General features: G+C 47.6%; 3 protein-coding genes and 1 long non-coding RNA gene across 5 annotated transcripts; 2 read left to right on the plus strand and 2 right to left on the minus strand.

The window, feature by feature from the left end:
- The first annotated feature begins 8,391 nt into the window (after window positions 1-8,391).
- Window positions 8,392-46,570, plus strand: LOC309539417 (CTTNBP2 N-terminal-like protein). 2 transcript variants are annotated; one of them, XM_082235659.1, is made up of 5 exons: window positions 8,392-8,509; window positions 22,686-22,793; window positions 38,079-38,309; window positions 39,368-39,475; window positions 41,981-46,570. In XM_082235659.1, the coding sequence occupies exons 2-5, from the start codon at window positions 22,695-22,697 to the stop codon at window positions 43,421-43,423; spliced, it is 1,881 nt and encodes a 626-aa protein (XP_082091785.1). In that variant the 5' UTR covers window positions 8,392-8,509; window positions 22,686-22,694; the 3' UTR covers window positions 43,424-46,570. The 2 variants fall into 2 exon arrangements, with proteins under 2 accessions (XP_082091785.1, XP_082091784.1); XM_082235658.1 differs by lacking the exon at window positions 8,392-8,509 and adding an exon at window positions 19,818-19,850.
- Window positions 46,571-49,676: 3,106 nt separating this feature from the next.
- On the minus strand, window positions 49,677-54,304 carry LOC309539568 (alpha-(1,3)-fucosyltransferase 11-like). The gene is made up of 2 exons (XM_082235943.1): window positions 53,550-54,304; window positions 49,677-52,481 (listed from the first exon to the last, which is right to left on the minus strand). The coding sequence occupies exons 1-2, from the start codon at window positions 54,080-54,082 to the stop codon at window positions 52,334-52,336; spliced, it is 681 nt and encodes a 226-aa protein (XP_082092069.1). The 5' UTR covers window positions 54,083-54,304; the 3' UTR covers window positions 49,677-52,333.
- On the minus strand, window positions 49,677-117,694 carry FUT11 (fucosyltransferase 11). Its single transcript, XM_082235723.1, has 5 exons — window positions 116,874-117,694; window positions 110,832-111,457; window positions 107,784-109,730; window positions 107,196-107,336; window positions 49,677-50,359 (listed from the first exon to the last, which is right to left on the minus strand). The coding sequence occupies exons 1-3, from the start codon at window positions 117,642-117,644 to the stop codon at window positions 109,583-109,585; spliced, it is 1,545 nt and encodes a 514-aa protein (XP_082091849.1). The 5' UTR covers window positions 117,645-117,694; the 3' UTR covers window positions 49,677-50,359; window positions 107,196-107,336; window positions 107,784-109,582.
- Window positions 113,596-114,689, plus strand: LOC309539633. Its single transcript, XR_014222885.1, has 2 exons — window positions 113,596-114,388; window positions 114,577-114,689. It is a non-coding gene; the product is annotated as an uncharacterized lncRNA (long non-coding RNA).
- Window positions 117,695-120,811: the final 3,117 nt, after the last annotated feature.

A 120,811-nucleotide genomic window follows, 5' to 3' on the forward strand; every position in this document is an offset into this window, starting at 1 on the left:
AGGATGACACCCTTTGTTCTGCAGCCCTACTAGAGAAGGAATATTTGCATGCTCACTAGAGAGGGGGAACAGCCACAAACACTGCTAGGAGGGTAGATTAGTGATTTGTGTTGTCACTGTTAATAACATTCACTGCTCTTCTTCAGACAGAAAGTTTCATTTGTTCAAAGCACAAAAGGCACATTAGCGATCACGCTTGATTGCATAATTTCCCAATGCTAAATAAGGGTTTTAATTAATCGTGTATGAAAAGACTTTGAGGATTACTCAGGAAGCACAGAAACACTGCTTTGAGTTTTAGTTTAAATAAATCACAGCTCTCCAAAAAAAACCCTACTAAAATTGCAATTAAGAGGTACAGCTATCCTTGTGGCAAATGTAATGGTCAGCAACAGCAGCTGCAGCATGATCACGTCTCCCCACTACTTCGATCTGTGGAACTGTCATTGTCACAGGTGCCACATGTAATAAACGAAAATCTGCCCTTATTCCCTTATGGGGAACACAAGAGCCCTTAGAGTCCTTTGTAGGTTCTCCATTGGTCGGAGAAAATAACAGAGGCCAATCAGAGAATATTGAGAAGCAAAGCAGCTCGTAAGCCTGATCTTTATTGAACTGTTGCAACAGGGTGCTCCCCTCACACGCAGGAAAGGAGGAGGACCCCGAACAAAGGTGTGTCCGCCCTTATATAGACATTTTAAACTGCCCGCCCTGGAGTCCAAGACCACCCCCAGAAACATCATACATACATCACAGAAGGGGTGTAGCTTAAGGCCACCCCCCGGACACATCATACCTATATCACAGAAAAGGCGGTCTACAGCAGAAATCTGAGTGCATTGTTTATCTCCTGTCATTGTTTATCTCCTGTCTGTCAGGTTACCTGTTGATGGTCACTTGATTGGATACCCTGGGGAGCCTGGCCAGTCTTTTGTAATGATAAATACTTAGTTCCTGAGCCAGGTCACAGGCTCACCCTATTCATACACAGACCCTTAAAGACAGGATTTGTCTGCATCTGTTAGGAATCAGTGTGGCAGCCCCGGTACTTCGGAACTCCCTGCATATTGACATCAGGTAGGAGCTGGGGGGGGGAGTCACCCCACCACAGCATCTTTCAACCACAGTGCTATCTTTGTACCCTTTTCAGTGCCAGCTAAAAACATTTTTGTTTAGGCAAGCCTACCCAGATGGGCAGAAGAAGGTTGACTTGTGTTTTAACCTGTTTTTATATTTGATTATAACTGTTCTTTGAATGTTTTAAATACTTTATTTTATTATTTATTGCATTTATATATTGCCCTTCATTCAAGGACCACAGGGCGGTTTACAGTAGCTGTTTTAAACGGTCTTTATTGATAACGTTCTGTTTTCCTTTTTCATAAGCTTTCTTGATTGGGACGGCTTGGAAGTACATTTTTCAAAATATCAACTATCCCAGAATTAAGGAAATGCACTGTTATGTACTGAGTTGAATAGGATCCAAATGCAGCAGTCTGATTGGTCCTAGAACAATAGGATCCAAAATGCAGCAGTCTGATTGGTCCTAGAACAATGCAGCAGTATGATTGGTACGCAGGAGCCACCCAATCCAGCTCCAGGTGGAAGTGAATCCGCAACCTGATTGGCCTACAGGAGAATCCCAGAATTAGCCAATCACGTGCGGTCCATTGTGTAAATAATGTATATAAAGCAGATATTTTGGGGGAACTTCCATTCCTCACTACTATGAGCTGAATAAAGAGCATGAAATCCACGCTCAACTCCGAGTATATTTCATGCACTTTTACTATCAGGACAGGAATTCTTTGAGGGGAACATAATGTGGACAACACGACTTAAACGGGGATGCAGACAGCTTCAAATGCACATTAAACTCAGGTGTGGACAAGCTCGGACACAAAAAGCACTGTTCGTGCAAGTAGTCAGCTTGCATGAACTCATGGGGGTGCAAAAATGAATTTGCTGCTTTCCTCCATAGAATGGAATATGTCAGCTTGCAATTTTTCAGTTTGCAGAAGCAATCTTGAATGCATTTTCTGTCCCCGTCTTATGCTATATACACCAGTAGGCAATCTGTGTGAGCAGTGGTTTTGTGCTTCTGTGCCTTCCATGTCTGATTGGAGCTGACTCAAAATGTGTGGCGTATTTATGAGCACAGCACATTTTGCTTGAAAATATTTTGCCTGCGGACGACTGCTGTGACAGATTTACAGACATATGCTTCGCTTGGCTCAAAGCATCAGCCGGCACAGAGCCTTCAACGGCCCAGGTTTGTCCCTCGTACTTTTGTTTGCACAAAAGTGAATCCTATTGAGCCCAAAAAGCTCTCTCTCTCTCTAGTACATGACTTTAGGACTGCAATCTGAAGAAGATTATTTATGACAGAAGGTCATCAGGCTGGTAGCAACTCCCTACCAACCGGATTTTTTGCTTCATAAGATGTACTTTTTTCCTTCTAAAAAGTAAGGGAAAATGTCTTATGGAGCGAATGTGTGGTCGGTCGCTGGCTCCCTTTCCGGCCCTGGCTCCTATAAAAACAGATTTTTTATCCTTTGCAAAATGAGCTCAACAACTGTGAACTGATCCCCTTTGCAAAAGAAGCTGCACAACTGTGAGCTGATGCTCAAAAAACAGGGCTTTCCTCCTCTAAAAACTAGGTGCATCTTTTGGTCAGATGCGTCTTATGGAGCAAAAAATACGGTATTTGTTGGTCTGTAGGGGAATTCCAAATAGCCATTGCTCACATCCCGTTCCCCACGTCTTTGTGGGAGAATCTAAGTTCTACACAAGTTCATCACAAGTGGGAGTGGGTAGGCATTCTTATGCCTTAACTACTGTGGGTTTGGTTTATTTTAATGCCCAAGTCAATTTCCCTGCCAAAACTGAAACAAGATTGGAAAGGATCCAAATAATAAGTCTCATCCTAGAATTCATTATACTGGAGTGGAAGAAAATGCCACTTGTTTCTTGTCTGTTTTTTTTGTGTGTGTGTGTGTGTGTGAGTTTGACAGTGAATTTCTAATGTGAAAAGTTTGAGCTCTTTGCCTGCCTGGATATCAGACGGACTAACGCAACACCCTTCTCCAAACCTGGAAAATACTAGATGTAAAAAGCTGATTATGATTACTCTAGTGGAATGTACCGTATTTTTCGCTCTATAAGACGCACCAGACCACAAGACGCACCTAGTTTTTGGAGGAGGAAAACAAGAAAAAAAAAATATTCTGAATCTCAGAAGCCAGAACAGCAAGAGGGATCGCTGTGCAGTGAAAGCAGCAATCCCTCTTGCTGTTCTGGCTTCTGGGATAGCTGCGCAGCCTGCATTCGCTCCATAAGACGCACACACATTTCCCCTTACTTTTTAGGAGGGAAAAAGTGAGTCTTATAGAGCAAAAAATACGGTACTTTCAAGTGAGCAGAGATTATTACTCCACATCTTCAGGACTGAGCCATGCATTGCAAATACGTTCTGTTGTGTCCCAGTGTATATTACAGTGGTGCCTCGCAAGACGAAATTAATTCGTTTTTCGTCTTGCGATGCACGGTTTCCCATAGGAATGCATTGAAAATCAATGCGTTCCTAGGGAAACCGCCTTCAGACCAGGTCCGGGGACAGTCTGTCCCCCGACCTCTTCTGAAGGCTGTGGGGGGGGGGACAAGGGCTTTTCTTCCCACCCCCAGCATTTAAAAAAAACCCGGGACAGCGGAGGACTTCTCCGCTGTCCGGGCGATCTTAAAATGCTGGCGGGCGGCATTTTAAAATCGCCCTGGGACAGCGGAGGACTTCTTCGGAGGAGCCTTCCGAAGCCCGGCGGCGGCGGGAGGAGGTGTCCCCGCCCCGCCGCCAGGCTTCGGAGGAGGTCCGGGGACAGTGGGGAAGACGCGCTGCGCTTCCCCGCTGTCCCTGAGATTTCCCTATGGGCTGTCGTCTTGCGAAGCAAGCCCATAGGGAAATTCGTTTTGCGAAGAGCCTCCAAAACGGAAAACCCTTTCGTCTAGCGGGTTTTCCGTCTTGCGAGGCGTTCGTCTTGCGGGGTACCACTGTAGTTGGAATACTTTGTTCTTTTAATTTAGAAAATGTTTTGGAAAATGAAAAGTTAGATATATTTTTGGGAGGAGGAGGAAATATACATGCAAGTGGAAGCCAGTGTTCCTCAGTTTTCTAAAGTTGTGGTGTGCTTAGGATTTCTTAGCAATATGGATGTGTAGGTGTCATCTATAGATTCTTTCAAAACCTTGTGCCATATGGTATGCCTTGATTTCTAAATGAGGTATGGAGACAATTTTGTCTGGATATCATATTTGGGCCCTCTTACATGGAAGCTAATAGATGGGCAAGGAATAATGGATTTTTTAAAGTGAGGAGACACCACCACTCTGCACATGACATACTATCCCGAATAAGCTCTGTGCAGGTGCTGTTGTGATGAAAACAGAATGTTACAAATTGCCGCTCTGCCAAGTCAAAACGTTTCCAGCTGCCACTTTCTACATTGCTTCTCTTTCTCCTGGATCCACTTTTAATACACGAAACCCTACTTCTGTGTGCAAAACGGGTGCTTACGCATTCATAGAATTCATTGAAAATCATCCTTCACATTCATCTTAATTAATCAAAAGGAACACAGTGAATGGGCTGACACATGCCTAATGAACATCTGGTACTTTCAGGAAATCTGTCTCCCATTGTTCCCTATGCTTTTGAATTGTACTGACATGGAACGATAAATAAAAACCAAGCGCTGTGGGAAGACCATGAGGTTTGCTTTAGAAGATAACATGGGAAGGGGAAACATCTATTTTTTTATATCCCATATTCAGGTTTTGCTCCTTAACTACATGCCTCACAAATGCTGTGTATATACTATACACATCTTTAAAGCACATTTGAAGTGCATTACTTCCCTCAAAGAATTCTGGGCACTGTAGTTTGTTGAGAAGGCTGTTGAGAAGGGTAATGAAGGAGGTGAGGACAGGTGACCCCACCTAGGCCCGAAGTCACCCCCCCCCCAAAAGCAGGCTCAAAGCTTCTCAAATCTTTTCAAAATAATTTTTCTCAGCAGCTAAAAGGCATTAGCTAAGCATCAGAAGCATTTCACTCTGCTGTAACAAAGGTAGCTGGATAGAACAATGCTTTTTTCATTTCTCAGGCTAGTTGGCCTTGTTAACCAGATTGCAACTTTTCTTTTCCTGGGAACTGTGCCAATTGAGCAAGAGAAAGAAACATATCTTGAACACTCTGAAACCCCTTGGCTTCTCACCCCCCCCCTTTCCTGGGAAGAGTCCCAAGACAGGAGCTTTCTGTACATGCTCAGGAACCTCAACATGGGGCAGGACTCCTGAGGGAGGAGAAAGGGGAGGGAACTGGAAGGGGAATATATGCTCTGTGCAAATGACTGTGAACCTGTGCTTGTTTGTGAGTTATCACACTTGCTCCTTCTACCAGTTAATGGGTGGAAGAAATAAAGCTTTTTCTCCGAAACTATTCCTTGAGTGTCTGTTGACTCCTACTCCCTTTCCCGGGCGCAATATTTTCCCCACCCAAGGGCAAAGCCTCATAAGGCTACAGTAACTTGGTGAGAGAAACAGCTCTGCTGTGTTTTTGAACAGAAGGCAGCTAAGGATGGTTCACTGATTCGTACAGCTGAACTTAGATCGCATTGTGGTTCACCATCTGCAATACGTTGCCTGAGTATTGCAGCCCATTCATGTCCTGTAAAGTCAGCTGTTATTCCTGCACTGCATAGCTCATAGAACTGTAGAGTTGGAAGGGACCCTTAGAGTCATCTAGTCCAGCCTCCTGCAATGCAGGGATCTCAACTAACAAAACAACACGTAAAGCATACTCAATAAACACGCGAGACGTAACCGGCTGTGTTCTTAGATAAATAAGGTATACTATTCATGTAAAGGTAAAGGTAAAGGTACCCCTGCCCGAACGGGCCAGTCTTGACAGACTGTGGGGTTTGTGCGCCCATCTCACATTTATTGGCCGGGGGCCAGCGCTGTCCGGGGACACTTCCGGGTCACGTGGCCAGCGTGACATCGCTGCTCTGGCGAGCCAGAGCCGCACACGGAACGCCGTTTACCTTCCCGCTGGTAAGCGGTACCTATTTATCTACTTGCCCCCGGGGGTGCTTTCGAACTGCTAGGTGGGCAGGCGCTGGGACCGAACAGCGGGAGCGCACCCCGCCGCGGGGATTCGAACCGCCGACCTTTCGATCGGCAAGCCCTAGACGCTGAGGCTTTAACCCACAGCGCCACCCGCGTCCCCTATTCATGTATCAAATCATAAATGTCAACGGAAGTAACTCATAAAGTTCAACAAACGAACAAAGCTGAAGACCCGGTGGATCAGATCATTCTCTAATCAGTTTATGCAGAAGGTCCATCTGTATAATAGTGTCTATTCCACCTGTCTGTTCATAAGGTCCAAACAATCCACATGAAAGGTTGTTACAGTCCCACAGAATCCTTTCACAGTCTAATTTCCGGAATATTGGCCTTGTTTCGCCATCCTGGGCTTCATCTGTTACATGGATGGACCTTATACATTAACTGATTAGAGAATGATCTGATCCACTGGGTCTTCTGCTTTGTTAGCTTGTTGAAGTTTATGAGTTGCTTCTGTTGAAATTTATGATTTGATACATGAATAGAATACCTTATTTATCTAAGAACACAGCCGGTTATGTCTCATGTGTTTATTGAATATGGAATCTCAACTAAAGCATCCATGACAGACGGCCATCCAACCTCTGCTTAAAAACCGGTGGGAGTCCGTTCCACGGTTAAACAGCTCTGTCCGTCAGAAAGTTCTTCCTGGTGTTTAATAAGAATTTTCTTGTCACTTGTCTCCTCTTTTCCAGGCTAAACAGGCCCAACTCCCTCAAACGTTCCTCATAAGGCTCAGCTTCCAGACCCTTGAACATCCTTAGTTGCCCTTCTCTGCACACCTTCTGGCTTGTCACCTTTGCAAATTGTGGTGCCCAGAACTGGACACGGAGCTCCAGCTGTGGTCTGAATTCCCTTGATCTGCACACAATGCTTCTGTTGATGCAGCCTAGAATAGCATTCGGGGTTTTTTGCTGCTGCATCACACCATTAGCTCATGTTAAACTTGTGGATAATTTGATCCTTTTGTGTCCCCTTCTAATTCCACAATTCTAGCACCAACAAAAGAAGAGTGGCAGATAAAAACGATGGACTTTGCAGAATTGGCGAAGCTGGCAGGAAAAATCCGAAACCAGCGTGATCAAGTATTCCAAAAGGACTGGAGTAAATTTCTACGATATTTGAAAGATCATTGTAAGCAATTGACATCACTAGCAGGGTTGTCTGGTGCTGAAGGAGACTCTTCAGAGTCCCGTGGACTGCAAGAAGATCAAACCTCTCCATTCTGAAGGAAATCAGCCCTGAGTGCTCCCTGGAAGGACAGATCCTGAAGCTGAGGCTCCAAGACTTTGGCCACCTCAGGAGAAGAGAAGACTCCCTGGAAAAGACCCTGATGTTGGGAAAGATGGAGGGCACAAGGAGAAGGGGATGACAGAGGACGAGATGGTGGAACAGTGTTCTCGAAGCTACCAGCATGAGTTTGACCAAACTGCGGGAGGCAGTGGAAGACAGGAGGGCCTAGCGTGCTCTGGTCCAGGGGGTCACAAAGAGGAGGACACGACTAAACAACAACATATAAGTCCAGCTGTCCTTTGCCAACAACAAATTGCCGCTGTTTTTTGTGCTGAACATATGCTCTGTGGCAATTTATGGACTTAACAACAACAACAAGGTTCTCTGAAGACTTGTAATGAGAATTTTTTTCCCCTTTCTATATTTATTTAAATGTTGAGGTATTTTGTAATAGGTTCAATTAGAATTGGAAAACGTACAAAATGCAACAATATAAAGGTTCATTTTGAAAGCCATTGAGGCGGCAGGGAAGGAAGAGCCAAAGAGATAAAGTGGATAAAAAGGATGTGGTTGTATATGAATAAATGGAAAACTAAGACAAAATATTTAATTAAAATAATAATAAAATAATTTCAGAATTCTATGAAATATATTCTTGCAGCCTGGAAAAACGTCTTATATTTTGGGGGAGAGGCAGGAGCTTAATCCCACCCTTTAAGTACCATCCCTTTTCACCGGAAGTGACGTCTCCACCGCGGCCTCCCTCCCGCCTCCGCCTCCACCGGGCCGCGAACAAAAGGGATTTTCAAGCTCGCCCTGGCCCCGCCCTCCCTCCTCTCTTGCCCCGCCTCCTGCGGCCTCTGATTGGCCGGACGGCCCCTCTTCCCCGCTCCGCTCCCGCCCTCCGCCCCGCCCTCCCGCCAGCCGATTGGCCGAGCTCCCTCGCCGGCCGGGGCTGCGGTTGGCGGCGGGGCGCGCCAATCCCGGGTCCGCCTGAGGAGGCTGGAGGGATGGCGAGTGGGGCCGAGTGGGGACGCACCGGCGGCGGCTGAGGCGGCGAGGAGGCGGCGGGCGGCGAGCTGAGGGGGCCGCCGGAGAGGTGGGTGGCGAGGAGCGGGGCGTCGCCGGGGCCCCCGCCGCGTGAGGGGAAGGCGCGTCCGTGAGGGGGAGGCCCGCCACCGGCGAGGGGGGGGGCAAGGGGTCCCGCCATTGTCCCGGCCGAGAGGGGTCCGGCTCCTGCTTTGGGAGGAGGAGGAGGAAGGGGCCCGAGGCGGCCGCTCCGCCTCTGAGGGGATTTCAGGGGAGCCGGGGGGGGGGGTTCGGTCCTGGGGTTGGTTGGCCGGCAGGAGCCAGAGGGAAGAAGCAGGGCCCTCCATCTCAGGGTGGCGGGTTCAAACCCCCCCCCCCCTGTATTGCGGGGGGTTGGGCTAGCCCAGTGATGGCCAGACTCGGCCCTCCAGCTGTTTTGGGGACCACAACTCCCCTCATCCCTGACCACTGGTCCTGTTGGCATCAGAAGGCAGCCCTGTTTAGGGAAGCTTTTAATGTTTAACAGACCACTGTATTATAATAGAGTGGTACCTCGGGTTACAGACGCTTCAGGTTACAGACTCCGCTAACCCAGAAATAGTGCTTCAGGTTAAGACCTTTGCTTCAGGATGAGGACAGAAATCGGGTTCCGGCAGCGCAGCAGCAGCGGGAGGCCCCATTAGCTAAAGTGGTGCTTCAGGTTAAGAACAGTTTCAGGTTAAGAATGGACCTCCGGAATGAATTAAGTACTTAACCCGAGGTACCACTGTACTTTGTTGGAAGCTGCGCAGAGTGGCTGGGGAAACCCAGCCAGATGGGCAGGGTATAAATAATAATAATAGTACTAGTAATATTAATAATGGGACACGGGTGGTGCTGTGGGTTCAACCACAGAGCCTAGGGCTTGCCGATCAGAAGGTCGGCTGTTCGAATCCCCGCGATGGGGTGAGCTCCTGTTGCTCGGTCCCTGCTCCTGCCAACCTAGCAGTTCAAAAGCACGTCAAAGTGCAAGTAGATAAATAGGTACCGCTCCGGCGGGAAGGTAAACGGCGTTTCCGTGCGCTGCTCCGGTTCGGCAGAAGCGGCTTAGTCAGGCTGGCCACATGACCCGGAAGATGTATGCCGGCTCCCTCGGCCAGTAAAGCGAGATGAGCGCCACAACCCCAGAGTCGGCCACAACTGGACCTAATGGTCAGGGGTCCCTTTACCTAATAGTAATAATAATTATTGGAGTTGTAGTCCCAAAACAGCTGGAGGGCCAGGTTTGACCATCACTGGGCTAGAATGAATCTCGGCGCCATATCCAGCTTTGCAGTTCTAGGATGGACTGTGCAGTGAGGATCACTTCTTCTTCTTTGGTGATCGATCACTCATAGCCAAGTAAGATTGTCTTCCATGAACACAGTTTTAACAGTGAGTCCATAAGGGACTGTGGAGGCCAGTTCTGGATCCACACCTCCTTCCACAGTGGGGACATGGGTTTCTGGACCGGAGTTGATCACGGTGATGGTTTGCCAAGCGTGCCTTCCTCAACGTCCAAAAAAACAAAGTGCTGCATCGACAGGTACTAAATAACCCCTCTGCAGCGCCACAAATCCAACTCAATGGTGTAACGTTGGAAAATGTCCATCACCTCTCCTACCGGGGCAGTTATCTTTCCACAAGGGCAGACATTGATGCCGAAATCCAGCATCGCCTGAGCTCTGCCAGCATGGCTTTCTCCTGTTTGAAGTGCAAGAGTGTTTGAGGACTGGGACATTCGCAGGGAAACCAAAATGCTTGTTTGCAAAGCTATTGTACTACTAACCTTACTGTGTGCTTGTGAAACATGGACCACTTGTAAACGCCATCTCCAACTCCTCCTGTGGAGCAGGAGTGGCGGCTAAATTTAGCCCCTGGCAGATGTCGGATGGGGGGAGGGGTGGGTGGTTTTTTTCTTGTTTCTGTGTTTGCATCTTGTGTTTTTATGCCCCACGATATTCAGATGAAGGGTGGTATACCAATTTAATAAGTAATAATGGCTGTCCAACACCTGCTTAAAGCGTCCCAGGAAGGAGAGGGTTGGAAGGAAGGAGGGCAGTGTTTAGACTTTAGAGGCTCCAGGAGTTGGAGCTTGGTGTGTGGAGCTTTAGGATGGTTTTTATTTTTATGTTATTTATTTAAAAACAGAAGCAACCCCCACAAACACATTTCCAAGGCCATGGCTAGCAGGACCAGTGGCCAAGGATTTTGGGAGTTGTACTCCAGTAACATCTGGGGACCCAAGGTTGGGAAAGGCTACTTTAGGGTATTGGGGAGCCAGTGGTGGAGTAGTGGTTAGAGTGTCGGGCTACTAGGACCTGGGAGAGACCTGGGTTCAAATCCCAGAACTCTCACTGGATGACTTTGGCCCATTCCCTGCATCTCGGCTTAACGCACTTCATAGGGGCATTGGTGGGAATTAATCAAGGAGTGGGCTCCTTGGCAGTGGGGTGGGGAGGTAAGCTATCAATGCAATGTGTCATCTTTTGGGTGCTAGTCTAAGACCTCTTTCTGCTTCAGGGATTGGATGTTATCTATTGCATTTTAGAAGTGTAGTGGTTAGAGCAGTGGTTCAGATTATTCTACACCTGAGCAAGTTTTCAAAGCATGTCTGGAATGGGAGAAAGTATATTTAGGTTGTCATAGGTGATAAATTGAGACGTTGGTATCATAGCAATGAAGGGAGCAGTGAATGGTGAAAAGTGCTGGTGCTGTGATTGTTGGTTAATTCTGGCCCCAAAGGTGGGGGTTTTGGGTGGGAGCAGTGGGTCAAATCAACTTGGTATTATTTAAAGCAGGGTTTCCCAAACTTGGGTCTCCAACTGTTTTTGGACTACCATTCCCATCATTGCTCACCACTGGTCTTGCTAGCTAGGGATGATGGGAGTTGTAGTCCAACAACAGCAGGAGACCCAAGTCTGGGAAATACTGATTTAGAGGGTTGATGATATATGAAGTGTGTTGTACGTTCTTTGTGAAGTGGCTAGGTATGGAATGTTTTAGATCTGCCTGAGAGCAATTTGGTAAGGAAAAAACAAGGGAGTACTTATTTTTTAATGGGTACCGTGACAGTGTTAGACAGGACTTCTTTCCATCAAAGCAAATTGAACCTTGGAAAAACAAGTGGCTAAATGTAATTTGGGCATTATTTAAACTGACTGTTTTAGGCTACTGAACCTTATGCACTACACGTCAAACGTCCTTCATGACCCGGTGAGGGATGCTGTCAGTTGCTTTGTTTTGATGCTCTCTCAGTTAATATTATACTGTTCTTAACTTGTCACCTGCATTGTGTGACATGCAAACAGTAACACACTGTTGCAAAATGCCAAAACCATGATTATTGCTCTGTGTTTACATAATAAATATGTGTGACTGATATGCTGATAGCTAGTGAAAGAGAGTTTCTTAAAAATATTAGATATCAAACATGAAAATAATATTTTAGTGGGTAGCATAAAGGATTTCTTCCTGTTCATTTTTTAAAGATTACCTAAGTAATGACAGTACTATTTCTAGTAATTAAAAATTGTTTCCCAGTCATTTCAAATTAAGTCTTACCTGTATGTTATGATCATAGAATCATAGAGTTGGAAGAGACCACAAGGGCCATCGAGTCCAACCCCCTGCCAAGCAGGAAACACCATCAGAGCACTCCTGACATATGGTTGTCAAGCCTCTGCTTAAAGACCTCCAAAGTAGGAGACTCCACCACACTCCTTGGCAGCAAATTCCACTGTCGAACAGCTCTTACTGTCAGGAAGTTCTTCCTAATGTTTAGGTGGAATCTTCTTTCTTGTAGTTTGGATCCATTGCTCCGTGTCCGCTTCTCCGGAGCAGCAGAAAACAACCTTTCTCCCTCCTCTATGTGACATCCTTTTATATATTTGAACATGGCTATCATATCACCCCTTAACCTCCTCTTCTCCAGGCTAAACATGCCCAGCTCCCTTAGCCGTTCCTCATAAGGCATCGTTTCCAGGCCTTTGACCATTTTGGTTGCCCTCCTCTGAACACGTTCCAGTTTGTCAGTGTCCTTCTTGAATTGTGGTGCCCAGAACTGGACACAGTACTCCAGGTGTGGTCTGACCAGAGCAGAATACAGTGGCACTATTACTTCCCTTGATCTAGATGCTATACTCCTATTGATGCAGCCCAGAATTGCATTGGCTTTTTTAGCTGCCGCGTCACACTGTTGGCTCATGTCAAGTTTGTGGTCAACCAAGACTCCTAGATCCTTTTCACATGTACTGCTCTCAAGCCAGGTGTCACCCATCTTGTATTTGTGCCTCTCATTTTTTTTTGCCCAAGTGCAATACTTTACATTTCTCCCTGTTAAAATTCATCTTGTTTATTTTTGCCCAGTTCTCTAATCTGTCAAGGTCGTTTTGAAGTGTGATCCTGTCCTCTGGGGTGTTAGCCACCCTTCCCAGTTTGGTGTCATCTGCAAATTTGATCAGGATGCCCTTGAGTCCATCATCCAAGTCGTTGATAAAGATGTTGAATAAGACCGGGCCCAAGACAGAACCCTGTGGCACCCCACTAGTCACTCTTCTCCAGGATGAAGAGGAACCATTGATGAGCACCCTTTGGGTTCGGTCAGTCAGCCAGTTACAAATCCACTGAGTGGTAGCATAGTCAAGACCGCATTTTACCAGCTTCTTTACAAGAATATCATGGGGCACCTTGTCAAATGCCTTGCTGAAATCAAGGTAGGCTACATCCACTGCGTTCCCTTCATCTACCAGGCTTGTAATTCTGTCAAAAAACGAGATCAGGTTAGTCTGACATGACTTATTTTTCAGAAATCCATGCTGACTATTGGTGATCATAGCATTCCTTTCTAGGTGCTCACAGACTGTTTGCTTAATGATCTGCTCCAGAATCTTCCCTGCTATTGATGTCAGACTGACTGGGCGGTAATTATTTGGGTCCTCTCTTTTCCCCTTTTTGAAAATAGGGACAACATTTGCCCTCCTCCAGTCTGCCGGGACTTCGCCTGTTCTCCAGGAATTCTCAAAGATGACTGCCAGTGGTTCTGAGATCACATCTGCCAGTTCTTTTAATACTCTTGGATGCAGTTCATCTGGCCCTGGAGACTTGAATACATCTAAACTAGCCAAATATTCTTGTACTATCTCCTTAGTTATTCTGGGCTGTGTTTCCTTTGCTGAATCATTTGCTCCAAATTCTTCAGGTCGGGCATTGTTTTCTTTATCGGAGAAGACTGAGGCAAAGAAGGCATTGAGTAGTTCAGCCCTTTCTGTGTCCCCTGTTTGCATTTCACCATCTTCTCCTCTGAGTGACCCCATTGTTTCTTTGTTCTTCCTTTTGCTACGAACATACCCATAAAAGCCTTTTTTGTTGCTTTTAACCTCTCTAGCAAGCCTGAGTTCATTCTGTGCTTTAGCTTTTCTGACTTTGTGTCTACACGTGCTGGCTATTTGTTTGAATTCCTCTTTGGTGGTTTCCCCCCTTTTCCATTTTTTGTACACATCCTTTTTTAATCTTAATTCAGTTAAAAGTTCTTTAGATAGCCACCCTGGCTTCTTTAGGCACCTTCCATGTTTCCGTCTCATTGGTATTGCCTGACGTTGTGCTTTTAGTATCTCCCTCTTAACAAACTCCCAGCCATCATGAACTCCCTTTCCTTTTAGTATTGTTGTCCATGGGATCTCACCCAGCACTTCCCTAAGTTTTATGAAGTCGGCTTTCTTAAAGTCAAGAAATTGAGTCCTAGTATGCTTGGCTGCTCCTTTCCGTTGTATAGTAAACTTCAGAAGAGCATGATCACTCGCGCCTAATGATCCTTCCACTTCTACCCCACTAACCAGGTCATCAACATTGGTTAGGACCAGATCTAAAATGGCTGTTCCTCTTGTTGCTTCTCCCACTTTCTGGACAATGAAGTTGTCTGCAAGGCCAGTGAGGAATCTGTTTGACCTTATGGTCTTGGCTGAGTTTGACGTCCAACAAATATCCGGGTAATTGAAGTCCCCCATTACTACTATCTCCCTTCCTTTTGCATGCTTGGCCATCTGTTCCAGGAAGGCATCATCTATGTCCTCCGTTTGGCTTGGGGATCTATAGTAAACTCCCACAATGAGGTCTCTGTTATTCTTCTCTCCCTTAATTTTGACCCAAATGCTCTCATTTTGGCTTTGAGGATCTAAATCTTGGATCTCTTCACAGGTATACACATCCCTGACATATAACGCCACTCCTCCTCCTTTCTTGTCTGGTCTGTTTCTCTGAAATAGATTGTATCCCCCCATTATTACATTCCAATCGTGGGACTTATCCCACCAGGTTTCAGTGATGCCTATTATGTCATATTTAGTTTGCTGTACCAAGAGCTCAAGCTCATCTTGTTTATTTCCCATGCTTTGTGCATTAGTGTACAGACATTGAAGTCCATTAAAGATTTCCTCTTGCTGTAACTAACTTTGCTTTGCAAGTATCGCTGCTTCTTTGGAACTTAGGAAGTTTTTGTTGTTGCAGCTATACTGAATTTCTGTGTTTGCTGAAGGCGTGCTTAGCGGTTATAGTAGCACGGACAACGTAGGTCAGCAGTTGCTATAATGTTTACTCTGTGGTTACTGGAGGCATCTGGTCTTGGAAGACTTATAGACAAGGAATGAAGCAAACACACCAAATGTAAAGAAAATTAGTTGTGGGTTCTAGCTTTTCCATGAATTAAGATGTTAATGTAACATCCTGAAATATTTCTAATGCTTACTACTTGAAGTAAATTAATTTGGATTGCCAGGAAACCAGGATCAGGATTCTGATTTTAAAACCTGTAATTCAGGAATAAGCCAATGTGGTACCCTTTAGATGTTTCGAGCTACAACTATCACTAATCCTTGGAGCATGGCCTATACAGTACATCAGTAGGGCAAATTGCTGGCCACCCTTGATGTAATTAATATACAGTACAGTGGTACCTCAGGTTAAGTACCACTGCTGCCGCTGCACCACCGCTTCACAATTTCTGTTCTCATCCTGAAGCAAAGTTCTTAACCTGAGGTACTATTTCTGGGTTAGCAGAGTATGTAACCTGAAGCGTATGTAACCCGAGGTACCACTGTACTACTAACAGTCTTGTATGTATTTCCCTTTGACTATAAAAATACTGATATGGTCTTTGATAGCCGTCATCAAATATTATTTATATACTTTTTTTGCATAGGACAGTTGTGTCACACACACTCAAATGGCTATTGTGCTTTTAATCTTTATCACAGAAAAGTAGTTCTAGAAATGTTACATTAACTTTACAGTGGTACCTCAGGTTAAGTACTTAATTCGTTCCGGAGGTCCGTACTTAACCTGAAACAGTTCTTAACCTGAAGCACCACTTTAGCTAATGGGGCCTCCTGCTGCCGCTGCGCCGTCAGAGCACGATTTCTGTTCTCATCCTGAAGCAAAGTTCTTAACCTGAAGCACTATTTCTGGGTTAGTGGAGTCTGTAACCTGAAGCGTATGTAACCTGAGGTACCACTGTATTTTGGTCACATGCTGCACTGCACAAATGCCAGTGACTTCAAAGGAAGGAATGGAGAGGAACCAGATGTCTAATATGGCCATCCTAAACTTTTAAGGCAGCAAAAAGTGATCTGTATTATACTAGGAATTTACATTCCTGAGATCCCATAATGCAGGAGATAGTGCCCCTCTAGATAAGTATGCACATTTCTATATGTGTTTTCCAGCTTTCTTGTTCTGTTGCTGCTGTCTCCAGCTGGCTTACCTCACACTGACTGAGATGGGAATTTCTAAAAGGAACATTGTATGCCTCTTCTAGAAACATGGTTGTGTCAGACTGAATTTTTTTGTTAACAGTCCTGACTGAGAACATCAAGATGTAAAGGAGGATTGAGGTGTGGAGGAGAATGAGAAGGAAACAGTTGATCATTCTCTGTAGTAAATGGAAGCTACTGATGAGTTGCATTACGTGAGGGGAAGTTCTTCTTGCAAAGGAAGTTGCTTCCTTTTCTAGACTGAACCTATTCCATGGTGTTTTAGGAAGTTGGAAGATGACGGAAATGAGGGTTTCTACCCAATCTGCAAATTTCAGTTTTGGACAGTGAATAAGTAGGTTTTTCTTCCTCCACCATCATTGGGGATGAGAGGCAAACTTTACACACTTAAGTGGAGCTCATGGCTGTCTTCGGAAGGATGACAAGTAGCCATGTACATCTCTCTGCTCCTGAAGTTCAGACGGCCTGTTCCTGATCCAGTTGTGGGTTTCATGGTATTGGGATGTGAACCATTCCACATTTCTATTTTTTATTGTAGATGGATAATGGGATGGGGACAGCTGAACAAGTGCTTCTCCACTGCTGGTAAAAGCTCCATGTGACTCATCATAACAGCTCATTTGCAAGTCCATAGAGTGTCATCAGTGATGGGGGCTGAAAGTTGTTGAGAGCCTAGTTTGTATCTCAGAATAAAGTTTTTAACAGTTCCTGGATTAGGTAGATAGATACCCAGTTGGAATAAACTGGATATAACATGAACTAAGAAATAAATCAAAAATTATTCATTCTTCTTTCGTCATTGGCATCCATCTGTCTTGACAGACAATGGCAATAATAAGTAAATGACCACAATACCTCAAGGACCAGCTCTCCCCATATGAATTGCCTCAGACTCCGCAGCCGCCATCTGAGGCCCTTTTTCATGTGCCTCCTCCACATGAGGTCTGGAGGGTGGCAGCACGAGAACAGGTCTTTTCTGCGGTGGCTCCCTGTTTGTGGACTGGTCTCTCCAGGGAGGCTCATCTGGCACCTTCATTATTTATTTTTAGGCACAACTTCCAAGTTGCACAGCTTGGCATAGTATCTGAAGAAGTGTCCATGCACATGAAGGCTTATACCAAGAACAAACTTAGTTGGTCTCAAAGGTGCTACTGGACATTTATTATTTATATATATATATATTTCGACTACCTACCTGAATCTAGAGCTTGGCCTGTATCAGTGATATCCAAGAACAGTATTAGAATGTTGCAGCCCTTGCCTTAAGTTTAATGGATAAATTGCTGGCTTAGATTTGTCGCTTGGCACCATTGGTAGGTCATTCTCAGAAAGCTGCTAGAAATTCACACTAGAGTAAAGAGTGCCAGGGTACTGGTGACAAAATAAAGAAAAGATCAGGCATACTTGATTGTGCAAAGAATATTGATCAAGTACTTTATTGAAGTTCAGCCTTTTAATGAAAGTTATGGAAATTACTCTGGAATGACAGCAAAGAGTTCTTTGTGCAAACCTAGAAATACAAAAACTGCATCCTCCATTAACAGCCTGGAAATATAGAGGATCTTGAGATTTAATCACAGGCATGAGGAAGCTTTGGCTCTCCAGATATTGTTAACTAAATCTCCTATCCTCCCTGGCCATTGGCCAGGTTTGCTGGGGATGCAGGTTGTATTTCTGGAGGGCCAAATGCTCCCCACTCCTGTTTTACTGTTTTACTACTAGGAAGTGTAGTTTGCTAATGGCTGTTTAAATGACAGTTTCCAGGATTCTTTGGGGCAAAAATGTATGATGTGTATGCAGCCTACACATGCACTTTAAATCTGGTTTAAATGAAATGTGTGTATACAGCCTTAGTCTGAGCAAGCTTTTCTTGCATGTGCAAATATTTTTATGGTTGCTGCTAAATAGTATTCCTCTTTCTAAAAAAGCATAAGGATTGTGTTTTCAGTGGCTTTTGGCCAGAAATAAGAATATCCCTTTACACAGAAAAATAATATTCAAAGAGATACTAATTTATTGGTTTTTGTTTGGCATTGGAATACATACTTGGCTTTTAGATCTGCCCTGGCTGATTTGTCTGCATATCGATAAGTAGGAGGCAGAGATAATGGGCTAGTAATTGTGGGGAAAGTGATGTTTTTATCTTAGCTGAGTAAGAGGTTATATGCAAAGTTTTGAGGTGCAAAACTTTTGAAGGCAATGGAATTGTGGCTTGAGATAAACAATGCATACCTATCTACTCAGAATAAGTCCCACTGAGTTCAATGGATTGGGATTTACTCCCAGATAAGTGGGTATAACATTGCCGCTTAAGCTAACAAATTTGGAATCGAGTTAGGTACCTAACATGCCTACATCCTATTCATGGCACCAGTCAGAGAAAGCATATCCTAGAAAATCTTTCAGGTGCCACAATACTTCGTTGTTTCTACTTCTGAGTTAGACAAGCATAGAATTGGACTCTTAAGCTGCTATCCCAAGTATATTTACTTATTAAACTCAGTGTAATTTTCTTCTAATTCTCCTAACATATGGTAAATATAGTCTGGGTTCCGTTTTTTAGGCTGCAATTCACAGTACAGTGGTACCTCTGGTTACGTACTTAATTCGTTCCGGAAGTCCTTCTTAACCTGAAACTGTTCTTAACCTGAAGCACCACTTTAGCTAATGGGGCCTCCTGCTGCCGCCACGCGATTTCTGTTCTCATCCTGAAACAAAGTTCTTAACCCAATGTACTATTTCTGGGTTAGCGGAGTCTGTAACCTGAAGCGTATGTAACCTGAAGCTTATGTAACCCGAGGTACCACTGTATATTTAAAAATGGCTAAGTTTAAAGATGGTGCATATTTGCCCTAAAGTATGTGGATTGTGGAGGTTTAAGCTTGAATATAGCTTGATGAGAACAACTTTCTTAAATTCAAAAGTAAATACATAAATTTACAAAGCACTACAAACATAAGCTTCTGTAGATGCTGGTATGTTTGCATGCATACCACAAGAAAGTAATGCATTCCACGTTACGTGAACATAGCAGCATAATCTCATCTGGCACTTCAGAGAGTTTTGTGTAGTGCTGAAAATTCCACTGTTACTTGGATACGATGAATTTAAAAGAGGTTGTGCACAGAGAAGCCTTGTTTCAATAACAGGTATGTGTTATCAAAGAGTTTAGAAAGACAGGAAATATCTCCAATAATTGCAGGAAAGTGCTGCCTCTGTTTGCTGTAGCTTGTTCCAAGGAAATAGTACCAGGCATCTGAGGCAAAGCCTTTAAACTTAGAACAGATTCTGGAAAATCTGTACTACAAACTGCTGCATTGAGCTGGTTTTTCAGAAGCGTTGTGAAGTTTCCCCCACTGATTAGTCTATTTGTGAACATAATGATGATTCAGAAATACCATACTTCTTGGATTATTATGTTGTAGTCATGGCTTAGTCCGTTTTGTTTAGGCTTGACACAAAGAAGGCTATTGAGATAGTTCACATTTTGCCAACAAATGACATGGAAGCTGTTATCTTGACATAATAACTGTGCTGCTGCTTCACTGTATGTGCCTTTCTTGATGAAATTTTGAGATCTGAGGGTGGCACAGAACAGCTAGCCATGAGATGACAGAAGAAAGTATGGTAAGAAAATTGTGTGGTCTGTGTTTTGGCAAGGAATACCCCCACCCCACCCCTCCGGGCCACCTTCAGGTTTTGTAACAGTGCAAATAATAAAGTGATTCAAAGACAGTATAAGACCAGATTATACAATCTATGAACCCAAAATGCAGCTGTTAAACTAAAAATAGTTGCATGGAAGAACTCCTAACCTCAAGAAGCAGCTTTAACTTACAACATTCCCAAGTTGAAAATGTCTGACAGACTTTCACTTTGTATTTTAAAATTAGTGGGATACGTAGGCATCAGGTTATGGCTTGTGAGCAAAACATTTTGGACTTTCGTTACTAACTGCTTTCCACTGATCTCTCTGCTTTCCTGTAGCGGTACTATTTCTTTTAAAAGTCATATCCTCTTGTAAAAACTGTATATGGGCTCATCAAACTCGGGACAAAGGTGTGCTTTCAGTCTGCAGCAGTACAGCTGTTAGGAATTGTTTGTTTTTAAGTAAATTATGGTCTAGCCTCTCACTCCATCATAGTTTGCTTTATGTAGCAGTGACCTTGCTGAAGTGCCAGTTAAAGTTGCCAGGATGTTATAGTAACTGCTTAAATGTGTGCTTCAGGAAAGGTTTTCAGAAAGGGGGAAAATGTGGCTGTTACTTCAAGAGAAATGTGCCACCTCCTTTGTTGTGTCGAACCCAATTTGGATGCCTGGTCTTGTAGGAAATCATGAAAGCAGGCATTTATGAGTTTTCCAAACTGTTTAAACTTCCCCCAGACAGTCGACTTGTTTATCTGCAGCACTGAGTTTATGTCGTATGATGATCGTTGTAACGAACACTTGCACTGGATTTTAAGCAGCTGCAATACCATAGAGTTATATCTGGCTAAATCCTACTCAGGAGGAATTAATTGAATGAAGTTGGTCTAGCTGGTTTCAATGGGCCTACTTTGGGATAGTAGGGATAGTATTGGACACAGCCCATAAAAGGAAGCATAGTCATGCTTTCATTTGGAGAAATGAGACCAGCCGTGTCTTTTCTCTGTTCTACCGAATAACTTGGATGTTTTATCCTGAACGGGAGTAATCCAATTAAATGCTGTGGGATTTCAGTAGAACTCTTAATTTCTCACGACATGCTCAGCAGCACATTCATACATTTTCCATCAGCGACTGGAAAACTGTCATGCCTTAAATCAAAGGTTTCCAACCTTTTTGAGTCCATGACTTCATTCTCTCTGCGGCACCCCTGTGGGGCTCAGGAGCCCAGTTGTGTCACCCTTTTTGAACACCCTTGTGGAGTGTTCCCTTAGCCTTCTCCCCTTTCCTTGGGAGTCCTATGGGCAGGTACAGCTGCCGCCCCTGGTCTCTGAGCTGCCCCCCTACCCCTAAGAGAGGTACCTCCTCCCACTGCCCCACAGGGGCCTGGGAAGCACCCCCTGGCCAGCCCCAGAGGCACCATTCAGCTGTGGAGCTTGTAGCCAGGGCTGCTGCAACAAACAGCTGTGCAAGCCTTTGGGAGGCAGAGATGGGAGAGGGCATCAGAGGGAGGGAAAGAGGGGCAGAGGCCAGTGTTGCCCACAACACCCCTGACCATCATTCAAGGCACCCCAGGGTGCCACGGCACTGGTTAAAAACCAGTACCTTAAACAAATCTTGAGTGAATCTTTGCCTATGTATACACTACCAGCTTAAAATGCAGCGAGGTCATTTTTTCTGCTGCATTTGAAACTACATTTGCATGTTGTACATATCAGTATAGTTGGATGTGTTTCCAAGTTTCCCACTGTTTTTCCACACCATTGAATGGCGAAGGGTTGAGGATGTCTTCAAATGGCTTACATTTTCAATTCTGATCAAAGCTGCTTTAGAGTAAAATGCATCAAAATGCAATATTTCTCAAGAAACTACAGGATAGATGTAGATTGAGGCTAATATGATGTGTGCATGATTTCACAAACCAGCAGTAGGAGCACTCTGGATGCAGAGTAAACTGAAGCATGAATGCAGTCTTTGTTTAGATCTATGTGGAGAATACAAAAAGCTTGCAAAGTGGTGGCCGAGGTGGAACATTTTGTATGCAATTGTCTCTTAAGCAGAAACGATCATTTTAGAAAAAGTGTCCTGTAGATAATAAAGTCAGTGTGCATGCTCACCATAATATATGTATAATATAAAATAGTACTTAATGAAATAAGCTGAGTTGGACTCAAAATATGTAAGAAATGTTGCTTTCAAGTGATTTGCAGTGTAGTGTCTTCTAATATCTGGGGCTTCACATTTATAAGGTAGGATAACTTCTAGTGATTCCAGTATGAGCAAGTAATAAAACTTTGTCAGAAAACATCTTCAAAAAGTAAGCGGTGTAATATGTGGTTCTGTCATGCTACTCTATGCAAGCCAATTGTATCTCATAGTGATTATTTTTCAAACATCCATTTTAAGATTTCAGATTTTAGGAATACATAATTGTTGTCAACAGGATAGTTAGCCATCTAGTCTAAATGTCTAATTATGTCACTAGTCCACTGTACATATCTATCTACCTATCTCTATATTTATAATGAACACTCATATTAATTATCCTGGTTAAAGGGGTTGTTACTTGGTGACTAATGCTGCTGTATTAGCTCTTGTGCTGTTCCCAGGCCATCTGGGTGTGCATCTGTTAGTGAGCCCAAGGGAAAAGGTGAATGATTGTTCATTTGCAAGTAGCTATGGTGGCCATGAAGAAAGGAGTGGTGAGCTTTTGGTAATGGGGCTTCTCATCTGGAAACTTCAGACTTGCATGTCATATGTACCTTATTGCTTGCTGGCTGTTCAAAAACAATATCTAATTAAACTTTCTCTTTCCAGGTGTTCAAGATGAATCTGGAAAAACTCAGCAAACCTGAACTACTGACTCTGTTTAGCATTCTTGAAGGGGAACTAGAAGCAAGAGATCTTGTCATAGAAGCCTTAAAGGTAAGCTACAGATTTGTTAGCTGTATTAGAGCACAGGTGCCGGGCAGCCATCTATTTCTTGGCATTTTATGTCAGAGGGGATAGCAGGTGCAGACAATCCTATGGTTAAACACCTTGATTATTTCAATTTTTTTATTTTTTTTATAAGATATTTATTAAGATTTTCAAAAAAATTACAAAATAAAAAGAAAAAAGAAAAATACAAAATAAAAATAGTTAAAAAACAGTTCATATTTTTCATTTGCTTATTTCCCGGACCTCCTCACGCCTTCCTTTTCTGTATTCCAGTTCCAATTGTTAATTCAGCAAATCCCTCCCCTCTTCATTCATCTTAATCTTCAATTTTTAAGTATTATAACATTAATTTTTTTTTACCTATTAATAACCATTTTCTCATATTCCCTTATAACATTACAGCAAAAGACCACTTAGTTTCTATTATTTCAAATTTTTAAATCAGAGTTGCTCTCCTTTCACCATAGAAGATTAGCGAAACTTGAACTTCTTGTTCTAACTCTCATGTTTCAGCATGTCTCTGTAAAGAGATGATCTGGTGAACAGCTCTTGTAGTCTTAGCAGGCAGGCATAGCAACAAAATACTTCCTTCAGATTTCTAATTAGCTTCATTGGTTTCTGTCAGTTCTTTTCTAAAGCCTCCTCTGCAGTTCAGGTTAACCTACGCAGCTTGTGCAATGTTAAAGTCTGTTGCTTAGGGACATATTGAAATGTTTTGGTTCTTGCTAGGTCCTACCACCCTAGTACAGTGGTACCTTGGGTTACATACTCTTCAGGTTACAGACTCCACTAACCCAGAAATAGTGCTTCAGGTTAAGAACTTTGCTTCAGGATGAGAACAGAAATTATGCTCCGGCGGCGCGGCAGCAGCAGGAGGCCCCATTAGCTAAAGTGGTGCTTCAGGTTAAGAACAGTTTCAGGTTAAGTACGGACCTCCAGAACGAATTAAGTACTTAACCCAAGGTACCACTGTATTGTTTAAGTGTTCACCCACCCTACTTTGCAGTTTACAAAAATACCACCCAGTCATGTATACCTGTTTCTTGGACAATGTGGTGGGGAGTATGATGGCTAAGTAGTTTCAGGAGTTCCGGCAGAATGTGGACTATTCAGGTCCATTTCAATCTGGATTCAAGTGTGGTTTGGGGACCGAATCAGCCTTCATTGCCCTGGTGGAGTGGGATGGAGAAATGTCTGGTCCTGCTTCTCAGTTCTGTCTGCTGCATTGACCAGGGTATTCTCCTGGAGTGACTCTGTGGGGTGGGTGCTGGGGTCACAGTTTTACAGTGTTTCCAATCCATCTGCAGGGCTGTGTCCAGAGAATAGCATGGGGAGGCTGTATCTCAGTCCCACAGTCCCTGTGCTGTGGTGAGCCACAGGTTATAACCCTGTCGCAAGTGCTGGTTAGCATCTATATGAAGCTGTTGGGAGCAGTCATTAGGAATTTTGAAGAAAATCATCTTCAGTATGCTGAATACAACACAGGTCAGTTTCTCCGTAACATCTGAGGAGAAGCTGAGTATGGTATGGAACATTGTTTGGATCTAGATGTGGAATGGATGAGGGCTAATAAACTGAGCTTGAACCCTGGGAAGACAGAGGTACAGTTAGTAAGTAGTAATGGCATTGTTCTTCGTCTGAGAGAATACGTTTGTAGTTTGATTTTAAGACTTTCTGAGTGCAGTGTCTGGAGCTCTGGATAGCTACTAGAAGTGTGACCAAGACACGACGTGTCTAAACTGTATCCTAAGATACAAAATAAGAAATGTGGTTACTTTCCATAGTCTCTCTTTCTGAGTGTATATGTTGGTAATCATTAATCATCATTCCCTTTGCAGCTGACTATTTGTTACAGTGAATTTTAATTTTATCCCTGTTTCTGGACTACAGTGGTACCCCGCAAGACGAATGCCTCGCAAGACGGAAAACCCGCAAGACGAAAGGGTTTTCTGTTTTGGAGGCGCTTCGCAAGACGAATTTCCCTATGGGCTTGCATCGCAAGACGAAAGCCCATAGGGAAATGCTGGCGGTCGGGAGCAAAGACTTTCGCCCACAGCCGGCCTTCAGAAGAGGACCTCTTCTGAAGGCCGGCAGGGGGCAAAAGTCTTTGCTCCCCCCGCCTGCCTCCCCCCCCCGCCTGCCCCGGGCGATCTTAAAATGCTGGCGGGCGGGAGCGAAGCGTTCGCTGCCGACCCCCAGCATTTTAAAATCTCCAAGGGACAGCAGAGAAGTCTCTGTCCCGGGGAGATTTTAAAATGCTGGGGGTCAGGAGCGAAGCGTTAGCTGCCGACCCCCAGCATTTTAAAATCTCCCCCTGTCCCGGGGAGATTTTAAAATGCTGGGGGTCGGGAGCGAAGCGTTAGCTGCCGACCCCCAGCATTTTAAAATCTCCCCGTGTCCCGGGGAGGTTTTAAAATGCTGGGGATCGGGAGCGAAGCGCTGCCGAACCCCAGCATTTTAAAATCTCCCTGTGTCCTGGGAAGGTTTTAAAATGCTGGGGGTCGGCAGCGCTTCGCTCCCGACCCCCAGCATTTTAAAACCTCCCCGGGACACGGGGAGATTTTAAAATGCTGTTCCGAAGGGGGGGCGGGGACACCTGCCCCAGCCGCCCCACTTCGGAAAGCTGTTCCGAAGTGGGGAGGGGGGCGGGGACGCCTGCCCCAGCCGCCCCACTTCGGAAAGCTGTTCCGAAGTGGGGCGGGGGGGCGGGGACGCCTGCCCCAGCCGCCCCACTTCGGAAAGCTGTTCCGAAGTGGGGAGGGGGGCGGGGACGCCTGCCCCAGCCGCCCCACTTCGGAAAGCTGTTCCGAAGTGGGGAGGGGGGCGGGGACGCCTGCCCCAGCCGCCCCACTTCGGAAAGCTGTTCCGAAGTGGGGAGGGGGGGCGGGGACGCCTGCCCCAGCCGCCCCACTTCGGAAAGCTGTTCCGAAGTGGGGAGGGGGGCGGGGACACCTGCCCCAGCCGCCCCACTTCGGAAAGCTGTTCCGAAGTGGGGAGGGGAGGCGGGGACACCTTCTGAAGGCGGGCAGGGGGCGAAAGTCTTTGTCCCCCCTGCCTGCCTTCCCAGGGGCTTTTAAATCGCCCCGGACAGCGGAGAAGTTTTAAAATGCCGCCCGCCAGCATTTTAAGATCGCCCCGGACAGCGGAGAAGTCCTCCGCTGTCCCAGGGTTTTTTAAAATGCTGGGGGTGGGAAGAAAAGCCCTTGTCCCCCCCCCCAGCCTTCAGAAGAGGTCCGGGGACAGACTGTCCCCGGACCTGGTCTGAAGGCGGTTTCCCTAGGAACGCATTAATTGATTTTCAATGCATTCCTATGGGAAACCGTGCATCGCAAGACGAAAAAACCGCAAGACGAAGAGACTTGCGGAACGAATTAATTTCGTCTTGCGAGGCACCACTGTAATTTCATTTGGAGGGAAATAAGCATCATCATGCACGTCCTAAGAATATCTCCCACAATACGTTTTATGAATAAAGCTGTGTGTCAGGAGGACTTATCCTGGCAAGGCCAGAAACTCTAATGATGGCAAAAAAATGCCTTAGTGCCTAAAACCACACCTATCTGCCCCATACCTGATATCTGTGGTCAGATGGCTGCAGAAAGCAGAACTGAACACCTTGTACGTCAGCTGATATGCAGGGAGTTTTGTTGTACCCTCCTGGAAGGCCCGACCCCCTGTCAATCAGCTGACAAGAGATGGTCCTTCCCACCTGCCAAGGTTGGCTCACTCAGGTGGGGTGGATAAAGATCTGGCCCACTGAGCCAAAAACGTTATCCCCTGAATTGAATCATTGAATGGCTTTCAAATGGGATTAGACAAATTAATGTAGGATAAGGCTATCAATGGCTACTAACCCTGATGGCTATGACAGGCATCCCTAAACTCGGCCCTCCAAATGTTTTTTGGACTACAACTCCCATCATCCCTAGCTAACAGGACCAGTGGTCAGGGATGATGGGAATTGTAGTCACAAAAACCATCTGGAGGGCCGAGTTTCGGGATGCCTGGGCTACGATCTTCACTATCTGAGGTAGCATGCTTCTGAATGGCAGCTGATGGTAACCACGGGAGGAGGAGTTTGGATTTGGATTTGATATCCCGCTTTATCACTACCCTAGGGAGTCTCAAAGCGGCTAACAATCTCCTTTCCCTTCCTCCCCCACACTCATCCTCTGTGAGTTGAGTGAGGCTGAGAGACTTCAGAGAAGTGTGACTAGCCCAAGGTCACCCAGCAGCTGCATGTGGAGGAGCGGGGAATCGAACCCGGTTCACCAGATTACGAGTCTGCTGCTCTTAACCACTACACCACACTGGCTATCATGCTTCCCATAGGTATTTGGTTGGTCACTCTGAGAACAGGATCCATCAGGCTCCTCTTATGGTTTTACTTCTAGTTACAGACAACCATGGTGTATATCTAAAAGTGCCTGTGAAAGAACATTTGAACAAGTGGAATTTCCCACCCACTTTATAGGTGCAGCCCTCAGCACACCCCGAAAAATGTCTGCTGAGGGTGTTGTTCTTATTAAATTGCTGGTGCATCTTTACAGACTAAATAATCGTGATTCAAACAGTTTAGAATTATGGACAGAGCATTTTGTGCCAGCTTATGTTTATGGCTATGCATCAATGTCATCTAAGAACAAAAGGGTTTGCCCACCTGCACTAACTTGCGTATGCCACAGAACAGCTTGAGCAGTAAAGCAGGGCAAGTGGCTTTCTCGAGTGTACAAATGCTCCAGTAGTTTGAGTAATTGCTTTGCTGGATTGAAGCTCGTTTTGGGGAAAAGCTGCTAGGTCTTACTTCATCTTTGTGATTGAACTCCTGCATCACTGCACGTTTCTTTCCACATGAATTTAATTAGTGTTTCTCTGAATAATGAAAGATTTACAAAGAAATGAACTGTCTCTTGCAAGACATACAAGTTGCCTGTATTTGAAAGCTGCAAGGATGGGGGGGGCAATAATTTAAATGGTACACGCAAGGATAACTGAGGTTTTTACAGATTGTACAGGAAAGAGGAAAATTGAAGGGTGTAACACTAGACTTTCAACCTTGAGTAGCAATCTTAATTGTGTAACAGGAAGACCGTCTGCTTTGAGGGGGTTTCTGAGGAAAGGAGGGATATAAATGTGTTAAACAGGATCATAGAAAGCTGGGCTGGGTGTTGCCCTGGACTGGATTCCCACATGCCCCTCTCAATCTGCTCTGGCAGATTGGGGGAATCCCAGAACAGATTTGGAAAGGGAAGCGCCTTTTTGTGCAAGCAGAAATCCTTACACTAATGGGTTGAGTTCATTGGCTACAACCCAAAGTCACTGTTACTATGATTGGAGCTATTTATCACAAAATGGGGGGACAGTATTAAGATGCTGATTCTTGAACAGGACAATTGAACAGCAGAAGAATGCACATGGGTGTGGGCGTAAAAATAGTTGGGTTCTTTAGCAAGGGGTGTTAATTTTAAAATCAGTTACGGAGGTCTAAAGCATTTACTCATTTTCAACTAGTAGAAAAATATGATAAAGAAAATCAGAGAATGATGAAATGTTAACAAGTATGGCTTTGAAACTCAAACACAACTGGACTGATATTAGGTCTGCAGATTTTGGATTGGTTGATAACCAGCCATTATTTGTGGTTGCCATTGACTGCCTCCTGTTCTTTGAAACCTTGGGCACAAACAAGAAGACGCAGGGGTGGGGAGCGCTATTTTACTTCACTGCAGGTGGCACTGTGGGTTAAACCACAGAGCCTAGGACTTGCTGATCAGAAGGTCAGCGGTTTCAATCCCCGCGTCGGGTGAGCTCCCGTTACTCGGTCCCTGCTCCTGCCAACCTAGCAGTTCGAAAGCACGTCAAAGTGCAAGTAGATAAATAGGTACGACTCCGGTGGGAAGGTAAACGGTGTTTCCGTGCGCTGCTCTGGTTCGCCAGAAGCGGCTTAGTCCTGCTGGCCACATGACCTGGAAGCTGTATGACGGCTCCCTCAGCCAATAAAGCGAGATGAGTGCTGCAACCCCAGAGTCGGCCACGACTGGACCTAATGGTCAGGGATCCCTTTATCTTTACCTTTATGCTGAACACTGAAGAAGGAAAATGCTGCACGAATACCCCCCCTTCCGCTATACCTTCCTTTCACTCCTGCATGGTGTGGTTCAAATTAGATATTTGAATGCAGTTAAGTTCTTTTTAGTTATGTAAACCACAGTCCCATGGGAGTGGGGAGGCAAGTTTAACTCTCCTCCAGCTAGGGTTCCAAAAGGGTGGGGTGGGGACTCTGAAACTTCTGTTTCAGACAAAGTCTCAAGCATCTTCTTTATCATGGATCAAAGATGAAGCCATAATCTGCTAACATAGAACTTGGGGCAGTGGGTTACAGGAGAAGATGAACGGCTTCGAATTTGTCTTGGGACTCAAACGTTCAGAGAAGGCCTGTAGTACAACTTGGAAAATCTCCGTATGAAGTATTAAAAAAATATACTGAGTTCATGGTGATCTAAAGGCACCGGGTGCAAATTTTCATTCTGCAGACATGGAAAAAGTGTAGACAAAGTATCTTGCTTGTTGTTTAATATAAAGTCGATGGATCTGGATTTGTACACTGGACTGAGATTTTAGTGCGATTAGCCAAATAAACCTCGTGTGCTGTATTTTATTTTAATACTGTACACTGGTAACTTTTTAAAGCCTTTTTATACAGAGCATCACTGGGATCTAGAGCTTCTGTGGACTAGAGATAAGAGGTTCAGTCTTTTATCATGTTTCTGGCTGATAGATTACTTTCTTGCCTTAGTCTGTTCTCATTTTCTTCCTACCCCCTGTTTATGACCTCAGCCTGTATTTATTTTCAAACATCTGTCTCTAGGGGGGAAACTAGGAATAAGGAAGTTCAAGACTGCATGGTGAGCTATTTAAAGAAGATGCCATTTTCTGTTTTCTAGAAGAGGCCGTTTCTGTATAAATGAAAGCCGCTAGAGAATTGTGTGGTTTAATCCTACAGTGAAGCCAGGAGTTTAAGTAGCCTGCTTGTTTGATGTTAAAATGGGAAAATAAATGTGGATAGTAGAGCTCTATTTCTTTGCTTCAAAAATGCTAATTGTGGGATGTATTGCAGGTCAGGAGGAATCAGTTGGTTAAGCCCTTTGTAAAGAAAGAACCAAGGAATACAAAAGAAGAAGAAAAAGTCAGCGCTAAGCATTTCTCCCACAGCAGTGCAAAAATCCTCAACACTTCCTGTTTCTTCCTTTCAAAGTGTATCTTTCTTCATGCATTGAGTGCCTCTTAATTCCATACTGGCCTGTACTCAGTGGCATCTTTCCCATTCCTCTGCTCATTACTCCAGCTGCCATGTGCCCACAGCCTTCAACAGTGTGGTGTAGTGGTTAGACTGCTGAACCTGGGTAACCAGGGTTCAAATCCCCACTGAGCCATGAAGCTTTGAGAATGATCTTGGGCCAGTCATAGTCTTGCAGCCTAACCTACCACATAGGAGTTGTTGTGAGGATAAAGGGCCTGCGGGAGGGGGAGAGACATGCTGAGCTCCTTGGAGGGAAGGTAGGACAGAAAAACACCGCATTTTTCGCTCTATTAAGACGCACCAGACCACAAGACGCACCTAGTTTTTGGAGGAGGAAAACAAGAAAAAAAATATTCTGAATCTCAGAAGCCAGAACAGCAAGAGGGATCGCTGCGCAGTGAAAGCAGCAATCCCTCTTGCTGTTCTGGCTTCTGGGATAGCTGCACAGCCTGCATTCGCTCCATAAGACGCACACACATTTCCCCTTACTTTTTAGGAGGGAAAAAGTGAGTCTTATAGAGCAAAAAATATGGTAATAATAAAGCAAGTCTTCTCTCCCTCATTGGGGACAAAGAGCATTAGAGCTGATGAAGGGGCCTAAACAAGGATGCACCTTCATACGACAAAAACTATAATGGAGCTGCTAGGTGAATCTCTGTGGGCATGGAATTGCATAACCTAAGGGCCACCACAGGGATGCAGGTGGCGCTGTGGGTTAAACCACAGAGCCTAGGACTTGCCGATCAGAAGGTTGGCGGTTTGAATCCCCACGATGGGGTGTTTTCCCATCGCTCGGTCCCTGCTCCTGCCAACCTAGCAGTTCGAAAGCACGTCAAAGTGCAAGTAGATAAATAGGTACTGCTCCGGCAGAAAGATAAACGGCGTTTCCGTGCGCTGCTCTGGTTCACCAGAAGCAGCTTAGTCATGCTGGCCACATGACCCAGAAGCTGGACGCCGGCTCCCTCGGTCAACAAAGCAAGATGAGCGCCGCAACCCCAGAGTTGGCCACGACTGGACCTAACGGTCAGGGGTCCCTTTACCTTTAAGGGCCACCACAGAGAATGCCCTCTCCAGGGCCACTGGCACCATCCCAAGCTTCTAAAGAGATCCGTTAACTTCTAAGACCCAAAAGGGTCTGTAGGGATGTTGACTGTCTTTTCAAATATTTGAGACCTTTTGAACATTAATGTGAGCACTTGAATTGGACCCAGACATGAACTTGTAGCCCATGGAACTGTTTTAAAGCAAGTATTATATGAGTTCTAAAAGGAATCCCAGTCAGTAATCTGGTTGTGGCATTTTGGACCAGCTGAAGTTTCAGAGGTAGTCTTCAATGGCAGCCTCATGTACAGCCCATTGCAATAATCCAGTCTGGACGTTACCTGAACACCGAGTACCAAAGTCTTCTCTGTCAAAAAGGGGACATAGCTGGTGAACCAGCCATAGCTGGAAAAAGGCACCCCTGGCCACTGTGGCTTCCAGTGGCAGTGTTGGCTGCAGGAGCACCCACAAGTTACAGACCTGCTTCTTCCAGAGGTGTGCCACCTCATGCGAGACAGGGTGTCCCCCCCCCACACACCTCCTGGTCTTGAGAACATTAGATAGAGTTAGAGGTATTCCTTTTCCAAGCAAACCAAGAATGATCTATTACTCTCATAGATACGGAACAAAGCTTGCTTCCCAGTGTGGGTGCAAGGAATTGGAAATCTTTTGTTCCAGTTTTAGATTAACTGCCACTTGCTGTGTCATCCAAATTTGGACAAACTGGTTGCCTTGTGTGCATAGTTCCATGTTAAATAAGAAATGTGACTATTGGATCAAAATGTGCATGATTATTCTTTATGAAAATAATAATCATAATATCAAATAAGTTCACATCTCATGATTCGGCCTGTTTCCTGTTTTCCTAATTTCACCAGATTAGGCTGTAAGGATTTGTCCTCCTGAACAAATTACGTCAATATTTCAGAAGGGTGAAGATCTTCCTAGTCTTATAGAATTCTATGCTTTCTTTAAAAAAAAAAAACGAAAACAAAACAAGGCTACCCATGAACTAAATACCGTATTTTTTGCTCTATAACACGCACCCGACCATAACGCGCACATAGCTTTTAGAGGAGGAAAATCTGCAGGCATATCACCCGTAGGCATTCCCTCCATAACACGCACAGACATTTCCCCTTACTTTTTAGGAGGAAAAAAGTGAGTGTTATGGTGCAAAAAATACGGTAGTTTTTCATTGTCAACAGTTGTTCTTTCAATTCTAGACAAAGTTAAAAATGAACATACACACACAGTAATTATGACTTTCTACTGGCTCTGGGACAGTGGCTATTCATAAGTCTGTATTTGTGTCTTTGATTTTTGAGATTGCTTGCAGGACTTATAAGAAAACACAGCTATATTGAAAATATATAGCGGGGGGAACCATATCTTTAGTTCCTGTCCAAAATGCTTAGAAGCTGGGAATTCTCATAATTTCTTCAAAATCTCAGCCAATATGTATTGATGATATATTACATTTCTACCCCACCTTTTAGACCATCATGGAGTCCAGGCTGCTGGCTTCATGGGCCTTCAGACCAGATCCTACCCAGATGTTCAGAAAGTTGATGCAAGTTTTAACCTGCTTTTGTCTATTGTTGTTTTAACTTTTTGAAAGTCTTAAAATTATTGTTAATTTTCTAAGTGATAATTTTATAGTTTCATCTTTATTGCAAATCACTTTGTGTAAATAAAAAACCTCAGTCTAGTGGTGTATATATTTTATGACAATAAACAAATATCTTGGGGCTTCCCTGAATCATTTCTGCCCAACAGTGGCTCATTCTGTGAAATAGCTCCTGAAACAATATGTTACAGATTGTAGAAAGGACATAATTGCCTTCTATAATACAAATGGTTAGCTTGCTCGTTTTGACAGCTGTATGTTGTTTAACAGACTCAGCAGAGCTATTGCTTTATAGGGCTACTGTTTAAAATTAAAGTCTTTATTGATGCTGAAAGGGCTACTGTACTTAATTTGGTATGGCTTAACCATGTGTTTGTGTTCATAAAGATCCCCAGATGTCTAGTGTGTGTGCAAGCACAGCACAGCTCCCTTGTTAGTTTTGCAAGGAGACAAGATTGCTCTGTCAAGAAAGCCTACATTTTTTTAACCACATGACCCCCAAGGTGCTTTGTGAACAATAAACATTAGGAATAGTTTTGCTTAAAGGAGCTGCTCTTGCTATTTGGTGGTAGAAGAAAAACGTTTCATTCCTGCTCCAGTTCTTCTCTAATTCTCTTCACATGTATCTGGATATGCGGCCTCTTCTGGGGTTGTAATACTTCTCAGAAGTGCCCTGTTTTCTTAAGAAAATGTGTCTCAAGATTACTGACCTTTCAGAAGTGGATCTGAAACCATCTGGGGAATTTTCTTTGCAGGAGGTCTTTGCTAACTCCCACCTAGAAAGGATGAAAGACTGATTTCCATTCTCAAGAGGCCTTGATGACCAGGTTGTTAAACCCTTCAATTTTGAGAACTGTTGTACCTTCTTACCTGAAAGCAAGTAAATAATATAGCCCCTTGTTGGAGTCACTGATTCGGTCAGAAATCCACCTGTAATTTTGTTGTTGTTACCTTGGTGTACTTTTAATTTTAGCCCCTGTATATATTTCAGTATTTTTGTTTACTGTTCTTTTTACTATTTCCTTTTTGATGTTTACAGTAATCCTAAACAGCTGGGAAAACATGACTATTTCCAAATGTTTTCGTTTCCCTGCCATAAATGCTGTTTGTGAATTCTTTTTCTAATGCAAATAACCTCTGTACTTGATGAGGCTTTTACCAATTAGCTCATCAGGGGGAGAGCCCCTCTACCATGAGAAACATGGGCATTCACAGTGGCTGTGTCCTTTAAAAACCTTTAAAGCATCTACCTTGTGTAAGTGACTAGAAGTTTTGAACAGAATGCAGTCTCTGGTTTTTCTGGATCCCAGAAGCTTACCTTTGGACGGCCGTTCTTTTCTGAATAGCTTTGCCCCTACTCATTAGGTTTACTGTAGTCAAAACTTAATCAGGTCAGGCTTATTTGAAATGACATTATAAGCTGCGTTGGGAGTATGCAAACCATACCGGTTTGGCGCTCTTCTTAAGCTAGTTAAGAACAGATTTTGAAGAGACAAATAGTAACAGGAGAGAATTACTTTGCTGCTTTTGTATAAATTAATCTCGGATTCTCTGTAGGATTACTCTTCCGCATGCTTCAATCCTCACAGCGATGAATATGTGGTAGATCAGCAGTCTCGCTCTCCAGACTGGCATTGCATTTACTGAACAGTCATGAAGTGAAGCGGCACTGCTCTTTCATTTCGTATTTGTGTGGACTGAGATTAGGCTAGCACCATTCCGCTTCTTAAATTTCCTGGGGTGTTTTTCCTCTCCAGTTGTAGAAGCGAGTCATGAAATGCCTTGTTGTTCTCTGCTCAGTAGTTCTAAATGGGTGTCAGTGTTCTCATCCCAGAGTGGGACAGTGGTGGTGTCTGTGGTTCAGAACATGTGATTCAGTCGGTAAACTGGGACTTGTTTTGTGCGCTGAGAGCTTTTATGTGCCTTGAACAAGGAAGGAGACTCTGGGATGGATTTCCCAGAACAGTCAGGAGACCAAAAAATTTCCATTAGCCTTCAGACGGAGGGCTGCTTCACTCTTTCGTTTTAGCACATTCTTGACAGATCCACTACAGCTAAAATGCCAGAAGTGGAACTGTCTGACGTGTACCAGTAAATGTACGAAGCAGCCTTGAGCCAGGGGGGTGATATTGTTGAGCAAAGTGAAAAAGTACCCGAGGTACTATTTTTAGGTTAGCGGAGTCTGTAACCTGAAGCGTGTGTAACCTGAAGCATATGTAACCCGAGGTACCACTGTACTTATAAAAGACAATCCCCCAAGTCTATAATTGGTTTGCATATGGAGAGAGCAAAAACTGACCTGTCAAATACGCCTTGCCAAGTCAAGAAACCTTTATGTAAGTGGCAGTCTTTTGTTGTGCCATCCAGTAGCAGGAGCAGAACATAAAAAGCTGCCTTATACCAAGTTAGACCACTGATCCATCTAGCCTAGTAATGTCTACTCTGACTGGTAGTGCTCTCCGGGGTTTCAGGTGGGGGTCGAAGTCACCTCCCAGCCTCTCTTGAAAAAGTTTCAGCCCACTTCACCCCCAGTTATGCCAGCCATGTGACTTAACTTTTTCTGCAGACTAACTCCAGACTCTCTAAAGTGAGAGGCAGGGTTCAGGAGCAATTTGAAAAGGAAATGCACAAAAAACAGGTCACACAGAAGTCAGGACTGCCATCAGCTCCGTTTGAGTTCCTGTATGGAGGAGTGGTCCATTCTATGTGAGCTAGCCTAGTGGTCTGATGAGTTTCCAAGGGAGGTTTGATTTCTAAAAGACAATATATTTGTCATTACCCTAAAATGAGTTCTCAAACCCAGCTACCCTGCCCTCCAGCTTCCTACTGTCTACCCCTGCCAGTTGTGAGTGTTTGGTAGAAATTAGGGGAGAAGAGTAGGAAAGACAGAGAAATGGAAATAGGAGTAGAAATTGCTGTTCATTTATTCATTTATTCATCCCATATCTAGAAGGGGAATCAACCCAGTGAATAAGATTCATTGTTGTTGTATTCAGTCCACAGACAATATGTAGTTGAGCATGGTCCTACCCTTTATTTGCATTGCATTCCCTTTGCATTGATATGACTTGGGTAGAAAACTGTGATGACAGTGTAATTTGCATAATTACTTAATTAAGTTACAGAATTCACCACAGTGGACAGGGAGGCAAATAATGCCATTTTTGGTGGAAGACGCATTGTAGTGGAATGGAAACAGTGCTGCAGGTGGCAAATGCAGGGCAGAACAAAAAGGGGTGCCTTCTTACATCGCAAGAGGAGATACCGCCTAAATAATAATAATAATAATAATAATAATAATTTATTTATTTATACCCTGCCCATCTGGCGGGGTTTCCCCAGCCACTCTTGTAAAATTGCTGAACCCCACCGCCTGGAGAAATTTAATCCCTTTCAAATGCCCAGATCTAAAGCAAATCCTGGACTCTTTTGTGACCCATTATCAAGTCCGCTTTACTACATTGTAGTTTATAAATAGATCCCCGTGTGCATTTGTAATCTGTTAGCCCAGGGTTGCCAACAATGGAAGAGGAAGCCGGCTGTCCAGCCAGCGACTGCCCAGCCTTGATGTGTTCATCAGTCATCGCAAGCTAACACAAAGGGGTCATAGGGATATGTATGACCTTTGGTTCTTCGGCTGAAAGGGTTCCTTTGTGCTGATCTTGGGAATTTCTTTTTTGGCAGTAATTAAAACAACCACAGACCTCTGCATTTGGAAGCTGGGCTTCCTTTTCCTGCAAATGATTTCCTGCTGGGAAAAGTGATGGTGTAAATTGATAGCTGCAGTTAATGATGGTGCAAATCATGGCTGGAGGGAAGGATACCGATCAGGTTTCTGCTCTCCTTTGCGGCTTGTAATAAGGTATTAATTTCAGTATCACACATAACATTGTGTTCTGAGGCAAGAGCCCCTGTGCATTGTGGTTTGTCAGATGGACCCAGACACAGTGCTTTAAAAAAAGGGGGGTTAATGCCATCACCAAAGGAACTCTGAAGCCTAGTTTTCAACAGTTGTGCATCTCCCCTTCTTCTTTGGCGATCACTCGTAGCCAAGTAAGATTGTCTTCCATAAACACGGTTTTAACAATGAGTCCGTAACTCATCTGTTGTATCAGGGCCACACAACAGGGAGGAGGAATAGCAGGCCTTGTCTGACTGCAGGCTTGCCTCCCTGCCATTCTCCGACAGCAAGCCTACTGACTGGGGCCCTGATCCTGCCTCTGCACAAAAGGGGAAAGCTCAGAGGGGTGGCAGTCCCTGGTGGTCCTTTACAGCTTCCCTCCCCTCTTCGGATCCATTCAGTCTATCCTAATAGAAGGAACCACCTACAGTGGTACCTCGGGTTAAGTACTTACTGTATTTTTTGCTCTATAAGACTCACTTTTTCCCTCCTAAAAAGTAAGGGGAATTGTGTGTGCGTCTTATGGAGCAAATGCAGGCTGCGCAGCTATCCCAGAAGCCAGAACAGTGAGAGGGATCGCTGCTTTCGCTGCGCAGTGATCCCTCTTGCTTTTCTGGCTTCTGGGATTCAGAATATTTTTTTCTTGTTTTCCTCCTCCAAAAACTAGTTGCGTCTTATGGTCTGGTGCGTCTTATAGAGCGAAAAATACAGTAATTCGTTCCGGAGGTCCGTTCTTAACCTGAAACTGTTCTTAACCTGAAGCACCACTTTAGCTAATGGGGCCTCCCGCTGCTGCCGCACCACCGGAGCACGATTTCTGTTCTCATCCTGAAGCAAAGTTCTTAACCCGAGGTACTATTTCTGGGTTAGCGGAGTCTGTAACCTGAAGCGTCTGTAACCTGAAGCGTATGTAACCCGAGGTACCACTGTACGTATAAAAATATGTTGTTGTTATAAGCAATAACTACCAGGGTGCCAACTTGAATAAAATATTGAGTGGGGCAGGTGATCCCCGCACCACATAATCGATCACATGACGCAGTGCATGCACACCATTTGAATAATAATGTCCATTAACTTGGCGAGGAGCTCAAATATTTGGGGGGGGCAAAGACCCCTTGGCCTCTAGGAGTTGGCTCCTGTGATAACTACCATAAGCATTGCAATGTTGTCATAAGTGACTCTCTTTTGTGGGGTTAAAGTCCCCCTATTGTTTGTTGGGGCCTCTAGAATGTCTCCTTTGTCCCCCATTTGTGCATCTCAGCTGGTCATTATGCTGGTTTTTTACTCCGACCAGCCTTTCATGACTTCTGTTTCCATGAGGATTTTATCTTGAGGGTTCTCTTTTTCCTTTTCTTTGGTAGCTAACAATGTGAAAAACTTGGTAATGTGTTTCAGGCCCAGCGCAGAGATGCTTTCATTGAAGAGCGCTATGGAAAATTCAACATCAGTGATCCGCTGATGGCTCTTCAGAGGGATTTTGAGGCGCTGAAGGAAGAGAACCATGGCGATAAGCAGCCCGTTTGTGCCAATCCCTTGTCCATCCTGAAGGTTGTGATGAAACACTGCAAGAATATGCAGGAAAAAATGTTGTCCCAGCTCGCAGCTGCAGAGAGCAGGCATCGGAAGGTGGGTTTCATGAGGTGGGAGGGAGGGAAGGGGAAAAAAGAAAGAAAGATACTGCGTAACAGGTTAACATTACATATTGGACCACTTTTATAATTTGATGTGACATTTTCATTGCTGTTTTGCACATTTCTGTGTCTCAAATCTTGCTTATGTTCAGTAAAATCACGTTGCAGGGCTAACATTATATGATGCCTCTAACTAGCACTCCTCAGATAATAAAACACAAACGTGTTGTGATTTTTACTATTGATGCTGCTATTGGAACTGTAGGGAACTTCTCAGAATTGATTAAAGATGATCTAGCTCAGGGGTGGGGAAGCTCAGGCCTGTGGGCCAAAGGCACCCTCAGCCACACTGACTTGGTTCATATCGGGGGAACAACTGACCGACTCTAGCGGTTAAAGCTCTTTCATGCACCATGATTCTCTTGGAATGGGCTGGAAACAATCTCCAGCTCCCAGCTGTTACCAAATGCTGCTCAAAGGAGGTTTTAAAGTACTTGAGGTAATGTGTGAAGTGCTACAAGATTCCTCCTTTTCTCTACCTAGCTTTGTGCTGCTAGTGAGTGAAACAGTTGACTCTCTAAATTAACACACAACAAAACTAGATTTGTACAAATTTCATTTTTGACCCAGTCAGCATCCTGAAGACTTTCATTCTTCTGAGCGTCTGTTTTTGTCCATCTGTTTAGGTTTTCTTCTGCTGGGCTCAAATTCATAAAACAACTGATTCAGGTTTTCAGAATTGTTCAGCAAATTATTTCAGCAAAGTGTCACTATGTGCGTGTCTGTTGCTGTTCTTTCTGCATGTTTTTGTCATTTCTTTCACAAGCCGAAAGAGGACAAACCTTGAAAATTGCCGAAAATAGACGGGGGTGGGTTGATAGTCTAGTTTCTCAGAACCCTTACACGTAAGTAAAGGTCAGGGGTTCTGCATGCCTTCATTAGAGCTTTCATTTTTGCTTTCGGCAGAAAGGGACCTGGCCTGCACATCTGGATACACTTGTAATTATTCCTGTCTTTCAAGGTGATGGATGGTGTTCTTTTCTCTTTTGAAAGGTAATCTTGGATCTTGAGGAAGAGAGGCAGAGGCACGCCCAAGATACTGCTGAAGGGGATGATGTCACCTACATGCTGGAAAAGGAGCGAGAGCGGCTCACCCAACAGGTATGCCCTCTCACTCCTTCCTCAGCGTTCAGGGAGGAGTGATTAATTGCTGTTTAACACAGAGAACTTGCCTTGCGTGGGTGAGGAGACCAGCAGCCACCACCAGTATTTCTGTCTCCGAGACTTGGCTCTCCCCCTGCAAACATGGAAGGAGACTTACTAGAGGGAGAGTTTTTGCTCCGTTGCAGAGGCCAGTCAGTTTTGGTCTTTGTAGGAACACATAAAGAAGCAAAGAGATGTAGTAGTAGTAAAAAGGTAAAGGTACCCCTGCCCGTACGGGCCAGTCTTGACAGACTCTAGGGTTGTACGCTCATCTCACTCTAGAGGCCGGGAGCCGGCGCCGCCCGAAGACACTTCCGGGTCACATGGCCAGTGTGACATCGCTGCACACGGAACGCCGTTTACCTTCCCGCTATAAAGCGGTACCTATTTATCTACTTGCACTTTAAGGGTGCTTTCGAACTGCTAGGTGGGCAGGAGCTGGGACCGAAAGACGGGAGTTCACCCCGCCGCGGGGATTCGAGCCGCCGACCATAAGATCGGCAAGTCCTAGGCACTGTGGTTTTACCCACAGCAGCACCCGCGTTATTATTATTAATTTACTATTTGTACCCCACCCATCTGGCTGGGTTTCCCCAGCCACTCTGGGCGGCTTCCAACAAAGATTAAAAATACATTAAAATGTCACACATTAAAAACTTCACTGAACAGGGCTGCCTTCAGATGTCTCCTAAAAGTCTGGTAGTTGTTTATTGCCTTGACATCTGGTGGGAGGGCGTTCCACAGGGCGGGTGCCACCACTGAGAAGGCCCTCTGACTGGTTCCCTGTAGCTTTGCTTCTCGCAATGAGGGAACCTCCAGAAGGCCCTCGGAGCTGGACCTCAGTGTCCGGGCAGAACGATGGGGGTGGAGACGCTCCTTCAGGTATACTGGACCGAGGCCATTTAGGGCTTTCAAGGTCAACACCAACACTTTGAATTGTGCTCGGAAACATACTGGGAGCCAATATAGGTCTTTCAAAATAACATTTGAGGATAAAAGGAAATGCAGCTTATGAAATTTGATACACCCTGTGGCTCTCTGCTGTGCATTTTAGTGGTAGTGAAAATATGATTGTCTTTTCTCCCCTCTTCTTTTTGCACATGGGAAGAAATGGGGGTCAATCGAGTTTCCCCCCAATGCCAATGGCAAGCGCTGGCTGTGGCAGTCAAGATCAGGACTGCAGTGGGAGCAAAGTTTAAAAGCCCACCCCTGGTCCCATTCTGGACTGGAGGCCCAATGCCTACCATTTGCATGGAGGGGAGGGGATTCCCCCCGCCCCCATTTCAAATTGTAGTCGCACAGTGGGAACAGGTTTGTGTTTGTGTGATAGGATGAATGGATCTTTGGCTCCACCCCTACCTACTGGAAGTAGGAAGCCTCTTACACTGTTAAGCTAAGGGGATGTGGCCCTCAGTTTGCAGGAAGTTCCCAGTCCTGACCTACTTTATATGCTCAACAACTACTGTATTTTTCGCTCTATAAGACGCACCAGACCATAAGATGCACCTAGTTTTTGGAGGAGGAAAACGGAAAAAAATATTCTGAATCCCAAAAGCCAGAACAGCAAGAGGGATGTGGCTTCTGGGATAGCCTTTTGCTGTTCTGCCTTCTGGGATAGCCGTGTGAAGCCTCTTCAGGGCAGCGGGATGAAGGCTCCCCCTGCCCGAAGAGGCTGCACACGGCTAAGCCAGAAGCCCGGACAGCAAGTGTGATCGCTGCACAACGACCCCACTTGCTGTCCTGGCTTCTGGGAAAGCCACGTGTGGCCTCTCCCAGGCAGCGGGATGAAGGCTCCCCCCGCCCAGAAGAGGCTGTGCGCAGGTAAGCTGCCCTTCCCCCACCTCCCGCAAAAGCTAGCCAAGAGCCGCACACTCTTCAATGGGAGGTGGGGGGCTTTTCTTGCGGGCTTTGCTGGGAAGTGGGGGAAGTGACAGAGCCGCATGCTCTGTCCCTTCCCCTACCTCCCACAAAAGCCAGAGATAGCCGCACGAAGCCTCCGCAGGGCAGTGGGATGAAGGCCCCCTGCTGCCCTGCGGAGGCTTCGCGCGGCTAAGCCAGAAGCTAGAACAGGGAGAGGGAGCGCTGCTCAGCGCTCCCTCTCGCTGTTCTGGCCTCTGGGATAGCTGCGCAGCCTGCATTCGCTCCGTAAGATGCACACACACTTCCCCTTTTTAGGAGGGACAAAGTACGTCTTACAGAGCGAAAAATACGGTATGTATGTAGTCCATATGGGGGTCTAAATCATCTTCCGTTGATTTAGACACTTGTCAGCCTGGGAGGGCAGAATTTTCACAAACCTTTGTTTTTCTTGCACTCGTTCTCCCCTTGTTAACTGACACAATTGACATTGAGGATCTTTATAATAATAATAATTTTTATTATTATCTTTCTGTTTGTGGGGAGTGTTTGAGAAGCCAAACATGGTCCCCTCCTTCCCCTAAGCCTCTTTCTCTTCCCTTCCAGCTGGAATTTGAGAAGTCCCAGGTGAAGAAGTTTGAAAGGGAGCAGAAGAAGCTCTCGAGTCAGCTGGAGGAGGAGCACGCCCACCACAAGCAGCTCTCCTCCATGCTGGTGTTGGAGTGCAAGAAAGCCGCCGCCAAGGCTGCGGAGGAAGGGCAGAAGCTGGGGGAGCTGAGCGGGAAGCTGGAGAAGGAGAGGAGCAAAGTGAGCCAGCTGGAGGAGGAGCTGGCAGCCAAGAAGAAGAGGGGCTTGCAGATGGAGGCCCAGGTCGAGAAGCAACTCTCTGAGTTCGACATCGAGCGGGAGCAGCTGAGAGCCAAGCTGAACCGGGAAGAGAACCGCACCAAGGCCCTGAAGGAAGAAGTGGAGCAGCTGAAGCAGACCCTCAAGGAGCTGGAGGCTTCCTGCAAAGCAGAGAACCCTCCACCAAGTGTCGCCAAGGTGTCCATTGCGACCGTCACAGAAGACCCATATCGGTCCGTCGCTTGCCAGACAGAAAGCCCCTTGAAGGAGAGCCAGGGAAGCACCAGCAAACTGGCACGTGCCCTGTCGCCTGTCACTGCCACGGCCCCCCACTCTTATGCCAAGGCAAATGGGCACTGTGAGGTTGATGCACAAGCAAGCGTGGAGCCAGCCCAGCCCAGCATGGAGAATCTGGAGAAGAGCAAGCCTGCCGGGTCCACTCCTGAGGGTCCCCCCGAAAACAGCAGCTCCCCGGTGAGGACAGAGTCTCTTTCCCCATCCATCCCGCCGCTGCCTTCCAGTGGGATCTCCTTATCTCCGAGCAACACCGCCTCTTCCTCGCTGACATCCTCCCCGTGCTCCTCCCCAGTGATGACTAAGCGCTTGGTTGGAGCCTCGGCCAGCAGCCCCAGTTACCAGTCTTCTTACCAGGTGGGGATCAACCAGCGCTTCCACGCTGCTCGCCACAAATTCCAGTCCCAAGCTGACCAGGACCACCCGTCGAGCGGTCTCCAAAGCCCTCCGTCCAGAGACCTGTCGCCCACCCTCGTTGACAACTCGGCCGCCAAGCAGCTTGCCCGCAACACCGTCACTCAGGTCCTCTCCAGGTTCACCAGCCAGCAGGGTCCCATCAAGCCCGTCTCGCCCAACAGCTCCCCCTTTGGCACAGACTACCGGACCCTGGCCAGCCCCATGAGCCCCAAAAGCGAGTCTAGCCCGGGCAAAGTCTCCAGCCCGCTGAGCCCGCTCTCGCCTGGCATTAAATCGCCAACCATACCCAGAGCAGAAAGAGGGAACCCTCCGCCAATTCCTCCAAAGAAACCTGGTCTGGCTCCTTCTCCAGCCAGCCACACTCCACCGACGAAGACCTCCTCTCAGGCACCTTCTCTGGGTTCCCCTGCGGACTTGGCGAGCAGCTGCTCAATCAATGCCGTGGTGGCCAATGGGAAGGAAATTGAGATCTTACTGCCAGCCAACAGCTAGTCTCCAGAAAGAGCTGCAATCCGAGCGTTTGCAATTCCCAGAGCTGAAACACTGTCTTAGCCACTCCATGTTATTTATTATTTGGGTAGTAACAAAAATCTGTTTGTATAACACACTTAGTGTCCTTTTCCTTTTATTTTATAGCGTGTAGAAAATAGCACGACTTGTGTACAGACCTTTCTTAAACACTAGAGCCTCAAGGTCTCTCATAGCAGCAGGCACATCAAACAGAGAGAGAAAAAGAGACGGAGAGATGCGGTGAATTCCTGATGCTGGGAGCGGACCAGCGGACGACGACGACGGAACACTCATTTTTAAATTATGCAGAACAAAACACAACACTCCATGCAAACTTCCATTCCAGACAGACATTTTCTAAGAAGTGCCTGAGCTTAAGCCTGCAGATATGAATGTGATTCTCTGCAAATCCCAGAAGGGATCGTCCAACTGCAGAAAGCAGTTTCCTCTCTGAATCATGAATGTTGAAATCAACACTGTTCTTAATCCTTTCCAGTTCGCAGTACACTACAGAAGGGGAATGTTCCAAAGGTGACCGCTAGAGTCGGTCAGTTGTTTCCCTGCTATGAACCAAGTCAGTCCATGTAGCTGCTGTGTCAGGAGCACTTTGGCCCCTGTTGCTGAGCTTTAGGCAACCCAGGCCTTTCTGACGACATAACCTTTCTTTAAAAACACTTTGGGAGCTTTAAACAATCAGGGTGCCAGTTTGTTTGGGTTTTCTTTTTCCCCAGTCAAGTATCCATTCCTTGCATTTTTCTCTTACGCAGAGAGAGAAAATAGGCGAGATTAAATCTTGAAAGCTAGCTTTTAATATTCTTCACATAGTCTACTGTTGTATGTGTGTGTGTGTAGAACTTCTGAGAGCGGGATCTTGTTATTTGATAAAGATCTTCAACGTTACTTGAAATGAGAAATGGTTAGTCAATTCTATACAGGTTTTTGCATTGGAAGGATAGGGATCCATACTAGACGATCCAAAGCAATAACTTAAAATGTGCTCATGCCGCAGCAATCTTGTATGTCGAGTTGGCATCGGTCTTGCTGCCTAAGGGGCGCTTGCTGAGAGAAGGCAGCCCAACCTCCCTGGCAGCGCTGTGGAAACCAAATCATTATTATTACGTTTCACGTAGAGATGCATATATATGTGGAAAAAAAGAGAGGAGTCTTCAGGTTGTGCACACAACTCATTAAATCTTGGTTTGATGATATCGTTGAAATTCTTCATATCTCGAAAAAGAAAAAGAGAACGAGGAACTACACTTACGGGGCGAAATCCAACACCGCTTGCACACTGGGATGTGACCTTTCTCTCTTCCCTCCATCCCCAGAATTTCTCCCGAAGGGCTGCAAACTCTCCAGGTTTTGAGAGTGCATGGAGGGCAGTGGGGTGGGGGTAGGGGGAAGAGTGAAGTGTGTCCCACTTAAACAGCGGCACGGCGTTGGATTCAACCCACGAGGAAGCTGTTCTTAAGCTTGATATCCCCTACATCTGAGAACTTTTCCCCTAGTAAAGATGGTTAGTGACATGGGGCAGATACAGGACTGAAGTCTTCGTTCTAATGAAGAAGCTCCCTGTGCTGTACATGTCTTACGCCTTTGACCCTCGCAAGCCATGTGTCTGGCTCCTGTCTCAAATGGTGCCAGGCTGCTTGGCCCTGAGATATTGCAGGAGTGTGTGGTCAAGCTTCCGAATACACTGACCTTAACACATTTCGCCATTTCCCCCAGAATCAATCTGCACAAATAAACATTTTTAAAATTGTAATATAACGTTGCTGTTTTTACATGAGGGCCAGCAGGTGATCTTCTTTGTCATATGGCGAGACGGGAGTGGCCCTCCTCTTCCTGCTCCTTACAGCCTCCACCTTGGACACGCTCCCCACCTGACCAGGGTGAGCTTTGCAGGTCCAGATCCTGCCCCATTGGTACCTGCAAAAGCCTTTCCCTCTGCCGGCAGGAAGAGAAAAGCACTTTCCAGAGGGGCATGTCTGTGTGTTCCAAGGGGAGAGACGGTTACTGTTTTGTTTCACAGCCATCTCACGCATAAATGTTCACTCTCCAATCTTTGGGGCGAGAGAAACAGCATGAGGTGTGCTGAGGACCTGCAGTTCTGGCCCTGTCCAACCCTGCGTCTAGCCCCCACGGCCCTCCGTCAGTTTCCTCTGAGGGAATGCAGCCCTTGGCAGGGGGGAGAAGGTTGTCCTATTCCTTCACTGGACCAAAGCTCTTGAATACTTGTTTTTTTAAAATATATATATATATTGGTGCTGCTCCAAAATGCCACTCTCTGGTCTTGCAAGTTGGTCTATTGCTCTGCTGGAAGCAATTTGGCCAACTGACTGTTATTTCTGAGGGCAGGCTCTCAGGCATATGAGGACGCAGGAGGTCCTGCCACATGATCCCATCCCTCTTAAATTTTGATCCGTGTGCCGCAGTTCCCATTTTTCTGGCCAATTGTAATTGCTGGTTGCTTGCAGGCAGATAGGAAACAACTCTGACAAGCACACAGAACAGCTCGCTTGTGCTTTTCCGGGTGTCTGGATGTGGGCTGTGCAGCTGAAAATGGGGTGAATGGTTTCTTTCCAGCGTCTCTTCTAATCTTAAACAGGAGGGTTTTGTAGCAGCCCTTTAAATATTTCCTTGTGTTTACACTAACTTGTATCCTTTCTTTACGATATGATAGAGATTTATATACAATAATTTTATTAGGAAATGCACTGAGTACTGTATTCAACAATGGATTATAGGAAGGGAGAATGCAAGAGGAAAGATGTATTTTTGCTAGTAGCCTATCTTCTGAGATTAAACAAAGCACAACTATTAAGATGGTTCCAGCTAATCCAGTGAGACTTCTAGGGTTAGTATTTTAAGTTCTCTATAGACTTGTGTGTATGGGAATATAATGTTTAATCTTCTCTGAATCGTGTGTTGCTAGAGAGGTTTGTCACTGGCTAATGGGAATTTAATGAAGTTCAGACTGCATAATCTAGTATTAATTGTCATTAACATCTGTATATTTGTAAAGTCAAATGTCTGAAGCAGAAGGTCTTTTTACCATTTTTATAGCTGGCAGCATTAAACCTTAAACGTTCATACTATCAATAAAGGTTTTTATTTTTATGATGTGAATATTGTACAATACCGTTTTTTGAAAGTACGCCGTGCAGCTTGTATCCTTGGGTGTTTTCGCTGAACATTCATGAAGCACTGTTCATTCAGTTTGGGGAAGCTCAGCCTTTATTCTTCATTTATTCTTTTAGGCAGAGTGTGCCAGTAGCACAGTAGCACACTCCTCCTCCAGAGGAGGGCAACCAAAATGGTCCAAGGCCTGGAAACGATGCCTTATGAGGAACGGCTAAGGGAGCTGGGCATGTTTAGCCTGGAGAAGAGGAGGTTAAGGGGTGATATGATAGCCATGTTCAAATATAGAAAAGGATGTCACATAGAGGAGGGAGAAAGGTTGTTTTCTGCTGCTCCAGAGAAGCGGACACGGAACAATGGATCCAAACTACAAGAAAGAAGATTCTACCTGAACATTAGGAAGAACTTCCTGACAGTAAGAGCTGTTTGACAGTGGAATTTGCTGCCAAGGAGTGTGGTGGAGTCTCCTACTTTGGAGGTCTTTAAGCAGAGGCTTGACAACCATATGTCAGGAGTGCTCTGATGGGGTTTCCTGCTTGGCAGGGGGTTGGACTCGATGGCCCTTGTGGTCTCTTCCAACTCTAGGATTCTATGATTCTAAGCATTGCAGAACATGATGGTGTGGCTCTCCAACCACTTTTGAATTCCCAGCCCTTCATTTCCAAAGCACCTCCTGATTACCTTGCATCGTGGCCACAGTGGACCAGTGCCCTTCCTAGACTGGGGAAATACTTATTCACTGGGGGGTGGGGTGGTTCATCTTTTAAACCATTTCTATCTGCTACTTGGGACATGGGTGGTGCTGTGGGTTAAACCACGGAGCCTCTTGCCGATCAGAAGGTCGGCGGTTCGAATCCCCACGACAGGGTGAGCTCCCGTTGCTCAGTCCCTGCTCCTGCCAACCTAGCAGTTCGAAAGCACCTCAAAGTGCAAGTAGATCAACAGGTACCGCTCCGGTGGGAAGGGAAACGGCGTTTCCTTGCTCTGCTCTGGTTCGCCAGAAGCAGCTTAGTCATGCTGGCCACATGACCCAGAAGCTGTACACCGGCTCCCTCGGCCACTAAAGCGAGATGAGCGCCGCAACCCCAGTGTCGGTCACGACTGGACCTAATGGTCAGGGGTCCCTTTACCTTTATCTGCTACTTTGGTTTATCTGCGGGAGCTACCAACAACACCAGAATCTGTGTACAACTGTAGAGGTCAAGTCCAGGACTTTGCAGGGACACTTGGCTACTGCCCTGCGATCAGATGAAGGGTAGTATAGCAAGTTAATAAATACCAATTATAGTGGTGCATGCGCACCAGTTCTGCAGATCACACTTCTGCAGGTTCTCCCTCCTGTTCTGGGAGAGGAGGTGGACTCTGCTGCATACGGCAAAGTCCTCTCCCTAGGCAGGAATGCTGAAAAACATCATTTACACCATCAAAACCCTGTTAAGTTCCACCTGCCACTTTTTCTAACATGCTGTGCTCAGAACGATGAAGGTATTACGTAATCTGCATGGTGGCAATCTGCTTAACCATGTCCATTTCTCGGGCAATGACTCCTGAGCGCCTCAGAACAGCTCTGCACACCTGCTTTCCATTTATAGGAAGAGACTCAAACTGAGCATCTTTAGCAGCTGAACGCATGTACTGGTGCTTTTTTGCACTGCTAAGGAGAGCGGGCCAAGCCTTGTCCAAAGCTGTTTTTCCTTACACTGAAATGTGCGGCTCCTTTGTCCTCATGAGCCAGAGTTGGGGGTGAGTTGAACCGATATTTTTTTTTACATATATGTTGAATGGTGGGACAAGTTAAGGTTATATAAAACTACCTTTTACTCAGAGTAAATGCATTAAAATTAATGGCCATGACTAATTTAGGTTCAGTGGGTCTGCTCTGAGAAAAAGTTAGCCAACTACAACCCAAGAAATTCCAAGCTTCACTCTTTCTTAGACCTTGAATTTGTGTTTTAATGGTGCAATGTGGTTAGAGTGCCAGATGGAGACCTGGGTTCAGATCCCTGTATGGCCTTGAGACTAGTCACAAAGTCTCAAAACCAGGTGTGGTTTCCTTATTCCTTCCTCTTGCAATTACTCTTTATTGGCTGATTGGGAGTCTTGATCTGTGCAACAAATCTCTGGCTCTATAATTTCTCATTGGAAGAGAGGCAAAAATAACTCGCTTGTGCCACCTGGTGTTAGAAGTTAAACAACGTCAACTATGGTAGATAACATATCCTTGCAACTTCTAAAACGAAGGGATATTAAGACTCTTGATTTTACATTCCCCATCTAGATTATCTGTTTTTCTTAAATTAGTACAATTTCCACCTAGGTAGATCCTCCTTTTCCCTGAAGAGTCACTAGTGTGGGGCCTCGGAAGGCTGTTTATTCCATGCACTATATATATAAAAATATACATAAAAATTAAATCAATGTAAGGAATTCCAGTTCTCCCAAGAAACACATTTCCCTATGGATTATTCAGGGTATCCTTTCAGAACAGTATCAATTTATTATTTGTAACACACACATACCCCACCAGACTGGTTGCTGTGGCCACTCTGGGTGGCTTCCAACATATATAAAAACATAATAAAAAATTACACATTAAAAAGATTCCCAATTCAGGACTGCCTTCAGATGACCTCTAAAGGTTATGTAGTTACTCATCTCTCTGACACCTGATGGGATGGAATTCCACAGGACAGGGCAGCCAGCCACCTTGGTCTCCAGGGAATGAACCTGTTCGCTGAAGGCCAGGGGCTCTTATGCCACATGCACCCCCATGACTTCTGTCCAGCAGGTGACTAGTCATACCTACGACACACAGCATCTGTTCTCTACTACCTGGAGACAGAAAATTGTGCTGGATCCCAAGTATCTGGATAAAGAATAAATATCATGTTTGTATGCCTCTTATTGAAGAGCTACGTTTGCACACAGCGTGAGTATTAAGGGTAAAGGAAGAAGGTTAAAACTAGTGTTTGCAACACATCTTGACCCATACAAGTACAAAAACTGGACTTGAATGTACTTCCAACAATCCACTGCATAACCTTTTAAATTCTGTAAACAGAAATGTACCTCTGTGAACAGAAAAATGTTGGGGGGGGGCAATACTTTTACTAAACTGAAGGACGAAGCATTCTTGCTGCAGCCAGATTGACAGGGGCTGCCCATTGGAAGTCGACACCACCTCCTTCCTGGGAGGTGTAGTTGGGACATTGTAATAATAATAATTTATTCTTTATAGCCCACCCATCTGGCTGGGCTTCCCCTGCCACTCTGGGCGGCTTCCAACCAAATATTAAAATACAGTAATACATCAAACATTAAAAGCTTCCCTAAAGAGGGCTGCCTTCAGGTGTCTTCTAAAAGTTTGGTAGTTGTTGTTCTCTTTGACATCTGGTGGGAGGGAGTTCCACAGGGCATATTAACAGAGAGTCACTAACAGTTCATCGAGATGGGTCTTTTTCACTCAATATGGTTGAAGTTTCTCTCCTGTGCGAACTCAACTGACCAGCCCACTGAACCCTGCTCTACAGACAAGTACATTGACCCAATTTTTATTTCTCACATGCAACAATTGAATGTGGCACTGTATTCTCAGTAGTTCCTTGGTTTTTTACCCCTCCTTTGCACCTGTGTCTTATTTTTCTCCTTTCACATTTCTTGCTATTAGCCACATTCATCATTTCTATTGTATTCTGTATGCGTTTGTCAATAAACTTTAATTATTACAGTGGTACCTCGGGTTAAGAACTTAATTCGTTCTGGAGGTCTGTTCTTAACCTGAAATTGTTCTTAACCTGAGGTACCACTTTAGCTAATGGGGCCTCTCACTGCCACTGCTGCACACTTTATGTTCTCATCCTGAAGCAAAGTTCTTAACCCAAGGTATTATTTCTGGGTTAGCGGAGTCTGTAACCTGAAGCGGCTGTAACCTGAAGTGTCTGTAACCCAAGGTACCACTGTATTTTAAAAAACAAACTAAACTAAACTAACGGAAATCAGCACAAATTGTCCATTGTTCCTAACTCCAATTCCTTTGCCGCATCAAGCTCCCTGTCATTACCAGCCTAATAAAACCACCATGTCATGGACACAGAGGAATGATGGAACTGGCTGGGGAAGCCCAAGGAAAGAAGGCTCAGAGCCCAGCGATTGGTGGTGGGGTGACAGTGAGTGGTCAGAGGGAGGGGAGGGAAAGGAATGGGAGGTGGAGGTGGAAGAAACTGAAGAGGTGACAGGGTTTGGTGAGCAGGAAGAGTCTGTGGCAGAGAGAAGTCCCACATCAGAGGCAGAAGAGGACAGAGGCCAAGAAGGAGAGAGGAGTCTGGCCGGGGAAGAGGCACAGGTGTCTCCCCCTCCTGCTGCAACAAGCTCCTTTCCCGCCGGTCTCCCAGAACCAGGAGGCATGAAAAGGAGAAAGAAATTGGCTTCACGCAGGCACAGTCTGATTGCTTGGGGAAAACACTGAAAAGGAGGGGAACTTGGGCAGCTCAGCGTTCAAAACTCCCATTGTTCTAGGCACATTTTGCAACTGGGAATGTCATTAGTGCAAGCAATTTCTGAGCTCTGGGCGCAGTACTGCACCCAAGATTTCAGATTAAAACTACCACTGCTGGCGCTGAGGGCATGGGAGGAGAAATTCCTGCCCGCTTGACTTCCAAGAAATGATTGCAGTATCAGGCAAGCTGATAGGTTCTGCGTCTCCGCTGGCCTTCCAGAAAGGCAGCGTTTTGAGGGACCCTCATACGACTATGAAGGGAGAGGGCGAGAGAAGCATGGCTTTGTTTTTTGCCATCTTCAGATGAGGACTAGACCATGTGAAAAACGAACGTAAGATTTTAGCTGCAATTCATTCATTTACAGCTTTGTAGTCTTGTTATAAAAATAGCATTCCGTTGTGGCACCCATAACCTAGGTTTAGGGTGTCATTTAGCTCCCAGATTTCATATCTCTGTTTCTAACACTGAGGCAGCTGTGAGAACGCGGGGACTTTCAGTTTCAGCAACTGATCCATGGGGCAAGATCTACCGAAGATAGGTTGCTTTGCTCACTAGGCCTGACACTTCCAGATCCTGCTTTTGCTAATAAAGAGTTAACTCCAACTTGCTCAGTGTGATTTACTGCTGGCTTGCACCCGTCACATCACCAGGGGAACAGTGAGCAACTGTGTAGTCTCTACAAATTGAGGAAATGCACTACAATAAGGTGCATAGTTCATAACATATTTCAGCCTATAGAGAAGTGGTTATTTGAATACTGCATAGCTGAGCTCATGTAAACTCTTGTTCTGCTCTCTTTCATATTAAATGAAATATATCAAAAATATTAAAGAAACCAATGTATGTTGAAGAATACTTATGAATGGAGGTATCCCTGAAGTGCAACCATTCAGGACTTTTACAGTAAGCCCAACAGTCTCCGTGTTGAGGAATTTGGGACATACCCACCAAAAAGTACTTTCTGAGAGTCGCTGAAGCAGCAGAAATGCTGAATACTTTTCTTTGCCCCACAGATCAGGGAGGCTTCCTCGTCTTGGAGTAGTGGCAAATGAACCAATACCAAAAGTTGGTTCGAAATTGGCCTTTTCTTGGAAGCAAGAATTTTTTTTTAAAAAAAAGTAATCTCCAAAGTGAGAATACCATATATAAAAGATGATTTCCAAGTTGTCCTGGAACCGCAATTTCGGTGCTGGTAAATCTGTGGATGCCCTGCTTGCCTCTCGTAACACTGAAGAAGCTTGAATAACAAGTCTGGTTAGTTTTGCTGGGTTCTCTTCATGAAGACTTGGTGCATGTAGTCCCAGAATCTCCCCTGATGCGACTCGTTGTGGTGAATCATGGCTGTGAGGGCTTCAGCCTGATCAAGGCTCTGCCAGTAATCCTGTAGCCACATCTCCTTCCAGCTAAAAAGCAAATAAAGAAAATGAGCGCAGAGAGTCGGAGAAATCATGTATAATCTGAAACCCACTGGAAAAGCCTGCAAATGCCCTTTTAGTGACATCTTTAGGACGTTTCCGAGTCACTTCTGGGTTCTAACACATTCTCTTGCACAACTTTCTGTGTTGGCCAGCAGGTAATGGCTTTTCCCACCTGCCTTGCCCCACCCTCCCTTCATAAGGGAGCTGTTTCAGAGGGAGAATTGTGAGGGGAGGAAAAGTTTGTCTGCCATCAGGGGGTGGTTAGTTTCACCTGTACTGCCCCACCGCCAGCCCGAGGAACCTTCAGAAGGGAGTTGCTGCATTATGTGGATGTATATTTTAATGAGCTGAACAGAGTGTAAGATTATGAGTCATGTGGGCGTGGAGAATGTGTGTGTGCTTAGTTCATTTTTTGGCTGCTATTTTAAGGTGGTTTATTTTGCTTTATAGGTTATAAATGCTTTATAGGTTATGACTTTTGCTTTAATTGCGATGTTTAGCTTATTTTTTAGCTGTCGCTTTGTTCCCTGTGTTTGATAGGTTGCAGTTGTTTCACTGATGATTTGTTAATTATTCTGTACTGTTTATGATGTATTTGTGATGTTCTTTTATGCTCTATCATGTGCTTATTCAGGGGTCGGCAAGCGGTCCACAGGGGGGTTATTAAACCAGCCCTCAAGCTGCCCCCAAACTGAGCCGCCCGCTTGGCAATTCCCCATGCGCTGCGCTAAACCAGAACAGCGCAGCGCGGGGACTCACTCCCACCACACCGGAAATCGCGTCTGCACAGCAGATGAAGGAAATTGCGGGCACGCCGCTCATGCACACGCATGATCCGGCCCACAGAGAGATCTCCACTGAAGTGAACCAGCCCAGGTGACCCCTGTTCTTATTTATTGTTTGTAAGCCGCTTTAGAATTTATTTGAATGTAACGCACAGTGCAGAAATGTAATCAATCCAAAACACCAGCAGAGCAAGCGACTTCAACTTAGCACCGCACAACCCTCAGCTTTCTTAAGGACAGCTGCATATTCCACAACAACGGCTAGTACCTGTCTCCATCAGGAATGTCTTCGATATTTCCATACCCGGGTGCTGGTGGCGGGCACCCCATGTGTGAGAACTGGGCGATTTCAGGCTCAGGGGCCGGCACTTTCCCACGAGACTTCCTATGCTCCTCCTCCGCCTTCATTCTGGCATTTACCTTGTCACAGACATAGCACTCGAACCCGTTCAAATAATTAGGCCGGGTCATATCATTCACTCCCCATTCCCGCCTCTCCATGCTCTCCACCAAGAACTGGTTCGTAATGCCACCGGGACTCTTGTACTTCAGGTATTCCAAATACTTCTCCGGATTCCTGTCCAGAAAATTAATGTATTCTGCTAGCTCTTTGGGGCTCTCAAAGTCATCAATGAGAATGATGGAATGATTGTCCGGCATCCAGTCACGTACCGATGGGGAGCCTCGATATATAGGAACGGCTCCGACGTGCATCGGCCGCCAAAGCTTCTCCGTCATGTAGTCGCGGCAGATGGCATTCTCCATCGCCAGGTGGAACTTGTACTTGGATATAAGAGCCATGAATTCAGAGTCCTCTGTGGTGGCTGTAGAAGTGTCCTTCAGCCTCGCACTGGGAAGCTCTCGGTTGTTCAGGCATGCCCCGTAAGAGTCCACCTACAACAGAAATAAATCATCCTGAAAAAGAAACGGCTGGGTTGTGGCCCCACCTCCTCACTCCAATCCAAATGTGTTTCCAAGCGCTAAACACACATCAAAAATGCACACACACCTATTGCCAAGAGAGAGAGAGAGAGAGAGAGAGAGAGAGAGAGAGAGAAAGAAAACCTGGGCACTGTAGTTTGTTAAGGATTCCAAGAATTGTAGATCACAGAGCTGAAAGGGATCCATCTAGTCCAAGCCCCTGGCAAAGCAAGAATCACAACTAAGGAATCCCTGACGGACGGCTGTCCAACCTCTGCTTAAAAGCCTCCACGGAAGGAGAGTCTGAGGGACAAACTACAGTCACACCTCGGGTTACAGCAGCTTCAGGTTGCGTCTTTTTGGGTTGTGGACCACCAAAACCCAAACGTACCAGAATGGGTTACTTCTGGGTTTTGGCGGTCGCGCATACGCAGAAGTGCTAAACCGCGCTTTGCGCATAAGCGCCAAATTGCAATCCGCGCGTGCGCAGACGCGGGTTGCGAATGTGCATCCCATATGGATCATGTTCTCAACCCGAGTGTCCACTGTACAGCACCCAGGATTTCTGCAAGGAAGCCACGTGTTTTAAATAGTTAGTTGCAAGTTGACGCATTATCATTTTCCAATGCAACTAACTAGGTGTGTTGACGTTCCATTCTTTGGAAGAGAGGGAACGGAAGGAACTGTGCACCACTTCCGTCTTCTTTGTTCTGTGTTCTGTTGTTCTCTCTCGGACGGCCCACCCCCCATGGTGCTTCCGTTGGGAAAGGGGTGTGGTTTAAGCAGCCCGGTTGCCCCACCCTTTCCCATTGTGCCCTGTCCCTTTCCCTGCAAGGGTTCAGGTGAGTGCAAAATGCCTACCATAAACGCATGCAGAAAGACAAACGTATTTTGCCACCCTACTTCCCATGGCAATCACAACACTATACAACACAATACAATAAAAATACCTTTATTGGCATTTCAGGTTAAGACCTTCCAAAATGGCTTGAGATACAAAGTCTTCTTTCTGTTTCCTCTTTCCGAGAGACCTGAATTGGGAAATCCTTTCGATTCTTCATTAATAAGAGGCAGTGGGGTGAGGGAGGCCATGGCCACATCCACACCATTTAAGGCGCTATGAAGCCGCTTTAAACACTCATGGCTTAAACAACCCCCAAAGACTCTGGGAGCTATAGTTGGAAAAGGGTGCCAAGAGTTGTTAGGGGGCCCCGTTCGCCTGCCAAGAAGGGAACCCTACCTCTACCCCTACCCCTACCCCCACCCCCACCCCTGATGCTAACCCTAACCCTAACGCTAACCCTTAAGCCTTAACTAGAACTACAATTCCCAGAGTTCCCTGGCAAAAAGGGAACCCTAACCCTGCCCCCTAACTACAGCTACAATTCCCAGAGTTCCCTGGCAAGAAGGGAACCCTACTCCCACCCCCACCCCCACCCTACCCCTAATCCTAATCCTAATACTTAACCACCGTAACAAGTCTCCGTCCCCTTAACCACCTACAGTTCCCAGAATCCCTGAGGGGAAGCCATGCCTGTTTAAAGTGACTTCATAGCAGTTCAGTGGTGCACCAAATGTGGCCTAATGTTCCCTCCCTCATTTTCTTCTCTCTCCCCACTGCCCCATCACTTGCAATGCAAAAGATGTCCGCCTGCAGTCTCCCTTCAAAGCTCATTCTCTCAGGTATGGCCACAGCCTTGTCCATTCCATTTCTGTTTCCTGTTTGCGAGAGATTTGAATTGCGAAATCCTTTCGATTCTTCATTAATAAGAGGCAGTGGAGTGAGGGAGGCCATGGCCACATCCACACCATTTAAGGCGCTATGAAGCCGCTTTAAACACTCATGGCTTAAAAAACCCCCAAAGACTCTGGGAGCTATAGTTGGAAAAGGGTGCCAAGAGTTGTTAGGGGCCCCCGTTCCCTGCCAAGAAGGGAACCCTACCTCTACCCCTACCCTTACCCCCAACCCTACCCCTGACGCTAACCCTAACTCTAGCCCTAACGCTAACCCTTAAGCCTTAACTAGAGCTACAATTCCCAGAGTTCCCTGGCAAGAACGGAACCCTATCTCTGCCCCTTAACTAGAGCTACAATTCCCAGAGTTCCCTGGCAAGAAGGGAACCCTATCTCTGCCCCTTAACTAGAGCTACAATTCCCAGAGTTCCCTGGCATGAAGGGAACCCTACCCCTACCCCCACCCCACCCTACCCCACCCTACCCCTAATCCTAATCCTAATACTTAAGCACCGTAACAAGTCTCCGTCCCCTTAACCACCTACAGTTCCCAGAATCCCTGAGGGGAAGCCATGCCTGTTTAAAGTGACTTCATAGCAGTTCTGTGGTGCACCTAATGTAGCCTAATGTTCCCTCCCTCATTTTCTTCTCTCTCCCCACTGCCCCATCACTTGCAATGCAGCAGATGTCCGCCTGCAGTCTCCCTTCAAAGCTCCTTCTCTCAAGTATGGCCACAGCCTTGTCCATTCCTCACTGCCAGTATTTCACGTTCACTTCTCCGATGTAAATAGGGATGTCCTGTGGTTCTCTTGATGACTTTTAAGACTGGACTTGGGGAAAACCTCACCGGCTCCAGACATCCCTGTAAGGCAAAGGCAAACAGGTGAGTGGGATGGCCAACATCCGACAGCGTCCCCCCAGATTCCTCCTCTGTTTGGCTGCCTGTTAACAAACAAGGCTTCCAAACCAGTTTGCACCCATCTCAGCCAGCGTAGCCTCGCAACATCCACTAGCCTGAATGCAAATTCTTCCGACAACCATCCACCAGCTGCAACCTCATCAGGTCCATTGCCAGGCATCAACCAGCTTCAGAGCTGAGTGTCAGTCACCTTCAAGTAGCGATGCCACCAGCAAGTAATCTTTGTACTTGCCTTCTCCTTGCTCCACAGCATCCCAGCACCGGGCAATTGCCTCCTTCCGCTGGCCAGCTTGCCACCACGGGGCAGGAGACCACCAGGGCCACAGCATCCCAGCACCGGGCAATTGCCTCCTTCCGCTTGCCAGCTTGCCGTCACGGGGCAGGAGACCACCAGGGCCACAGCATCCCAGCACCGGGCAATTGCCTCCTTCCGCTTGCCAGCTTGCTGTCACGGGATAGGAGACCACCTGGGCTGAGTGCCACCGAGCTGCCCATTTCTCTCTGGGGAGGGCAACTGCTGAGGCTTGCGCCTTGGCCCACATTTATACCCGCTCAGCAGCCAAATGTTTTTGTCACATCACAATCAACCCACGGACAATGTCAGCAGCTGGGGAGGCATCACAATCACTCCCTCAGCCCTCACAATGGTGAGCGCAGCTCAGCAGCCAACACACATACACACACACACAAAAACACACACACACACACACAAGTTGTGCCAATATCTGTGAAGGCCACACCGGAAACCCAAGTGGGTAGGAGGGGGGACATTTTTAGGTCCAGTGGTTGCATTTCCCTCCCCACAACACTAGTCAAATGCACAAATGAACAGAGCAATGAAAGCAAGCCTTATCTTTGCACAGGAAGCTGTTCAAGAAATGACATGCAGAGAGAAAGTTAGCATCTCAGGAAAAAAGCACTTTTTCGTCAATCAATCAATCAATCAATCATTTATTGTATTTGACTAAAAGCCATTACAAATCCAGTTACAAAAGCACCAAACCCAATGACCCAAACTTATGTTGTCCCCTGCTCCTTTCCCTGCAAGGGTTCAGGTGAGTGCAAAACGCCTTGGGGTGCAGCAAGCTTTGGGGAGGGGCTGGGGGGAGGATGCAATACTAGGGATGCAATTCCTAGGGAAAGAAAGTGGCCACGTGTTCAGTTATGGAAAACTTAATAAATATTTCATACAAAAATAAATAAATAAAATAAATACTCAATGACCTGCCTTTCAAGTAAGTGGAAATGAAGCAGCTGGTTGCCATGGTGAAATTATGATGACACTGTTACTCTGTAGTGGCAGTGCTGAAATCCTAAGTCAGATTCAAGGGGGGGGGATTTCCCCCCAAGGCCAAGCCTACCAGCTTTGTTGTTGTTTAGTCGTTTAGTCGTGTCCGACTCTTCGTGACCCCATGGACCAGAGCACGCCAGGCACTTCTGTCCTCCACTGCCTCCCGCAGTTTGATCAAACTCATGCTAGTAGCTTCAAGAACACCATCCAACCATCTCATTCTCTGTCGTCCCCTTCTCCTTGTGCCCTCCATCTTTCCCAACATCAGGGTCTTTTCCAGGGAGTCCTCTCTTCTCATGAGGTGGCCAAAGTATTGGAGCCTCAGCTTCACGATCTGTCCTTCCAGTGAGCACTCAGGGCTGATTTCCTTCAGAATGGAGAGGTTTGATCTTCTTGCAGTCCATGGGACTCTCAAGAGTCTCCTCCAGCACCATAATTCAAAAGCATCAATTCTTCGGCGATCAGCCTTCTTTATGGTCCAGCTCTCACTTCCATACATCACTACTGGGAAAACCATGGCTTTTACTATACGGACCTTTGTTGGCAAGGTGATGTCTCTGCTTTTTAAGATAACAGTGACCTTAAGTTTTCCATTCAAACATGAAATGGTGCACACGCTACATCTTGTTTGTGCGCTTGTCAGGCATGTCCAAGGTCCATTTGGGGTGCCTAATCCAGCCCACCGGTCAGTTTAATCCGGCCCCTGTGGCAGTTTATTTCCTGGGGTAAAATCCTAAAAAAACAAACCCTCAACAAATTCAACCCTAAAAAAAGGTTAACAACTTGGGTTGGCTGTTTCGGCGGCCCTCACAGCTCTTCACTTCATCAAATCTGGCCCTCTTTGAAAAAAGATTGGACAGGGATACCGTCAAAGAGTTCGAGAGAAGCAGAGAAGCGGGTGCTGGATGTCCGGAGTTTCATTCCCTCCTGTGCTGCAGAGTGTGTGGGACTACTGGATCACATGCTCTGTGTGTTGACGCTCCATTCTTTGGAAGAGAGGGAACGGAAGGAACTGTGCACCACTTCCGTCTTCTTTGTTCTGTGTTCTGTTGTTCTCTCTCGGACGGCCCACCCCCCATGGTGCTTCCGTTGGGAAAGGGGTGTGGTTTAAGCAGCCCGGTTGCCCCGCCCTTTCCCATTGTGCCCTGTCCCTTTCCCTGCAAGGGTTCAGGTGAGTGCAAAATGCCTACCATAAACGCATGCAGAAAGACAAACGTATTTTGCCACCCTACTTCCCATGGCAATCACAACACTATACAACACAATACAATAAAAATACCTTTATTGGCATTTCAAGTTCAGACCTTCCAAAATGGCTTGAGATACAAAGTCTTCTTTCTGTTTCCTGTTTCCGAGAGATCTGAATTGGGAAATCCTTTCGATTCTTCATTAATAAGAGGCAGTGGGGTGAGGGAGGCCATGGCCACATCCACACCATTTAAGGCGCTATGAAGCCGCTTTAAATACTCATGGCTTAAACAACCCCCAAAGACTCTGGGAGCTATAGTTGGAAAAGGGTGCCAAGAGTTGTTAGGGAGCCCCGTTCCCTGCCAAGAAGGGAACCCTACCTCTACCCCTACCCCCACCCCTACCCCCACCCCCACCCCTGACGCTAACCCTAACCCTAACGCTAACCCTTAAGCCTTAACTAGAACTACAATTCCCAGAGTTCCCTGGCAAAAAGGGAACCCTTACCCTGCCCCCTAACTAGAACTACAATTCCCAGAGTTCCCTGGCAAAAAGGGAACCCTACTCCCACCCCCACCCCCACCCCTACCCTACCCCTAATCCTAATACTTAACCACCGTAACAAGTCTCCGTCCCCTTAACCACCTACAGTTCCCAGAATCCCTGAGGGGAAGCCATGCCTGTTTAAAGTGACTTCATAGCAGTTCAGTGGTGCACCAAATGTGGCCTAATGTTTCCTCCCTCATTTTTTCCTCTCTCCCCACTGCCCCATCACTTGCAATGCAAAAGATGTCCGCCTGCAGTCTCCCTTCAAAGCTCATTCTCTCAGGTATGGCCACAGCCTTGTCCATTCCATTTCTGTTTCCTGTTTGCGAGAGATTTGAATTGGGAAATCCTTTCGATTCTTCATTAATAAGAGGCAGTGGAGTGAGGGAGGCCATGGCCACATCCACACCATTTAAGGCGCTATGAAGCCGCTTTAAACACTCATGGCTTAAACAACCCCCAAAGAGTCTGGGAGCTATAGTTGGAAAAGGGTGCCAAGAGTTGTTAGGGGGCCCCGTTCCCTGCCAAGAAGGGAACCCTACCTCTACCCCTACACTTACCCCCACCCCTACCCCTGACGCTAACCCTAACTCTAGCCCTAACGCTAACCCTTAAGCCTTAACTAGAGCTACAATTCCCAGAGTTCCCTGGCAAGAAGGGAACCCTATCTCTGCCCCCTAACTACAGCTACAATTCCCAGAGTTCCCTGGCAAGAACGGAACCCTAACCCTGCCCCCTAACTACAGCTACAATTCCCAGAGTTCCCTGGCAAGAAGGGAACCCTACCCCTACCCCACCCCACCCTACCCCTACCCCACCCTACCCCTAATCCTAATCCTAATACTTAAGCACCGTAACAAGTCTCCGTCCCCTTAACCACCTACAGTTCCCAGAATCCCTGAGGGGAAGCCATGCCTGTTTAAAGTGACTTCATAGCAGTTCTGTGGTGCACCTAATGTAGCCTAATGTTCCCTCCCTCATTTTCTTCTCTCTCCCCACTGCCCCATCACTTGCAATGCAGCAGATGTCCGCCTGCAGTCGCCTTTCAAAGCTCCTTCTCTCAAGTATGGCCACAGCCTTGTCCATTCCTCACTGCCAGTATTTCACGTTCACTTCTCCGATGTAAATAGGGATGTCCTGTGGTTCTCTTGATGACTTTTAAGACTGGACTTGGGGAAAACCTCACCGGCTCCAGACATCCCTGTAAGGCAAAGGCAAACAGGTGAGTGGGATGGCCAACACCCAACAGCGTCCCCCCAGATTCCTCCTCTGTTTGGCTGCCTGTTAACAAACAAGGCTTCCAAACCAGTTTGCACCCATCTCAGCCAGCGTAGCCTCGCAACATCCACTAGCCTGAATGCAAATTCTTCCGACAACCATCCACCAGCTGCAACCTCATCAGGTCCATTGCCAGACATCAACCAGCTTCAGAGCTGAGTGTCAGTCACCTTCAAGTAGCGATCCCACCAGCAAGTAATCTTTGTACTTGCCTTCTCCTTGCTCCACAGCATCCCAGCACCGGGCAATTGCCTCCTTCCGCTGGCCAGCTTGCCACCACGGGGCAGGAGACCACCAGGGCCACAGCATCCCAGCACCGGGCAATTGCCTCCTTCCGCTTGCCAGCTTGCCGTCACGGGGCAGGAGACCACCAGGGCCACAGCATCCCAGCACCGGGCAATTGCCTCCTTCCGCTTGCCAGCTTGCTGTCACGGGATAGGAGACCACCTGGGCTGAGTGCCACCGAGCTGCCCATTTCTCTCTGGGGAGGGCAACTGCTGAGGCTTGCGCCTTGGCCCACATTTATACCCGCTCAGCAGCCAAATGTTTTTGTCACATCACAATCAACCCACGGACAATGTCAGCAACTGGGGAGGCATCACAATCACTCCCTCAGCCCTCACAATGGTGAGCACAGCTCAGCAGCCAACACACACACACACACAAGTTGTGCCAATATCTGTGAAGGCCACACCGGAAACCCAAGTGGGCAGGAGGGGGGACATTTTTAGGCCCAGTGGTTGCATTTCCCTCCCCACAACACTAGTCAAATGCACAAATGAACAGAGCAATGAAAGCAAGCCTTATCTTTGCACAGGAAGCTGTTCAAGGAATGACATGCAGAGAGAAAGTTAGCATCTCAGGAAAAACGCACTTTTTCATCAATCAATCAATCAATCATTTATTGTATTTGACTAAAAGCCCTTACAAATCCAGTTACAAAAGCACCAAACCCAATGACCCAAACTTATGTTGTCCCCTGCTCCTTTCCCTGCAAGGGTTCAGGTGAGTGCAAAACGCCTTGGGGTGCAGCAAGCTTTGGGGAGGGGCTGGGGGGAGGATGCAATACTAGGGATGCAATTCCTAGGGAAAGAAAGTGGCCACGTGTTCAGTTATGGACAACTTAATAAATATTTCATACAAAAATAAATAAATAAAATAAATACTCAATGACCTGCCTTTCAAGTAAGTGGAAATGAAGCAGCTGGTTGCCATGGTGAAATTATGATGACACTGTTACTCTGTAGTGGCAGTGCTGAAATCCTAAGTCAGATTCAAGGGGGGGGGGATTTCCCCCCAAGGCCAAGCCTACCAGCTTTGTTGTTGTTTAGTCGTTTAGTCGTGTCCGACTCTTCGTGACCCCATGGACCAGAGCACGCCAGGCACTTCTGTCCTCCACTGCCTCCCGCAGTTTGATCAAACTCATGCTAGTAGCTTCAAGAACACCATCCAACCATCTCATTCTCTGTCGTCCCCTTCTCCTTGTGCCCTCCATCTTTCCCAACATCAGGGTCTTTTCCAGGGAGTCCTCTCTTCTCATGAGGTGGCCAAAGTATTGGAGCCTCAGCTTCACGATCTGTCCTTCCAGTGAGCACTCAGGGCTGATTTCCTTCCGAATGGTTTGATCTTCTTGCAGTCCATGGGACTCTCAAGAGTCTCCTCCAGCACCATAATTCAAAAGCATCAATTCTTCGGCGATCAGCCTTCTTTATGGTCCAGCTCTCACTTCCATACATCACTACTGGGAAAACCATGGCTTTTACTATACGGACCTTTGTTGGCAAGGTGATGTCTCTGCTTTTTAAGATAACAGTGACCTTAAGTTTTCCATTCAAACATGAAATGGTGCACACGCTACATCTTGTTTGTGCGCTTGTCAGGCATGTCCAAGGTCCATTTGGGGTGCCTAATCCAGCCCACCGGTCAGTTTAATCCGGCCCCTGTGGCAGTTTATTTCCTGGGGTAAAATCCTAAAAAAACAAACCCTCAACAAATTCAACCCTAAAAAAAGGTTAACAACTTGGGTTGGCTGTTTCGGCGGCCCTCACAGCTCTTCACTTCATCAAATCTGGCCCTCTTTGAAAAAAGATTGGACAGGGATACCGTCAAAGAGTTCGAGAGAAGCAGAGAAGCGGGTGCTGGATGTCCGGAGTTTCATTCCCTCCTGTGCTGCAGAGTGTGTGGGACTACTGGATCACATGCTCTGTGTGTTGACGCTCCATTCTTTGGAAGAGAGGGAACGGAAGGAACTGTGCACCACTTCCGTCTTCTTTGTTCTGTGTTCTGTTGTTCTCTCTCGGACGGCCCACCCCCCATGGTGCTTCCGTTGGGAAAGGGGTGTGGTTTAAGCAGCCCGGTTGCCCCGCCCTTTCCCATTGTGCCCTGTCCCTTTCCCTGCAAGGGTTCAGGTGAGTGCAAAATGCCTACCATAAACGCATGCAGAAAGACAAACGTATTTTGCCACCCTACTTCCCATGGCAATCACAACACTATACAACACAATACAATAAAAATACCTTTATTGGCATTTCAAGTTCAGACCTTCCAAAATGGCTTGAGATACAAAGTCTTCTTTCTGTTTCCTGTTTCCGAGAGATCTGAATTGGGAAATCCTTTCGATTCTTCATTAATAAGAGGCAGTGGGGTGAGGGAGGCCATGGCCACATCCACACCATTTAAGGCGCTATGAAGCCGCTTTAAACACTCATGGCTTAAACAACCCCCAAAGACTCTGGGAGCTATAGTTGGAAAAGGGTGCCAAGAGTTGTTAGGGGGCCCCGTTCCCTGCCAAGAAGGGAACCCTACCTCTACCCCTACCCCCACCCCTACCCCCACCCCCACCCCTGACGCTAACCCTAACCCTAACGCTAACCCTTAAGCCTTAACTAGAACTACAATTCCCAGAGTTCCCTGGCAAGAAGGGAACCCTAACCCTGCCCCCTAACTACAGCTACAATTCCCAGAGTTCCCTGGCAAGAAGGGAACCCTAACCCTGCCCCCTAACTACAGCTACAATTCCCAGAGTTCCCTGGCAAGAAGGGAACCCTACTCCCACCCCCACCCCCACCCCCACCCCTACCCTACCCCTAATCCTAATCCTAATACTTAAGCACCGTAACAAGTCTCCGTCCCCTTAACCACCTACAGTTCCCAGAATCCCTGAGGGGAAGCCATGCCTGTTTAAAGTGACTTCATAGCAGTTCAGTGGTGCACCAAATGTGGCCTAATGTTTCCTCCCTCATTTTTTCCTCTCTCCCCACTGCCCCATCACTTGCAATGCAAAAGATGTCCGCCTGCAGTCTCCCTTCAAAGCTCATTCTCTCAGGTATGGCCACAGCCTTGTCCATTCCATTTCTGTTTCCTGTTTGCGAGAGATTTGAATTGGGAAATCCTTTCGATTCTTCATTAATAAGAGGCAGTGGAGTGAGGGAGGCCATGGCCACATCCACACCATTTAAGGCGCTATGAAGCCGCTTTAAACACTCATGGCTTAAACAACCCCCAAAGAGTCTGGGAGCTATAGTTGGAAAAGGGTGCCAAGAGTTGTTAGGGGGCCCCGTTCCCTGCCAAGAAGGGAACCCTACCTCTACCCCTACACTTACCCCCACCCCTACCCCTGACGCTAACCCTAACTCTAGCCCTAACGCTAACCCTTAAGCCTTAACTAGAGCTACAATTCCCAGAGTTCCCTGGCAAGAAGGGAACCCTATCTCTGCCCCCTAACTACAGCTACAATTCCCAGAGTTCCCTGGCAAGAACGGAACCCTAACCCTGCCCCCTAACTACAGCTACAATTCCCAGAGTTCCCTGGCAAGAAGGGAACCCTACCCCTACCCCACCCCACCCTACCCCTACCCCACCCTACCCCTAATCCTAATCCTAATACTTAAGCACCGTAACAAGTCTCCGTCCCCTTAACCACCTACAGTTCCCAGAATCCCTGAGGGGAAGCCATGCCTGTTTAAAGTGACTTCATAGCAGTTCTGTGGTGCACCTAATGTAGCCTAATGTTCCCTCCCTCATTTTCTTCTCTCTCCCCACTGCCCCATCACTTGCAATGCAGCAGATGTCCGCCTGCAGTCGCCTTTCAAAGCTCCTTCTCTCAAGTATGGCCACAGCCTTGTCCATTCCTCACTGCCAGTATTTCACGTTCACTTCTCCGATGTAAATAGGGATGTCCTGTGGTTCTCTTGATGACTTTTAAGACTGGACTTGGGGAAAACCTCACCGGCTCCAGACATCCCTGTAAGGCAAAGGCAAACAGGTGAGTGGGATGGCCAACACCCAACAGCGTCCCCCCAGATTCCTCCTCTGTTTGGCTGCCTGTTAACAAACAAGGCTTCCAAACCAGTTTGCACCCATCTCAGCCAGCGTAGCCTCGCAACATCCACTAGCCTGAATGCAAATTCTTCCGACAACCATCCACCAGCTGCAACCTCATCAGGTCCATTGCCAGACATCAACCAGCTTCAGAGCTGAGTGTCAGTCACCTTCAAGTAGCGATCCCACCAGCAAGTAATCTTTGTACTTGCCTTCTCCTTGCTCCACAGCATCCCAGCACCGGGCAATTGCCTCCTTCCGCTGGCCAGCTTGCCACCACGGGGCAGGAGACCACCAGGGCCACAGCATCCCAGCACCGGGCAATTGCCTCCTTCCGCTTGCCAGCTTGCCGTCACGGGGCAGGAGGCCACCAGGGCCACAGCATCCCAGCACCGGGCAATTGCCTCCTTCCGCTTGCCAGCTTGCTGTCACGGGATAGGAGACCACCTGGGCTGAGTGCCACCGAGCTGCCCATTTCTCTCTGGGGAGGGCAACTGCTGAGGCTTGCGCCTTGGCCCACATTTATACCCGCTCAGCAGCCAAATGTTTTTGTCACATCACAATCAACCCACGGACAATGTCAGCAACTGGGGAGGCATCACAATCACTCCCTCAGCCCTCACAATGGTGAGCACAGCTCAGCAGCCAACACACACACACACACAAGTTGTGCCAATATCTGTGAAGGCCACACCGGAAACCCAAGTGGGCAGGAGGGGGGACATTTTTAGGCCCAGTGGTTGCATTTCCCTCCCCACAACACTAGTCAAATGCACAAATGAACAGAGCAATGAAAGCAAGCCTTATCTTTGCACAGGAAGCTGTTCAAGGAATGACATGCAGAGAGAAAGTTAGCATCTCAGGAAAAAAGCACTTTTTCATCAATCAATCAATCAATCATTTATTGTATTTGACTAAAAGCCATTACAAATCCAGTTACAAAAGCACCAAACCCAATGACCCAAACTTATGTTGTCCCCTGCTCCTTTCCCTGCAAGGGTTCAGGTGAGTGCAAAACGCCTTGGGGTGCAGCAAGCTTTGGGGAGGGTCTGGGGGGAGGATGCAATACTAGGGATGCAATTCCTAGGGAAAGAAAGTGGCCACGTGTTCAGTTATGGACAACTTAATAAATATTTCATACAAAAATAAATAAATAAAATAAATACTCAATGACCTGCCTTTCAAGTAAGTGGAAATGAAGCAGCTGGTTGCCATGGTGAAATTATGATGACACTGTTACTCTGTAGTGGCAGTGCTGAAATCCTAAGTCAGATTCAAGGGGGGGGGATTTCCCCCCAAGGCCAAGCCTACCAGCTTTGTTGTTGTTTAGTCGTTTAGTCGTGTCCGACTCTTCGTGACCCCATGGACCAGAGCACGCCAGGCACTTCTGTCCTCCACTGCCTCCCGCAGTTTGATCAAACTCATGCTAGTAGCTTCAAGAACACCATCCAACCATCTCATTCTCTGTCGTCCCCTTCTCCTTGTGCCCTCCATCTTTCCCAACATCAGGGTCTTTTCCAGGGAGTCCTCTCTTCTCATGAGGTGGCCAAAGTATTGGAGCCTCAGCTTCACGATCTGTCCTTCCAGTGAGCACTCAGGGCTGATTTCCTTCAGAATGGAGAGGTTTGATCTTCTTGCAGTCCATGGGACTCTCAAGAGTCTCCTCCAGCACCATAATTCAAAAGCATCAATTCTTCGGCGATCAGCCTTCTTTATGGTCCAGCTCTCACTTCCATACATCACTACTGGGAAAACCATGGCTTTTACTATACGGACCTTTGTTGGCAAGGTGATGTCTCTGCTTTTTAAGATAACAGTGACCTTAAGTTTTCCATTCAAACATGAAATGGTGCACACGCTACATCTTGTTTGTGCGCTTGTCAGGCATGTCCAAGGTCCATTTGGGGTGCCTAATCCAGCCCACCGGTCAGTTTAATCCGGCCCCTGTGGCAGTTTATTTCCTGGGGTAAAATCCTAAAAAAACAAACCCTCAACAAATTCAACCCTAAAAAAAGGTTAACAACTTGGGTTGGCTGTTTCGGCGGCCCTCACAGCTCTTCACTTCATCAAATCTGGCCCTCTTTGAAAAAAGATTGGACAGGGATACCGTCAAAGAGTTCGAGAGAAGCAGAGAAGCGGGTGCTGGATGTCCGGAGTTTCATTCCCTCCTGTGCTGCAGAGTGTGTGGGACTACTGGATCACATGCTCTGTGTGTTGACGCTCCATTCTTTGGAAGAGAGGGAACGGAAGGAACTGTGCACCACTTCCGTCTTCTTTGTTCTGTGTTCTGTTGTTCTCTCTCGGACGGCCCACCCCCCATGGTGCTTCCGTTGGGAAAGGGGTGTGGTTTAAGCAGCCCGGTTGCCCCGCCCTTTCCCATTGTGCCCTGTCCCTTTCCCTGCAAGGGTTCAGGTGAGTGCAAAATGCCTACCATAAACGCATGCAGAAAGACAAACGTATTTTGCCACCCTACTTCCCATGGCAATCACAACACTATACAACACAATACAATAAAAATACCTTTATTGGCATTTCAAGTTCAGACCTTCCAAAATGGCTTGAGATACAAAGTCTTCTTTCTGTTTCCTGTTTCCGAGAGATCTGAATTGGGAAATCCTTTCGATTCTTCATTAATAAGAGGCAGTGGGGTGAGGGAGGCCATGGCCACATCCACACCATTTAAGGCGCTATGAAGCCGCTTTAAACACTCATGGCTTAAACAACCCCCAAAGACTCTGGGAGCTATAGTTGGAAAAGGGTGCCAAGAGTTGTTAGGGGGCCCCGTTCCCTGCCAAGAAGGGAACCCTACCTCTACCCCTACCCCCACCCCTACCCCCACCCCCACCCCTGACGCTAACCCTAACCCTAACGCTAACCCTTAAGCCTTAACTAGAACTACAATTCCCAGAGTTCCCTGGCAAGAAGGGAACCCTAACCCTGCCCCCTAACTACAGCTACAATTCCCAGAGTTCCCTGGCAAGAAGGGAACCCTAACCCTGCCCCCTAACTACAGCTACAATTCCCAGAGTTCCCTGGCAAGAAGGGAACCCTACTCCCACCCCCACCCCCACCCCCACCCCTACCCTACCCCTAATCCTAATCCTAATACTTAAGCACCGTAACAAGTCTCCGTCCCCTTAACCACCTACAGTTCCCAGAATCCCTGAGGGGAAGCCATGCCTGTTTAAAGTGACTTCATAGCAGTTCAGTGGTGCACCAAATGTGGCCTAATGTTCCCTCCCTCATTTTCCTCTCTCTCCCCACTGCCCCATCACTTGCAATGCAAAAGATGTCCGCCTGCAGTCTCCCTTCAAAGCTCATTCTCTCAGGTATGGCCACAGCCTTGTCCATTCCATTTCTGTTTCCTGTTTGCGAGAGATTTGAATTGGGAAATCCTTTCGATTCTTCATTAATAAGAGGCAGTGGAGTGAGGGAGGCCATGGCCACATCCACACCATTTAAGGCGCTATGAAGCCGCTTTAAACACTCATGGCTTAAACAACCCCCAAAGAGTCTGGGAGCTATAGTTGGAAAAGGGTGCCAAGAGTTGTTAGGGGGCCCCGTTCCCTGCCAAGAAGGGAACCCTACCTCTACCCCTACACTTACCCCCACCCCTACCCCTGACGCTAACCCTAACTCTAGCCCTAACGCTAACCCTTAAGCCTTAACTAGAGCTACAATTCCCAGAGTTCCCTGGCAAGAAGGGAACCCTATCTCTGCCCCCTAACTACAGCTACAATTCCCAGAGTTCCCTGGCAAGAAGGGAACCCTACCCCTACCCCACCCCACCCTACCCCTACCCCACCCTACCCCTAATCCTAATCCTAATACTTAAGCACCGTAACAAGTCTCCGTCCCCTTAACCACCTACAGTTCCCAGAATCCCTGAGGGGAAGCCATGCCTGTTTAAAGTGACTTCATAGCAGTTCTGTGGTGCACCTAATGTAGCCTAATGTTCCCTCCCTCATTTTCTTCTCTCTCCCCACTGCCCCATCACTTGCAATGCAGCAGATGTCCGCCTGCAGTCGCCTTTCAAAGCTCCTTCTCTCAAGTATGGCCACAGCCTTGTCCATTCCTCACTGCCAGTATTTCACGTTCACTTCTCCGATGTAAATAGGGATGTCCTGTGGTTCTCTTGATGACTTTTAAGACTGGACTTGGGGAAAACCTCACCGGCTCCAGACATCCCTGTAAGGCAAAGGCAAACAGGTGAGTGGGATGGCCAACACCCAACAGCGTCCCCCCAGATTCCTCCTCTGTTTGGCTGCCTGTTAACAAACAAGGCTTCCAAACCAGTTTGCACCCATCTCAGCCAGCGTAGCCTCGCAACATCCACTAGCCTGAATGCAAATTCTTCCGACAACCATCCACCAGCTGCAACCTCATCAGGTCCATTGCCAGACATCAACCAGCTTCAGAGCTGAGTGTCAGTCACCTTCAAGTAGCGATCCCACCAGCAAGTAATCTTTGTACTTGCCTTCTCCTTGCTCCACAGCATCCCAGCACCGGGCAATTGCCTCCTTCCGCTGGCCAGCTTGCCACCACGGGGCAGGAGACCACCAGGGCCACAGCATCCCAGCACCGGGCAATTGCCTCCTTCCGCTTGCCAGCTTGCCGTCACGGGGCAGGAGGCCACCAGGGCCACAGCATCCCAGCACCGGGCAATTGCCTCCTTCCGCTTGCCAGCTTGCTGTCACGGGATAGGAGACCACCTGGGCTGAGTGCCACCGAGCTGCCCATTTCTCTCTGGGGAGGGCAACTGCTGAGGCTTGCGCCTTGGCCCACATTTATACCCGCTCAGCAGCCAAATGTTTTTGTCACATCACAATCAACCCACGGACAATGTCAGCAACTGGGGAGGCATCACAATCACTCCCTCAGCCCTCACAATGGTGAGCACAGCTCAGCAGCCAACACACACACACACACAAGTTGTGCCAATATCTGTGAAGGCCACACCGGAAACCCAAGTGGGCAGGAGGGGGGACATTTTTAGGCCCAGTGGTTGCATTTCCCTCCCCACAACACTAGTCAAATGCACAAATGAACAGAGCAATGAAAGCAAGCCTTATCTTTGCACAGGAAGCTGTTCAAGGAATGACATGCAGAGAGAAAGTTAGCATCTCAGGAAAAAAGCACTTTTTCATCAATCAATCAATCAATCATTTATTGTATTTGACTAAAAGCCATTACAAATCCAGTTACAAAAGCACCAAACCCAATGACCCAAACTTATGTTGTCCCCTGCTCCTTTCCCTGCAAGGGTTCAGGTGAGTGCAAAACGCCTTGGGGTGCAGCAAGCTTTGGGGAGGGTCTGGGGGGAGGATGCAATACTAGGGATGCAATTCCTAGGGAAAGAAAGTGGCCACGTGTTCAGTTATGGACAACTTAATAAATATTTCATACAAAAATAAATAAATAAAATAAATACTCAATGACCTGCCTTTCAAGTAAGTGGAAATGAAGCAGCTGGTTGCCATGGTGAAATTATGATGACACTGTTACTCTGTAGTGGCAGTGCTGAAATCCTAAGTCAGATTCAAGGGGGGGGGATTTCCCCCCAAGGCCAAGCCTACCAGCTTTGTTGTTGTTTAGTCGTTTAGTCGTGTCCGACTCTTCGTGACCCCATGGACCAGAGCACGCCAGGCACTTCTGTCCTCCACTGCCTCCCGCAGTTTGATCAAACTCATGCTAGTAGCTTCAAGAACACCATCCAACCATCTCATTCTCTGTCGTCCCCTTCTCCTTGTGCCCTCCATCTTTCCCAACATCAGGGTCTTTTCCAGGGAGTCCTCTCTTCTCATGAGGTGGCCAAAGTATTGGAGCCTCAGCTTCACGATCTGTCCTTCCAGTGAGCACTCAGGGCTGATTTCCTTCAGAATGGAGAGGTTTGATCTTCTTGCAGTCCATGGGACTCTCAAGAGTCTCCTCCAGCACCATAATTCAAAAGCATCAATTCTTCGGCGATCAGCCTTCTTTATGGTCCAGCTCTCACTTCCATACATCACTACTGGGAAAACCATGGCTTTTACTATACGGACCTTTGTTGGCAAGGTGATGTCTCTGCTTTTTAAGATAACAGTGACCTTAAGTTTTCCATTCAAACATGAAATGGTGCACACGCTACATCTTGTTTGTGCGCTTGTCAGGCATGTCCAAGGTCCATTTGGGGTGCCTAATCCAGCCCACCGGTCAGTTTAATCCGGCCCCTGTGGCAGTTTATTTCCTGGGGTAAAATCCTAAAAAAACAAACCCTCAACAAATTCAACCCTAAAAAAAGGTTAACAACTTGGGTTGGCTGTTTCGGCGGCCCTCACAGCTCTTCACTTCATCAAATCTGGCCCTCTTTGAAAAAAGATTGGACAGGGATACCGTCAAAGAGTTCGAGAGAAGCAGAGAAGCGGGTGCTGGATGTCCGGAGTTTCATTCCCTCCTGTGCTGCAGAGTGTGTGGGACTACTGGATCACATGCTCTGTGTGTTGACGCTCCATTCTTTGGAAGAGAGGGAACGGAAGGAACTGTGCACCACTTCCGTCTTCTTTGTTCTGTGTTCTGTTGTTCTCTCTCGGACGGCCCACCCCCCATGGTGCTTCCGTTGGGAAAGGGGTGTGGTTTAAGCAGCCCGGTTGCCCCGCCCTTTCCCATTGTGCCCTGTCCCTTTCCCTGCAAGGGTTCAGGTGAGTGCAAAATGCCTACCATAAACGCATGCAGAAAGACAAACGTATTTTGCCACCCTACTTCCCATGGCAATCACAACACTATACAACACAATACAATAAAAATACCTTTATTGGCATTTCAAGTTCAGACCTTCCAAAATGGCTTGAGATACAAAGTCTTCTTTCTGTTTCCTGTTTCCGAGAGATCTGAATTGGGAAATCCTTTCGATTCTTCATTAATAAGAGGCAGTGGGGTGAGGGAGGCCATGGCCACATCCACACCATTTAAGGCGCTATGAAGCCGCTTTAAACACTCATGGCTTAAACAACCCCCAAAGACTCTGGGAGCTATAGTTGGAAAAGGGTGCCAAGAGTTGTTAGGGGGCCCCGTTCCCTGCCAAGAAGGGAACCCTACCTCTACCCCTACCCCCACCCCTACCCCCACCCCCACCCCTGACGCTAACCCTAACCCTAACGCTAACCCTTAAGCCTTAACTAGAACTACAATTCCCAGAGTTCCCTGGCAAGAAGGGAACCCTAACCCTGCCCCCTAACTACAGCTACAATTCCCAGAGTTCCCTGGCAAGAAGGGAACCCTAACCCTGCCCCCTAACTACAGCTACAATTCCCAGAGTTCCCTGGCAAGAAGGGAACCCTACTCCCACCCCCACCCCCACCCCCACCCCTACCCTACCCCTAATCCTAATCCTAATACTTAACCACCGTAACAAGTCTCCGTCCCCTTAACCACCTACAGTTCCCAGAATCCCTGAGGGGAAGCCATGCCTGTTTAAAGTGACTTCATAGCAGTTCAGTGGTGCACCAAATGTGGCCTAATGTTCCCTCCCTCATTTTTTTCTCTCTCCCCACTGCCCCATCACTTGCAATGCAAAAGATGTCCGCCTGCAGTCTCCCTTCAAAGCTCATTCTCTCAGGTATGGCCACAGCCTTGTCCATTCCATTTCTGTTTCCTGTTTGCGAGAGATTTGAATTGGGAAATCCTTTCGATTCTTCATTAATAAGAGGCAGTGGAGTGAGGGAGGCCATGGCCACATCCACACCATTTAAGGCGCTATGAAGCCGCTTTAAACACTCATGGCTTAAACAACCCCCAAAGAGTCTGGGAGCTATAGTTGGAAAAGGGTGCCAAGAGTTGTTAGGGGGCCCCGTTCCCTGCCAAGAAGGGAACCCTACCTCTACCCCTACACTTACCCCCACCCCTACCCCTGACGCTAACCCTAACTCTAGCCCTAACGCTAACCCTTAAGCCTTAACTAGAGCTACAATTCCCAGAGTTCCCTGGCAAGAAGGGAACCCTATCTCTGCCCCCTAACTACAGCTACAATTCCCAGAGTTCCCTGGCAAGAACGGAACCCTAACCCTGCCCCCTAACTACAGCTACAATTCCCAGAGTTCCCTGGCAAGAAGGGAACCCTACCCCTACCCCACCCCACCCTACCCCTACCCCACCCTACCCCTAATCCTAATCCTAATACTTAAGCACCGTAACAAGTCTCCGTCCCCTTAACCACCTACAGTTCCCAGAATCCCTGAGGGGAAGCCATGCCTGTTTAAAGTGACTTCATAGCAGTTCTGTGGTGCACCTAATGTAGCCTAATGTTCCCTCCCTCATTTTCTTCTCTCTCCCCACTGCCCCATCACTTGCAATGCAGCAGATGTCCGCCTGCAGTCGCCTTTCAAAGCTCCTTCTCTCAAGTATGGCCACAGCCTTGTCCATTCCTCACTGCCAGTATTTCACGTTCACTTCTCCGATGTAAATAGGGATGTCCTGTGGTTCTCTTGATGACTTTTAAGACTGGACTTGGGGAAAACCTCACCGGCTCCAGACATCCCTGTAAGGCAAAGGCAAACAGGTGAGTGGGATGGCCAACACCCAACAGCGTCCCCCCAGATTCCTCCTCTGTTTGGCTGCCTGTTAACAAACAAGGCTTCCAAACCAGTTTGCACCCATCTCAGCCAGCGTAGCCTCGCAACATCCACTAGCCTGAATGCAAATTCTTCCGACAACCATCCACCAGCTGCAACCTCATCAGGTCCATTGCCAGACATCAACCAGCTTCAGAGCTGAGTGTCAGTCACCTTCAAGTAGCGATCCCACCAGCAAGTAATCTTTGTACTTGCCTTCTCCTTGCTCCACAGCATCCCAGCACCGGGCAATTGCCTCCTTCCGCTGGCCAGCTTGCCACCACGGGGCAGGAGACCACCAGGGCCACAGCATCCCAGCACCGGGCAATTGCCTCCTTCCGCTTGCCAGCTTGCCGTCACGGGGCAGGAGACCACCAGGGCCACAGCATCCCAGCACCGGGCAATTGCCTCCTTCCGCTTGCCAGCTTGCTGTCACGGGATAGGAGACCACCTGGGCTGAGTGCCACCGAGCTGCCCATTTCTCTCTGGGGAGGGCAACTGCTGAGGCTTGCGCCTTGGCCCACATTTATACCCGCTCAGCAGCCAAATGTTTTTGTCACATCACAATCAACCCACGGACAATGTCAGCAACTGGGGAGGCATCACAATCACTCCCTCAGCCCTCACAATGGTGAGCACAGCTCAGCAGCCAACACACACACACACACAAGTTGTGCCAATATCTGTGAAGGCCACACCGGAAACCCAAGTGGGCAGGAGGGGGGACATTTTTAGGCCCAGTGGTTGCATTTCCCTCCCCACAACACTAGTCAAATGCACAAATGAACAGAGCAATGAAAGCAAGCCTTATCTTTGCACAGGAAGCTGTTCAAGGAATGACATGCAGAGAGAAAGTTAGCATCTCAGGAAAAAAGCACTTTTTCATCAATCAATCAATCAATCATTTATTGTATTTGACTAAAAGCCATTACAAATCCAGTTACAAAAGCACCAAACCCAATGACCCAAACTTATGTTGTCCCCTGCTCCTTTCCCTGCAAGGGTTCAGGTGAGTGCAAAACGCCTTGGGGTGCAGCAAGCTTTGGGGAGGGTCTGGGGGGAGGATGCAATACTAGGGATGCAATTCCTAGGGAAAGAAAGTGGCCACGTGTTCAGTTATGGACAACTTAATAAATATTTCATACAAAAATAAATAAATAAAATAAATACTCAATGACCTGCCTTTCAAGTAAGTGGAAATGAAGCAGCTGGTTGCCATGGTGAAATTATGATGACACTGTTACTCTGTAGTGGCAGTGCTGAAATCCTAAGTCAGATTCAAGGGGGGGGGATTTCCCCCCAAGGCCAAGCCTACCAGCTTTGTTGTTGTTTAGTCGTTTAGTCGTGTCCGACTCTTCGTGACCCCATGGACCAGAGCACGCCAGGCACTTCTGTCCTCCACTGCCTCCCGCAGTTTGATCAAACTCATGCTAGTAGCTTCAAGAACACCATCCAACCATCTCATTCTCTGTCGTCCCCTTCTCCTTGTGCCCTCCATCTTTCCCAACATCAGGGTCTTTTCCAGGGAGTCCTCTCTTCTCATGAGGTGGCCAAAGTATTGGAGCCTCAGCTTCACGATCTGTCCTTCCAGTGAGCACTCAGGGCTGATTTCCTTCAGAATGGAGAGGTTTGATCTTCTTGCAGTCCATGGGACTCTCAAGAGTCTCCTCCAGCACCATAATTCAAAAGCATCAATTCTTCGGCGATCAGCCTTCTTTATGGTCCAGCTCTCACTTCCATACATCACTACTGGGAAAACCATGGCTTTTACTATACGGACCTTTGTTGGCAAGGTGATGTCTCTGCTTTTTAAGATAACAGTGACCTTAAGTTTTCCATTCAAACATGAAATGGTGCACACGCTACATCTTGTTTGTGCGCTTGTCAGGCATGTCCAAGGTCCATTTGGGGTGCCTAATCCAGCCCACCGGTCAGTTTAATCCGGCCCCTGTGGCAGTTTATTTCCTGGGGTAAAATCCTAAAAAAACAAACCCTCAACAAATTCAACCCTAAAAAAAGGTTAACAACTTGGGTTGGCTGTTTCGGCGGCCCTCACAGCTCTTCACTTCATCAAATCTGGCCCTCTTTGAAAAAAGATTGGACAGGGATACCGTCAAAGAGTTCGAGAGAAGCAGAGAAGCGGGTGCTGGATGTCCGGAGTTTCATTCCCTCCTGTGCTGCAGAGTGTGTGGGACTACTGGATCACATGCTCTGTGTGTTGACGCTCCATTCTTTGGAAGAGAGGGAACGGAAGGAACTGTGCACCACTTCCGTCTTCTTTGTTCTGTGTTCTGTTGTTCTCTCTCGGACGGCCCACCCCCCATGGTGCTTCCGTTGGGAAAGGGGTGTGGTTTAAGCAGCCCGGTTGCCCCGCCCTTTCCCATTGTGCCCTGTCCCTTTCCCTGCAAGGGTTCAGGTGAGTGCAAAATGCCTACCATAAACGCATGCAGAAAGACAAACGTATTTTGCCACCCTACTTCCCATGGCAATCACAACACTATACAACACAATACAATAAAAATACCTTTATTGGCATTTCAAGTTCAGACCTTCCAAAATGGCTTGAGATACAAAGTCTTCTTTCTGTTTCCTGTTTCCGAGAGATCTGAATTGGGAAATCCTTTCGATTCTTCATTAATAAGAGGCAGTGGGATGAGGGAGGCCATGGCCACATCCACACCATTTAAGGCGCTATGAAGCCGCTTTAAACACTCATGGCTTAAACAACCCCCAAAGACTCTGGGAGCTATAGTTGGAAAAGGGTGCCAAGAGTTGTTAGGGGGCCCCGTTCCCTGCCAAGAAGGGAACCCTACCTCTACCCCTACCCCCACCCCTACCCCCACCCCTGACGCTAACCCTAACCCTAACGCTAACCCTTAAGCCTTAACTAGAACTACAATTCCCAGAGTTCCCTGGCAAGAAGGGAACCCTAACCCTGCCCCCTAACTACAGCTACAATTCCCAGAGTTCCCTGGCAAGAAGGGAACCCTAACCCTGCCCCCTAACTACAGCTACAATTCCCAGAGTTCCCTGGCAAGAAGGGAACCCTACTCCCACCCCCACCCCCACCCCCACCCCTACCCTACCCCTAATCCTAATCCTAATACTTAAGCACCGTAACAAGTCTCCGTCCCCTTAACCACCTACAGTTCCCAGAATCCCTGAGGGGAAGCCATGCCTGTTTAAAGTGACTTCATAGCAGTTCAGTGGTGCACCAAATGTGGCCTAATGTTCCCTCCCTCATTTTCCTCTCTCTCCCCACTGCCCCATCACTTGCAATGCAAAAGATGTCCGCCTGCAGTCTCCCTTCAAAGCTCATTCTCTCAGGTATGGCCACAGCCTTGTCCATTCCATTTCTGTTTCCTGTTTGCGAGAGATTTGAATTGGGAAATCCTTTCGATTCTTCATTAATAAGAGGCAGTGGAGTGAGGGAGGCCATGGCCACATCCACACCATTTAAGGCGCTATGAAGCCGCTTTAAACACTCATGGCTTAAACAACCCCCAAAGACTCTGGGAGCTATAGTTGGAAAAGGGTGCCAAGAGTTGTTAGGGGGCCCCGTTCCCTGCCAAGAAGGGAACCCTACCTCTACCCCTACACTTACCCCCACCCCTACCCCTGACGCTAACCCTAACTCTAGCCCTAACGCTAACCCTTAAGCCTTAACTAGAGCTACAATTCCCAGAGTTCCCTGGCAAGAAGGGAACCCTAACCCTGCCCCCTAACTACAGCTACAATTCCCAGAGTTCCCTGGCATGAAGGGAACCCTACCCCTACCCCCACCCCACCCTACCCCTACCCCACCCTACCCCTAATCCTAATCCTAATAATTAAGCACCGTAACAAGTCTCCGTCCCCTTAACCACCTACAGTTCCCAGAATCCCTGAGGGGAAGCCATACCTGTTTAAAGTGACTTCATAGCAGTTCTGTGGTGCACCTAATGTAGCCTAATGTTCCCTCCCTCATTTTCTTCTCTCTCCCCACTGCCCCATCACTTGCAATGCAGCAGATGTCCGCCTGCAGTCGCCTTTCAAAGCTCCTTCTCTCAAGTATGGCCACAGCCTTGTCCATTCCTCACTGCCAGTATTTCACGTTCACTTCTCCGATGTAAATAGGGATGTCCTGTGGTTCTCTTGATGACTTTTAAGACTGGACTTGGGGAAAACCTCACCGGCTCCAGACATCCCTGTAAGGCAAAGGCAAACAGGTGAGTGGGATGGCCAACATCCGATAGCGTCCCCCCAGATTCCTCCTCTGTTTGGCTGCCTGTTAACAAACAAGGCTTCCAAACCAGTTTGCACCCATCTCAGCCAGCGTAGCCTCGCAACATCCACTAGCCTGAATGCAAATTCTTCCGACAACCATCCACCAGCTGCAACCTCATCAGGTCCATTGCCAGGCATCAACCAGCTTCAGAGCTGAGTGTCAGTCACCTTCAAGTAGCGATCCCACCAGCAAGTAATCTTTGTACTTGCCTTCTCCTTGCTCCACAGCATACCAGCAACGGGCAATTGCCTCCTTCCGCTGGCCAGCTTGCCACCACGGGGCAGGAGACCACCAGGGCCACAGCATCCCAGCACCGGGCAATTGCCTCCTTCCGCTTGCCAGCTTGCCACCACGGGGCAGGAGACCACCAGGGCCGCAGCATCCCAGCACCGGGCAATTGCCTCCTTCCGCTTGCCAGCTTGCTGTCACGGGATAGGAGACCACCTGGGCTGAGTGCCACCGAGCTGCCCATTTCTCTCTGGGGAGGGCAACTGCTGAGGCTTGCGCCTTGGCCCACATTTATACCCGCTCAGCAGCCAAATGTTTTTGTCACATCACAATCAACCCACGGACAATGTCAGCAGCTGGGGAGGCATCACAATCACTCCCTCAGCCCTCACAATGGTGAGCGCAGCTCAGCAGCCAACACACATACACACACACACAAAAACACACACACACACACACAAGTTGTGCCAATATCTGTGAAGGCCACACCGGAAACCCAAGTGGGTAGGAGGGGGGACATTTTTAGGTCCAGTGGTTGCATTTCCCTCCCCACAACACTAGTCAAATGCACAAATGAACAGAGCAATGAAAGCAAGCCTTATCTTTGCACAGGAAGCTGTTCAAGGAATGACATGCAGAGAGAAAGTTAGCATCTCAGGAAAAAAGCACTTTTTCGTCAATCAATCAATCAATCAATCATTTATTGTATTTGACTAAAAGCCATTACAAATCCAGTTACAAAAGCACCAAACCCAATGACCCAAACTTATGTTGTCCCCTGCTCCTTTCCCTGCAAGGGTTCAGGTGAGTGCAAAACGCCTTGGGGTGCAGCAAGCTTTGGGGAGGGGCTGGGGGGAGGATGCAATACTAGGGATGCAATTCCTAGGGAAAGAAAGTGGCCACGTGTTCAGTTATGGACAACTTAATAAATATTTCATACAAAAATAAATAAATAAAATAAATACTCAATGACCTGCCTTTCAAGTAAGTGGAAATGAAGCAGCTGGTTGCCATGGTGAAATTATGATGACACTGTTACTCTGTAGTGGCAGTGCTGAAATCCTAAGTCAGATTCAAGGGGGGGGGATTTCCCCCCAAGGCCAAGCCTACCAGCTAACAGTGACCTTAAGTTTTCCATTCAAACATGAAATGGTGCACACGCTACATCTTGTTTGTGCGCTTGTCAGGCATGTCCAAGGTCCATTTGGGGTGCCTAATCCAGCCCACCGGTCAGTTTAATCCGGCCCCTGTGGCAGTTTATTTCCTGGGGTAAAATCCTAAAAAAACAAACCCTCAACAAATTCAACCCTAAAAAAAGGTTAACAACTTGGGTTGGCTGTTTCGGCGGCCCTCACAGCTCTTCACTTCATCAAATCTGGCCCTCTTTGAAAAAAGATTGGACAGGGATACCGTCAAAGAGTTCGAGAGAAGCAGAGAAGCGGGTGCTGGATGTCCGGAGTTTCATTCCCTCCTGTGCTGCAGAGTGTGTGGGACTACTGGATCACATGCTCTGTGTGTTGACGCTCCATTCTTTGGAAGAGAGGGAACGGAAGGAACTGTGCACCACTTCCGTCTTCTTTGTTCTGTGTTCTGTTGTTCTCTCTCGGACGGCCCACCCCCCATGGTGCTTCCGTTGGGAAAGGGGTGTGGTTTAAGCAGCCCGGTTGCCCCGCCCTTTCCCATTGTGCCCTGTCCCTTTCCCTGCAAGGGTTCAGGTGAGTGCAAAATGCCTACCATAAACGCATGCAGAAAGACAAACGTATTTTGCCACCCTACTTCCCATGGCAATCACAACACTATACAACACAATACAATAAAAATACCTTTATTGGCATTTCAAGTTCAGACCTTCCAAAATGGCTTGAGATACAAAGTCTTCTTTCTGTTTCCTGTTTCCGAGAGATCTGAATTGGGAAATCCTTTCGATTCTTCATTAATAAGAGGCAGTGGGGTGAGGGAGGCCATGGCCACATCCACACCATTTAAGGCGCTATGAAGCCGCTTTAAATACTCATGGCTTAAACAACCCCCAAAGACTCTGGGAGCTATAGTTGGAAAAGGGTGCCAAGAGTTGTTAGGGAGCCCCGTTCCCTGCCAAGAAGGGAACCCTACCTCTACCCCTACCCCCACCCCTACCCCCACCCCCACCCCTGACGCTAACCCTAACCCTAACGCTAACCCTTAAGCCTTAACTAGAACTACAATTCCCAGAGTTCCCTGGCAAAAAGGGAACCCTTACCCTGCCCCCTAACTAGAACTACAATTCCCAGAGTTCCCTGGCAAAAAGGGAACCCTACTCCCACCCCCACCCCCACCCCTACCCTACCCCTAATCCTAATACTTAACCACCGTAACAAGTCTCCGTCCCCTTAACCACCTACAGTTCCCAGAATCCCTGAGGGGAAGCCATGCCTGTTTAAAGTGACTTCATAGCAGTTCAGTGGTGCACCAAATGTGGCCTAATGTTCCCTCCCTCATTTTTTTCTCTCTCCCCACTGCCCCATCACTTGCAATGCAAAAGATGTCCGCCTGCAGTCTCCCTTCAAAGCTCATTCTCTCAGGTATGGCCACAGCCTTGTCCATTCCATTTCTGTTTCCTGTTTGCGAGAGATTTGAATTGGGAAATCCTTTCGATTCTTCATTAATAAGAGGCAGTGGAGTGAGGGAGGCCATGGCCACATCCACACCATTTAAGGCGCTATGAAGCCGCTTTAAACACTCATGGCTTAAACAACCCCCAAAGAGTCTGGGAGCTATAGTTGGAAAAGGGTGCCAAGAGTTGTTAGGGGGCCCCGTTCCCTGCCAAGAAGGGAACCCTACCTCTACCCCTACACTTACCCCCACCCCTACCCCTGACGCTAACCCTAACTCTAGCCCTAACGCTAACCCTTAAGCCTTAACTAGAGCTACAATTCCCAGAGTTCCCTGGCAAGAAGGGAACCCTATCTCTGCCCCCTAACTACAGCTACAATTCCCAGAGTTCCCTGGCAAGAACGGAACCCTAACCCTGCCCCCTAACTACAGCTACAATTCCCAGAGTTCCCTGGCAAGAAGGGAACCCTACCCCTACCCCACCCCACCCTACCCCTACCCCACCCTACCCCTAATCCTAATCCTAATACTTAAGCACCGTAACAAGTCTCCGTCCCCTTAACCACCTACAGTTCCCAGAATCCCTGAGGGGAAGCCATGCCTGTTTAAAGTGACTTCATAGCAGTTCTGTGGTGCACCTAATGTAGCCTAATGTTCCCTCCCTCATTTTCTTCTCTCTCCCCACTGCCCCATCACTTGCAATGCAGCAGATGTCCGCCTGCAGTCGCCTTTCAAAGCTCCTTCTCTCAAGTATGGCCACAGCCTTGTCCATTCCTCACTGCCAGTATTTCACGTTCACTTCTCCGATGTAAATAGGGATGTCCTGTGGTTCTCTTGATGACTTTTAAGACTGGACTTGGGGAAAACCTCACCGGCTCCAGACATCCCTGTAAGGCAAAGGCAAACAGGTGAGTGGGATGGCCAACACCCAACAGCGTCCCCCCAGATTCCTCCTCTGTTTGGCTGCCTGTTAACAAACAAGGCTTCCAAACCAGTTTGCACCCATCTCAGCCAGCGTAGCCTCGCAACATCCACTAGCCTGAATGCAAATTCTTCCGACAACCATCCACCAGCTGCAACCTCATCAGGTCCATTGCCAGACATCAACCAGCTTCAGAGCTGAGTGTCAGTCACCTTCAAGTAGCGATCCCACCAGCAAGTAATCTTTGTACTTGCCTTCTCCTTGCTCCACAGCATCCCAGCACCGGGCAATTGCCTCCTTCCGCTGGCCAGCTTGCCACCACGGGGCAGGAGACCACCAGGGCCACAGCATCCCAGCACCGGGCAATTGCCTCCTTCCGCTTGCCAGCTTGCCGTCACGGGGCAGGAGACCACCAGGGCCACAGCATCCCAGCACCGGGCAATTGCCTCCTTCCGCTTGCCAGCTTGCTGTCACGGGATAGGAGACCACCTGGGCTGAGTGCCACCGAGCTGCCCATTTCTCTCTGGGGAGGGCAACTGCTGAGGCTTGCGCCTTGGCCCACATTTATACCCGCTCAGCAGCCAAATGTTTTTGTCACATCACAATCAACCCACGGACAATGTCAGCAACTGGGGAGGCATCACAATCACTCCCTCAGCCCTCACAATGGTGAGCACAGCTCAGCAGCCAACACACACACACACACAAGTTGTGCCAATATCTGTGAAGGCCACACCGGAAACCCAAGTGGGCAGGAGGGGGGACATTTTTAGGCCCAGTGGTTGAATTTTCCTTCCCACAACACTAGTCAAATGCACAAATGAACAGAGCAATGAAAGCAAGCCTTATCTTTGCACAGGAAGCTGTTCAAGGAATGACATGCAGAGAGAAAGTTAGCATCTCAGGAAAAAAGCACTTTTTCATCAATCAATCAATCATTTATTGTATTTGACTAAAAGCCATTACAAATCCAGTTACAAAAGCACCAAACCCAATGACCCAAACTTATGTTGTCCCCTGCTCCTTTCCCTGCAAGGGTTCAGGTGAGTGCAAAACGCCTTGGGGTGCAGCAAGCTTTGGGGAGGGGCTGGGGGGAGGATGCAATACTAGGGATGCAATTCCTAGGGAAAGAAAGTGGCCACGTGTTCAGTTATGGACAACTTAATAAATATTTCATACAAAAATAAATAAATAAAATAAATACTCAATGACCTGCCTTTCAAGTAAGTGGAAATGAAGCAGCTGGTTGCCATGGTGAAATTATGATGACACTGTTACTCTGTAGTGGCAGTGCTGAAATCCTAAGTCAGATTCAAGGGGGGGGGATTTCCCCCCAAGGCCAAGCCTACCAGCTTTGTTGTTGTTTAGTCGTTTAGTCGTGTCCGACTCTTCGTGACCCCATGGACCAGAGCACGCCAGGCACTTCTGTCCTCCACTGCCTCCCGCAGTTTGATCAAACTCATGCTAGTAGCTTCAAGAACACCATCCAACCATCTCATTCTCTGTCGTCCCCTTCTCCTTGTGCCCTCCATCTTTCCCAACATCAGGGTCTTTTCCAGGGAGTCCTCTCTTCTCATGAGGTGGCCAAAGTATTGGAGCCTCAGCTTCACGATCTGTCCTTCCAGTGAGCACTCAGGGCTGATTTCCTTCAGAATGGAGAGGTTTGATCTTCTTGCAGTCCATGGGACTCTCAAGAGTCTCCTCCAGCACCATAATTCAAAAGCATCAATTCTTCGGCGATCAGCCTTCTTTATGGTCCAGCTCTCACTTCCATACATCACTACTGGGAAAACCATGGCTTTTACTATACGGACCTTTGTTGGCAAGGTGATGTCTCTGCTTTTTAAGATAACAGTGACCTTAAGTTTTCCATTCAAACATGAAATGGTGCACACGCTACATCTTGTTTGTGCGCTTGTCAGGCATGTCCAAGGTCCATTTGGGGGGCCTAATCCAGCCCACCGGTCAGTTTAATCCGGCCCCTGTGGCAGTTTATTTCCTGGGGTAAAATCCTAAAAAAACAAACCCTCAACAAATTCAACCCTAAAAAAAGGTTAACAACTTGGGTTGGCTGTTTCGGCGGCCCTCACAGCTCTTCACTTCATCAAATCTGGCCCTCTTTGAAAAAAGATTGGACAGGGATACCGTCAAAGAGTTCGAGAGAAGCAGAGAAGCGGGTGCTGGATGTCCGGAGTTTCATTCCCTCCTGTGCTGCACAGTGTGTGGGACTACTGGATCACATGCTCTGTGTGTTGACGCTCCATTCTTTGGAAGAGAGGGAACGGAAGGAACTGTGCACCACTTCCGTCTTCTTTGTTCTGTGTTCTGTTGTTCTCTCTCGGACGGCCCACCCCCCATGGTGCTTCCGTTGGGAAAGGGGTCTGGTTTAAGCAGCCCGGTTGCCCCGCCCTTTCCCATTGTGCCCTGTCCCTTTCCCTGCAAGGGTTCAGGTGAGTGCAAAATGCCTACCATAAACGCATGCAGAAAGACAAACGTATTTTGCCACCCTACTTCCCATGGCAATCACAACACTATACAACACAATACAATAAAAATACCTTTATTGGCATTTCAAGTTCAGACCTTCCAAAATGGCTTGAGATACAAAGTCTTCTTTCTGTTTCCTGTTTCCGAGAGATCTGAATTGGGAAATCCTTTCGATTCTTCATTAATAAGAGGCAGTGGGGTGAGGGAGGCCATGGCCACATCCACACCATTGAATGCGCTATGAAGCCGCTTTAAACACTCATGGCTTAAACAACCCCCAAAGACTCTGGGAGCTATAGTTGGAAAAGGGTGCCAAGAGTTGTTAGGGAGCCCCGTTCCCTGCCAAGAAGGGAACCCTACCTCTACCCCCACCCCTACCCCCACCCCCACCCCTACCCCCACCCCCACCCCTGACGCTAACCCTAACCCTAACGCTAACCCTTAAGCCTTAACTAGAACTACAATTGCCAGAGTTCCCTGACAAGAAGGGAACCCTTACCCTGCCCCCTAACTACAGCTACAATTCCCAGAGTTCCCTGGCAAAAAGGGAGCCCTACTCCCACCCCCACCCCCACCCCTACCCTACCCCTAATCCTAATCCTAATACTTAACCACCGTAACAAGTCTCCGTCCCCTTAACCACCTACAGTTCCCAGAATCCCTGAGGGGAAGCCATGCCTGTTTAAAGTGACTTCATAGCAGTTCAGTGGTGCACCAAATGTGGCCTAATGTTTCCTCCCTCATTTTTTTCTCTCTCCCCACTGCCCCATCACTTGCAATGCAAAAGATGTCCGCCTGCAGTCTCCCTTCAAAGCTCATTCTCTCAGGTATGGCCACAGCCTTGTCCATTCCATTTCTGTTTCCTGTTTGCGAGAGATTTGAATTGGGAAATCCTTTCGATTCTTCATTAATAAGAGGCAGTGGGGTGAGGGAGGCCATGGCCACATCCACACCATTTAAGGCACTATGAAGCCGCTTTAAACACTCATGGCTTAAACAACCCCCAAAGAGTCTGGGAGCTATAGTTGGAAAAGGGTGCCAAGAGTTGTTAGGGAGCCCCGTTCCCTGCCAAGAAGGGAACCCTACCTCTACCCCTACCCTTACCCCCACCCCTACCCCTGACGCTAACCCTAACTCTAGCCCTAATGCTAACCCTTAAGCCTTAACTAGAGCTACAATTCCCAGAGTTCCCTGGCAAGAAGGGAACCCTAACCCTGCCCCCTAACTACAGCTACAATTCCCAGAGTTCCCTGGCATGAAGGGAACCCTACCCCTACCCCCACCCCACCCTACCCCTACCCCACCCTACCCCTAATCCTAATCCTAATAATTAAGCACCGTAACAAGTCTCCGTCCCCTTAACCACCTACAGTTCCCAGAATCCCTGAGGGGAAGCCATACCTGTTTAAAGTGACTTCATAGCAGTTCTGTGGTGCACCTAATGTAGCCTAATGTTCCCTCCCTCATTTTCTTCTCTCTCCCCACTGCCCCATCACTTGCAATGCAGCAGATGTCCGCCTGCAGTCGCCTTTCAAAGCTCCTTCTCTCAAGTATGGCCACAGCCTTGTCCATTCCTCACTGCCAGTATTTCACGTTCACTTCTCCGATGTAAATAGGGATGTCCTGTGGTTCTCTTGATGACTTTTAAGACTGGACTTGGGGAAAACCTCACCGGCTCCAGACATCCCTGTAAGGCAAAGGCAAGCAGGTGAGTGGGATGGCCAACACCCAACAGCGTCCCCCCAGATTCCTCCTCTGTTTGGCTGCCTTTTAACAAACAAGGCTTCCAAACCAGTTTGCACCCATCTCAGCCAGCGTAGCCTCGCAACATCCACTAGCCTGAATGCAAATTCTTCCGACAACCATCCACCAGCTGCAACCTCATCAGGTCCATTGCCAGACATCAACCAGCTTCAGAGCTGAGTGTCAGTCACCTTCAAGTAGCGATCCCACCAGCAAGTAATCTTTGTACTTGCCTTCTCCTTGCTCCACAGCATTCCAGCACCGGGCAATTGCCTCCTTCCGCTGGCCAGCTTGCCACCACGGGGCAGGAGACCAACAGGGCCACAGCATCCCAGCACCGGGCAATTGCCTCCTTCCGCTTGCCAGCTTGCCGTCACTGGGCGGGAGACCACCAGGGCCACAGCATCCCAGCACCGGGCAATTGCCTCCTTCCGCTTGCCAGCTTGCCGTCACAGGGCAGGAGACCACCAGGGCCACAGCATCCCAGCACCGGGCAATTGCCTCCTTCCGCTTGCCAGCTTGCTGTCACGGGATAGGAGACCACCTGGGCTGAGTGCCACCGAGCTGCCCATTTCTCTCTGGGGAGGGCAACTGCTGAGGCTTGCGCCTTGGCCCACATTTATACCCGCTCAGCAGCCAAATGTTTTTGTCACATCACAATCAACCCACGGACAATGTCAGCAACTGGGGAGGCATCACAATCACTCCCTCAGCCCTCACAATGGTGAGCACAGCTCAGCAGCCAACACACACACACACACAAGTTGTGCCAATATCTGTGAAGGCCACACCGGAAACCCAAGTGGGCAGGAGGGGGGACATTTTTAGGCCCAGTGGTTGAATTTTCCTTCCCACAACACTAGTCAAATGCACAAATGAACAGAGCAATGAAAGCAAGCCTTATCTTTGCACAGGAAGCTGTTCAAGGAATGACATGCAGAGAGAAAGTTAGCATCTCAGGAAAAAAGCACTTTTTCATCAATCAATCAATCATTTATTGTATTTGACTAAAAGCCATTACAAATCCAGTTACAAAAGCACCAAACCCAATGACCCAAACTTATGTTGTCCCCTGCTCCTTTCCCTGCAAGGGTTCAGGTGAGTGCAAAACGCCTTGGGGTGCAGCAAGCTTTGGGGAGGGGCTGGGGGGAGGATGCAATACTAGGGATGCAATTCCTAGGGAAAGAAAGTGGCCACGTGTTCAGTTATGGACAACTTAATAAATATTTCATACAAAAATAAATAAATAAAATAAATACTCAATGACCTGCCTTTCAAGTAAGTGGAAATGAAGCAGCTGGTTGCCATGGTGAAATTATGATGACACTGTTACTCTGTAGTGGCAGTGCTGAAATCCTAAGTCAGATTCAAGGGGGGGGGATTTCCCCCCAAGGCCAAGCCTACCAGCTTTGTTGTTGTTTAGTCGTTTAGTCGTGTCCGACTCTTCGTGACCCCATGGACCAGAGCACGCCAGGCACTTCTGTCCTCCACTGCCTCCCGCAGTTTGATCAAACTCATGCTAGTAGCTTCAAGAACACCATCCAACCATCTCATTCTCTGTCGTCCCCTTCTCCTTGTGCCCTCCATCTTTCCCAACATCAGGGTCTTTTCCAGGGAGTCCTCTCTTCTCATGAGGTGGCCAAAGTATTGGAGCCTCAGCTTCACGATCTGTCCTTCCAGTGAGCACTCAGGGCTGATTTCCTTCAGAATGGAGAGGTTTGATCTTCTTGCAGTCCATGGGACTCTCAAGAGTCTCCTCCAGCACCATAATTCAAAAGCATCAATTCTTCGGCGATCAGCCTTCTTTATGGTCCAGCTCTCACTTCCATACATCACTACTGGGAAAACCATGGCTTTTACTATACGGACCTTTGTTGGCAAGGTGATGTCTCTGCTTTTTAAGATAACAGTGACCTTAAGTTTTCCATTCAAACATGAAATGGTGCACACGCTACATCTTGTTTGTGCGCTTGTCAGGCATGTCCAAGGTCCATTTGGGGGGCCTAATCCAGCCCACCGGTCAGTTTAATCCGGCCCCTGTGGCAGTTTATTTCCTGGGGTAAAATCCTAAAAAAACAAACCCTCAACAAATTCAACCCTAAAAAAAGGTTAACAACTTGGGTTGGCTGTTTCGGCGGCCCTCACAGCTCTTCACTTCATCAAATCTGGCCCTCTTTGAAAAAAGATTGGACAGGGATACCGTCAAAGAGTTCGAGAGAAGCAGAGAAGCGGGTGCTGGATGTCCGGAGTTTCATTCCCTCCTGTGCTGCACAGTGTGTGGGACTACTGGATCACATGCTCTGTGTGTTGACGCTCCATTCTTTGGAAGAGAGGGAACGGAAGGAACTGTGCACCACTTCCGTCTTCTTTGTTCTGTGTTCTGTTGTTCTCTCTCGGACGGCCCACCCCCCATGGTGCTTCCGTTGGGAAAGGGGTCTGGTTTAAGCAGCCCGGTTGCCCCGCCCTTTCCCATTGTGCCCTGTCCCTTTCCCTGCAAGGGTTCAGGTGAGTGCAAAATGCCTACCATAAACGCATGCAGAAAGACAAACGTATTTTGCCACCCTACTTCCCATGGCAATCACAACACTATACAACACAATACAATAAAAATACCTTTATTGGCATTTCAAGTTCAGACCTTCCAAAATGGCTTGAGATACAAAGTCTTCTTTCTGTTTCCTGTTTCCGAGAGATCTGAATTGGGAAATCCTTTCGATTCTTCATTAATAAGAGGCAGTGGGGTGAGGGAGGCCATGGCCACATCCACACCATTGAATGCGCTATGAAGCCGCTTTAAACACTCATGGCTTAAACAACCCCCAAAGACTCTGGGAGCTATAGTTGGAAAAGGGTGCCAAGAGTTGTTAGGGAGCCCCGTTCCCTGCCAAGAAGGGAACCCTACCTCTACCCCCACCCCTACCCCCACCCCCACCCCTACCCCCACCCCCACCCCTGACGCTAACCCTAACCCTAACGCTAACCCTTAAGCCTTAACTAGAACTACAATTGCCAGAGTTCCCTGACAAGAAGGGAACCCTTACCCTGCCCCCTAACTACAGCTACAATTCCCAGAGTTCCCTGGCAAAAAGGGAGCCCTACTCCCACCCCCACCCCCACCCCTACCCTACCCCTAATCCTAATCCTAATACTTAACCACCGTAACAAGTCTCCGTCCCCTTAACCACCTACAGTTCCCAGAATCCCTGAGGGGAAGCCATGCCTGTTTAAAGTGACTTCATAGCAGTTCAGTGGTGCACCAAATGTGGCCTAATGTTTCCTCCCTCATTTTTTTCTCTCTCCCCACTGCCCCATCACTTGCAATGCAAAAGATGTCCGCCTGCAGTCTCCCTTCAAAGCTCATTCTCTCAGGTATGGCCACAGCCTTGTCCATTCCATTTCTGTTTCCTGTTTGCGAGAGATTTGAATTGGGAAATCCTTTCGATTCTTCATTAATAAGAGGCAGTGGGGTGAGGGAGGCCATGGCCACATCCACACCATTTAAGGCACTATGAAGCCGCTTTAAACACTCATGGCTTAAACAACCCCCAAAGAGTCTGGGAGCTATAGTTGGAAAAGGGTGCCAAGAGTTGTTAGGGAGCCCCGTTCCCTGCCAAGAAGGGAACCCTACCTCTACCCCTACCCTTACCCCCACCCCTACCCCTGACGCTAACCCTAACTCTAGCCCTAATGCTAACCCTTAAGCCTTAACTAGAGCTACAATTCCCAGAGTTCCCTGGCAAGAAGGGAACCCTAACCCTGCCCCCTAACTACAGCTACAATTCCCAGAGTTCCCTGGCATGAAGGGAACCCTACCCCTACCCCCACCCCACCCTACCCCTACCCCACCCTACCCCTAATCCTAATCCTAATAATTAAGCACCGTAACAAGTCTCCGTCCCCTTAACCACCTACAGTTCCCAGAATCCCTGAGGGGAAGCCATACCTGTTTAAAGTGACTTCATAGCAGTTCTGTGGTGCACCTAATGTAGCCTAATGTTCCCTCCCTCATTTTCTTCTCTCTCCCCACTGCCCCATCACTTGCAATGCAGCAGATGTCCGCCTGCAGTCGCCTTTCAAAGCTCCTTCTCTCAAGTATGGCCACAGCCTTGTCCATTCCTCACTGCCAGTATTTCACGTTCACTTCTCCGATGTAAATAGGGATGTCCTGTGGTTCTCTTGATGACTTTTAAGACTGGACTTGGGGAAAACCTCACCGGCTCCAGACATCCCTGTAAGGCAAAGGCAAGCAGGTGAGTGGGATGGCCAACACCCAACAGCGTCCCCCCAGATTCCTCCTCTGTTTGGCTGCCTTTTAACAAACAAGGCTTCCAAACCAGTTTGCACCCATCTCAGCCAGCGTAGCCTCGCAACATCCACTAGCCTGAATGCAAATTCTTCCGACAACCATCCACCAGCTGCAACCTCATCAGGTCCATTGCCAGACATCAACCAGCTTCAGAGCTGAGTGTCAGTCACCTTCAAGTAGCGATCCCACCAGCAAGTAATCTTTGTACTTGCCTTCTCCTTGCTCCACAGCATTCCAGCACCGGGCAATTGCCTCCTTCCGCTGGCCAGCTTGCCACCACGGGGCAGGAGACCAACAGGGCCACAGCATCCCAGCACCGGGCAATTGCCTCCTTCCGCTTGCCAGCTTGCCGTCACTGGGCGGGAGACCACCAGGGCCACAGCATCCCAGCACCGGGCAATTGCCTCCTTCCGCTTGCCAGCTTGCCGTCACAGGGCAGGAGACCACCAGGGCCACAGCATCCCAGCACCGGGCAATTGCCTCCTTCCGCTTGCCAGCTTGCTGTCACGGGATAGGAGACCACCTGGGCTGAGTGCCACCGAGCTGCCCATTTCTCTCTGGGGAGGGCAACTGCTGAGGCTTGCGCCTTGGCCCACATTTATACCCGCTCAGCAGCCAAATGTTTTTGTCACATCACAATCAACCCACGGACAATGTCAGCAGCTGGGGAGGCATCACAATCACTCCCTCAGCCCTCACAATGGTGAGCGCAGCTCAGCAGCCAACACACACACACACACAAGTTGTGCCAATATCTGTGAAGGCCACACCGGAAACCCAAGTGGGCATGAGGGGGGACATTTTTAGGCCCAGTGGCTGCATTTCCCTCCCCACAACACTAGTCAAATGCACAAATGAACAGAGCAATGAAAGCAAGCCTTATCTTTGCACAGGAAGCTGTTCAAGGAATGACATGCAGAGAGAAAGTTAGCATCTCAGGAAAAAAGCACTTTTTCGTCAATCAATCAATCAATCAATCATTTATTGTATTTGACTAAAAGCCATTACAAATCCAGTTACAAAAGCACCAAACCCAATGACCCAAACTTATGTTGTCCCCTGCTCCTTTCCCTGCAAGGGTTCAGGTGAGTGCAAAACGCCTTGGGGTGCAGCAAGCTTTGGGGAGGGGCTGGGGGGAGGATGCAATACTAGGGATGCAATTCCTAGGGAAAGAAAGTGGCCACGTGTTCAGTTATGGACAACTTAATAAATATTTCATACAAAAATAAATAAATAAAATAAATACTCAATGACCTGCCTTTCAAGTAAGTGGAAATGAAGCAGCTGGTTGCCATGGTGAAATTATGATGACACTGTTACTCTGTAGTGGCAGTGCTGAAATCCTAAGTCAGATTCAAGGGGGGGGGATTTCCCCCCAAGGCCAAGCCTACCAGCTAACAGTGACCTTAAGTTTTCCATTCAAACATGAAATGGTGCACACGCTACATCTTGTTTGTGCGCTTGTCAGGCATGTCCAAGGTCCATTTGGGGGGCCTAATCCAGCCCACCGGTCAGTTTAATCCGGCCCCTGTGGCAGTTTATTTCCTGGGGTAAAATCCTAAAAAAACAAACCCTCAACAAATTCAACCCTAAAAAAAGGTTAACAACTTGGGTTGGCTGTTTCGGCGGCCCTCACAGCTCTTCACTTCATCAAATCTGGCCCTCTTTGAAAAAAGATTGGACAGGGATACCGTCAAAGAGTTCGAGAGAAGCAGAGAAGCGGGTGCTGGATGTCCGGAGTTTCATTCCCTCCTGTGCTGCAGAGTGTGTGGGACTACTGGATCACATGCTCTGTGTGTTGACGCTCCATTCTTTGGAAGAGAGGGAACGGAAGGAACTGTGCACCACTTCCGTCTTCTTTGTTCTGTGTTCTGTTGTTCTCTCTCGGACGGCCCACCCCCCATGGTGCTTCCGTTGGGAAAGGGGTGTGGTTTAAGCAGCCCGGTTGCCCCGCCCTTTCCCATTGTGCCCTGTCCCTTTCCCTGCAAGGGTTCAGGTGAGTGCAAAATGCCTACCATAAACGCATGCAGAAAGACAAACGTATTTTGCCACCCTACTTCCCATGGCAATCACAACACTATACAACACAATACAATAAAAATACCTTTATTGGCATTTCAAGTTCAGACCTTCCAAAATGGCTTGAGATACAAAGTCTTCTTTCTGTTTCCTGTTTCCGAGAGATCTGAATTGGGAAATCCTTTCGATTCTTCATTAATAAGAGGCAGTGGGGTGAGGGAGGCCATGGCCACATCCACACCATTGAATGCGCTATGAAGCCGCTTTAAACACTCATGGCTTAAACAACCCCCAAAGACTCTGGGAGCTATAGTTGGAAAAGGGTGCCAAGAGTTGTTAGGGAGCCCCGTTCCCTGCCAAGAAGGGAACCCTACCTCTACCCCCACCCCTACCCCCACCCCCACCCCTGACGCTAACCCTAACCCTAACGCTAACCCTTAAGCCTTAACTAGAACTACAATTGCCAGAGTTCCCTGACAAGAAGGGAACCCTAACCCTGCCCCCTAACTACAGCTACAATTCCCAGAGTTCCCTGGCAAGAAGGGAACCCTAACCCTGCCCCCTAACTACAGCTACAATTCCCAGAGTTCCCTGGCAAAAAGGGAACCCTACTCCCACCCCCACCCCCACCCCTACCCTACCCCTAATCCTAATCCTAATACTTAACCACCGTAACAAGTCTCCGTCCCCTTAACCACCTACAGTTCCCAGAATCCCTGAGGGGAAGCCATGCCTGTTTAAAGTGACTTCATAGCAGTTCAGTGGTGCACCAAATGTGGCCTAATGTTTCCTCCCTCATTTTTTTCTCTCTCCCCACTGCCCCATCACTTGCAATGCAAAAGATGTCCGCCTGCAGTCTCCCTTCAAAGCTCATTCTCTCAGGTATGGCCACAGCCTTGTCCATTCCATTTCTGTTTCCTGTTTGCGAGAGATTTGAATTGGGAAATCCTTTCGATTCTTCATTAATAAGAGGCAGTGGGGTGAGGGAGGCCATGGCCACATCCACACCATTTAAGGCACTATGAAGCCGCTTTAAACACTCATGGCTTAAACAACCCCCAAAGAGTCTGGGAGCTATAGTTGGAAAAGGGTGCCAAGAGTTGTTAGGGAGCCCCGTTCCCTGCCAAGAAGGGAACCCTACCTCTACCCCTACCCTTACCCCCACCCCTACCCCTGACGCTAACCCTAACTCTAGCCCTAACGCTAACCCTTAAGCCTTAACTAGAGCTACAATTCCCAGAGTTCCCTGGCAAGAAGGGAACCCTAACCCTGCCCCCTAACTACAGCTACAATTCCCAGAGTTCCCTGGCATGAAGGGAACCCTACCCCTACCCCTACCCCACCCTACCCCTACCCCACCCTACCCCTAATCCTAATCCTAATAATTAAGCACCGTAACAAGTCTCCGTCCCCTTAACCACCTACAGTTCCCAGAATCCCTGAGGGGAAGCCATACCTGTTTAAAGTGACTTCATAGCAGTTCTGTGGTGCACCTAATGTAGCCTAATGTTCCCTCCCTCATTTTCTTCTCTCTCCCCACTGCCCCATCACTTGCAATGCAGCAGATGTCCGCCTGCAGTCGCCTTTCAAAGCTCCTTCTCTCAAGTATGGCCACAGCCTTGTCCATTCCTCACTGCCAGTATTTCACGTTCACTTCTCCGATGTAAATAGGGATGTCCTGTGGTTCTCTTGATGACTTTTAAGACTGGACTTGGGGAAAACCTCACCGGCTCCAGACATCCCTGTAAGGCAAAGGCAAGCAGGTGAGTGGGATGGCCAACACCCGACAGCGTCCCCCCAGATTCCTCCTCTGTTTGGCTGCCTTTTAACAAACAAGGCTTCCAAACCAGTTTGCACCCATCTCAGCCAGCGTAGCCTCGCAACATCCACTAGCCTGAATGCAAATTCTTCCGACAACCATCCACCAGCTGCAACCTCATCAGGTCCATTGCCAGACATCAACCAGCTTCAGAGCTGAGTGTCAGTCACCTTCAAGTAGCGATCCCACCAGCAAGTAATCTTTGTACTTGCCTTCTCCTTGCTCCACAGCATTCCAGCACCGGGCAATTGCCTCCTTCCGCTGGCCAGCTTGCCACCACGGGGCAGGAGACCAACAGGGCCACAGCATCCCAGCACCGGGCAATTGCCTCCTTCCGCTTGCCAGCTTGCCGTCACTGGGCGGGAGACCACCAGGGCCACAGCATCCCAGCACCGGGCAATTGCCTCCTTCCGCTTGCCAGCTTGCCGTCACAGGGCAGGAGACCACCAGGGCCACAGCATCCCAGCACCGGGCAATTGCCTCCTTCCGCTTGCCAGCTTGCTGTCACGGGATAGGAGACCACCTGGGCTGAGTGCCACCGAGCTGCCCATTTCTCTCTGGGGAGGGCAACTGCTGAGGCTTGCGCCTTGGCCCACATTTATACCCGCTCAGCAGCCAAATGTTTTTGTCACATCACAATCAACCCACGGACAATGTCAGCAGCTGGGGAGGCATCACAATCACTCCCTCAGCCCTCACAATGGTGAGCGCAGCTCAGCAGCCAACACACACACACACACAAGTTGTGCCAATATCTGTGAAGGCCACACCGGAAACCCAAGTGGGCATGAGGGGGGACATTTTTAGGCCCAGTGGCTGCATTTCCCTCCCCACAACACTAGTCAAATGCACAAATGAACAGAGCAATGAAAGCAAGCCTTATCTTTGCACAGGAAGCTGTTCAAGGAATGACATGCAGAGAGAAAGTTAGCATCTCAGGAAAAAAGCACTTTTTCGTCAATCAATCAATCAATCAATCATTTATTGTATTTGACTAAAAGCCATTACAAATCCAGTTACAAAAGCACCAAACCCAATGACCCAAACTTATGTTGTCCCCTGCTCCTTTCCCTGCAAGGGTTCAGGTGAGTGCAAAACGCCTTGGGGTGCAGCAAGCTTTGGGGAGGGGCTGGGGGGAGGATGCAATACTAGGGATGCAATTCCTAGGGAAAGAAAGTGGCCACGTGTTCAGTTATGGACAACTTAATAAATATTTCATACAAAAATAAATAAATAAAATAAATACTCAATGACCTGCCTTTCAAGTAAGTGGAAATGAAGCAGCTGGTTGCCATGGTGAAATTATGATGACACTGTTACTCTGTAGTGGCAGTGCTGAAATCCTAAGTCAGATTCAAGGGGGGGGGATTTCCCCCCAAGGCCAAGCCTACCAGCTAACAGTGACCTTAAGTTTTCCATTCAAACATGAAATGGTGCACACGCTACATCTTGTTTGTGCGCTTGTCAGGCATGTCCAAGGTCCATTTGGGGTGCCTAATCCAGCCCACCGGTCAGTTTAATCCGGCCCCTGTGGCAGTTTATTTCCTGGGGTAAAATCCTAAAAAAACAAACCCTCAACAAATTCAACCCTAAAAAAAGGTTAACAACTTGGGTTGGCTGTTTCGGCGGCCCTCACAGCTCTTCACTTCATCAAATCTGGCCCTCTTTGAAAAAAGATTGGACAGGGATACCGTCAAAGAGTTCGAGAGAAGCAGAGAAGCGGGTGCTGGATGTCCGGAGTTTCATTCCCTCCTGTGCTGCAGAGTGTGTGGGACTACTGGATCACATGCTCTGTGTGTTGACGCTCCATTCTTTGGAAGAGAGGGAACGGAAGGAACTGTGCACCACTTCCGTCTTCTTTGTTCTGTGTTCTGTTGTTCTCTCTCGGACGGCCCACCCCCCATGGTGCTTCCGTTGGGAAAGGGGTCTGGTTTAAGCAGCCCGGTTGCCCCGCCCTTTCCCATTGTGCCCTGTCCCTTTCCCTGCAAGGGTTCAGGTGAGTGCAAAATGCCTACCATAAACGCATGCAGAAAGACAAACGTATTTTGCCACCCTACTTCCCATGGCAATCACAACACTATACAACACAATACAATAAAAATACCTTTATTGGCATTTCAAGTTCAGACCTTCCAAAATGGCTTGAGATACAAAGTCTTCTTTCTGTTTCCTGTTTCCGAGAGATCTGAATTGGGAAATCCTTTCGATTCTTCATTAATAAGAGGCAGTGGGGTGAGGGAGGCCATGGCCACATCCACACCATTGAATGCGCTATGAAGCCGCTTTAAACACTCATGGCTTAAACAACCCCCAAAGACTCTGGGAGCTATAGTTGGAAAAGGGTGCCAAGAGTTGTTAGGGAGCCCCGTTCCCTGCCAAGAAGGGAACCCTACCTCTACCCCCACCCCTACCCCCACCCCCACCCCTGACGCTAACCCTAACCCTAACGCTAACCCTTAAGCCTTAACTAGAACTACAATTGCCAGAGTTCCCTGACAAGAAGGGAACCCTAACCCTGCCCCCTAACTACAGCTACAATTCCCAGAGTTCCCTGGCAAGAAGGGAACCCTAACCCTGCCCCCTAACTACAGCTACAATTCCCAGAGTTCCCTGGCAAAAAGGGAACCCTACTCCCACCCCCACCCCCACCCCTACCCTACCCCTAATCCTAATCCTAATACTTAACCACCGTAACAAGTCTCCGTCCCCTTAACCACCTACAGTTCCCAGAATCCCTGAGGGGAAGCCATGCCTGTTTAAAGTGACTTCATAGCAGTTCAGTGGTGCACCAAATGTGGCCTAATGTTTCCTCCCTCATTTTTTTCTCTCTCCCCACTGCCCCATCACTTGCAATGCAAAAGATGTCCGCCTGCAGTCTCCCTTCAAAGCTCATTCTCTCAGGTATGGCCACAGCCTTGTCCATTCCATTTCTGTTTCCTGTTTGCGAGAGATTTGAATTGGGAAATCCTTTCGATTCTTCATTAATAAGAGGCAGTGGGGTGAGGGAGGCCATGGCCACATCCACACCATTTAAGGCACTATGAAGCCGCTTTAAACACTCATGGCTTAAACAACCCCCAAAGAGTCTGGGAGCTATAGTTGGAAAAGGGTGCCAAGAGTTGTTAGGGAGCCCCGTTCCCTGCCAAGAAGGGAACCCTACCTCTACCCCTACCCTTACCCCCACCCCTACCCCTGACGCTAACCCTAACTCTAGCCCTAACGCTAACCCTTAAGCCTTAACTAGAGCTACAATTCCCAGAGTTCCCTGGCAAGAAGGGAACCCTAACCCTGCCCCCTAACTACAGCTACAATTCCCAGAGTTCCCTGGCATGAAGGGAACCCTACCCCTACCCCCACCCCACCCTACCCCTACCCCACCCTACCCCTAATCCTAATCCTAATACTTAAGCACCGTAACAAGTCTCCGTCCCCTTAACCACCTACAGTTCCCAGAATCCCTGAGGGGAAGCCATACCTGTTTAAAGTGACTTCATAGCAGTTCTGTGGTGCACCTAATGTAGCCTAATGTTCCCTCCCTCATTTTCTTCTCTCTCCCCACTGCCCCATCACTTGCAATGCAGCAGATGTCCGCCTGCAGTCGCCTTTCAAAGCTCCTTCTCTCAAGTATGGCCACAGCCTTGTCCATTCCTCACTGCCAGTATTTCACGTTCACTTCTCCGATGTAAATAGGGATGTCCTGTGGTTCTCTTGATGACTTTTAAGACTGGACTTGGGGAAAACCTCACCGGCTCCAGACATCCCTGTAAGGCAAAGGCAAGCAGGTGAGTGGGATGGCCAACACCCGACAGCGTCCCCCCAGATTCCTCCTCTGTTTGGCTGCCTTTTAACAAACAAGGCTTCCAAACCAGTTTGCACCCATCTCAGCCAGCGTAGCCTCGCAACATCCACTAGCCTGAATGCAAATTCTTCCGACAACCATCCACCAGCTGCAACCTCATCAGGTCCATTGCCAGACATCAACCAGCTTCAGAGCTGAGTGTCAGTCACCTTCAAGTAGCGATCCCACCAGCAAGTAATCTTTGTACTTGCCTTCTCCTTGCTCCACAGCATTCCAGCACCGGGCAATTGCCTCCTTCCGCTGGCCAGCTTGCCACCACGGGGCAGGAGACCAACAGGGCCACAGCATCCCAGCACCGGGCAATTGCCTCCTTCCGCTTGCCAGCTTGCCGTCACTGGGCGGGAGACCACCAGGGCCACAGCATCCCAGCACCGGGCAATTGCCTCCTTCCGCTTGCCAGCTTGCCGTCACAGGGCAGGAGACCACCAGGGCCACAGCATCCCAGCACCGGGCAATTGCCTCCTTCCGCTTGCCAGCTTGCTGTCACGGGATAGGAGACCACCTGGGCTGAGTGCCACCGAGCTGCCCATTTCTCTCTGGGGAGGGCAACTGCTGAGGCTTGCGCCTTGGCCCACATTTATACCCGCTCAGCAGCCAAATGTTTTTGTCACATCACAATCAACCCACGGACAATGTCAGCAGCTGGGGAGGCATCACAATCACTCCCTCAGCCCTCACAATGGTGAGCGCAGCTCAGCAGCCAACACACACACACACACAAGTTGTGCCAATATCTGTGAAGGCCACACCGGAAACCCAAGTGGGCATGAGGGGGGACATTTTTAGGCCCAGTGGCTGCATTTCCCTCCCCACAACACTAGTCAAATGCACAAATGAACAGAGCAATGAAAGCAAGCCTTATCTTTGCACAGGAAGCTGTTCAAGGAATGACATGCAGAGAGAAAGTTAGCATCTCAGGAAAAAAGCACTTTTTCGTCAATCAATCAATCAATCAATCAATCATTTATTGTATTTGACTAAAAGCCATTACAAATCCAGTTACAAAAGCACCAAACCCAATGACCCAAACTTATGTTGTCCCCTGCTCCTTTCCCTGCAAGGGTTCAGGTGAGTGCAAAACGCCTTGGGGTGCAGCAAGCTTTGGGGAGGGGCTGGGGGGAGGATGCAATACTAGGGATGCAATTCCTAGGGAAAGAAAGTGGCCACGTGTTCAGTTATGGAAAACTTAATAAATATTTCATACAAAAATAAATAAATAAAATAAATACTCAATGACCTGCCTTTCAAGTAAGTGGAAATGAAGCAGCTGGTTGCCATGGTGAAATTATGATGACACTGTTACTCTGTAGTGGCAGTGCTGAAATCCTAAGTCAGATTCAAGGGGGGGGGGATTTCCCCCCAAGGCCAAGCCTACCAGCTAACAGTGACCTTAAGTTTTCCATTCAAACATGAAATGGTGCACACGCTACATCTTGTTTGTGCGCTTGTCAGGCATGTCCAAGGTCCATTTGGGGGGCCTAATCCAGCCCACCGGTCAGTTTAATCCGGCCCCTGTGGCAGTTTATTTCCTGGGGTAAAATCCTAAAAAAACAAACCCTCAACAAATTCAACCCTAAAAAAAGGTTAACAACTTGGGTTGGCTGTTTCGGCGGCCCTCACAGCTCTTCACTTCATCAAATCTGGCCCTCTTTGAAAAAAGATTGGACAGGGATACCGTCAAAGAGTTCGAGAGAAGCAGAGAAGCGGGTGCTGGATGTCCGGAGTTTCATTCCCTCCTGTGCTGCAGAGTGTGTGGGACTACTGGATCACATGCTCTGTGTGTTGACGCTCCATTCTTTGGAAGAGAGGGAACGGAAGGAACTGTGCACCACTTCCGTCTTCTTTGTTCTGTGTTCTGTTGTTCTCTCTCGGACGGCCCACCCCCCATGGTGCTTCCGTTGGGAAAGGGGTGTGGTTTAAGCAGCCCGGTTGCCCCGCCCTTTCCCATTGTGCCCTGTCCCTTTCCCTGCAAGGGTTCAGGTGAGTGCAAAATGCCTACCATAAACGCATGCAGAAAGACAAACGTATTTTGCCACCCTACTTCCCATGGCAATCACAACACTATACAACACAATACAATAAAAATACCTTTATTGGCATTTCAAGTTCAGACCTTCCAAAATGGCTTGAGATACAAAGTCTTCTTTCTGTTTCCTGTTTCCGAGAGATCTGAATTGGGAAATCCTTTCGATTCTTCATTAATAAGAGGCAGTGGGGTGAGGGAGGCCATGGCCACATCCACACCATTTAAGGCGCTATGAAGCCGCTTTAAACACTCATGGCTTAAACAACCCCCAAAGACTCTGGGAGCTATAGTTGGAAAAGGGTGCCAAGAGTTGTTAGGGAGCCCCGTTCCCTGCCAAGAAGGGAACCCTACCTCTACCCCTACCCCCACCCCTACCCCCACCCCCACCCCTGACGCTAACCCTAACCCTAACGCTAACCCTTAAGCCTTAACTAGAGCTACAATTCCCAGAGTTCCCTGGCAAGAAGGGAACCCTATCTCTGCCCCCTAACTACAGCTACAATTCCCAGAGTTCCCTGGCATGAAGGGAACCCTACCCCTACCCCCACCCCCACCCCTACCCTACCCCACCCTACCCCTAATCCTAATACTTAACCACCGTAACAAGTCTCCGTCCCCTTAACCACCTACAGTTCCCAGAATCCCTGAGGGGAAGCCATGCCTGTTTAAAGTGACTTTGTCAGGGAACTGACATCAGAGGAAAGGGAGTTGGTAGGGCTCCCAGAGGCTGGGAGAGAGTCAGCAGCTAAAGCAGGGACCAGCAGGGGGAGAGAGTGTACTCTGGAGGAGGATCTCATGAATGCTGAGAGAGACGCAGCAGCCAAGGCAGGAACTAGCAGGGAAGAGGAAGGGGTGAGAGACACGTCCAGCAAAAATAGCGGGGAGGTGTCAGAAGCAACCATAGGGAGACCCATGCTTCGCCGGAAGCTGCCACGTCGTGAGTCCAGGAGACGCGTTTCCGTTAAGGAGCTTCTTTGCTGGAAGCGTTTCCGCAGACAGCCACTGTCAGACTCTACGAGTGACTAGAGCAGACATGTTTGAGGAGCTCTGTCACACACAGAGGTTTGTGGAGCCGCACAAACTCTGAGGGAGCACGATTTTACGCACAAGCAGCTAATCATCCCATCATAGACTTCATAGGCTGGCCTCTGTTGGAAACAGTGCACTGGACTAGGCAGAAATAAACATTCCCAGCTGTCCTCAGAAAGACAGTGTCCTGTTCTGACTCATGCCTGGTTGCTGAGAGATAAATATTAGGGGATTGAAAGAATGAATCATCAGCTGTTGCCAAACCCGGGTTACGCTAAGGCAGGGTCCTTATCTGAGCTGCAATCCTTGCCTCGCTTTTACAAATTATGTTTCATAGTTTCTCAAAGTCAGTATGCTGCTGTTTTTAAAGATCCACACACAAACCCACACTGCTGCAACTGCACACTCTGTTTTTGTTTAGTCGTTTAGTCGTGTCCGACTCTTCGTGACCCCATGGACCAGAAGCACTCCTGTCTTCCACTGCCTCTCGCAGTTTGGTCAGACTCATGTTTGTAGCTTCGAGAACACTGTCCAACCATCTCGTCCTCTGTCGTCCCCTTCTCCTTGTGCCCTCCATCTTTCCCAACATCAGGGTCTTTTCCAGGGAGTCTTCTCTTCTCATGAGGTAGCCAAAGTCTTGGAGCCTCAGCTTCAGGATCTGTCCTTCCAGTGAGCACTCAGGGCTGATTTCCTTCAGAATGGATAGGTTGGATCTTCTTGCAGTCCATGGGACTCTCAAGAGTCTCCTCCAGCACTTGCAATGCAAAAGATGTCCGCCTGCAATCTCCCTTCAAGGCTCCTTCTCTCAAGTATGGCCACAGCCTTGTCCATTCCATTTCTGTTTCCTGCCCCATTGGTACCTGCAAAAGCCTTTCCCTTTGCCGGCAGGAAGAGAAAAGCACTTTCCAGAGGGGCATGTCTGTGTGTTCCGAGGGGAGAGACGGTTACTGTTTTGTTTCACAGCCATCTCACGCATAAATGTTCACTCTCCAATCTTTGGGGCGAGAGAAACAGCATGAGGTGTGCTGAGGACCTGCAGTTCTGGCCTTGTCCAACCCTGCGTCTAGCCCCCACGGCCCTCCGTCAGTTTCCTCTAAGGGAATGCAGCCCTTGGCAGGGGGGAGAAGGTTGTCCTATTCCTTCACTGGACCAAAGCTCTTGAATACTTGTTTTTTTAAAAATATATATATATATTGGTGCTGCTCCAAAATGCCACTCTCTGGTCTTGCAAGTTGGTCTATTGCTCTGCTGGAAGCAATTTGGCCAACTGACTGTTATTTCTGAGGGCAGGCTCTCAGGCATATGAGGACGCAGGAGGTCCTGCCACATGATCCCATCCCTCTTAAATTTTGATCCGTGTGCCGCAGTTCCCATTTTTCTGGCCAATTGTAATTGCTGGTTGCTTGCAGGCAGATAGGAAACAACTCTGACAAGCACACAGAACAGCTCGCTTGTGCTTTTCCGGGTGTCTGGATGTGGGCTGTGCAGCTGAAAATGGGGTGAATGGTTTCTTTCCAGCGTCTCTTCTAATCTTAAACAGGAGGGTTTTGTAGCAGCCCTTTAAATATTTCCTTGTGTTTACACTAACTTGTATCCTTTCTTTACGATATGATAGAGATTTATATACAATAATTTTATTAGGAAATGCACTGAGTACTGTATTCAACAATGGATTATAGGAAGGGAGAATGCAAGAGGAAAGATGTATTTTTGCTAGTAGCCTATCTTCTGAGATTAAACAAAGCACAACTATTAAAATGGTTCCAGCTAATCCAGTGAGACTTCTAGGGTTAGTATTTTAAGTTCTCTATAGACTTGTGTGTATGGGAATATAATGTTTAATCTTCTCTGAATCGTGTGTTGCTAGAGAGGTTTGTCACTGGCTAATGGGAATTTAATGAAGTTCAGACTGCATAATCTAGTATTAATTGTCATTAACATCTGTATATTTGTAAAGTCAAATGTCTGAAGCAGAAGGTCTTTTTACCATTTTTATAGCTGGCAGCATTAAACCTTAAACGTTCATACTATCAATAAAGGTTTTTATTTTTATGATGTGAATATTGTACAATACCGTTTTTTGAAAGTACGCCGTGCAGCTTGTATCCTTGGGTGTTTTCGCTGAACATTCATGAAGCACTGTTCATTCAGTTTGGGGAAGCTCAGCCTTTATTCTTCAGCTTTTAGGCAGAGTGTGCCAGTAGCACAGTAGCACACTCCTCCTCCAGAGGAGGGCAACCAAAATGGTCCAAGGCCTGGAAACGATGCCTTATGAGGAACGGCTAAGGGAGCTGGGCATGTTTAGCCTGGAGAAGAGGAGGTTAAGGGGTGATATGATAGCCATGTTCAAATATAGAAAAGGATGTCACATAGAGGAGGGAGAAAGGTTGTTTTCTGCTGCTCCAGAGAAGCGGACACGGAGCAATGGATCCAAACTACAAGAAAGAAGATTCTACCTGAACATTAGGAAGAACTTCCTGACCGTAAGAGCTGTTTGACGGTGGAATTTGCTGCCAAGGAGTGTGGTGGAGTCTCCTACTTTGGAGGTCTTTAAGCAGAGGCTTGACAACCATATGTCAGGAGTGCTCTGATGGGGTTTCCTGCTTGGCAGGGGGTTGGACTCGATGGCCCTTGTGGTCTCTTCCAACTCTATGATTCTAAGCATTGCAGAACATGGTGTTCTCCAGCCACTTTTGAATTCCCAGCCCTTCATTTCCAAAGCACCTCCCGATTACCTTGCATCGTGGCCACAGTAGACCAGTGCCCTTCCTAGACTGGGGAAATACCTATTCACTGGGGGGTGGGGTGATTCATCTTTTAAACCATTTCTGCTACTTGGGACACGGGTGGCGCTGTGGGTTAAACCACAGAGCCTAGGACTTGCCAATCAGAAGGTCGGCAGTTCAAATCCCTGCAACGGGGTGAGCTCCCATTGCTCGGTCCCTGCTCCTGCCAACCTAGCAGTTCGAAAGTACATCAAAAGTAGATAAATAGGTACCACTCCAGCGAGAAGGTAAACGGTGTTTCCGTGCGCTGCTCTGGTTGGCCAGAAGCAGCTTAGTCATGCTGGCCACATGACCCGGAACCTGTACGCCGGCTCCCTCGGCCAATAAAGCGAGATGAGCGCCGCAACCCCAGTGTCGGTCACGACTGGACCTAATGGTCAGGGGTCCCTTTACCTTTATCTGCTACTTTGGTTTATCTACGGGAGCTACCAACAACACCAGAATCTGTGCACAACTGTAGAGGTCAAGTCCAGGACTTTGCAGGGACACTTGGCTACTGCCCTGCGATCAGATGAAGGGTAGTATAGCAAGTTAATAAATACCAATTATAGTGGTGCATGCGCACCAGTTCTGCAGATCACACTTCTGCAGGTTCTCCCTCCTGTTCTGGGAGAGGAGGTGGACTCTGCTGCATAAGGCAAAGTCCTCTCCCTAGGCAGGAATGCTGAAAAACATCATTTACACCATCAAAACCCTGTTAAGTTCCACCTGCCACTTTTTCTAACATGCTGTGCTCAGAACGATGAAGGTATTAATCTGCATGGTGGCAATCTGCTTAACCATGTCCATTTCTCGGGCAATGACTCCTGAGCGCCTCAGAACAGCTCTGCACACCTGCTTTCCATTTATAGGAAGAGACTCAAACTGAGCATCTTTAGCAGCTGAACGCATGTACTGGTGCTTTTTTGCACTGCTAAGGAGAGGGGGCCAAGCCTTGTCCAAAGCTGTTTTTCCTTACACTGAAATGTGCGGCTCCTTTGTCCTCATGAGCCAGAGTTGGGGGTGAGTTGAACTGATATATTTTTTTACATATATGTTGAATGATGGGACAAGTTAAGGTTATATAAAACTACCTTTTACTCAGAGTAAATGCATTAAAATTAATGGCCATGACTAATTTAGGTTCAGTGGGTCTGCTCTGAGAAAAAGTTAGCCAACTACAACCCAAGAAATTCCAAGCTTCACTCTTTCTTAGACCTTGAATTTGTGTTTTAATGGTGCAATGTGGTTAGAGTGCCAGATGGAGACCTGGGTTCAGATCCATGTATGGCCTTGAGACTAGTCACAAAGTCTCAAAACCAGGTGTGGTTTCCTTATTCCTTCCTCTTGCAATTACTCTTTATTGGCTGATTGGGAGTCTTGATCTGTGCAACAAATCTCTGGCTCTATAATTTCTCATTGGAAGAGAGGCAAAAATAACTCGCTTGTGCCACCTGGTGTTAGAAGTTAAACAACGTCAACTATGGTAGATAACATATCCTTGCAACTTCTAAAACGAAGGGATATTAAGACTCTTGCATTTTACATTCTCCATCTAGATTATCTGTTTTTCTTAAATTAGTACAATTTCCACCTAGGTAGAGCCTCCTTTTCCCTGAAGAGTCACTAGTGTGGGGCCTCGAAAGGCTGCTTATTCCATGCACTATATATATAAAAATATACATAAAAATTAAATCAATGTAAGGAATTCCAGTTCTCCCAAGAAACACATTTCCCTATGGATTATTCAGGGTATCCTTTCAGAACAGTAACAATTTATTATTTGTAACACACACATACCCCACCAGACTGGTTCCTGTGGCCACTCTGGGTGGCTTCCAACATATATAAAAACATAATAAAAAATTACACATTAAAAAGACTCCCAATTCATGGCTGCCTTCAGATGACCTCTAAAGGTTATGTAGTTACTCATCTCTCTGACATCTGATGGGATGGCATTCCACAGGACAGGGCAGCCAGCCACCTTGGTCTCCAGGGAATGAACCTGTTTGCTGAAGGCCAGGGGCTCTCGTGCCACATGCACCCCCATGACTTCTGTCCAGCAGGTGACTAGTCATACCTACGACACACAGCATCTGTTCTCTACTACCTGGAGACAGAAAATTGTGCTGGATCCCAAGTATCTGGATAAAGAATAAATATCACGTTTGTATGCCTCTTATTGAAGAGCTACGTTTGCACACAGCGTGAGTATTAAGGGTAAAGGAAGAAGGTTAAAACTAGTGTTTGCAACACATCTTGACCCATACAAGTACAAAAACTGGACTTGAATGTACTTCCAACAATCCACTGCATAACCTTTTAAATTCTGTAAACAGAAATGTACCTCTGTGAACAGAAAAATGTTGGGGGGGGGAATCTTTTTTTTAAACTGAAGGACGAATCTTGCTGCAGCCAGATTGACAGGGGCTGCCCGTTGGAAGTCGACACCACCTCCTTCCTGGGAGGTGTAGTTGGGACATTGTAATAATAATCATTTTTTATTTATAGCCCACCCATCTGGCTGGGCTTCCCCTGCCACTCTGGGCGGCTTCCAACCAAATATTAAAATACAGTAATACATCAAACATTAAAAGCTTCCCTAAAGAGGGCTGCCTTCAGGTGTCTTCTAAAGGTTTGGTAGTTGTTGTTCTCTTTGACATCTGGTGGGAGGGAGTTCCACAGGGCATATTAACAGAGAGTCACTAACAGTTCATCGAGATGGGTCTTTTTCACTCAATATGGTTGAAGTTTCTCTCCTGTGCGAACTCAACTGACCAGCCCACTGAACCCTGCTCTACAGACAAGTACATTGACCCAATTTTTATTTCTCACATGCAACAATTGAATGTGGCACTGTATTCTCAGTAGTTCCTTGGTTTTTTACCCCTCCTTTGCACCTGTGTTTTATTTTTCTCCTTTCACATTTCTTGCTATTAGCCACATTCATCATTTCTATTGTATTCTGTATGCGTTTGTCAATAAACTTTAATTATTACAGTGGTACCTCAGGTTAAGAACTTAATTCGTTCTGGAGGTCTGTTCTTAACCTGAAATTGTTCTTAACCTGAGGTACCACTTTAGCTAATGGGGCCTCCCACTGCCACCGCACAATTTATGTTCTCATCCTGAAGCAAAGTTCTTAACCCAAGGTATTATTTCTGGGTTAGCGGAGTCTGTAACCTGAAGCGGCTGTAACCTGAAGTGTCTGTAACCCAAGTGTAATGGCTATGAGTTACTCGTGCATAAACTGGTGCCTCTCTAGGCTAATTTGCCTTGTTAAACCTTTCTGACTGCACAGCCCTTGCTCATCACGGCTGCCTCAGTCGCTAGCAGAATCCGTCAGTGGGCGTTTCTTGAACCTCTTCCAACATAAAAGTTGTTTGACACCCAGTCTCCTCCTCCTCTCACTGCGCGGGAGTCTTCTGCGCAGGGAGGGCGTGGGCAGCGGAGGACCTGGGCTCTCCTCACTGATGTCCAGTGAAGAGTCCTGGAGCCCTCTCTCCACTTCCCCCGTCTGCCCCCCTTTATTCCCAGTGTTGCGCTGATTGGCTTCCCCCTCTACTGAGTTGTTTCTCCCCCTGCTGCTGGGTCCTTCACCAGCAGAATCTGTGAGCCTCGCCTTTGCCTCTCGCTCTGATGTCAGTTCCCTGACACCGAGGTACCACTGTATTTTTAAAAACAAACTAAACTAAACTAACGGAAATCAGCACAAATTGTCCATTGTTCCTAACTCCAATTCCTTTGCCGCATCAAGCTCCCTGTCATTACCAGCCTAATAAAACCACCATGTCATGGACACAGAGGAATGATGGAACTGGCTGGGGAAGCCCAAGGAAAGAAGGCTCAGAGCCCAGCGATTGGTGGTGGGGTGACAGTGAGTGGTCAGAGGGAGGGGAGGGAAAGGAATGGGAGGTGGAGGTGGAAGAAACTGAAGAGGTGACAGGGTTTGGTGAGCAGGAAGAGTCTGTGGCAGAGAGAAGTCCCACATCAGAGGCAGAAGAGGACAGAGGCCAAGAAGGAGAGAGGAGTCTGGCCGGGGAAGAGGCACAGGTGTCTCCCCCTCCTGCTGCAACAAGCTCCTTTCCCGCCGGTCTCCCAGAACCAGGAGGCATGAAAAGGAGAAAGAAATTAGCTTCACGCAGGCACAGTCTGATTGCTTGGGGAAAACACTGAAAAGGAGGGGAACTTGGGCAGCTCAGTGTTCAAAACTCCCATTGTTCTAGGCACATTTTGCAACTGGGAATGTCATTAGTGCAAGCAATTTCTGAGCTCTGGGCGCAGTACTGCACCCAAGATTTCAGATTAAAACCACCACTGCTGGCGCTGAGGGCATGGGAGGAGAAATTCCTGCCCGCTTGACTTCCAAGAAATGATTGCAGTATCAGGCAAGCTGATAGGTTCTGCGTCTCCGCTGGCCTTCCAGAAAGGCAGCGTTTTGAGGGACCCTCATACGACTATGAAGGGAGAGGGCGAGAGAAGCATGGCTTTGTTTTTTGCCATCTTCAGATGAGGACTAGACCATGTGAAAAATGAACGTAAGATTTTAGCTGCAATTCATTCATTTACAGCTTTGTAGTCTTGTTATAAAAATAGCATTCCGTTGTGGCACCCATAACCTAGGTTTAGGGTGTCATTTAGCTCCCAGCTTTCATATCTCTGTTTCTAACACTGAGGCAGCTATGAGAACACGGGGGCTTTCAGTTTCAGCAACTGATCCATGGGGCGAGATCTACCGAAGATAGGTTGCTTTGCTCACTAGGCCTGACACTCCCAGATCCTACTTTTGCTAATAAAGAGTTAACTTGCTCAGTGTGATCTACTGCTGGCTTGCACCCGTCACATCACCAGGGGAACAGTGAGCAACTGTCTAGTCTCTACAAATTGAGGAAATGCACTACAATAAGGTGCATAGTTCATAACATATTTCAGCCCATAGAGAAGTGGTTATTTGAATACTGCATAGCTGAGCTCATGTAAACTCTTGTTCTGCTCTCTTTCATATTAAATGAAATATATCAAAAATACTAAAGAAACCAATGTATGTTGAAGAATACTTATGAATGGAGGTATCCCTGAAGTGCAACCATTCAGGACTTTTACAGTAAGCCCAACAGTCTCCGTGTTGAGGAATTTGGCACATACCCACCAAAAAGTACTTTCTGAGAGACGCTGAAGCAGCAGAAATGCTAAATACTTTTCTTTGCCCCACAGATCAGGGAGGCTTCCTCGTCCTGGAGTAGTGGCAAATGAACCAATACCAAAAGTTGGTTCGAAATTGGCCTTTTCTTGGAAGCAAGAATTTTTTTTAAAAAAAGTAATCTCCAAAGTGAGAATACCATATATAAAAGATGATTTCCAAGTTGTCCTGGAACCGCAATTTCGGTGCTGGTAAATCTGTGGATGCCCTGCTTGCCTCTCGTAACACTGAAGAAGCTTGAATAACAAGTCTGGTTAGTTTTGCTGGGTTCTCTTCATGAAGACTTGGTGCATGTAGTCCCAGAATCTCCCCTGATGCGACTCGTTGTGGTGAATCATGGCTGTGAGGGCTTCAGCCTGATCAAGGCTCTGCCAGTAATCCTGTAGCCACATCTCCTTCCAGCTAAAAAGCAAATAAAGAAAATGAGCGCAGAGAGTCGGAGAAATCATGTATAATCTGAAACCCACTGGAAAAGCCTGCAAATGCCCTTTTAGTGACATCTTTAGGACGTTTCCGAGTCACTTCTGGGTTCTAACACATTCTCTTGCACAACTTTCTGTGTTGGCCAGCAGGTAATGGCTTTTCCCACCTGCCCCACCCTCCCTTCATAAGGGAGCTGTTTCAGAGGGAGAATTGTGAGGGGAGGAAAAGTTTGTCTGCCATCAGGGGGTGGTTGGTTTCACCTGTACTGCCCCACTGCCAGCCCGAGGAACCTTCAGAAGGGAGTTGCTGCATTATGTGGATGTATATTTTAATGAGCTGAACAGAGTGGAAGATTATGAGTCATGCGGGTGTGGAGAATGTGTGTGTGCTTAGTTCATTTTTTGGCTGCTGTTTTAAGGTGGTTTATTTTGCTTTATAGGCTATAAATGCTTTATAGGTTATGACTTTTGCTTTAATTGCAATGTTTAGCTTATTTTTTAGCTCCTGCTTTGTTCCCTGTGTTTGATAGGTTGCAGTTGTTTCACTGATGATTTGTTAATTATTCTGTACTGTTTATGATGTATTTGTGATGTTCTTTTATGCTCTATCATGTTCTTATTCAGGGGTCGGCAACCATGGGCCACAAGCGGCCCGGGGGGGGGTATTTAACCAGCCCTCAAACTGCCCCCAAACCAGCCCTCAAGCTGCCCCCAAACTGAGCCGCCTGCTCGGCAAGTCCCCAAACACTGCGCTAAACCGGCACAGCGCAACACGGGGACTTGCTCCCACAGCGCCGGAAATCGCGTCTGCACAGCAGATGAAGGAAATTGCAGGCGCGCTGCTCATGCGCACGCACGATCCAGCCCACAGAGCGATCTCCACTGAAGTGAACCAGCCCAGGTGACCCCTGTTCTTATTATTTATTGTTTGTAAGCCGCTTTAGAATTTATTTGAATGTAACGCACAGTGCAGAAATGTAATCAATCCAAAACACCAGCAGAGCAAGCGACTTCAACTTAGCACCGCACAACCCTCAGCTTTCTTAAGGACAGCTGCATATTCCACAACAACGGCTAGTACCTGTCTCCATCAGGAATGTCTTCGATATTTCCATACCCGGGTGCTGGTGGCGGGCACCCCATGTGTGAGAACTGGGCGATTTCAGGCTCAGGGGCCGGCACTTTCCCACGAGACTTCCTATGCTCCTCCTCCGCCTTCATTCTGGCATTTACCTTGTCACAGACATAGCACTCGAACCCGTTCAAATAATTAGGCCGGGTCATATCATTCACTCCCCATTCCCGCCTCTCCATGCTCTCCACCAAGAACCGGTTCGTAATGCCGCCGGGACTCTTGTACTTCAGGTATTCCAAATACTTCTCCGGATTCCTGTCCAGAAAATTAATGTATTCTGCTAGCTCTTTGGGGCTCTCAAAGTCATCAATGAGAATGATGGAATGATTGTCCGGCATCCAGTCACGTACCGATGGGGAGCCTCGATATATAGGAACGGCTCCGACGTGCATCGGCCGCCAAAGCTTCTCCGTCATGTAGTCGCGGCAGATGGCATTCTCCATCGCCAGGTGGAACTTGTACTTGGATATAAGAGCCATGAATTCAGAGTCCTCTGTGGTGGCTGTAGAAGTGTCCTTCAGCCTCGCACTGGGAAGCTCTCGGTTGTTCAGGCATGCCCCGTAAGAGTCCACCTACAACAGAAATAAATCATCCTGAAAAAGAAACAGCTGGGTTGTGGCCCCACCTCCTCACTCCAATCCAAATGTGTTTCCAAGCGCTAAACACACATCAAAAATGCACACACACCTATTGCCAAGAGAGAGAGAGAGAGAGAGAGAGAGAGAGAACCTGGGCACTGTAGTTTGTTAAGGATTCCAAGAATTGTAGATCACAGAGCTGAAAGGGATCCATCTAGTCCAAGCCCCTAGCAAAGCAAGAATCACAACTAAGGAATCCCTGACGGACGGCTGTCCAACCTCTGCTTAAAAGCCTCCACGGAAGGAGAGTCTGAGGGACAAACTACAGTCACACCTCAGGTTACAGAAGCTTCAGGTTGCGTCTTTTTGGGTTGTGGACCACCGAAACTCAAAAGTACCAGAATGGGTTACTTCTGGGTTTTGGCGGTCGCGCATATGCAGAAGTGCTAAACCGCGCTTTGCGCATAAGCGCCGAATTGCAATCCGCGAGTGCGCTGACGCGGGTTGCGATTGTGCATCCCACACGGATCATGTTCTCAACCCGAGTGTCTACTGTACAGCACCCAGGATTTCTGCAAGGAAGCCACGTGTTTTAAATACAGGCTGTGTGCACAAAAGGGGCGTCCTGTCCTGACACTTTGCAGTAGTGAACAGGGCTCTTCATTCTGTTTCCATTTCTCTCTCTCCTCAAACTGATTTTCTCCTATTTGGTCTGTTACATGCCAGTTAGATGAACAACTTCATTATCTATACTCCACCCACCTGGCTCAGAATCATATAAATCCTCAGGAGGCATGTATTCTGGGCAGTATTCAAGGCTTGCTGTGCTTGCACAAGAGAACGTTCGCCTTGCCTTCAACCCCTCCTCACTTGCACCCCTCAAAATCAGCTCTGGGGGGTTAGGGGACCCCCTGGCACAGACTCTGGGGAAGGGCGAAATGTTTTGTGCTGCTGCTACACCAGAGGAACGGCACATTGGCACAGGGCTGGCTACCACCCTCTGACCCAGATATTTAGCCTACAGTTGAAGCCCAACAGTTTTGTTTTTTAATGGATAAAGACTACAAGAAAATAATGCACACAAAATCTACACTTTCACTTAAGACTTTACTGAGCAAGTCACTTGAGGCCCATTTCTTTTTTCTTTCTCCTCCTGTGATGAGGCTGTATTTTATTATTTTAATGTTTCAATATTTTAATGTACAGTGGTGCCTCGCAAGACGAAAAGAATTCGTTCTGCGAGTCTTTTTGTCTTGCGATGTTTTTCGTCTTGCGAAGCAAGCCCATAGGGAAATTCGTCTAGCGAAGCAACGCAAAACCGAAAAACCCTTTCGTCTAGCAAGTTTTTCATCTTGCGAGGCATTCGTCTTGCGGGGCACCACTGTATTTTAATCTCGTTGTTAAGTTGTTTTCATTTCAACTTGTTTTTATTATTGCTTGTTAGCCGCCTTGAAACCGGCCTTGGCTGGGGAGGGCAGGGTATAAATAAAACTTCTTCTTCTTCTTCTTCTTCTTCTTATTATTATTATTATGAGTCAGATTGCTCTAGAAGACAATGAACACACCAAACCTTTTTTTTTTTTTTTTTTTTTTGCAATTCTGCAGGGCTGCAGCCAGGATGAGCTAGGGTCAGCCAACATTACTTTCAAAGAAAGATGTGCAAGAGGTGACATAATGTAAGTATGCAAAATTATGCATGGCATAGAAAAAGTGTTTTTCTTCCCACTCTCATAACACTAGAACTTGGGTACACCCAACAAAGCTGAGTGTTGGGATGAATCAGGACAGATAGACTTCAGGCAGTTAACCTGTGGAACTCACTCCCACAGGAGACGGTGGTTTTAAGAGGACCAAACAAATTTATGGAGGAGAGGGCTACTGATGGCAACTAGCCTTGATGGCTGTGTTCTGCCTCCATGGTTGGAGGAGGAAATGCTTCTGAATACCAGTTGCTGGAAACCACCAGAGGGGAGAGGGACCCTCAAGCATCCGGTTGGCCACTGTGAGATCAGGATGCTGCACCACTGGCCTGATCCAACACACTCTTCTTATGTTCTGGAATGGAGCCTCCTGTACAAAGATGAGAGCTGCATTCAGAGCTCTGCTCATTTTTGCTTCCAGCTCCACCCACCTCTGGCCTGCACTGCCTGACTGTAAGGGGATATGATCCTTAGGATGAAAAATGTCCCCCCCCCCTCAGTTTTAAGGTGTGCCCTTCCCTGGTATGGTTAAGAAGTGGGCTATATGACTTTTTATTAGTAAGTGAACAAATGGTCCACTGGTGCTGAGGTGCAGCCACAGTTGTGATGCTCAAACAGGTTATGGTGACACGTCCACAGCTGCTCCCATTGGCTGGGGGCTGTCTATGATGTCACAAAGGCACCTGTCAGTTGCATGGCTATAAAGGTGGCCTCTCCCTCTTCCCAGCCCAGATCTCAGTGGGCAGCAGCTGTGGCATTCGGCTCTGGAGGGTCTCCTTCCTCATGGATGCAAAATGGCAGGAGGAAGGAGGCACTCATCACGCAATGGGATGCTGAGGAACAGGGAGAAGGCAAGTTCGCTTGCTGGGTGGGATCGCAGCTTGAAGGCAGCCGATTCTCACAGTCAGAAGCCGGCAGGTGTTGGTGGCTGGTGGAGTTTGCAGTCAGAAGCCAGCGGGTGCCCTAAGGTGCTGCAGATGTCAGCTGGCTAAAGGTCACCTTTGGAAGTCAGTTGACAGAAGCTGTGTGGATATTCATGAGTTGAAGCTGTGTGTGTGTGTGTGTGTGTGTGTGTGTGTGTGTGAATGCAGAGCGGTTGGTGAGTGAATGCGTCCACAGACATTCCTCACGGGATGGCAGATGGCGTGTGTCTGCGAGTGCAAATGGGAGGTTTCGAATGGTGGGTGTCTGCGTGTGTGAATGGGAACATTTGGACATGGTCCAGGTAAGTAGTGTTGTGGCTGGGAAATACGTGCTCAGAGGGTGAATGGAACCAGTGGATATTCATGGATAGAAACCAGCGGAAGTTGACCAGGACGTCCGGGGTGAAGTTGCCAGGCAACAGCCAGTGGAGGGTCTGGCTGAGGCTGCTGGACGGAGGCCATCCCACTCAACGTGTTGTTTGCCTTTCAGGAAGCCAGTGCCGTTTCCCCCAAGATGGATCGTGAAAGTAATGAAGAGAACAGCAGGACTGAAGCAAGGCGGTTTATTTTCCTAAATAAATGTCTTTTTTAAAAAAGGAAAAACTGTGTCTGACTGGTTTCATATAAAACAAATGCAATGCTAAGTTTCTAAATGCATACATGTTTAGTGATCTTTCCCATGGGGGGTTTTGCAGCTGTTTCTGTAGTTGCCAATGGCTACGATGATGTCATTGGCTGCGATGATGTCAAAGTTTCTGTGATGTCACAAACAGACATGGATGGCTGAGAGGAAAAGCAGGATGTGTAGGGATAGAAAGGCAGGGTGAGAAAGGATAGAGAACTAGATGTCAAAGAGAAAAACAACTACCAGACTTTTAGAAGACATCTGAAGGCAGCCCTGTTCAGGGAAGCTTTTAATGTTTAATAGATTATTGTATTTTAGTGTTCTGTAGGAAGCTGCCCAGAGTGACTGCGGAAACCCAGTCAGATGGGCGGGGTATAAATAATACATTTATTATTATTATTATTATTATTATTATTATTATTATTATTATGGCTTTAAAAGAAGACTGGACAAATTCTCTGAATCCCAGTTGCTGGAAACCCCAGGAAGTGAGAAGGCTCTGGCCTCAGGTCCTTGCTTGCGGGTTTCTCATGGAGACAATGTGCTTGTCCACTCTGAGAACAGGATGCCGGACTGAGTGGGCCACTGGCCTGATCCAACAGGCCTCTTCGTACCTTAAGCCACGATCTGGAATTACTTCCTCAGCCTCGGACCACAAAGTGGATTTGGAAGAGCCCCATACCTCCCATTATTGTGTTGTAAGGAAAGCCAGTGGCCCGGCTCCACCTGAGTTTTTGTGGAACCTCCCGGCCCTGAGGCAGTCTACCTAGATTCCTAGGTTCTTAGGAGAATTAGGCCACTGTGAGAAGAGGATGCTGGACGATTATTATGGTACAATTTGTTCGTTTATTACGTCCATACCCACCTTTCCCCCCCAAGCAGCTCAAGGTTTCTGGAAGGTGTGCAAAAGAGGGTGGGTTATTATGATGTGCGCCCAATATTTTATTGAAGTTGGCACCCCTGGAATACATGGCCCTCGGGGGGGGGGGGGGGGCTTCCAAACCTACTATTCGCAACCTGAAGTGTTCGCAACCTGCAACACTATGTGTGCGCACGTGCAGGTTGTGATTCGGCGCATCTGCGCATGTGCAAGCTCTGAAACCCGGAAGTAACCAGTTCCGGTACTTCTGGGTTCGGGACGGTGCGCGACCCAAAATCATGCAACCCGAAGCGTCTGTAACCTGAGGTATGACTGTACACACACACACACACACACACACACACTCATACACACACACACAAATCCCCGCTCAGCCCCTGCGGATCTTCCTGGGCGATCCCTTTTCTACCTGGCCCACCTCACAGGGTCGTTATGAGGATTTCCTTGAGGAGAATAATATAATAATTAAATTTTATTGATATCCCGCCCTCCCCAGCCGAAGCCCGGCTCGGAGCGGCTAACAACAGTAAAAGTAACACAGTGGACCCAAAATCACCATCAATTAATTGAAATACATTCTAAAACCAGAGACCCGCCTGGCGCTCGGGCGAGGCAGGCGAAGGAGAGGCGAGGATAAATACCTGGAGGTGAGAGTCAAAAATATTACCAAGCTGGAGTTCCCACGAACAAAAGGAAAATATGAAGAAGAGCTGCGGAAGGGACATGGAAGAGACTTGAGGGCCTCGGATATAAGATTGCCAGGTTAATGTGCAAGATTAATAGGATAGAAAGGACTGACAAAACCCGGGACCAGGAGGAAGGGACGCTGGATGAAGATTGGATTTCATATTTTTTATTAGGACTGTTTTATTAAATTGATGAATGTTAGGAAAATGTTGAAACGAAATTATTTGGCTCTAATAAAAATGTTTAAAGAATTAGGTAAGAATGTTATGGTAGGAGAAAAAGTTGGTAAAAATTAAGATTTAAGTTTTATGAAAATAGATTAAGGTAATGCGATGACATAATATTATGAATTATGGAAAGGATTTGAAAGAGGGGAGGGATTTGCGGAAATAATAATTCGAATTGGAATACAGAGAAGGAAGGCGTGGGGAAGTCCGGGAAATAAGTAAATGAAAAATATGTGATGATTGAATTGTTTTTTTAACTATTTTTATTTTGTATTTTTCTTTTTTGTATTTTTCTTTTGTTTTTTCTATTTTGTAATTTCTTGAAAATCTTAATAAATACCTTATAAAATAAATACATACATACATACCTGGAGGTGCTTGGCGAGCTCCCTGACGTACCTGTCCCGGTCGGAGGGGACGTCGCAGTGGGACTGGATGTAGAGGACGGAGGCCAGGCCTTCCCGGCGCCGGGCGCTCTCCTTCTGGGCCAGGCCGAGGGCCGGCGGGCGGCGCAGGTAGTCGAGGTCGGGCAGCCACTGGAGGCTGAGCGGGTAGCCGGACTCTCGGCGGAAGGTGGCGGTGTAGTTGAAGAGCCGGGCGCCGGCGGCGTGCGAGAGCAGGTAGTTGTTCATGGGCGACTCCTCGTGGAGCAGCGCCCAGGTCTGGTGCGGCGGGCGAGGCAGCGGCGCCTCGTAGGCGCGGAAGTCCGTCCCGTAGAAGAGCAGCGCCCGCGTCCGCCGCCGGAGCAAGGCCCGCCGCTCCGTGGTGGCCAGGCACGAGCCGCCGCCGCCGCCGCACTCCAGCCGCGCCGTCGAGCCCGGGAAGTGCGGGAAGAGGCCGCCGCTCCACCACAGCAGGATGGGCAGCTCCCGGTTGGGACGCCGGTCCGAGTTGCCCGGGCCGCGGAAGGACGGCGACGCCGCCGCCACAGAGGCCACCACCAAGCCCGCCGCCGGCTGAGGAAGGAAGGAGGCCGCTTCGTGAGGGGAGAGCTCCGCCGGGCAGGCCTCGGACGCCTCGGACTCCCACAGCCCGGAGGAGCCGCAGCCGGCGACGCCTCTCTCGGCCCGCGCTGAGGCGAAGAGCGCCAGCAAGAAGAGGGCCGCCGCCGCCATGAGGGGCCGCCTCGCGAAAGCCATGGCCTCCCCGCCGGGCTCTTCCCTGAGAGGAGGCCTGAGGCGCCGGAGGGTCCTCTGCTCTGCCCGCCCCTGGGCGGCGGGGCGGCGGCCTCCTGTCCGGCCTAAACAGCCGCCGCCGGTGTGAGAGGAATTCTGAGGTCTTAAGATACCTGTTTCCCCAAAAAGAAGACCTAGCTTTGCCTTTCGCTGTAATATAAGGCATCCCCCGAAAATTAGACCTCCCCAATAATAAGGCATCCCCCCCCCAACATAAGCCCTCCCCGGAATATGTATTTTTCTTCATGGGAAAATAATATATCCCTTGAAAATAAGACCTTTAGCGCATCCTTAGGAGCAAAAATTAATATAAGACACTGTCTTATTTTCGGGGGAACAGGGTAGGAATTTTGGTCTTAGATACCCTGTTTTCCCAAAAGTAAGGCATCCCCCGAAAATAAGACCTACTTCCAGTTTTGCCTCTCGCTGTAATATAAGGCATCCCCCGAAAATAAGACCTCCCCAATAATAAGGCCTCCCCAGAATATGTGTACCGTATTCTTCTTCAAAGCAATGACAAACTTAGACAGCATCTTAAAAAGCAGAGACATCACCTTGCCAAGAAAGGTCCGTATAGTTAAAGCTATGGTTTTCCCAGTAGTGATGTATGGAAGTGAGAGCTGGACCATCAAGAAGGCTGATCGCCAGAGAATGGATGCTTTTGAATTCTGGTGCTGGAGGAGACTCTTGAGAGTCCCATGGACTGCAAGAAGATCAAACCTCTCCATTCTGAAGGAAATCAGCCCTGAGTGCTCACTGGAAGGACAGATCCTGAAGCTGAGGCTCCAAGACTTTGGCCACCTCATGAGAAGAGAGGACTCCCTGGAAAAGACCCTGTTGCTGGGAAAGATGGAGGGTACAAGGAGAAGGGGACGACAGAGGGAGAGTTGGTGGGACAGTGTTCTCGAAGCTACCAGCATGAGTTTGACCAAACTGCAGGAGGCAGTGGAAGACAGGAGTGCCTGGTGTGCTCTGGTCCAGGGGGTCACGAAGAGTCGGACATGACTAAACAACAACAACATAAGGTTAAAAATGTGCAATATTAAATGGGAGAGGAAAACATGAAAATTCTAGCTACTTACAAACTCTTTGCCAAGTGCTGCAAGGTGGAAAATGTCATGGTTTGTGTGTTAATTAACTTAGTTGATTTACAGAGCAGAACTCCTTATTAAAAAACAAACCCTCAAGATGACAAATCAGCATCACACAAAGCTCTCCAATTTGCAGGCACAGCTCTGGGTTTAATGAAACAACGCTATCCCCTGGCATTTTAGCTTCATGTTCAGTAGGTGCATACACATGTTGGAACCAGGGTATTCTATAGTCAAGATTTTAGGAAATCTGTGCTAAAAAACCAACTCCCTGCATGTTGAAAAACTCAGGTTTAAAAGAAATGTCTACTAATATTTTTACTGTTACGCCTTCTATTGAAATAGAAAATCACTATGAGGGTGAATTTCAAATTCAGGCACAGACAGGCTTGTTTCTGCCAGAGCAGCGGGCGATGTGTGTTCTTCAAGTTGCCTTCCCCATTATTTCCCTAAAGTTTTAACTCTGTGCCCCATTAGCCACCTACGTTAAACACATGGAAACTAGGGTGAAGTCTCTCGCACACACAAACAGCGCCTCTATGCAGTCTGCATATACCTTCAGTTTGTGGTCGATCACAGGTGACGGCAATGGTTGCAATCCAAGTTTCCCTGAATACATTCTGCACCACTGACAAGCGTTGGAGTGTGTCTTGTTAATGTCAGCAACAGTTGATAAATAGCCACTGAGCTTGTCAACTGCAGCAAGAAAGAATGCCTTGAGTTTCAGCATGTGGGGAAGAGGCGACAGGAGTTATTGCTCTCATTTCTGCTTTTGGGGCTTCCCCATAGGTATCTGGTTGGTCGTCGTAGGAAGAGGCTGCTGAGCTATACAGACCATTTGTCTGATCCAGGCAAAGGCAAACTCGGCCCTCCAGCTGTTTTGAAACTACAATTCCCATCATCCCTGACCACTGGTCCTGTTAGCTAGGGGTGATGGGAGTTGTAGTCCCTAAACATATGAAGGTCCAAGTTTGCCTATGCCTAGTCTGATCCAACAGGGCTCTTATGCTCTCCAGGAAACTAGGTCACTTAGAGCTCTACCCCTCATTCCCCATTTTGGGCCGTAAATATGCCATCTATGACCTAACATCACTGTGTAGGAACATGTGGGCTAGTATATTTGTGCTGCTGTTTGTGCATGGACGGGGGCCTGCACAGAGCAGCTTAGGAATATTCTCCAGCTCTTGCCAGGGAGCTAAAATTCAAGTCATCCTAAGATTTGAAAGTGCAGGTGCATGCCTCAAAGGGAGACTGAGGAATGAGAAAAGTTGATTTGCCACTCTTGACTGCAGGTACAGAAAGGCGCATGAACTAACAGGTTTGTGGATTTAATTTGCAAGGCTGTTTATTTTCCCAGCTTTTAATGTAATACTCAAATGCACCTGCTGGGTCTTTGCCTACCAGGCTCTGACTCATATCACTTATGATACAAGGAGTTTTCATGAATTAAGGAGTAAACTAATTTAACTGCTAAAGCCAGAGAGATGCATATGCTGTTGCAAAAGCAAACTCAGATTCTTATCCCGCCCACCCCACAGCATGGAATATAAGCCGTCTAAGCCCAGATAATTAATTTCACACTGTTCTCTAATCTTTACACTGCACATCATGGACTTAAACAGAAACAGGTGTTTTAAGTCTATTTCTCTGCACAGTTACATGGTTTATTGGCCACGGTTTTATCACAAAATAAACACACATAAATTGCACTTTGTGTCCGACTTAAAATCTAAAATTTACAGTTTCACAACTCTGTTAGCCACTCTACTAATACAAATTGGTTGTATTGCATTTTGGTTTTAAGTGACAAGACACTGAAGTGTAGCTTGTACCCACCATGCACCTTACTGGAAGAAAGCAGGAAATGCCCCAGTTTCTCTAGGATTCCACTGTGTGTTCAAAGCGGGATGCAAACGAGGAAGTCAAAAAAATGTCAATCCTTTAAAAACTGCCATAGGAGAACTATCCAGGGAATATGACATTAACATGACACTCATTATAATAAACATTTCCACAGGTATACTGAAATTTTTTTTAGCT

The sequence above is a fragment of the Podarcis vaucheri genome (genome assembly GCF_965113315.1).
Source record: "Podarcis vaucheri genome assembly, chromosome: 8".
Lineage (NCBI taxonomy): Eukaryota > Metazoa > Chordata > Lepidosauria > Squamata > Lacertidae > Podarcis > Podarcis vaucheri.

Coding starts and splice junctions, on each gene's coding strand:
- LOC309539417 (XM_082235658.1), top strand. Junction 38,310..39,367: donor CAGAGAGCAGGCATCGGAAG/GTGGGTTTCATG, acceptor CTCTTTTGAAAG/GTAATCTTGGATCTTGAGGA. Junction 39,476..41,980: donor GAGAGCGGCTCACCCAACAG/GTATGCCCTCTC, acceptor CTTCCCTTCCAG/CTGGAATTTGAGAAGTCCCA.
- LOC309539568 (XM_082235943.1), bottom strand. CDS start 54,082: ATGGCTCTTATATCCAAGTACAAGTTCCACCTGGCGATGGAGAATGCC. Junction 52,482..53,549: donor GACATTCCTGATGGAGACAG/GTACTAGCCGTT, acceptor TTTGCTTTTTAG/CTGGAAGGAGATGTGGCTAC.
- FUT11 (XM_082235723.1), bottom strand. CDS start 117,644: ATGGCTTTCGCGAGGCGGCCCCTCATGGCGGCGGCGGCCCTCTTCTTG. Junction 111,458..116,873: donor AGCTCGCCAAGCACCTCCAG/GTATGTATGTAT, acceptor TTTCTGTTGTAG/GTGGACTCTTACGGGGCATG. Junction 109,731..110,831: donor GACATTCCTGATGGAGACAG/GTACTAGCCGTT, acceptor TTTGCTTTTTAG/CTGGAAGGAGATGTGGCTAC.